The 114,152-nt window shown below is 60.3% G+C and overlaps 6 protein-coding genes, 6 long non-coding RNA genes and 1 pseudogene across 19 annotated transcripts; 8 read left to right on the top strand and 5 right to left on the bottom strand.

The window, feature by feature from the left end:
• The first annotated feature begins 2,836 nt into the window (after positions 1-2,836).
• On the top strand, positions 2,837-6,411 carry LOC136304666 (Fc receptor-like protein 4). Its single transcript, XM_066208150.1, has 7 exons — positions 2,837-3,308; positions 3,572-3,835; positions 3,959-4,237; positions 5,027-5,329; positions 5,411-5,869; positions 5,956-6,035; positions 6,117-6,411. Exons 1-5 carry the CDS (start codon positions 2,837-2,839, stop codon positions 5,503-5,505), a joined length of 1,413 nt encoding a protein of 470 aa, XP_066064247.1. The 3' UTR covers positions 5,506-5,869; positions 5,956-6,035; positions 6,117-6,411.
• Positions 6,412-24,692: 18,281 nt separating this feature from the next.
• On the top strand, positions 24,693-27,872 carry LOC136304679 (uncharacterized). Of its 2 annotated transcripts, none has more exons than XR_010724741.1 (4): positions 24,693-24,715; positions 24,905-25,956; positions 26,115-27,094; positions 27,539-27,872. It is a non-coding gene; the product is annotated as an uncharacterized lncRNA (long non-coding RNA). The 2 variants fall into 2 exon arrangements; XR_010724742.1 differs by lacking the exon at positions 27,539-27,872 and having other exon boundaries at positions 26,115-26,847; positions 26,969-27,153.
• A 4,752-nt stretch (positions 27,873-32,624) lies between these two features.
• Positions 32,625-48,631, top strand: LOC136304665 (Fc receptor-like protein 5). The gene is made up of 21 exons (XM_066208149.1): positions 32,625-32,630; positions 32,889-32,978; positions 35,163-35,244; positions 35,733-35,753; positions 35,842-36,072; positions 36,372-36,626; positions 36,723-37,001; positions 37,497-37,766; positions 37,896-38,198; positions 38,279-38,365; positions 38,902-38,923; positions 38,998-39,059; positions 45,142-45,162; positions 45,251-45,481; positions 45,779-46,033; positions 46,130-46,408; positions 46,902-47,171; positions 47,306-47,608; positions 47,688-47,774; positions 48,437-48,499; positions 48,555-48,631. The coding sequence occupies exons 1-21, from the start codon at positions 32,625-32,627 to the stop codon at positions 48,629-48,631; spliced, it is 3,294 nt and encodes a 1,097-aa protein (XP_066064246.1).
• A 2,940-nt stretch (positions 48,632-51,571) lies between these two features.
• LOC136304683 (Fc receptor-like protein 4) lies at positions 51,572-55,971 on the bottom strand. The gene is made up of 9 exons (XM_066208160.1): positions 55,923-55,971; positions 55,066-55,407; positions 54,513-54,767; positions 54,134-54,412; positions 52,506-52,808; positions 52,341-52,427; positions 51,937-51,958; positions 51,769-51,848; positions 51,572-51,681 (listed from the first exon to the last, which is right to left on the bottom strand). Exons 1-9 carry the CDS (start codon positions 55,969-55,971, stop codon positions 51,572-51,574), a joined length of 1,527 nt encoding a protein of 508 aa, XP_066064257.1.
• A 3,642-nt stretch (positions 55,972-59,613) lies between these two features.
• On the top strand, positions 59,614-69,245 carry LOC136304664 (Fc receptor-like protein 5; annotated as a pseudogene).
• A 2,942-nt stretch (positions 69,246-72,187) lies between these two features.
• LOC136304678 (uncharacterized) lies at positions 72,188-76,005 on the top strand. 3 transcript variants are annotated; one of them, XR_010724739.1, is made up of 5 exons: positions 72,188-72,360; positions 72,613-72,881; positions 73,071-74,122; positions 74,281-75,256; positions 75,700-76,005. It is a non-coding gene; the product is annotated as an uncharacterized lncRNA (long non-coding RNA). The 3 variants fall into 3 exon arrangements; XR_010724740.1 differs by lacking the exon at positions 75,700-76,005 and having other exon boundaries at positions 74,281-75,006; positions 75,128-75,435; XR_010724738.1 differs by lacking the exon at positions 75,700-76,005 and having other exon boundaries at positions 72,191-72,360; positions 74,281-75,435.
• An 85-nt stretch (positions 76,006-76,090) lies between these two features.
• LOC136304676 (low affinity immunoglobulin gamma Fc region receptor III-like) lies at positions 76,091-100,324 on the bottom strand. The gene is made up of 4 exons (XM_066208158.1): positions 100,245-100,324; positions 98,828-99,106; positions 76,625-76,646; positions 76,091-76,537 (listed from the first exon to the last, which is right to left on the bottom strand). Exons 1-4 carry the CDS (start codon positions 100,291-100,293, stop codon positions 76,411-76,413), a joined length of 477 nt encoding a protein of 158 aa, XP_066064255.1. The 5' UTR covers positions 100,294-100,324; the 3' UTR covers positions 76,091-76,410.
• On the bottom strand, positions 79,099-79,872 carry LOC136304662 (uncharacterized). Its single transcript, XR_010724730.1, has 3 exons — positions 79,812-79,872; positions 79,247-79,267; positions 79,099-79,158 (listed from the first exon to the last, which is right to left on the bottom strand). It is a non-coding gene; the product is annotated as an uncharacterized lncRNA (long non-coding RNA).
• LOC136304684 (Fc receptor-like protein 2) lies at positions 80,788-88,465 on the top strand. Its single transcript, XM_066208161.1, has 13 exons — positions 80,788-80,793; positions 81,054-81,143; positions 83,432-83,513; positions 84,002-84,022; positions 84,111-84,341; positions 84,641-84,895; positions 84,992-85,270; positions 85,765-86,034; positions 86,167-86,469; positions 86,553-86,636; positions 87,024-87,045; positions 87,136-87,215; positions 87,304-88,465. Exons 1-13 carry the CDS (start codon positions 80,788-80,790, stop codon positions 87,411-87,413), a joined length of 1,833 nt encoding a protein of 610 aa, XP_066064258.1. The 3' UTR covers positions 87,414-88,465.
• Positions 92,667-96,403, top strand: LOC136304677 (uncharacterized). Of its 4 annotated transcripts, XR_010724737.1 has the most exons (6): positions 92,667-92,735; positions 92,988-93,084; positions 93,160-93,256; positions 93,446-94,495; positions 94,654-95,633; positions 95,894-96,403. It is a non-coding gene; the product is annotated as an uncharacterized lncRNA (long non-coding RNA). The 4 variants fall into 4 exon arrangements; XR_010724736.1 differs by having other exon boundaries at positions 92,988-93,256; positions 96,078-96,403; XR_010724734.1 differs by having other exon boundaries at positions 92,988-93,256.
• A 6,519-nt stretch (positions 100,325-106,843) lies between the features above and the next one.
• Positions 106,844-108,758, top strand: LOC136304673 (uncharacterized). Of its 2 annotated transcripts, XR_010724733.1 has the most exons (4): positions 106,844-106,924; positions 107,657-107,678; positions 107,754-107,816; positions 108,349-108,758. It is a non-coding gene; the product is annotated as an uncharacterized lncRNA (long non-coding RNA). The 2 variants fall into 2 exon arrangements; XR_010724732.1 differs by lacking the exon at positions 106,844-106,924 and having other exon boundaries at positions 107,570-107,678.
• Positions 108,759-110,193: 1,435 nt separating this feature from the next.
• Positions 110,194-111,955, bottom strand: LOC136304672 (uncharacterized). Its single transcript, XR_010724731.1, has 3 exons — positions 111,933-111,955; positions 111,765-111,844; positions 110,194-111,677 (listed from the first exon to the last, which is right to left on the bottom strand). It is a non-coding gene; the product is annotated as an uncharacterized lncRNA (long non-coding RNA).
• A 373-nt stretch (positions 111,956-112,328) lies between these two features.
• Positions 112,329-113,958, bottom strand: LOC136304663 (Fc receptor-like protein 2; the record flags this gene model as incomplete). Its single annotated transcript, XM_066208148.1, has 4 exons — positions 112,329-112,423; positions 112,504-112,749; positions 112,896-113,165; positions 113,692-113,958. Coding segments are annotated over 4 exons (878 nt in total), but the record flags the coding sequence as incomplete, so codon positions are not given.
• Positions 113,959-114,152: the final 194 nt, after the last annotated feature.

The raw sequence follows: 114,152 nt of genomic DNA, 5'->3' as shown, positions 1-114,152 counted from the left end.
AAGATTTTCACTTTCTCTTTCCTGCAGCAGAAGGAAGAGGCCGTTTATGCTGAGCTGAGGCCGTGGGTTCCGTCCTGGGGGGCACATCCAGAGGGGTCCTGCCCTGAGGGAAAAGGGCTCCTCTGCTGTGGTGACACCTGGGTCGTGTCCCAGGGTCTTGTCCCAGAGGGTTCCTCGTTCTGGAGGTGCCACATCCTTGGGGATTCCTGTCCCAAAGGTGGCACATCCTGGGGGGGCCCTGAGCATTCCCGCTGTCCCCAGTGGGGCCCTGTGACCTCTGGGGTGTTTAAACATAAGGCGGCATCTGTTACGACCTTACCCAGATGATGGTAAATGCCCGGCTAAATTTGGTTCAATTCCCTGATGCCCAATTGGCTGAGACAAAATTATACAACCATGCAATAAAGGCAAAAATACTTTCCCAAATCACATTTTTTCCCAATAAAAAATAAACTCAGCAAAAATCAAACTAACAATGTAGAAAATGGTCTGATCGATAGAATCCTTTTAATCATTGCCCTCCCAACTAGTCACTGACAATAAAAACACAAACAAATCCCATAGAAATGAGACTTTCTGGTTCCCTTCAGGAGCCCATTGGTGCATCCCATAGCAGCGTTTCCTTGTGAATAACACAGAGTGTGGAATCTCCCTGAGTCTCCAGCAGGTCCATGGGTTTGTTCCCGGCCTGCTGGCAGCAACCCAGCCCACAGGGAAGGCTTTGGTGGGGCCACATTTAGGAACTCTGCCCATTTTCCTCCTTCCCACCCTCAAACTTCATTTATTTCCCATGGCTTCAGCTCCCAACAGGGGAGAAACTCTGTCCATCCTTGGAACGGAGCACAGGAATCCGTGGAAATGCCCGTGTGCCCCACAGGGTCTGCTTCCCTGGGAAATGCACTCCACCCTGCCCTGAATTCCCCTGCCTGGGCACTCCCTGCTCCTGCTGGGACACCCCTGTTCCCCAGATCCACGGCTGGAGCCCCTGCTCAGTATTTCCACACTTTTCCCTCTCTTCTGGTGTCCACATCCAGAACACAAACATTCTTTCTGGGAGGTTCCAAAAGGCTGCAGGTTTTGTTCAGGAAGGAGGGTCCCGGTCAGGTTGTTGAGCAGATGGGTGTGGGATTTGCAGAACTTCTGGGGCTCTCTCAGCCCCTTGCTGAGAGGGACAAAATGATCAATTGCTGCATTTCCGGACTGCTTTCCTCACAGCTGCCCCTGCAGGGCGGTTTGCAGCCAGCCCTGCTCTGAAAACCATCCAAGGCCCTCGCAGAGCCACTGCTTGGGCTCCCATTGGCTTTTGTGCTTCTTGCAGGGCCCAGCAAACCACAGCCAGGCCTTTTCCTGCCACAGAATTGTCACCTTTGCAGCAGCTCGAAAGCTGCCAGAATCAAAGTCAAGGGGGCGGGGGGAGCCTCAGGTCGTGGCTGCCACCTGGGGCTGGCCAGAGCAGGGCTGGCCAACGCCCATCCCTGTGCACTGGGGCTGGGCCATGGCTGGGCCCCGCACTTGGATGGCCACTGGCCTCAAGGAGGAGGAGTTGGGGAGCTCCTTCCTGCCTGGGGCTCCATTCCCAAGCTGCTCTTGCTGGCTCACATCCTGCAGGGGATGAGTGAGAATGGAGGAGTCTGGAACCCTCCCGGAGCTGCCATCCCCCAGGACAGGACCCCCTTGGCCAGCATGTGTCCCCCCCAGGACAGGATCCCCCCAGGACAGTACCCCCCTTGCTGTTCCCTCCAGGACAGAACCTGTCCCCCCGTGTGTCAGCCACTGCCCATCCCTGGGACCCCCATTCCCCTGGGAACCCAACCATGGGACCCCCATTCCCTTGGTCTCTGCTCCCTGGAACCCCCATCCCAGGACTCCCATTGCCCAGGACCACCATTGCCTTGATCCCATCACATGGGCTGCTTCTTCTTCCATAACCACTCTTCCCAAGGGTCCCCTATTTTTTTCCCCTTCACCCCCAACTCTGGGACCTACATCCCATTATCCGAAATTCATGGGGACCATGATCACCCCGGAGCCCCATCCCTGAATATCCCCAGGCATGAAGACCCCAATTCCCCTGGATCCCCATTCTCTTGGACACCCACCCTTGGTTCCGCACAGCCGCTGAGACCCCCACTCCTGGGAACACCATCCCCCACTGAGCCCCCAGACTATCCCATAATGTCCCCACCCTGTCCCCTGCTGTGTCTCCACCCATCCCCCACCAAGGGCCACCTACACGTGGGGACGAGGTGTGACCTTTCTTCCTTCCTCCTCATCCGAAGAGCCGCCACCCAGGGGACTGGTGGCCACAGCAGCGAGTGACAGCCAGTGCACATGGCCGGGGACACGGGGATGGCCGGGAAGGTGGCGCTGCTCCTGTGGGGTGAGTGCCCCGGGCACGGGCCTGACACCCCGGGGATGGGCCCTGGTGAGGCAGAGACCGGTGGGGAGGGGGCACAGAGGGGCTGCGGGGTCCCCTGAGGTCCCCAAGGCCAGTAGAGTCAGTGTATGGGCATGGACCCCAGTGTGAGCAGAGGAGTGGGGTGGTTGTGGGGATAGGAAAAGGGGAACTGGGATGTGGGGGCAGGAGCAGGGAGATAGAGATGTGGGGACAAGGATGTGGCCAAAGGAACCTTGGGGTGGTGCAGCAGTGGGAACAGGGACAGAGGAACAGGGCTGCCGGTACAGAGAGAAGGGCCATGTACCATGCAGATGGGCTGTGAGGACAGGAGCTGTGAGGATGGTGGTGGTGACCTTTGAAAACATGGGGTGGCTGTGGTGTCCCCATTCCCGGAGTGTCCACAGTGTCCCCGTGTCTTGCCTCAGCCGAGTTGCCAGGATGTCTCTGTCCTCGAAATTTCCATGCCAAACCTCTTCCCCATTGGGACATTCAGTCTCCACATCCCATCCCCCAGGAGCTTCTCTTGCTGGCCTGCCACCTCAACCCAGCCCTGTCCCTTCTCCCTTCCAGCCCAGACCCTCGGCCTCGCTGGTGAGTCCTCGGGCGACGCCACGTCCCCACCTCGCTGTCCTCAGCCCTGCGCTGACCCTGGCAGGCTGGTGTCCTCTGTCACCTGCAGGTGCCCAGACCACCCAGCTCCTGGTGGAGCCCCCCTGGAGGCCGGCGGTGCTGTGGGACTGGGTGACACTGACCTGCTGGGGCTTGGGGCCCACCGGTGCCACCACCTGGTACAAGGACGGGCGGCGCTGGGGGCAGAAGGGATCTGACCGCATCCTTGTCACCAGGAGTGGCAAATACACATGTGACAGACCCGGCAGTGGGCTCAGCCCCCCCGTGTCAGTATTAAATGGTTAGTGGGGCTGTGGGGTTGGTGCCCCATGAGGGCTCAGCGTGGGCTCCTGTCCACGTGTGGCTTCATGTCCCAGTCCCCAGCACATGTGGACATGCCAGTGCATCCCACTGTACCCCTGTGCACACCAATTTGTTCCAGTGCACACCAGTTCATTCCAGGGTGATGGGTTTCCCCCTGGTATTCCTAGGGGCCTCTGGTGTAATGGGGACCCCCCGGACCCCTCTTGAGTCCCTCAGTGTGAGAACCCCCCTGCCCCACAGATCGGCTGGTGCTGCAGGTGCCAACACAGACACTGCTGGAGGGGGACACGGTGACACTGCGCTGCCGGGTCACGCAGGACATGTCGGTCACTGGGGTGCGATTTTACCACAAGGAGACGGATCTGGGGCGGCCCGTCAGTGGCACCGAGCTGTCCCTGTCCCCCCTGCAGCTGCACCACAGCGGTCGCTACCTCTGCGGGGGCTTGGTGGGCTCGGGAATGTCACAGTGGCACAACTCAGCACCAGTGACAATGACAGTGCATGGTGAGCATCCGCACAGCTGCCACCTTGATATCCCAACACCCCAACACCTTATGCCTTGACAATCCCAAAGCCACATCCCAGTGGACTCAGAGTCACAGTCCTCACCTCCTGTCTCCTTCCCAGAGCTCTTCACTGTGCCGGTGCTGGAGGGTCCCCCCGAGCCCATCGAGGGGTCCCGCCTCCGTCTCAGCTGCCTCAGCACCCCCAGACCCCTGCGGCCCCGAACCCGCCTCCTGCACCTCTTCTACCGGGATGGGCAGTTGGTGGGGGGCCCGCAGGTGTCCCCACAGCTCCTGGTGCCCGCCGTGGGGGTCTCCGACTCGGGGAATTACACCTGCCAGGTGCGCTCTGAGGAGAGGAAGGTGTGGAAGAGCAGCGCCCGGCTCTGCATCACAGTGCACAGTAAGTGCGGGGATGGGCACAGGGAGCCCCCAGAGCCTCCCTGGGTCCCCCAGCCCTGCCTGGAGACCTCTATTACTGTCCGGACACCCCACACCGGTGGTGGGTCCCCCATGCTTTCCTGGATCCTTTGCCGGGTTCCCCAGCCCTGCGTGGGTACCCCCATCTATCCTGTAAACTTTTTCCATGTTCCCCAATCACTGCTCTGGTCCCCCTCCATGTCCCCCCTATCCCCTCCCTGCATCCCCACACCCTCCCTGGAGTCTACCATCATCCTTCTCCAGGTGTCCCCTCCCTGAACCCCTCATCATTTCTTGGCATTCATTCCTAAGCCCCTAGCTCTGCATCCCCTTTTCCTCACTGGGAATCCTCTGCTCCTCCCAGAACATCCCCAAGTCCCTCACTGTCCCCTGGTGTCCCCCTCTCCACTCAGGAGTCCCACTCTCAGGGGTGTCCGCGTGGGCACAGCCCCCCGGGGGACAGGTGGCACTGGGGGACCGCCTGGTGCTGAGCTGCACAGTGGCCGAGGGGACAGGTCCCCGGACCTTCTCCTGGCACCGGGGGGGCTCAGGGACACCACTGGGCAGTGGCCCCCACCTGGAGCTGCGCCGCGTTGGGGACAATGACAGTGACCACTACCAGTGCCGGGTCAGCGATGGGGACAGCACGGCCGAGAGTGTCCCCCTGAATGTCACCGTCCTGGGTGAGTGGGACCCTCGGACTGGGGGTGATCCCACCCACGGCACCCCCAGCCCACCTTGCCAGGTGCCAGCCCTGTCTGTGTCTCTGCAGTGCCCGTGGCCAATGCCACCATCACCCCCGGTCCCCTGTCACACCAGGTGCACGCAGGTGACCCCGTGACCCTGCGCTGCTCGGTGCAGGTGGGCTCAGCCCCTGTCAACTTCACCTGGCTGCACAATGGCCAGGAGGTGGCCCAGGGTCCCATCCTGGAGCTTGGGGACATCGATGTGGGACATTCGGGCACCTACCAGTGCATGGCCACCAACCAGCTGGGACAGGACGGGCACCGCGTGTTCTGGGCACTCAGCCCTGAGCTGGCCCTGGAGGTGACCCCTGGCTCACCCTGGGTCACAGGTGGGCTGACACAGGGTCACACGGGGGATGCAGGACTTCTGGATTTCTCGGTGACCCCACTGTGTCCCCCTCTGTCCCCAGCAGTGGCTGCAGGGGTCGGCGGGTCCCTCCTGTTCCTGCTCCTGCTCCTGGCTGTCATCGTGGGCTGGCACCGGCGGCACCGCCTGTGTGGGTGACAATGAGGGGGAATGGGGGTCCCAGGGATTAGGATCAAGCTCCTCCAGAACACACGGGCCATATGGTGTCACCAACAGCTCCTGACTTGGGTGAAGCTGAGCCCCCAGAGACCTTGACTGGGGGCCCTGGGAGATTTGGGGAGCTCCTGGAGGGTCATGCAGGGATGTTGCGGGTTCTGTCAGGGTTTTAGGGCAGTTTGGGGGCTCATGGGGTTCAAGGGTAGTTCGAGGTTTTTTAGGAGCTTCAGAGATGCTCGAGGCTCCCAGGGGCAGTCAGGGGACCCGATGTTATTCAGAGCCCGTGAGGACCCCACCAGTCACCCTCCCCTCTTCCCTCTGCAGCCCTCAGGAAGCAGCAGGAAAGGTGAGTGAGGTCTCAAGATCTGACGCCTCATTTTACCCTCACCTGAGACTCCCCCCAGCCCCACAGACACTCCCTTATCCCCACAGGGCCCTCCAGGATCCTCCGGCCCCCCCAGAGGTGGAGGATCTGCTGTATACCCACATCGTGCGTATCGAGCAGGCAGGGGGTGAGTACAGGAGGGGCCAGGGACACGTCACCCACGGGTGTCACCCCCCACCCAGGTCCTCATATCTGGTATCTCTCGCAGGGCCGCCCCGGGCCACATCCCCCCAGGTGACCTACATGGAGATGCCGGGACCCCACAGGTGACAGCGGGACCCCAGTGACATCTATGGGAATTTGCTGTGACACTGGGGGACACTGGGAGCACCGGAGGTCCCTGTCCAAGGACACCCCCTCTGTGTGTCCCTCCCAGCTCTTGTGGGTGCCCACCGTACCCAGGGGGTGGCCACGAGTGGCGGGTCCCATGTTGGCCCCACAGCTCCCCGTTCCAGTGCTCCCAGTGCTCCCAGTACCCACAGGGGCTCCCCATTCTCCCCCCCATTGCCAGGGGCCAGAAGACTTTTGTCCTTCTCATTGGTTCTAAAATGCAGATTTTTGATTAAACTGGGAGAAATGGTTTTTGTTTGTTCAGCACTGCCAGGTCAGCTCGGACGGAGGAAGGTCCCAGTCAGGCTGTTGAAGAGATTGGTGTGGGGTTTACAGAGATATGGGAACAGGAATAACAGTTCTTTACTAGAATATCTATAACAAGACAAACAAACAACAACACCGCCACCAACAACAAACAAAAGCACAAACCCAGTCCCAGCCCTCTCGGGGCTGCAGGCACTTCCCCTGCGGTGCAGTTCCGGGCACAGCCGGCAGGGGCGCTGGTGGCTCCCGGCCGGGCAGGGCGGGTGCGATGATTCCCCCGCGGCTGCAGGGGGCGCTGTGGCAACAGCTCGGCTGTCTCTCTCTCTGTGGTTTATGAAGACTCAGCGGGCGGGAGAGAGAGAGAAGCATCCTTCCCTCACTGACGGGGCTGGGGGGCAGCTGGGAACGGTGCCGCTCCGGATGGCAAAATGGACTGCGGCAGGAACCCTCGGAGTGGCGGCTGGAACGGTGGGAGGAGGCACACCCAGGGTGGCAAAGGAGGTGTAGCAAAAACTCTGAAGCTGTAGCAGGAGCCGTGGGGCTTGGGTGGGGCACGGGGTGTTGGGTTCAAGTGTAGGAAAAGCCAAAGCAGCCACAGAAAACAGCGGAGCTGGGCAGCCACAGCCCTGCTCCCACAAACAGCTGCTGCACGCAGCCATGAGACACACCCTGTGGGAAGGGTGAGGGGCTCTGGGTACTGGGTTCTCCCCTGAGGCACCTGAGAATATGGTGAGGGTCCTTTCCCTGAGGGAGTTTAAAAGATGCCAGTTCAAGGGCTGCCCTTCTCAGCAAAGCCTCACTCATGGTAGGAGAAGCAGTGAAGGGTGGAACTCTGCGGTGGCGGCCAATTGTCCCCAGAGCAACAGCAGCACTGTCCCACCTCCGGTGCCAGGAGCGAGAGAGAGAGGAGCCAAGATCAGCCCCTCACCCTCCAGCCAAAATCTCATGGTATGTCTGCCCTTGCCAACGGAAGTTGTTCTTGCACCCTGAGGAGCCCCACAGCAGAAGGGTCCTGGGAGAACCCCAGGCAGAGATTGAGCTGTGGAATTCCCTCTGTCTCCACAACAGCTCTGCCAATGCCCAACGATGTCTTTTGGGCTCCCTGAAATCCCCTCTCCTGGGAGAATCAGTGCCAAGGATTCCTGGGGCAGAGTCTGACATCATAGAAGGGAAATGTGTGACATCACAGAGTGGGCTGTGACATCACAGGGCAGCTGTGTATGACATCACAGAGCACATGATGACATCCTATGGTAGTTGTTTGACATTCACAGAGATGACTGTGACATCTCAGAGTGGTGGTGTCACATCATAGAGGAGGTTGTTACATCACAGAGCAGGCTCACAGCAGGTCTTTGAGGTCACTGGATTGGTCACTGCTGCACTCCCCTCTCAAAGCTGCCCTGCAGAGAAGCCCCCCTGTGCTCCTCATGCAGAGTCTGGTTCCCTGTCCTCCTAGGTTCCCTCCTGCCCCCCAGCAGCACAGCCTGCCCCGGAGGACGTTCCACAAGATCAGTCCCCAGAGCCTGACACGGGGATGACGGCTGGAGCCACGGATGGGGTGGGACCGGAGAACAGGGACCCCCCAGCAGCATTCCCGTCTCACCCCGTTGGGGGGCCTGGGCCAGGGCTCCTTCCCCAGAGCTACAAAGGCCCCAGACAGGACCAGGATGAGGAGGACAGACCCCGCCAGCCCCCAGTGGTGTTCGAGGTCATGGACAGCCACCACCAAAAGGGCCTTCAGGGGAGGGGCTTTCACAGCACTCTCCTCCCCAAGCTGTCCTGTAACCCTGTCCACTGACTCTCAGGCATCCATATCCCACCTCTCCCACATCTCCATGCCCCACAGCCCCCACACACCCATATCCCTTGGATCCCATGCATTGACACCTCACACCTCCCAATGCATCCACCTCTCTCAGCTTCCACATATTCCTGGTGATTCCTGTGGCCAGCACCAGCACAGCCCACTGTGTGGAGCCACACTGAGGGTCCTCAGCCCTCTTTCCCCCCACCCAGAAGCAGGAGAAAATCACCCACGGGAATGTCTCTGCTGAGAAGGGTCTGCTGGCAGTGCTGAGATCGGCCACTGCCTGCCTGAGCTTGCAGAATGAACAACCCCTTCCTTCCTGCCTGCCTGCCTTCCTGCCTTCCTTCCTGCCTTCCTGCCTTCCTGCCTTCCTGCCTTCCTGCCTTCCTGCCTTCCTGCCTTCCTTCCTGCCTGCCTGCCTGCCTTCCTGCCTTCCTTCCCGCCTTCCTTCCTGCTTTCTCCCTTCCTTTCCCTTCCCTTCCTCCCTCTCACCCGGGACCCAGGGGTGCACTGGGAAGTGGGGATGGCAGAGATGGAATGGCGGCAGCAGAGAGGGTTCCTGGGTTGAGACAAGGACCAGGAGAGATCACTCATCAAATCCTGTAATAGGTAAAACAGCATCAGAATTGGAGAGAAAAAGTCCTTTCAAGGATCTAAAGACAGGTTTATTAAGAAAACTACAAGAGAGAAAAAAAATAACAAGAATTGGAAAAATACCTTCAAAACACTTCCTCTCTTCCCCACAAACTCCTTTCTTTCTCTCTGACAACATGCAGAGAAAACAAAACTTAGACTTCATGTCAGTCACTACCTCTAAAATAGTCTTTCATCAGTTCTCTCAGAGACAAAAGTCTCTTCTGGTTGGCCATGGAAACTTCCCCACAAGAAAGAACAGTTCTCTTGTGGCTTTTTCATTCTCACAAAACCAGCCACCTCTGAACCTGCATTTGTGAAGTCCCTCCCATATCACACAGCCTTCCCACAGCTGCGTAATGGGCCATGTAAACTCATGGGGTACCATTTTAAAGATGAACGGTTCAAAAGCAAAGGTTTTCTTCACCTCTAGGAACAGAGATCTTTTCTCTTTTTGGGGGCAGATCTTCATCTTCATCACTCTCTCTGTTCAAGCGTCTCATAAGATCACAACTACTTCAGTATTTACTTCATTGACCACAAATGCCTTTGCTCAGATCTAAAATCTGAATACTCTGATCTCGCCATCCATGCCTTCCAGGACTTAGAGGGATATTCTAGGATATCACAGTCCATTCCCATGGCCTACAAAAGAATTTCAGCCAAAATCAAGGCATCTTTTCCTTCTCTTTCCATCTAAGATTCAACTTCTCCTTCACCGACTTTGATGTCTTCATATTGTCTCTCTATTTAGCTTCACACTGTCCTTTTGTCTCACTTAAGAGAGGATTAGTGCTTTGCAAGTTCCATCAGAGCAAAGGAGGAGTTTCCATTCTCCCAGTCTGCAGAGGCCGTGATGGTTCTCCCGGGCAGTGGCCAAAGGTGGCAAATTCAGGCCGTGCCGGGGCTGGGCCAGGATCTCCGGGGTTCTGGCTGCATTCAATTTCCAGCTGCGGGGCCGCTCCGCACGGCTGCAGAGCTGCCCCTGCTCTTGGCCGCAAGATCTCTCCAGCTGCTGGGGCCTCTCCCTCCGCAAGGGGTCTTGGTGCCGGTGTCTGGAGCTGTTCATAGTAAAGAATTCTTCCAAAGCCGCGCTGGGGGCTTCCCCCGTTCCTCTGCCCGGCTGCGCTGGGGGCCCGGCCCGGCCCTGCGAGGCCTCCCGGGGCCGCCATGGGGGCGGCTTTAGCGGCAGGATGTCAGCAGCCGCTGGAGGCCCGATCCGGCCGGGACGGGGCGTTCTCTCCTCCCCTGCCCTGCCCGGGAGCCGCCGGGCCCGGCCCTGCCAAGGCTCCAGCAGCGGCCGGGCCCGGCCAGGCCGCACCAGGCCCGGGGCCACGCGGCGGAGCGGGGCCGACCCCGCCGGCACCTGGGGACCTCTGCCCAGGCGGGAAGGGAAGAGAACTTTCCCGGGATTCTTCTGATTTCAACCTGTGTGGCCACAGAGGCGTACCTAGCTCATTAATTGGTTCAATAGGTTGTCGATATTCAAAGCTAATTGCTGATTTGTTTTGCCAAAGCTATTCTTCAATCAATGCAAAACCAGCACAGGCATGTACTATAAGAGAATGAGTCATGGGTGAAACCAAGCAAAAGAACTCCCAGAACATGTAAACTCGAAAGTATTTTTGAAATATGCATAATCTTCTTGAATATGTATTCAATCAATACAATGAAAAGGTACACAAGAAGAATTGTTATAGAGAACTGTGCACCTTGGGCAGTTGCCCAGCACCCAGCACGCTGTTTGCAGTCCCTTTTCTACCTTATTAATATTTAAAGATAGTAAGGAGTGAGCCTTGTTTCTCACACAGTTTAATCAAAATGCTGAAGTTCAGGTACAGTAGAGGGAAAAGGGTCATGGGCCGGCCCAGCACTGGGTGAGGGAAGGACGAGCCCAGTGGGGTGCAGTGAAGAGGAAGAAGGGACCGCTGAGGGGAATCGATGTCCCCCAGCGCTGCCAGTGTCCCCAGTGTCACAGCCCACTCTCAAAGGTGTCATGGGGATCCTACTGTCCTCATGGGGTCCTGGCAGGTCTGCGTTGGTCACTTGTGGATCCCGAGGTGTGGCAGGACCAGGGGACACCAGTGGGGGCCCAGAGAGTGACACCAGTTGTGGGGACCTGAGTGGGGGGTGACACCTGGGGATGATGTTTCCGTGTCCCCCCTGTACTCACCCCCTGTCTGCTCAGTGCCCATGACGTGGGGGTCCAGCACTGCCCCCTCCCCTGGGGGGGTCCTGTGGGGATAAGAGGGGTCTGAGGGGTGTCTGGGGAGGGGCAAAGGAGAGTCCCAGCCAGAGCCCCCCACTCACCTGTCCTGGGGCTTCCTGGCAGCTGCAAGATTAAGGAGAGAGGGTGACCTTGGGGACCCCAGGACCACTGAACCTTCCTGGGAACACGGCAGCTCCAAACACCCACAGGACCCCTAATTTCCACTGAAGCCCTGATTCCCAACAGACACCTGATTCCCCCCCAGTCACTCCAAGCACCCCTGGAACCCCCCAAAACTTCTGCAGTGCCCCCACCACCCCTCAGTGTCTGTGACCCACTGTGCCCCAGAACCCCAAGCCAGGCAGAGAGAGGCACCCCCCAAACTCTCCCAGGCCACCAGAAAGATCCCTCAACATCCCTGCATGGCCCTTGAAGACGTCCCCAAACCATCCAGGTGTTCACAGTGGCACCCCAATGCTCCTCAAAGCCCACCCAGGGATGGCCCTGGAACACAACCAATTCTCAAATTCTCCAAATTCCCCCCAAATCCCCCAGGACCCCCAGCTGAAGTCACTGTGGGCTCAGGGGCCCTGGGTGCTGCCCCAGCTCTGCGCCCACTCTGGGGGCTTCCCCTCACTCCAGGACCCCCATCCCCCCCATTGTCACCCACCCCAGCGGTGCCAGCAGTGACAGCCCCCGATGACAGCCAGGAGCAGGAGCAGGAACAGGAGGGTCCTGCCGACATTCACAGCCACTGCTGGGGACAGAGGGGGACATATTGTAGTCACCCTGAACCCTGGGGATCCTGAACACCTCGGTGACCCCTTGTGACCCCACCTGTGACCCAGGGTGAGCCAGGGGTCACCTCCAGGGCCAGCTCAGGGCTGAGTGCCCGGAACACGCGGTGTCCGTCCTGTCCCAGCTGGTTGGTGGCCGCGCACTGGTAGGTGCCCGAATGTTCCACACTGACGTCCCCAAGCTCCAGGATGGGACCCCGGGCCACCTCCTGCCCGTTGTGCAGCCAGGTGAAGTTGACAGGGGCTGAGCCCACCTGCACCGAGCAGCGCAGGGTCACAGGGTCACCTGCGTGCACCTGGTGTGAAAGGGGACCGGGGGTGATGGTGACATTGGCCACGGGCACTGTGGGGACACAGACAGGGTGAGGCTGGGGGGAGGGGCTGGCAGCCAGCAAGAGGGACAGGGACACGGGGATGAGAGTTTCCTGCAGCATGCTCTGGGTGAGGCCACCCCCAGCCTGAGGGTCCCACTCACCCAGGACGGTGACATTCAGGGGGACACTCTCCTCTACGCTGTCCCCATCGCTGACCCGGCAGTGATACTGGCCACTGTCATTGTCCCCAACGCGGCGCAGCTCCAGGTTGGGGCCGGTGCCCAGCAGTGTCCCTGAGCCCCCACGGTGCCAGGTGAAGGACAGGGGACCTGTCCCCGCGGCCACCACACAGCTCAGCACCAGGCAGTCCCCCAGTGCCACCTGTCCCCCAGGGGGCTGTGCTGACACGGACACCCCCGAGAGCAGGACCTCTGTAGGAGAGGGGACAGCAAGGGTCAGTGAGGGACACCAGGGGACAGTGAGGAACACGGGGTAGGAGGGGGGGGTGGAGAGGGGCAGGGGAATCCCAGTGAATAAGAGGGGGGGGCAGAGCCTGGAAAGGAACCCTAAAGAACATGGGGGGGTTCAGGGAGGGGACACCTGGAGAAGGGGGGGGGGAACACAGGGAGGGTGTGGGGACCCAGGGAGGGGATGGTGTGACCTGGGGACCGTGGGGGCAGAGCAGGGAGGGGTGGGGTTGACTCAGAGATGGGCGAAGCGACCCAGTGAGGGATGTGTAGATGAGGAGGGAGACTCAAGCAGTGATGGGGGGACATAGGAAAAGTTTACAGGAAAGATGGGGGTGCCCACGTAAGGCTGGGGGATCCTGTGAGAGAGCCGGGAATGGATTCAAGACACGTAGCAGCGATGGGGGATCTCAGTAGTAATGGGGGTCTGCAGGCAGTGCTGGGGGTCCCCAACCAGGGGACCCAGGGAGGCTGTGGGGGTGAGGCTCACCGTGCACTGTCACTGTCACCGGCGCTGACTCCTGCCACCCCCGTGATACCCCGGAGTTCACCCAGACCCGGCAGCGGTAGCGGCCGCTGTGGTGCAGGTGCAGAGGGGACAGGGACAGCTCGGTCCTGGGGAGGGTCTTAATCAGCTCCTTGTTCCCACGGTAGAATCGCACCTCAGTGACCAACAGGTCCCACCGGCATCGGCAGCGCAGTTTCACCGTGTCCCCCTCCAGCAGTGGCCGTGCCGGCACCTGCAGCACCAAGGGGCCTATGGGACAGAGGGGTCCCATCACACTGGGGTGGTCTCGTTTTTGTGGGGACCCCATTGGGTCACAGCCAGAGCACCAGGGGTCCCCAATTCCACAAACAGGGTCCCCCCGCACTGGGATGCTCTGGGATGTCCCCGTGTGCAGGGGACAGGCTCAGGCCACACCAAGAAGTGACCCATGGAGCGGAGCCCACCCAGAGCCCTTGGGATGCCACAGGTGGTGGGTTGAGGACACCCAAATCCCCCTCACCGTCTGAGACAGTCACGGGGGGGCTGAGCCCACTGCCAGGTCTGTCACACTCGTAGCTGCCACTCTCGGTGGCAGTGAAGCGGTCGGGCCCCTCCAGCCACCAGCGCTGCCCGTCCTTGTACCAGGTGGTGGCACCGGCAGTCCCCGAGCCCTGGCAGGTCAGTGTCACCCGGTCCCACGGCACCGCCGGCCTCCAGGGGGGCTCCACCAGGAGCTGGGTGGTCTGGGCACCTGCGGGTGACAGAGGACACCAGCCTGCCAGGGCCACCATGGGGCTGGGGACAGCGGGGTGGGGACATGGCATCCCCTGGGGACTCACCAGCGAGGCCGAGGGTCTGGGCTGGAAGGGAGAAGGGACAGGGCTGGGTGGGGACAGCAGCACCTGGGGGACATGGTGTGGTGTCTGTCCCCAGACTGTCTGCAGTGGGAACACTGGTGTAGCACAGAGGTCTTGAGGACAGGGACACCTCGGTCACCCTGGGCTGAGGCAGGACATGGGGACACTGTGGACACCCCATTCTCCTCCAGGTCACCACCACCATCCTCACAGCCCTGGTCCCATCAGCAACATCCCCATGGCCCGTCATCCCATTCTAATGGAACTCATCCCCACAGCCCATCTGCATTGTACATGGCTCTTGTCCCTGGCCCTGCATCCCTGTGCCCCTGTCCCTGTCCCCACAACTGCTACAGCCCCAAGGTTCCTTTGCCACATCCTTGTCCCCACATCTCTATCCCCCTTTTCCTGTCCCCACATCCCATTTCCCCTCTTCTTGTCCCCCTTTTCCTGTCCCCACAACCACCCCACTCCTCTGCTCACACTGGGGTCCATGCCCATGCACTGGCTCTGCTGGCCTTGGGGACCTCAGGGGACCCCGCAGCCCCCCTGTGCCCCCTCCCCACTGGTCTCTGCCTCGCCAGGGCCCATCCCCGGGGTGTCAGGCCCGTGCCCGGGGCACTCACCCCACAGGAGCAGCGCCACCTTCCCGGCCATCCCCGTGTCCCCGGCCATGTGCACTGGCTGTCACTCACTGCCAGGGGTGGCTGTTGGCTGAGTGGCAGTTCTTTGGCAAAATGGGAAGGAAGTGAGGTCAGGTCTCATCCTCATGCGTAGGTGGCACTTGCTGGGGTCAGGTTGGCCACAAGCTGGTGACAGGCTGTGGGCAGGGTGGGGACAGGGTGGGGACAAGGCTGGGTGGCACAAGATGGGACAGGGGGTTCCAGGAGTGGGGGGCTTAATGGTTTTGGGGAGCCAAGGATGGGTGTCCAGGGGAATGGAGCTACTGAGGAGTGGGAGTCACCAGGGATGGGGGTGTCATGGGACTTGGGGTCCCCAGGGCTGGGGGACTCAGGGATGAGAGTCCCAGGGGAACATGGGCTCCAGGGACTTCGAGTCATGGGATGGGTGTACTAGGAATGGAGTGCAGGGGGAATGGGTCAGGCTCGTGGGAATGGGGATCTTCTGTGAGAATTCATGTCCTGGGGGAAGGGGGGTTGTAGGGCATGTCATTTGTGGAGAGGGTTCCTCTGAATGAGGGTCCTGGGCCATGGAGATCTTAGGGAATGTAAGTACTCGGGTGGGGGTTCCAGGGAGAGGGGACATAGGAAATGGAGGTCCTATGTTTGAGTTCCCATGGGAATGGGGGTCCAGGGATGGACAGTGGCCCGATGAGCCCATGGGTCACAGCTCCTTCAAGGGGTGTACCTCACCTTTTGGGTAGACCCAGGGACCTGCACTGACCCCCTCATATGTGTCTGGTTTGGGGGAGGCACGACAAGGCAATGCTGAGGGGCTAATCCCCAGTGATATTTTCCTCTCCACATTATCCATTTTCTTCCTCATTCCCCTCAATTTCACAACGCCCCAGTTCATGCCTTGATAACCCTGGGGGGGACCTGAGCAGGGAACGGGTTGGGAGAACCCCACCATGGGGGAAGCAGGGGTGAGGGGTCTGCAGGGAGGGGTGGGAGGCTGTGGGGGATGGGGGTGTCGGGCTGTGTCCCTCAACACTTTCACTTTCTCTCTCCTGCAGCAGAAGGAAGAGGCCGTTTGTGCTGAGTGTCACACGGGGGGTGGGTTCTGCCTCACAGGGGACACATGCTGGCCAAGGGGTCCTGTCCTGGGGGATGGCAGCTCCGGGAGGGGTCCAGACTTCTCCATTCTCACTCATCCCCTGCAGGATGTGAGCCAGCAAGAGCAGCTTGGGAATGGAGCCCCAGGCAGGAAGGAGCTCCCCAACTCCTCCTCCTTGAAGCCAGTGGCCATCCAAGTGTGGGGCCCAGCCATGGCCCAGCCCCAGTGCACAGGGATGGGCGTTGGCCAGCCCTGCTCTGGCCAGCCCCAGGTGGCAGCCACGACCTGAGGCTCCCCCCGCCCCCTTGGCTTTGATTCTGGCAGCTTTAGAGCGGCTGCAAAGGTGACAATTCTGTGGCAGGAAAAGGCCTGGCTGTGGTTTGCTGGGCCCTGCAAGAAGCACAAAAGCCAATGGGAGCCCAAGCAGTGGCTCTGCGAGGGCCTTGGATGGTTTTCAGAGCAGGGCTGGCTGCAAACCCCCCTGCAGGGGCAGCTGTGAGGGAAGCAGTCCGGAAATGCAGCAATTGATCATTTTGTCCCTCTCAGCAAGGGGCTGAGAGAGCCCCAGAAGTTCTGCAGATCCCACACCCATCTGCTCAACAACCTGACCGGGACCCTCCTTCCTGAACAAAACCTGCAGCCCTTTGGAACCTCCCAGAAAGAATGTTTGTGTTCTGGATGTGGACACCAGAAGAGGGAAAAGTGTGGAAATACTGAGCAGGGGCTCCAGCTGTGGATCTGGTGAACAGGGGTGTCCCAGCAGGAGCAGGGAGTGCCCAGGCAGGGGAATTCAGGGCAGGGTGGAGTGCATTTCCCAGGGAAGCAGACCCTGAGGGACACACGGGCATTTCCACGGATTCCTGTGCTCTGTTCCAAGGATGGACAGAGTTTCTCCCCTGTTGGGAGCAGAAGCCATGGGAAGTAAATCAAGTTTCAGGGTGGGAAGGAGGAAAATGGGCAGAGTTCCTAAATGTGGCCCAACCAAAGCCTTCCCTGTGGGCTGGGTTGCTACCCGCAGGCCGGGAATAATCCCATGGACCTGCTGGACACTCAGGGAGATTCCACACTCCGTGTTATCCACAAGCAAACGCTGCTCTGGGATGCACCAATGGGCTCCTAAAGGGAACCAGAAAGTCTCGTTTCTCTGTGATTTGTTTATGTTTTTATTGTGACTTGTTGGGAGGACAACAATTAAAAGTATTCTGTCAGCCAGATCGTTTTCTACATTTTCAGCGTGATTTTGCTGATTTTTTTTTCACTGGGATAAAAATGCTGTGGGGAAACATTTTTGCCTTTATTTCCTGCATGTCTAATTTTGTCTCAACCAACTGGGCGTCTGGTAATTAGAGCAAATTCACCTCCATCTCTGAATTCCCTCTAGACATGGAGACCCCCATTCCCTCGGACCCCCATTCTCAAGAACACCCATTTTTGGCTCTCCACAACCCCTAAGACCCCCACTCCTGGGAACACCATCCCCCACTTAGCCGCCAGACCATCCCATAATGTCCCCAGCCTGTCCCCTGCTGTGTCTCCACCTTTCCCCCACCCTGCCCCCACCAACACGTGGGGATGAGGTGCGACCTTTCTCTTCATCCGAAGAGCCGCCACACAGGGGACCGGTGGCCACAGCAGCGAGTGACAGCCAGTGCACATGGCCGGGGACACGGGGATGGCCGGGAAGGTGGCGCTGCTCCTGTGGGGTGAGTGCCCCGGGCACGGGCCTGACACCCCGGGGATGGGCCCTGGTGGGGCAGAGACCGGTGGGGAGGGGGCACAGGGGGGCTGCGGGGTCCCCTGAGGTCCTCAAGGCAGGGACAGGGGAACAGGGATGCAGGGACAGGGACAAGGGTCACATACCATGGGGATGGGGCATGAAGACAGGTGCCATTAGAATGGGATCATGGGCACAGGGCAATGACGATGTGGCTGTTGGGACAGGAGCTGTGAGGATGGTGGTGGTGTCCTGGATGAGCATGGGGTGTCCACAGTGTCCCCATGTCCTGCCTCAGCCCAGGGTGACTGAGGTGTGTCTTACCTCAACACCTCTGTGCTACACCAGTGTTCCTTTGGGGAGTCTGCAGTGAGACACCGCACCGGATTCCCCAGGTGCTGCTGTCCCTGCAGGGCCCCCTCCATCCAGCCCTTGTCCCTTCTCCCTTCCAGCCCAGACCCTCGGCCTCGCTGGTGAGTCCTCGGCAGATGCCATGTCTCCACCCCACTGTCCCCAGACCCGTGGTGGCCCTGGCAGGCTGGTGTCCCCTGTCACCCACAGGTGCCCAGACCACTGAGATCCTGGTGGAGCCTCCCTGGACACCAGCAGTGCTGTGGGACCAGGTGACACTGACCTGCCAGGGCTCAGGGACTGCCGGTGCCACCACCTGGTACAAGGATGGGCAGCGTTGGGGACATCAGAGATCCGGACACTTCACTGCCACCGAGAGTGGCAGCTACGAGTGTGACAGACCCGGCAGTGGGCGCAGCCCTCCCTTTAGAGTCTTAAATGGTGAGGGGGGTTTCAGGGTCTCCAGCCTGGCACCTGCACAGTCCCCGAGGGCTCTGGGTGGGCTCTGCTCTATGGGTCACCTCCTGGTGTGACCAGAGTCCGTCCCCTGCACACGGGGACATCCCAGAGCATCCCAGTCTGAGGGTACTCTTCCCTTGCAATGGGTGGCCCCTGATGCCCCCCAGTGTCATCAGGACTCTTCAGATGCCCCTGGTGTGACAGGACCCCTCTGTCCGCCAGACTGGCTGGTGCTGCAGGTGCTGGCCCGGCCGCTGCTGGAGGGGGACACGGTGACACTGCGCTGCCGGAGCTACCAGGAAAAATCGCTCACCAATGTGCACTTCTTCCGTGAAGGGAAGGATCTGGGAGGGCCCCATGACAGGACCGAAATGTCCCTGTCCCCCCTGCAGCTGCACCACAGCGGCCGCTACCGCTGCAGTGGCTGGGTGGGGGCTATAATTCCACAGTGGAGGGAGTCGCAGCTGGTGACAGTGACAGTGCGCAGTGAGTGCAGGAATGGGGACAGGCAACCCTGACATCCTCCGAGGGCTTCCCCCCTCTACCTGCATCCTTCATCCTTCCCTTCACTCCTCCCTGCGTCACCCAAAATTTCCCAAGTGCCTCCTTGTCACCCCATGACTGTCCGGTTCCCTCTCCACATCCCTCATCCCTCTCTCTGTCCCCCCAACCCTCCCTGGGATCCCACACCCCTTCCAAGTTCCCCGCTCAACCCTCTGGTTGCACTTCCGTCCCTGGGTCCACCCACCCCTCTCCAAACCCCACATAATTCCCTGAGTCTCCTCAGTCTCTTGTGTAGTCCCCCATCCCTGCCTGGCTCTCTCCACCTTTCCATGGGGTCATTCCATGGTCACCAGATCCCAACGCACCTCTCAGGGTCCACTTCTCCCTGGGGTCCTCTGTGCTCCCCTCCAATCCCCCCTCCTTCCCGTCTTGTGTCCTCCACCCATCATGGCAAGATCATCTTACCTGTGTCTCCCCGCAGAGGTCCCCGTCTCGGGGGTGTTTGTGTCAGTGTGGCCCCCCGGGGGACAGGTGGCACTGGGGGACCGCCTGGTGCTGAGCTGTGCCATGGCCATGGGGACAGGTGCCCGGTCCTTCACCTGGCACCTGGGGGGCTCTGGGACACCGCTGGGCACCGGCCCCCACCTGGAGCTGCGCCATGTTGCGGACAATGACAGCGGCCAATACCAGTGCCGGGTCAGTGATGGGGACAGCATGGCCGAGAGTGTCCCCCTGAATGTCACCGTCCTTGGTGAGTGTGACCCTCGGGCTGGGGGTGGCCTCACCCACAGCATGCTCCAGGAAACTCATCCCCATGTCCCTGTTCCTCTTGCTGGCTGCCAGCCCCTCCCCCCACCCTCACCCTGTCTGTGTCCCCGCAGTGCCCGTGGCCAATGCCACCATCACCCCCGGTCCCCTGTCACACCAGGTGCACGCAGGTGACCCCGTGACCCTGCGCTGCTCGGTGCAGGTGGGCTCAGCCCCTGTCAACTTCACCTGGCTGCACAATGGCCAGGAGGTGGCCCGGGGTCCCGTCCTGGAGCTTGGGGACATCAATGTGGGACATTCGGGCACCTACCAGTGCGTGGCCACCAACCAGCTGGGACAGGACGGACACCGTGTATTCCGGGCACTCAGCCACAAGCTGGCCCTGGAGGTGACCCCTGGCACACCCTGGGTCACAGGTGGGCTCACACAGCATCACCCTGGTGGTCTGACACCCCCGGGTTGTCGGTGACCTCAGTTTTCCCCCACTCTCTCTCTGGCAGTGACAGAAAGGGAACAGGAAACAGGAGGGGTCACCTGAGGTCACAATGGTTGCAGGACCCCTGGGGTGATGGGTGACCCCTCTGTGTTCCCCTTTGTCCCCAGCAGTGGCTGCAGGAGTCAGTGGTTCCCTGTTGTTCCTGGTCCTGCTCCTGGGTGTCATCATGGCCTGGCACTGGTGGCACCGCATTGGTGGGTGACCATGGGGGGAACGGGGTTCCCCGAGAGGGGTGGGAAGCACCCAGACTGAAGGGGTGATAGGGTGGTACCCACAGCTCCTGACTTGGGTTGTGCTGAGCCCCCAGTGTCGTTGGCTGAGTGTCCTGGGCGATTTGGGCAGGTGTGGGAGGGTCACACAGCGATGTTGGGTTTTCTTTTGGGGTCCTGGGGGATTTTTGAGGGTCTCCCTCCCTGCTGCGCTTGGGGTTCTGGGTGCTCAGGGCACCGGTTCAGGGGTTCTGGGGGGCTCTAGAGATGCTCAGAGGTCCTGGGGGAATTGAGGGTCTGGTGGTGGTTCAGGATTCCCACGGGTGGTCAGGGCCCTGGGGATCCCACAGTCACCCCTTCCCTCTCCTTTGCAGCCACCAGGAAGAAGCAGGAAAGGTGAGTGGGGGGCTCCATTCACAACCTCTCTTCTACTCTCACACCCTGAACCCTCCATGTGCTCCCAAAACCCCTCCATCCCCACAGGGCACATCCACAGCCCCTGGCCCCCCCAGAGGAGGAGGAGGTTCTGTACACCCATGTTGTGAAAACCGTGCGGGCAGGGGGTGAGTACGGGGACAGGGAAATACAGGGACACGTCACCCGCTGGGGTCACCCCCAGCCGGGTCCCCCCAGCCAGTGTCTCTCACAGGGCTCCCCAGTGCTGCCCCGCCCAAGGACACCACGGTGACCTATGCAGAGCTGCCAGGACCCCATGGACGACCACAGGATACCAGCAACATCTATGAGAGTGTGCCGTGACACTGAGGAAACTGGGGGGCACTGGGGGACACCGGGGATCCCCTCACCCTGGGCTTCTGTGGTTGCCATCCAGCCTGAGGTGGTGGTCAGGAGAAGGGGCTGGTGCACAGAGCACCCAGTGCTCCCCATTCCATCTCCCAGTACCACCACGGCTTCCCCATTCCCCCTCCCATTGTTCCCAGTACACCCAGGGGCTCCCCCTTTCCCTTCCCAGTACTCCCATAGTCCCAGTGGCGGCACATTCCCCCTCCCAGTGCAAGGAGGGCACACGGTCGGTTTCGATACACTTCAGCCCAAAATGCAGCTTTTTGGTTAAACTGGCACAAGTGGTGTTTGTTCAGCCCTGTTGGGCTTTAGGAATGGAATTCTCCAGTTCTGGCTTCCACTAAACAACCAGGGGCCTGGGGAGCCCCGAGGGTGGAGGGCCCGAAACGGCCGAGGGGAGACCCCGGCAGGGCGGGGGAGCAGAGACCCTGGGCTGGGCTCTGCGGAAAGGAGGGACCGGCACGGTGGTCCCAGAGCACGGGGAAGGGGCCCGGCTGCCATGGCGCTGCGAGTGCCGGGACTGTCACGGCGCGCATGAACCGACTGTGAGAGCGTGTCCCAAGCCACTGTCGCCATGTGTCGGGACAGCCCGTGGCCAGGGTGATGCCCCCACAGCTTTGGGCACTCGGAATGGGTGGGGCAGGGGCGGGGCAGAGCCCTGTCCATTCCCCGTGCCCTGTGCAGGTGAGGAGGGCAGGGATGGAGCAGCTTTGGGGACACCTGGAATCGATAGAAGGTCATTCCACAGAGCCACACCATGACTGTGGGTAGAGCCCCGGCTCAACATTTCCACACTTTTCCCTCTGGTCTGGTGTCCACATCCAGAACCCAAATATTCTTTCCATGAGGTTCCAAAGGGCTGCAGGTTTTGTTCAGGAAGGAGGGTCCCGGTCAGGTTGTTGAGCAGATGGGTGTGGGATCTGCAGAACTTCTGGGGCTCTCTCAGCCCCTTGCTGAGAGGGACAAAATGATCAATTGCTGCATTTCCGGACTGCTTCCCTCACAGCTGCCCCTGCAGGGGGGTTTGCAGCCAGCCCTGCTCTGAAAACCATCCAAGGCCCTCGCAGAGCCACTGCTTGGGCTCCCATTGGCTTTTGTGCTTCTTGCAGGGCCCAGCAAACCACAGCCAGGCCTTTTCCTGCCACAGAATTGTCACCTTTGCAGCCGCTCTAAAGCTGCCAGAATCAAAGCCAAGGGGGCGGGGGGAGCCTCAGGTCGTGGCTGCCACCTGGGGCTGGCCAGAGCAGGGCTGGCCAATGCCCATCCCTGTGCACTGGGGCTGGGCCATGGCTGGGCCCCGCACGTGGATGGCCACTGGCTTCAAGGAGGAGGAGTTGGGGAGCTCCTTCCTGCCTGGGGCTCCATTCCCGAGCTGCTCTTGCCGGCTCACATCCTGCAGGGGACGAGTGAGAATGGAGGAGTCTGGAACCCTCCCGGAGCTGCCATCCCCCAGGACAGGACCCCCTGGCTGTGCCCCCCAGGAGAGAACCCGCCCCCCCATTTCACAGTCACTGCCCATCCCTGGGTCCCCCGTTCCCCTGGGAACTAAACCGTGGCGTCCTCATTCCTTATGTTCCCCCTCCCGTGCAGCCCCATCTCAGGATTGCCATTTCACCAGGATCTCCGTGGCCCCAGAGCCCCATTCCCAAGGAACCCTCTCCACAAATTCCATCCCCTACAATGTCCCTTCCCCCAGGACCTGGATTCTCTCAGGACCCCTCATTCCCACAGGACCCTCCATTCCCCCTGCACTCCATCCCTGGCACACCCATCCCATCACCCCAAATCCCTGGAGCCCACGCTCTCCTGGGACTCCCTGCACTGAGTCCCCCGAGCCCTGGGGTCCCCCATTCCCATGGCACCCCTCTCCTGAGTGACTCCCCCTCCTCAGGACTCCCATTGCCCTGGATGCCCGTCCCTGGTTCCCCAAACCCCCTGAGCCCCCCACTCCTGAGAACCCCCTGTCCCACCTTGTGCCACCCAGCTTTGTCCCCAGCCTGCCCACAGCCTGTGGTCACTCTGCCACCAGCAAAGGCCACAGCCATGTTGGGGACGCGGCCTGATGTCACTTCCTTCCCCATTCTTCGGAAGAGCCACCACCCAGGGGACCGGTGGCCACAGCAGCGAGTGACAGCCAGCCTGGATGGCCGGGGACACGGGGATGGCCGGGAAGGTGGCGCTGCTCCTGTGGGGTGAGTGCCCCGGGCACGGGCCTGACACCCCGGGGATGGGCCCTGGTGAGGCAGAGACCAGTGTGGAAGGGGCACAGGGGGCTGTGGGGTCCCCTGAGGTCCCCAAGGCCAGCAGAGCCAGTGCATGGGATGACCAGGGTCATGGGCTGGCAATGGGGACAGGAGAAGGGGGACAGGACAGGAGGGACTGGAATGTGGGGAGAGGAATTATGGGGCTGGTGCAGCTGTGAGGACAGGGACTGGGAAACAGGGATGCAGGGACAGGGACAAGGGGACAAGCACCATGCAGATGGACCATGGGGACAGAGGCTGTGGGACTGGGGGGGTGACCTGTGCCAGAACGGGCTCCCCATGTCTGGGGTGTCCTTAGTGTCCCCATGTCCTGCCTGAGATGGGGTGGCTGCAGTTCCCCGATCTCCGAGACATCTATGCCACACCAGTGTCCCCATGGGGACAGTTCAGGGACAGCCCCCACACCCTGTGCCCCCATACCTGTCTCCATGGGGCCACCCCACCCAGCCCTGTCCCTTCTCCCTTCCAGCCCAGAGCCTCGGCCTCGCTGGTGAGTCCTCAGGGGATGCCATGTCCCCACCCTGCTGTCCCCAGCCCCGTGGTGGCTCTGGCAGGCTGGTGTCCCCTGTCACCCGCAGGTGCCCAGACCACCCAGCTCCTGGTGGAGCCCCCCTGGAGGCCGGCGGTGCTGTGGGACCGGGTGACACTGACCTGTCAGGGCTCGGGGACTGCCAGTGCCACCACCTGGTACAAGGATGGGCGGAGCTGGTGGCCGAACGGACCTGAAAATGTCAGTGTCACCTATTCTGGCACCTACCGCTGTTACAGACCTGGCAGTGGGCTCAGCCCCCCCGTGACAGTCTCAAATGGTGAGGGGGCTTTGGGTGTCCTCAGCGTGGCACCTGTGGGACCCCGAGGGCTCTGAGTGCGCCCTGCTCCATGGGTCACCTCCTGGTGTGACCAGAGCTCGTCCCCTGCACACAGGGACATCCCAGAGCATCCCAGTGCAGGGGGACCCTGTTTGTGGAATTGGGGACCCCTGGTGCTCTGGCTGTGACCCAATGGTGGGTCCCCATGAAAATGGGACCCCTGTGGTGTGACAGGACCCTCGTGTCCCCCAGACTGGCTGGTGCTACCGGTGCCGGTGCAGATGCAGCTGTAGCGGGGGACACAGTGACACTGCGCTGCCGATGGCGGCAGGGCCTGTCAGTCACCGAGGTGCGATTCTACCGTGGGGACGAGGAGGTGAGGATGTCCCTCAATGGCACCGAGCTCTCCCTGTCCCCTCTGCAGCTGAGCCACAGTGGCCACTACCGCTGCCGGGGCTGGGTGTCCTCTGACGTATCATCAGCGTTGCAGGAGTCGGCGCCACTGACAGTGACAGTGCACGGTGAGCCTCACCCCCACAGCCTCCCCGGGTCCCCTGGTTGGGGACACTCAGCCCCGTCTGGGGACCCCCAGCCCTGCCTGCAGTCCCCCATTACTGCCCAGACCCCCCATCCCTGCCGCGGGTCCCTCATCCATCCCCGGGTCTCTCACAGGGCTGTCAGATCAGTGGTGGCCACACTTGTATCAGCAGGTTCCGAGCACTCAGAACCAGCGCTGGCGGAGGCAGCCATGCGCCGCGCACCGCGCTTTTCCAGGGCCAGACGCCTCTGGCGGCAGGGGCGGCCCGGCGGTGCAGAGGAGCCGTGGGGGCCGCCGTGGGTAGCGGCGAGCGGGGAGCGGGTTGCGGCGAACGGGGACCCGGCACAGGAACTCCCGGCAGTCACCAACCCAGCGGAACTGACCCAGTGGGATGGGATTCACCAGACCACAGGAGAGTTGTTTATTTGCTTTTGTTTTCCAGGGAGAAAGAATGGTCTGTTTTTCTCTTTTTTTCCTCTCGTTTCCTTTCTTTCCTTTTTTCCCCTTTCCTTCTCCTTCTGGCTGATTGGGAAGGTGGGCCTTGTCAGGTGAGCCTGTAGTTGGCTGGTTGGGAAGGCGGGCCTTGTTCAGAGGGCCTGTGATTGGCTGGTTGGGAAGGCAGGTTTTGTTGGGAAGTGCTGTGGTTGGCTAGTTGGGAAGGTGAGTCTTCTGGAGATGATTGTGATTGGCTGGTTGGGAAGGTCTGTTGTTGGCTGGTTGGGAAGGTGGGTCTTGTGGAGAAGATTGTGATTGGCTGATTGGGAAGGCCTGTGGTTGGCTGGTTGGGAAGGTGTGTTTTTTCAGGAGACCTGTGACTGGCTGTCAGAAGAGGACTGGGAGCAAATAGAGAATCCCCAAGGAGAAAAGAAGGAATTGAAGAGATATCAACACACATACCCCCCAAACAGTCCCCTGGGCAGTAGGCAAACCCAGTGGAGATGAAACCTGAACACCAGGAGTTAAAATAAGGTGTTGGGGCTTGGTTTCTTTTTCTTTCATTTTCTTTCCTTGTTACCTGTGAGACTTTTTCTCCCACTGAGTTGCTAAGAAGCACTGATGGCTGCGTGCTTGAGATGGCAGGGATGGGAAAACTCTCGGCAGGGATGGGAAACTCTCATTCACTTGATCTGCGCCTTTGGATGGTGACGGTGGAGCGGCTGCTTGGGGAAAGGAATTCACTGCTGCTGCAGATGCCCGGCTCAGTCCTGTTTCTTCTGGTGTGGGGTGAGCCTCTGCTCCTGGGCCCAGCCATGGAACTGGGATCTTGTTATTGCCTGCCTCACTAAAAGTAGGGCCTGTCGCTGTGCTGGGAGCAGGGTCACTGTTGTCCCTCCTCCTGCTGTTTCTTCAGCACTGCTCTGAGTCTTTTCACTACTCTGTAGCCCACAACCCCTGCCTGCTGAGACATCCTGCATCTTCAGCCACAGCTTGGGAGTTCCTGATCCATCCCTTCCATTCCTTCAGCCTCAGCTCTGGAGTTTCTGATCTATCCCTTCCATCCCTTCCTATCTGGGACAGAGCCACCATGACTGTGCGCTCCCTGAGCCCGCCTTACAGCGCCCCCTGCAGCCGCGGAGGGATCACCGCACCTGCCCCGCCCACCGGGAGCCACTAGCGCCCCTGCTGGCTGTGCCCGGAACTGCACCAAAGGGGAAAGTGCCGCGCTCAGGGAAGCTGTTACGGGCTTCCTGGTTCTGTTTATTATTAATGCTGTGGTTGTTGCTGGTTGTTTGCCTTGTTATACATACTAGTAAAGATCTGTTATCCCTATCCCCATATCTTTGCCTGAGAGCTCCTTAATTTTTCATAATTATAATAACTAGGAGGGAGGAGGTTTGCATTCCCCATTCCAAGGGACGCCCTGCTCTCCCCAGAAGACACCTGTCTTTCAAACTAAGACATACTGGCAGCCAAAAATTGACGAATTCTGTTCCTAAAGCCTGACAGAGCTGAGCAAAGAAAAACATTTGTGTCCGTTTAACCAAAAAAGCTGCATTTTTGTTCCAGGAGCAGGAAACCAGGTCCTGTGCTGTGGCCCTGGTTGGTGCCTGAGATGTTTTGGTTTCCTGAAATTCCTTTCCCAGGGAATTTTCTGTAAACAAGAGACATCTTTTGGTATGGGCAAATTGTTTGCGTTTCTTTCCCTAGGAGGGACTTCTTCTTGACGTCCCTCTACTCTGACCAATGTGATTGAGGAGGTTTGTCTTTGTTTCATGAATCCAATTGGTCTGCATAGAATAGCATAAGAAGGGAGACACATCCCAAGAATAAAGGAGTAATTTTCGGCCTTCTCAAGTCAGAGTCTTTGTGTTCTGGTGCACAACAGCGTCACTGTGCTCCTTTGGAAATGGGATGGGCAATGGTAAGCCACGTAGTGTACTGGGAACATTGGGAAGCGGATTGCAGGGCCACGGGGAGCGTGGGGGTTGAGAGGACTCTATCTGATTTTCATTTCTGTCTCAACACACGCTATACATGAGCAAATAAAAGCAGTTAACCGTGACACAAAAGCAGCGATTTTGCTCAGGGTCTCTTGGGGGGATCAGGGGCTTGCTTGGAGGTTCAGCTTGGTCCTCCTCTCTGCCTCGACTTTTCCTCCCGGTGGTCCTTCTCTGTCTGCAGCTGTTCTTCCCTGCTTTGCTGCTTCTACGAGGCAGCTCATTCCTGCGACGACCTGGTGCTCTACCGCTTCCCCAACCTGGTGCTCCTCTGCTTCCCCAACACGGTGCTCCACAGCTTCCCCAGCGGAGCAGAGGCTGCCTGCACACACCTGCCATCTCTGCCATTTTGCCCGTGTTCCCCGCAGCAACGAGCCTGCTGCACCCCAGAACCTGCCCGTAGCAGCCAGCCCAAAGCCACCCGTGCCACGGCACTAGCCCACAGCCAGCACACAGCCATGACTCAGCGTTGCCAGAGACATGCAGGTTCCGCCACTTGGAAATCCCACCCAGCCACTGACAAAAGCCACGAGGGCTCACCACACACACACTCCATCTGCCGAGCTGATGCCAAAAGTGCGCCCGGGGTTCTTGTGGTAATGCTGTCCCTGTCTTCTGTTTCTCTCTCTGTCTCTTTCCCTCTCTATTCTCTCTTCTATCCCCCTCCCATAAGAACACTTAGCCTCCTTTATCAATAAACAGTTCTCAGATATAATATTGCCGCATTTGTGCTTCATTTTAATCTGAGAAATTGATCAGAAAGAATCCGCCCCGACTGCCCCTTTTACAGTGAGATGGGACAGGGAGAGTGGGAGGGGGAATGTGGAACCCCTGGGTGTGCTGCCAGCACTGTGGGGAGAGAATGGGGAAGCCACTGAGGGTACTTGGAGCATTTGGATGGGGGTTGGGGAGGGGATGGGGGAGCCCCTGGGGGCACTGGGAGAGGAAATGAGGAGCACAGGGTGCCCTTTGTAGCCTCCCCCTGACCCATGACCACCTCCCTTGGAAGGATGGGCAACCACAGGAGCCATGGAGGGAGCACCTCCAGTGTCACCCAGTGCCTCCCGCTTCCCAGAGTGTCACAACGGTTGTTAGAGAGTGTCATAGATGTCACTGGGCTCCCATGGTTGCCCGTGTGGCCCCTGCAGCTGCATGTAGGTCGCCTGAGGATCCTCCCTGGGGGATGCCAGGGGCTCCGGGGGGGCCCTGTGGGAAGAAGGGAGTGTGTGGAAGGGGATGAAAGGTTCTGGTGGTTTGGGTAAAAGATGCATCATGCCTGGAGCCTGCACTCACCTTTCCTGGTGCTTACTGGTATCTGCAAAGGAAAACTGAAGTGGTAACTTTGGAGTCCCAATAGGCCCCCATCCACCCACAGGAATCCTGAACGACCCCCAGGCCTTCAATTCTCCCCCAGGTCCCCCCAGTATCCCTGATGGCCCCCAGAACCCCTGAATCACCACAGTGCTCTGGACCACCTGAGATCCCAGAACCCAGAGCCTGGCAGGGAGGGGAACTTTCCAAATTCCCGCAGGATCACTGAGAGAACCCCCAACATGCCTGCAAGGCCCTCCAACACCACCCCAAATCCTTGAGGACGCTGAGCAAAAGACCTGAGCACTCAGCGCTGCCCAAGTCATTGACTGTTGGTGCCACCAATCACCCTCACATTCCAGGTGACCTCCCACCACCCCAGGGCCCCTGTTGCCCCCATTGTCACCCACCCACGTTGTTCCACCGATGCCAGCCCACAGCTGCAACAATGAGCACGACCAAGGACAGGACGGAACAAGCAACCACTGTGGCCAATGCTGGGGACAGAGGGGGACGCACTGGGGACACTCTGAACCCCGGGGGTCCTGAACACCCCGGTGACCCCGTGTGACGCCACCTCTGCTCCAGTGTCCACGTGGTGACACCTTCAGGGCCAGCTCAGGGCTGAGTGCTCGGAACACGCGGTGCCCGTCCTGTCCCAGCTGGTTGGTGGCCACGCACTGGTAGGTGCCCGAATGTCCCACACTGATGTTCCCAAGATCCAGGACAGGACCCCGGGCCAGCTCCTGGCCATTGTGCAGCCAGGTGAAGTTGACAGGGGCTGAGCCCACCTGCACCGAGCAGCGCAGGGTCACGGGGTCACCTGTGTGCACCTGGTGTGACAGGGGACCGAGGGTGATGGTGGCATTGGCCACGGGCACTGCAGGGACACAGACAGGGTGAGGGTGGGGGGAGGGGCTGGCAGCCAGCAAGAGGGACAGGGACACGGGGATGAGAGTTTCCTGGAGCATGCTGTGGGTGAGGCCACCCCCAGCCTGAGGGTCCCGCTTAGCCAGGACGGTGACATTCAGGGGGACACTCTCAGCCACACTGTCCCCATCGCTGACCCGGCACTGGTATTGGCCGCTGTCATTGTCCCCAACATGGCGCAGCTCCAGGTGGGGGCCAGTGCCCAGCGGTGTCTCAGAGCCCCCCCGGTGCCAGGTGAAGGACCGGGGACCTGTCCCCATGTCCACCGCACAGCTCAGCACCAGGCGGTCCCCCAGTGCCACCTGTCCCCCGGGGGGCCGCACTGACACGAACACCCCCGAGACGGGGACCCCTGCGGGGAGACACAGGTAAGATGATCTTGCCATGATGGGTGGAGGACACAAGATGGGAAGGAGGGGGGATTGGAGGGGAGCACAGAGGACCCCAGGGAGAAGTGGACCCTGGGAGGTGCATTGGGATCTGGTGACCATGGAGTGACCCCATGGAAAGGTGGAGAGAGCCAGGCAGGGATGGGGGACTACACAAGAGACTGAGGAGACTCAGGGAATGATGTGGGGTTTGGAGAGGGGTGGGTGGACCCAGGGACGGAAGTGCAACCAGAGGGTTGAGCGGGGACCTTGGAAGGGGTGTGAGATGCCAGGGAGGGGTGGGGGGACAGAGAGAGGGATGAGGGATGTGAAGAGGGAACCGGGCAGTCATGGGGGAACAAGGAGGTACTTGGGAAATTTTGGGTGATGCAGGGAGGAATAAAGGCAGGGATGAAGGATGCAGGCAGTGATGGGGAAACCCTCGGAGGATGTCAGGGTTGCCTGTCCCCATTCCTGTACTCACTGCGCACTGTCACTGTCACCAGCTGCGACTCCCTCCACTCTGGCACTACAGCCCCCACCCTGCCCCTGCAGCGGTAGCGGCCGCTATGGTGCAGCTGCAGGGGGGACAGGGACAGCTCGGTCCTGTCATGGGGCCCTCCCAGATCCTTCCCTTCATGGAAGAAGTGCACGTTGGTGAGCGATTTGTCCTGGTAGCTCCGGCAGCGCAGTGTAACCGTGTCCCCCTCCAGCAGCGGCCACGCCGGCACCTGCAGCACCAGCCAGTCTGGGGGACAGAGGGGTCCTGTCACACCAGGGGCATCTGAAGAGTCCTGATGACACTGGGGGGCATCAGGGGCCACCCACTGCAAGGGAAGAGTCCCCTCAGACTGGGATGCTCTGGGATGTCCCCATGTGCAGGGGACGGGCTCTGGTCACACCAGGAGGTGACCCATAGAGCAGAGCCCACCCAGAGCCCTCGGGGACTGTGCAGGTGCCAGGCTGGAGACCCTGAAACCCCCCTCACCATTTAAGACTGTCACGGGGGGCTGCGCCCACTGCCACGTCTGTAACAGCGGTAGGTGCCACTCTTTGTGACATTGAAGTGGCCGCGTCCCTCCTGCCGCCAGCTCCACTCATCCATGTACCAAGTGGTGGCACCGGTGGTCCCCGACCCCTGACAGGTCAGTGTCACCTGGTCCCACAGCACTGCCGGAATCCAGGGAGGCTCCACCAGGAGCTGGGTGGTCTGGGCACCTGCGGGTGACAGGGGACACCAGCCTGCCAGGGCCACCATGGGGCTGGGGACAGCAGGGTGGGGACATGGCATCCCCTGAGGACTCACCAGCGAGGCCGAGGGTCTGGGCTGGAAGGGAGAAGGGACAGGGCTGGGTGGGGGTGGCACCATGGGGAGACAGGTGACGGGTCACAGGGTGTGAAGCTGTCCCTGAACTGTCCCCATGGGGACACTGGTGTGGCACAGATGTCTCGGAGATCGGGGAACTGCAGCCACCCCATCTCAGGCAGGACATGGGGACACTAAGGACACCCCAGACATGGGGAGCCCGTTCTGGCACAGGTCACTCCCCCAGTCCCATGGCCTCTGTCCCCATGGTCCATCTGCATGGTGCTTGTCCCCTTGTCCCTGTCCCTGCATCCCTGTTTCCCTGTCCCTGTCCTCACAGCCGCACCAGCCCCATAATTCCTCTCCCCACATTCTGGCCCCTCCAGTCCTGTCCCCCTTCTCCTGCCCCACCGGCATCCCACAACGCTGATTACCTAATTGCACTGGCTTTGCTGGCACTGGGGACCTCAGGGGACCCCACAGCCCCCCTGTGCCCCCTCCCCACCGGTCTCTGCCTCACCAGGGCCCATCCCCGGGGTGTCAGGCCCGTGTCCGGGTCACTCACCACACAGGAGCAGCGCCACCTTCCCGGCCATCCCCGTGTCCCTGGCCATCCAGGCTGGCGGTCGCACACTGACAGTGGCGGCCGTCCCCTGGGTGGTGGCTCTTCGGCCAGGATGGAAGGAAGGGTGGTCAGGTCTCATCCTCATGCGTAGGTGGCACCTGGTGGGGGCAGGGTGGCCACAAACTGGGGACAGGATGTGGGCAGGCTGGGGACAAGGCTGGGTGGCACATGGTGGGACATTGGGTTCTCAGGAGTGGGGGGCTCAGGGGTTTGGGGAGCCAGGGATGGGTGTCCAGGGGAATGGGGGTCCCAGGGATGGGGGGACTCAGGGCTGGGAGTCCCAGAAGAATGTTGGCTCCAGGGATTTGGGGTCATAGGATGGGGGTCCTAGGGATGAGGGTGCCGGGGGAATGGGGGATTATGTGGGAATGTGAGGGTCCTGGGAGAAACAAATCCATGGGTGAAGAGGGATTGTAGGGGACGGAATTTGGGGGAGACTGTTCCTTGGGAATGGGGGTCCTGGGCCATGGAGATATTGGAGAATGGCAGTCCTGGGATGGGGGTCCCAGGGAGGTGGAACATAAAGAATGGGGGTCTGTTGGTTGGGTTCCCAGGGGAATGGGGGCCCAGGGATGCGCACTGGCTGGTTGGGTCCATGGGTTGCAGCTCCTTTCCTGGCTACCTCAGATCTTGGGGTGACCCAGAGCCATGCAGAGCCCACACAAGGTGCTGGTGACCTGGGGATCACCACAGGCAGATTCCGAGGGGCTCTGGGTCACTGTCTCCCCAGACCCCCAGGAGCATTTTCATCTCTTCTTTTCCATTTCCTTCTTTTCTCCCACAGTTTCACACCTCTCAGTTGCATGGCTTGATGATTCAGGGGAGCACCTGAGCAAGGAACAGCTTGAGGCGACTCTGGGGAAGAGGAAAAGTGGGTTCTGGTCCAGCAGGAGGAGATATGGGGGCTGTGGCGGATGGGGGTATCCAGCTTTGCCCCCCCCCAACACTTTCTCTCTCCTGCAGCAGAAGGAAGATGCCGTTTGTGCAGAGGGAAGAGTTCTATTCTGGGGTCATCCAGGAGGGTTGTGTCCTGTTCAGGGGTTCCTTGTTCTGGGAGTGAAACATCCTGGGGAGATCCTGTCCTGGGGGAGACGCATGCTGGCCAAGGGGGTCCTGTCCTGGGGGATGGCAGCTCCAGGCGGGGTCCAGACTCCTCCATTCTCACTCATCCCCTGCAGGATGTGAGCCGGCAAGAGCAGCTCGGGAATGGAGCCCCAGGCAGGAAGGAGCTCCCCAACTCCTCCTCCTTGAAGCCAGTGACCATCCAAGTGCGGGGCCCAGCCATGGCCCAGCCCCAGTGCACAGGGATGGGCGTTGGCCAGCCCTGCTCTGGCCAGCCCCAGGTGGCAGCCACGACCTGAGGCTCCCCCCGCCCCCTTGGCTTTGATTCTGGCAGCTTTCGAGCTGCTGCAAAGGTGACAATTCTGTGGCAGGAAAAGGCCTGGCTGTGGTTTGCTGGGCCCTGCAAGAAGCACAAAAGCCAATGGGAGCCCAAGCAGTGGCTCTGCGAGGGCCTTGGATGGTTTTCAGAGCAGGGCTGGCTGCAAACCCCCCTGCAGGGGCAGCTGTGAGGGAAGCAGTCCGGAAATGCAGCAATTGATCATTTTGTCCCTCTCAGCAAGGGGCTGAGAGAGCCCCAGAAGTTCTGCAGATCCCACACCCATCTGCTCAACAACCTGACCGGGACCCTCCTTCCTGAACAAAACCTGCAGACCTTTGGAACCTCCCAGAAAGAATGTTTGTGTTCTGGATGTGGACACCAGAAGAGAAGGAAAAGTGTGGAAATACTGAGCAGGGGCTCCAGCCGTGGATCTGGGGAACAGGGGTGTCCCAGCAGGAGCAGGAAGCCATGGGAAGTAAATCAAGTTTCAGGGTGGGAAGGAGGAAAATGGGCAGAGTTCCTAAATGTGGCCCCACCAAAGCCTTCCCTGTGGGCTGGGTTGCTGCCCAGCAGGCCGGGAACAATCCCATGGACCTGCTGGACACTCAGGGAGATTCCACACTCTGTGTTATGCACAAGGAAACGCTGCTGTGGGATGAACCAATGGGCTCCTAAAGGGAACCAGAAAGTCTCATTTTTGTGGGATTTGTTTGTGTTTTTATTGTCAGTGACTAGTTGGGAGGGCAATGATTAAAAGGATTCTATCAACCAGACCATTTTCTACATTGTTAGCTTGATTTTTGCTGAGTTTATTTTTTATTGGGAAAAAATGTGATTTGGGAAAATATTTTTGCCTTTATTTCATGGTTGTATAATTTTGTCTCAGCCAATTGGGCATCAGGGAATTCGACCAAATTTCGCCGGGCATTTACCATCATCAGGGCAAGGTTATATCTGGTGGCCCCTTAGGTTTGGGCAGCCCAGGTGTCACAGGGACCCACTGGGGACAGCAGGAATGCTCAGGGCCCCCCAGGAAAGAGGTCCCCAGGATGTGCCACCTCTGGGACAGGAATCCCCAAGGATGTGGCACCCCCAGAACGAGGAACCCTCTGGGACAAGACCCTGGGACACGACCCAGGTGTCACCACAGCAGAGGAGCCCTTTTCCCTCAGGGCAGGACCCCTCTGGATGTGCCCCCCAGGACAGAACCCACGGCCTCAGCTCAGCATAAACGGCCTCTTCCTTCTGCTGCAGGAAAGAGAAAGTGAAAATCTTTCATCCCCCACAGCCCCCAAACACTGCCTGCACCCCCCAGCCCCCTTGGCCCCTTCCTGGGATTCCCCTACCGTTACCTGCTCAGGTGTTCCCTGGGATGGCTGAGCCAGGAAATGGGGGGATGGGAAAAGCCCAGGGGTGTGTGGGGCACAGACCCAGAGCCTCCACCCTGGGGTGCCCCCCTGGCCATGAGCACACTGTGGGGGCTGTGCTGGGCTCTGAGTCACCCCAAAATCTGAGGCACCCAGGGCAGGAGCTGAGACCCCCGTGCCCACCCAGCCACTGCCCATCCCTGGGAACCCCATTCCCCTGGGAACCCAACCATGGGACCCCCATTCCCTTGGTCTCTGCTCCCTGGGACCCCCATCCCAGGACTCCCATTGCCCAGGACCACCATTGCCTTGATCCCATCCCATGGGCTGCTTGTTCCCATAGAACCCAAATTTCCAAGGGTCCCCTTTTCTCCCCTGGACCCCCAACCCTGGGACCCATATTCCATGACCAAAAACCCCTGGGGAAAAATTTTCCTGCAGGACCCCCATCCGTGAATCCCCTGAGACATGGAGACCCCAATTCCCCTGGACCCCCATTCTCCTGGACACCCACCCTTGGTTCCCCACATCCCCTGAGCCCCCACTCCTGGGAACACCATCCCCCACTGAGCCCCCAGACCATCCCATAATGTCCCCACCCTGTCCCCTGCTGTGTCTCCACCCATCCCCCACCCTGCCCCCACCAAGGGCCACCTACACGTGGGGACGAGGTGTGACCTTTCTTCCTTCCTCTTCATCCGAAGAGCCGCCACCCAGGGGACCGGTGGCCACAGCAGCGAGTGACAGCCAGTGCACATGGCCGGGGACACGGGGATGGCCGGGAAGGTGGCGCTGCTCCTGTGGGGTGAGTGCCCCGGGCACGGGCCTGACACCCCGGGGATGGGCCCTGGTGAGGCAGAGACCGGTGGGGAGGGGGCACAGGGGGGCTGCGGGGTCCCCTGTGGTCCCCAAGGCAGGGACCAAGGAACAGGGATGCAGGGACAGGGACAAGGGTCATGCCCGTACCATGCAGATGGGCCAGCGGGACTGGTGCCGGGGGAAAGGGATCACAGACGTGGGGCCATGGGGGTGTGGCTGTAGGGACAGGTGCTGTGAGGATGACGGTGGTGACCTGTGCAAGCATGGGGGGTCCACAGTGTCCCCATGTCCTGCCTCAGCCCAGGGTGACTGAGGTGTCCCTGTCAGCAAAACCTCTGTGCTACACCGGTGTTACCCTTGGGGAGAGTTTGGGGACACATCACACCATGTCCCCCCAAATGGTGCTGTCCCTGCAGAGCCACCACCGCCCTGATCCCTTCCCTTCTCCCTTCCAGCCCACACCCTCGGCCTCGCTGGTGAGTCCTCAGGGGATGCCATGTCCCCGCCCTGCTGTCCCCAGCCCCGTGGTGGCCCTGGCAGGCTGGTGTCCCCTGTCACCCGCAGGTGCCCAGACCACCCAGCTCCTGGTGGAGCCCCCCTGGAGGCCGGCGGTGCTGTGGGACCAGGTGAGACTGACCTGCCAGGGCTTGGGGACCACCAGTGCCACCACCTGGTACAAGGACGGGCAGCGCTGGGTGCAGAACAGTTGGAACCGCTTCACTGTCAGCAAGAGCGGCACTTACAAGTGTCAGAGACACGGCAGTGGGCTCAGCCCCCCCGTCACAGTCTTAAATGGTGAGAGGGGATCTTAAATGCTCACAGTGGCCTCTGGATAGGTCTGGGTGGGCTCCACTCTGTGGGTGTCCTCACACTCCTCGGGTGCAAGAGCCCGTGCGCACTGCACTGAGGGTCATCCCAGTGCATCCCAGTGTGATGGGACCCCCTTGGTGACACCTGTGCCACGGAGCGTCTCCTGGTGTTCCTGGGATCCTCCCGTGCAATGGAGACTCCGCCCAGATGTCTGCGGTGCCATGGGCACCCTCCTCTGACCTGTCTCCAGCCTCTCAGTGTGATGGGACTCTCCTGTCCCACAGACCAGCTGGTGCTGCAGGTGCCAACACAGACACTGCTGGAGGGCGACGAGGTCAAACTGTGCTGCCGGGTCAGGCAGGACACATCGGTCAGCAGGGTGCGATTTTACCAGGACGGGAAGGATCTGGGGGAGTACTTCAGGGGGACTGAGCTGTCCCTGTCCCCTCTGCAGCAGAACCACAGTGGCCGCTACCACTGTGCGGGCTCAGTGCGCTTCTGGCCATTATCGTCATCTCCAGTGACAGTGACAGTGCACGGTGAGCACCCCCACGCCTGGAACCCCAATATCCTGACACCCCCACAGCCACATCCCAGGGGACTCAGAGTCAGTCCTCCCCTCATCTCCTTCCCAGAGCTCTTCACGGTGCCGGTGCTGGAGGGTCCCCCCGAGCCCATCGACGGGTCCCTCCTCAATCTCAGCTGCCTCAGCAGCCCCAGCCCCCTGCGGCCCCCAGCCCCCCTCCTGCACCTCTTCTACCGGGATGGGCAGTTGGTGCGGGGTCCGCAGGTGTCCCCGCAGCTCCTGGTGCCCGCCGTGGGGGTCTCTGACTCGGGGAATTACAGCTGCCAGGTGCGCTCCGAGGGGGGGGCCGTGCGGAAGAGCAGCGCCCGGCTCCGCGTCACGGTGCGCAGTGAGTGTGGGGATGGGCACGGGGAGCCCCCACAGCCTCTTCATGTCCCCTGCCATGCCTCGGGACCCCCATTCCTGCTTGGACCCCCCATGCCTGTCGGAGGTGATTCATCCTTTACCACATCCCTCGCCAAGTGCCCCAGCCCTTCCTGGGTACCCCCATCTTTCCTCTGAAGTTTTTCCATGTCCTCGCGTCACTGCTCAGGTTCCCCTCCATGTCCCTCCATCCCTCACTGGGTCTCTTCACCCATTCCTGGTCCAACCCCACCCATCTCTGATCTCCCCTCCTGGTCCCCAGGTCCCACCATACCCTCCCTGTGGTGCCCCCTCAGCCTGCTCCAGCTGTCCCCTCCCTGAACTCCCCACCATTCCTTGGGGTTTTATTTCATGCCCCCCATCAGCTCTGGGCCCCCTCTTCCTCACTGGGGTCCTCCTGCCCCTCGAAAATGCCCCCCCCATGTCCCTCACTGTCCCCTGCTTTCCCCACCTCCTGCAGGGGTCCCTGACTCAGGGGTGTCCCTATCAGCGCAGCCCCCCGGGGGACAGGTGGCACTGGGGGACCGCCTGGTGCTGAGCTGTGCGGCGGCCATGGGGACAGGTCCCCTGTCCTTCACCTGGCACCGGGGGGACTCAGGGACACTGCTGGGCACCGGCCCCAACCTGGAGCTGCAGCATGTTGGGGACAATGACAGTGGCCACTACCAGTGCCGGGTCAGCAACGGGGACAGCATGGCTGAGAGTGTCCCCCTGAATGTCACCGTCCTGGGTGAGTGGGACCCTCAGGCTGGGGTGACCCCACCCACAGCATGCTCCAGGAAACTCATCCCCATGTCCCTGTCCCTCTTGCTGGCTGCCAGCCCCTCCCCCCAGCCTCACCCTGTCTGTGTCCCCACAGTGCCCGTGGCCAACGCCACCATCACCCCCGGTCCCCTGTCACACCAGGTGCACGCAGGTGACCCCGTGACCCTGCGCTGCTCGGTGCAGGTGGGCTCAGCCCCTGTCAACTTCACCTGGCTGCACAATGGCCAGGAGGTGGCCGAAGGTCCCGTCCTGGAGCTTGGGGACGTCAGTGTGGGACATTCGGGCACCTACCAGTGCGTGGCCACCAACCAGCTGGGACAGGACGGGCACCGCGTGTTCCGGGCACTCAGCCCTGAGCTGGCCCTGGAGGTGACCCCTGGCTCACCCTGGGTCACAGGTGGGGTCACAAGGGGTCACCGGGGTGTTCAGGACCCCCAGGGTTCACACTGACCCAAATGTGTCCCCCTCTGTCCCCAGCAGTGGCTGTGAATGTCGGCAGGACCCTCCTGTTCCTGCTCCTGCTCCTGGCTGTCATCGGGGGCTGTCACTGCTGGCACTGCCGGGGTGGGTGACAGTGGGGGGATGGGGGTCCTGGAGTGAGAGGAAGCCCCCAGCGTGGGGGCAGAGATGGAGGAAACTGAGCCCACAGTGACCTCGTCTGGGGGTCCTTGGGGATCTGGGGGGAATTTGTAGGGTCTTGGTTGGGCTCCAGGGCCATCCCTGGGTGGGCTTTGAGGAGCATTGGGGTGGCTCTCTGAGCTCCTGGAGGGTTTGGGGAGCTCTTGGGGAGCCGTGCAGGGATGTTGGGGGATCATTCTGGGGTCCTGGGGTATTTGGGGAGTACCTCTCTCTGCCGGGCTTTGGGTTCTGGGGCACAGAGGGTCGGGGACACTGGGGGGCTTGGGGACACTGCAGTGGTGTAGATGTTCTGGGGGGTTCAGGGGTTCTTGGAGTGTCCCATGGCAGAATCAGGGGTCTGGTGTGAATTGGGGCTCCAGTGGGGATTTGGGGGTCCCGTGTGTGGCTGGAGCTGCCGAGGTGCCAGGAAGGTTCAGGCGTCCCGGGGTCTCCATGGTCACCCCCTCTCCTTTTCGTTGCAGCCACCATGAAGCCCCAGGACAGGTGTGGGGGGCTCTGGCTGGGACTCCCCTTTCCCCCTCCCCAGACACCTGTCAGACCTCCCCTTATCCCCACAGGATTCCCCCAGAGGAGGGGGCAGTGCTGCACCCCCACATCGTGGGCACTGAGCAGGCAGGGGGTGAGTACAGGGGGGGACAGGGACATGTCACCCACGGGTGTCACCCCCCACCCAGGTCCCCACAACCGGTATCACTCTCAGCGCCCCCACGGGTGTCCCCTGGCCCTGCCCCACCTTGGGATCCACAAGTGACCAACATGGCGCTGCTGAGACCCTACGATGCACAGCAGGATAACCATGAAACCTTTGTGAGTCTGCTGTGCCACTGGGGACACTGGCAGCGCTCAGAGGCATCGATTCCCCTCAGTGGTCCCTTCTTCCTCTTCATGGCACCCCACAGGGCTCGTCCTTCCCTCACCATCCTTCCCCAGTGCTGAGTGGGTACATCACCCTATTCCTTCTTACTGTACTCAAAATTTGGCTGTCTGATTAAACTGTGTGAGAAACAAGGCTCAATCCTTCATATTTTTAAATAGTCCTAAGGGATAAATAGGGAATAAAAGGGACAGCAAACAGTGTGCTGGGTCCTTGGACACTGCCAGAGGCACACGGTTATTTATAACAATTCTTCTCCTCCCTTCCCACCTGGGCAGAGGTCCCCAGGTGCCGGCGGGGTCGGCCCCGCTCCGCCGCGTGGCCCCGGGCCTGGTGCGGCCTGGCCGGGCCCGGCCGCTGCTGGAGCCTTGGCAGGGCCGGGCCCGGCGGCGCCCGGGCAGGACAGGGGAGGAGAGAACGCCCCGTCCCGGCCGGATCGGGCCTCCAGCGGCTGCTGACATCCTGCCGCTAAAGCCGCCCCCATGGCGGCCCCGGGAGGCCTCGCAGGGCCGGGCCGGGCCCCCAGCGCTGCCGGGCAGAGGAATGGGGGAAGCCCCCAGCGCGGCTGTGGAAGAATTCTTTACTATGAACAGCTCCAGACACCGGCACCAAGACCCCTTGCGGAGGGAGAGGCCCCAGCAGCTGGAGAGATCTTGCGGCCAAGAGCAGGGGCAGCTCTGCAGCCGTGCGGAGCGGCCCCGCAGCTGGAAATTGAATGCAGCCAGAACCCCGGAGATCCTGGCCCAGCCCCGGCACGGCCTGAATTTGCCACCTTCGGCCACTGCCCGGGAGAACCATCACGGCCTCTGCAGACTGGGAGAATGGAAACTCCTCCTTTGCACGGATGGAACTTGCAGAGCACTCATCCTCTCTTAAGTGAGACAAAAGGACAGAGTGAAGCCACGTAGAGAGACAATATGAAGACATCAAAGTCGGTGATGGAGGAGTTGAATCTTAGATGGCAAGAGAAGGAGAAGATGCCTTGGTTTTAGGCTGAAATTCTTTTGTAGGCCATGGGAATGGACTGTGATATACTAGAATATCCCTCTAAGATGTTCTAGGAGATGGGAGTATACAAATTGTAGATCTGAGCAAAGGTTGTTGTGGTGAGCTAAGTAAATATTGAAGTAGTTGTGATCTTATGAGATGCTTGAACAGAGAGAGAGATGAGATGAAGATCTGCCCTCAGAAAGAGGAAAGATCTCTGTTCCTAGAGATGTAGAAAACCTTTGCTTTTGAACCGTTCATCTTTAAAATGGTACCCCATGAGTTTACATGGCCCATTACGCAGCTGTGGGAAGGCTGCGTGATATGGGAGGGACTTCACAAATGCAGAATCAGAGGTGGCTGGTTTTGTGAGAATGAAAAAGCCACAAGAGAACTGTTCTTTCTTGTGGGGAAGTTTCCATGGCTGACCAGAAGAGACTTCTCTCTCTGAGAGAACTGAAGAAAGACTATTTTAGAGGTTGTAACTGAGCTAAAGTCTAGGTTTTGTCTTCTCTGCATGTTGTCAGAGAGAAAGAAAGGAGTTTGTGGGGAAGAGAGGAAGTGTTTTGAAGGTTTTTTTCTGATTCTTACTATTTTCTTTCTTGTCGTTTTGTTACTAAACCTATCTTTATACCCTTTTAAGTTTTGAGCCTGCTTTGCTTTTCTCCTAATCTTACCTCACAGCAGAACAAAAAGTGAATCATTCTCGTGGGCACTCAAACCACTACACTAATTGGTGCTGTGACTCGGATACAGGAATTGGCAAACCTGAAACCACTACAATGCCATAGTGCAGAGGAAATTGATATATTTTATTTCCTCACAAGGCCCCTGTTCTGTGGTTTGACAAATCTTGGTGACCTAGGAGTCAGTGGTAGATTCCTCTTTGCATTCTTTCTTCCAATGTTCCTTTACTTGGTTCTTTTCAATGATATCTTACCACAGAGATAAGATACTCTACCAGTACGTGAAATCAACATTAGCTATTTGTCATGGGTTTTGTAAAGACCATATTATTCTTTTCCATCTGGGTGGAGCAGAATTGCTTATCTTTGCCCAAATGGGTCAGTGTCACTTATCAGATGGTGGAGTGCTACTTATCTCTCTTCATTGTTTCACTACTTCCATGTGAATGTCTTCTCCTAATGGACCATTGAGAGCTCATCAATGACATTACACGTTACACTGCACTATTGTAAGCTGCTGCACAGAGGGAGGAGGAGCCAAACCATCTTAACCTAGATACAAAGGAGCCACAGTCCCACTAGGTATCCAGTTTTTCCACCGGATCCCTGGTGGAAGACCGGACGCATCTCACCATTACTGGACCCTTTTTCTTTAATGGGACCATCTCTACTCCAACAGAACCGCATCAGCCACTCCAGGAGGGCTTACTCTGAACTGCTTCCAACACCCTGACCGACAGGGTGTCAGGATGTATTTCTGACTCCGTCAGGGTTTTCTAGGATTTCTTGTTTGTTTATATGTTTGCTTATTCTTCTGTACTACAACATCTGTATTTTTATATCCCTAGTAAAGAACGGCTATACCTATTCCCAAAATCTTTGCCTGACAGCCTTTTAGTTGCAAATTTATGATAATTTGGAAACGGGGGAGAGGGGCGTACATTTTAAGGGAGACTCCAACCCTCCCTGGAAGATACCTGTCTATCTAAACCAAGACAGGGGGGCTGTGGGGGATGAAAGATTTTCACTTTCTCTTTCCTGCAGCAGAAGGAAGAGGCCGTTTATGCTGAGCTGAGGCCGTAGGTTCTGTCCTGGGGGGCACATCCAGAGGGGTCCTGCCCTGAGGGAAAAGGGCTCCTCTGCTGTGGTGACACCTGGGTCGTGTCCCAGGGTCTTGTCCCAGGGGATTCCACGTTCTGGGGGTGCCACATCCTCGGGGATTCCTGTCCCAGAGGTGGCACATTCTGCGGGGCCCTGAGCATTCTCGCTGTCCCCAGTGGGACCCTGTGACCTCTGGGGTGCCCAAACTTAAGGGGGCATTTGATACAACCTTGCCCTGATGATGGTAAATGCCAAATTTGGTTGAATCCCCTGATGCCCATTTGACTGAGACAAAATGATACAACCATGAAATAAAGGCAAAAATATTTTCCCAAAACACTTTTTTTCCCAATAAAAAATAACTTCAGCAAAAATCAAACTGACAATGTATAAAATGGTCTGGTCGATAGAATCCTTTAAATCATTGCTCTTCCAACAAGTCGCTCACAATAAAAACGTATCCCACAGAAATGAGACTTTCTGGTTCCCTTTAGGAGCCCATTGGTGCATCCCACAGCAGCGTTTCCTTGTGCATAACACGGAGTGTGGAATCTCCCTGAGTTTCCAGCAGGTCCATGGGATTGTTAACGGCCTGCTGGGCAGCAACCCAGCCCACAGGGAAGGCTTTGGTTGGGCCACATTTAGGAACTCTGCCCATTTTCCTCCTTCCCACCCTCAAACTTGATTTACTTCCCATGGCTTCTGCTCCCAACAGGGGAGAAACTCTGTCCATCCTTGGAACAGCGCACAGGAATCCATGGAACTGCCCGTGTGTCCCTCAGGGTCTGCTTCCCTGGGAAATGCACTCCACCCTGCCCTGAATTCCCCTGCCTGGGCACTCCCTGCTCCTGCTGGGACACCCCTGTTCCCCAGATCCACGGCTGGAGCCCCTGCTCAGTATTTCCACACTTTTCCCTCTCTTCTGGTGTCCGCATCCAGAACACAAACATTCTTTCTGGGAGGTTCCAAAGGGCTGCAGGTTTTGTTCAGGAAGGAGGGTCCCGGTCGTGTTGTTGAGCAGATGGGTGTGGGATTTGCAGAACTTCTGGGGCTCTCTCAGCCCCTTGCTGAGAGGGACAAAATGATCAATTGCTGCATTTCCGGACTGCTTCCCTCAGAGCTGCCCCTGCAGGGGGGTTTGCAGCCAGCCCTGCTCTGAAAACCATCCAAGGCCCTCGCAGAGCCACTGCTTGGGCTCCCATTGGCTTTTGTGCTTCTTGCAGGGCCCAGCAAACCACAGCCAGGCCTTTTCCTGCCACAGAATTCTCACCTTTGCAGCAGCTCGAAAGCTGCCAGAATCAAAGCCAAGGGGGCGGGGGGAGCCTCAGGTCGTGGCTGCCACCTGGGGCTGGCCAGAGCAGGGCTGGCCAATGCCCATCCCTGTGCACTGGGGCTGGGCCATGGCTGGGCCCCGCACTTGGATGGCCACTGGCTTCAAGGAGGAGGAGTTGGGGAGCTCCTTCCTGCCTGGGGCTCCATTCCCAAGCTGTGGTGACACCTGGGTCTTGTCCCAGGCCCTTGTTCCGAGGGGTTCCTTGTTCTGGGGGTGCCACGTCCTTTGGGATTTCTGTCCCAGAGGTGGCACATCCTGTGCACCTCGGTCCTGGGGGGCCCATCAGCATTAACTCTGTCCCCAGTGGGACCTTGTGACTTCTGGGGTGCCCAAATTTACGGGGCACCTGTTACAACTATGCCCTGGGAATGGTAAATGCCAGGCTAAATTTGATTCAATTCCCTGATGCCAAATTGATTGAGATGAAATTATACATCCAAGAAATAAGGAAACTGAGCCAGGAAATAGGGGGATGGAAAAAGCCCAGGGGTGTGTGGGGCACAGACCCAGAGCCTCCACCCTGGGGTGCCCCCCTGGCCATGAGCACACTGTGGGGGCTGTGCTGGGCTCTGAGTCACCCCGAAATCTGAGGCACCCAGGGCAGGACCGGAGACCCCCGTGCCCACTCAGCCATTGCTCATCCCTGGGACCCCCATTCCCCTGGGAACCCAACCATGGGACCCCCATTCCCTTGGTCTCTGCTCCCTGGGACCCCCATCCCAGGACTCCCATTGCACAGGACCACCATTGCCTTGATCCCATCCCATGGGCTGCTTCTTCTTCCATAACCACTCTTTCCGAGGGTCCCCTGTTTTTCCCCTCTGCACCCCCAACTCTGGAACCTACACCCCATTACCGGAAATCTCTGGGGACCATGTTTTGGATGACCCCCATCCCTGAATCCCTCCTGGAATGGAGACCCCAATTCCCCTGGACCCCCATTATCTTGGACACCCGGCCTTAATTTCCCACATCCCCTGAGACCCCCACTCCTGGGAACACCATCCCCCACTGAGCCCCCAGACTATCCCATAATGTCCCCACCCTGTCCCCTGCTGTGTCTCCACCCATCCCCCACCCTGCCCCCACCAAGGGCCACCTACACGTGGGGACGAGGTGTGACCTTTCTTCCTTCCTCTTCATCCGAAGAGCCGCCACCCAGGGGACCAGTGGCCACAGCAGCGAGTGACAGCCAGTGCACATGGCCGGGGACACAGGGATGGCCGGGAAGGTGGCGCTGCTCCTGTGGGGTGAGTGCCCAGGCACGGGCCTGACACCCCGGGGATGGGCCCTGGTGAGGCAGAGACCGGTGGGGAGGGGGCACAGGGGGGCTGGGGTGTCCCCTGAGCTCCTCAAGGCCGGGACAAAGGAACCAGGATGCAGGGACAGGGACAAGAGTCATGCACATACCATGCAGACGGGCCAGCGGGACTGGTGCCATGGGAAAGGGATCACAGAGGTGGGGCCATGGGGGTGTGGCTGTAGGGACAGGTGCTGTGAGGATTACGGTGGTGACCTGTGCAAGCATGGGGGGTCCACAGTGTCCCCATGTCCTGCCTCAGCCCAGGGTGACTGAGGTGTCTCTGTCAGCAAAACCTCTGTGCTACACCAGTGTTACCCTTGGGGAGAGTTTGGGGACAGACATCACACCATGTCCCCCCAAATGGTGCTGTCCCTCCAGTGCCACCACCACCCAGCCCCTGTCCCTTCTCCCTTCCAGCCCAGACCTTCGGCCTCGCTGGTGAGTCCTGGGCAGATGCCATGTCCCCACCCCGCTGTCCCCAGCCCCGTGGTGGCCCTGGTAGGCTGGGGTCCCCTGTCACCTGCAGGTGCCCAGACCACCCAGCTCCGGGTGGAGCCCCCCTGGACACCGGCGGTGCTGTGGGACCGGGTGACACTGACCTGCCAGGGCTCAGGGACTACTGGTGCCATCACCTGGTACAAGGACGGGCAGCGCTGGGGGCAGGAGGTCCGGGAGAAGTTCGTTGTCACTGAGAGTGGCACCTACACATGTGACAGACCCGGCAGTGGGCTCAGCCCCCCCATGATGGTCTTAAATGGTGAGGGGGGATCTTAAATGATATGGGTTCTTCCCTGAGAGGTCTGGGGGGCTCACTTACAAGGATTGCCTCACACCTGTCGTGTGGCAAGAGCCTGTCCCCTGCACTCAGGGACATCCCATTGTATCCCAGGGTGATGGGACCCCCATGGTTACACGTGTGCCGTGGGGTTGCTCCTGGTGCCCCTGAGATCCTCCCATGCCATGGAGACTCCTCCCAGATGTCCCCGGTGCCATGGGTGCCCACCTTGGACCTGTCTGGTGCATCTCAGTTCAATGGGACTCTCCTGTCCCACAGACCAGCTGGTGCTGCAGGTGCCAACACAGACACTGCTGGAGGGGGACACGGTGACACTGCGCTGCCGGGTCAGGCCAGACACATCGGTCAGCAGGGTGCAGTTTTACAAGGACAAGAAGGATCTGGGGATGCTCCTCAGGGGGACCGAGATGTCCCTGTCCCCTCTCCAGCAGAACCACAGTGGCCGCTACCACTGTGAGGGTTTGGTGAGCTTGTGGCCATTATTGTCATCTCCAGTGACAGTGGCAGTACACGGTGAGCGCACCCATGGCTGGAATTCCAGTATCCTGAAACCTCCAAAGCCACATCCCAGGGGACTCAGAATCAGTCCTTCCCTCATCTCCTTCCCAGAGCTCTTCACGGTGCCGGTGCTGGAGGGTCCCCCCGAGCTCATCGAGGGGTCCCCCCTCAATCTCAGCTGCCTCAGCAGCCCCAGCCTCCTGCGGCCCCCAGCCCCCCTCCTGCACCTCTTCTACCGGGACGGGCAGTTGGTGGGGGGCCCACAGGGGTCCCCGCAGCTCCTGGTGCCCGCCGTGGGGGTCTCTGACTCGGGGAATTACAGCTGCCAGGTGCGCTCCGAGGGGGGGGCCGTGCAGAAGAGCAGCGCCCGGCTCTGCGTCACGGTGCGCAGTGAGTGCGGGGATGGGCACGGGGAGCCCCCACAGCCTCCTCGTGTCCCCTGCCATGCCTCGGGACCCCCATTCCTGCTTGGACCCCCCATGCCTGTCGGAGTACATGCATCCTTTCCCAACTCCCTCGCCAAGTGTGCCAGCCCTTCCTGGGTACCCCCATCTTTCCTCTGAAGTTTTTCCACATCCTCGCATCACTGCTCAGGTCCCCCTCCATGTCCCTCCATCCCTCTCTGGGTCCCTTCACCCATTCCTCGTTCATCCCCACTCCCCTCTGATCTCCCCTCATGGTCCCCAGGTCCCACCATACCCTCCCTGTGGTGCCCCCTCAGCCCGCTCCAGCTGTCCCCTCCCTGAACTCCCCACCATTTCTTGGGTTTTTTTTCCAAGCCCCCCATCAGCTCTGGGCCCTCTCTTCCTCACTGGGGTCCCCCTGCCCCTCGAAAAATCCACCCATGTCCCTCACTGTCCCCTGGTTTCACTCCCTCCCGCAGGGGTCCCGCTCTCGGGAGTGTTCGTGTCAGCGCAGCCCCCCGGGGGACAGGTGGCACTGGGTGACCGCCTGGTGCTGAGCTGTGCGGTGGCTGCAGGGACAGGTCCCCTGTCCTTCACCTGGCACCGGGGGGACTTGGGGACACCGCTGGGCACCGGCCCCTGCCTGGAGCTGCAGCATGTTGAGGACAATGACAGCGGCCAATACCAGTGCCGGGTCAGTGATGGAGACAGTGTGGCTGAGAGTGTACCCCTGAATGTCACCGTCCTGGGTGAGTGGGACCCTCAGGCTGGGGGTGGCCTCACCCACAGCACCCTCCAGAAAACTCTCATCCCTGTGTCCCTGTCCCTCTTGCTGGCTGCCAGCCATTCCCCCATCCTCAGACCCATCTCTGTGTCCCCACAGTGCCCGTGGCCAATGCCACCATCACCCCCGGTCCCCTGTCACACCAGGTGCATGCAGGTGACCCCGTGACCCTGCGCTGCTCGGTGCAGGTGGGCTCAGCCCCTGTCACCTTCACCTGGCTGCACAATGGCCAGGAGGTGGCCCAGGGTTCCGTCCTGGAGCTTGGGAATGTCACTGTGGGACATTCGGGCACCTACCAGTGCGTGGCCACCAACCAGCTGGGACAGGACGGGCACCGCGTGTTCCGGGCACTCAGCCCTGAGCTGGCCCTGGAGGTGACCTCTGGCTCACCCTGGGTCACAGGTGGGCTCACAAGGGGTCACTGGGGTGTTCAGAATCCTTGGTGTTGGGGTGACCCCAATGTGTCCCCCTCTGTCCCCAGCAGTGGCTGTGAATGTCGGCAGGACCCTCCTGTTCCTGCTCCTGCTCCTGGCTGTCATCGGGGGCTGTCACTGCTGGCACCGCCGGGGTGGGTGACAATGGGGGCGATGGGGGTCCTGGAGTGAGGGGAAGCCCCCAGAGTGGGGGCAGAGACAGGGCAGCACCCAGGGCCCCTGAGCTGGGGGAAACTGAGCCCACAGTGACCTCGGCTGGGGGTCCTGGGGGGTTTGGGGGGAAATTTGGATGGTCTTGGTTGGGCTCCAAGGGCGTCCCTGAGTGGGCTTTGAGGGACATTGGAATGGCTCTCTGAGCTCCTGGAGGGTTTGGGGAGCTCTTGGAGAGCTGTGCAGGGATGTTGGGGGATCATTCTGGGGTCCTGGGGAAGTGTGGGGGGTACCTCTCTCTGCCGGGCTTTGGGTTCTGGGGCACAGAGGGTCGGGGACACTGGGGGGCTTGGGGACACTGCAGTGGTGTAGATGTTCTGGGGGGTTCAGGGGTTCTTGGAGTGTCCCATGGCAGAATCAGGGGTCTGGTGTGAATTGGGGCTCCAGTGGGGATTTGGGTGTCCTGTGGGTGGTTGGATTTGCCAAGGTCCCAGGAAGGTTCAGGCGTCCTGGGGTCCCCATGGTCACCCCCTCTCCTTTCCCTCGCAGCCTCCAGGAAGCCCCAGGACAGGTGAGTGGGAGGGTCATTCCAGGACTCCCCTTTCCCCCTCCCCAGACACCCCTCAGATCCCCCTTATCCCCACAGGACCCCACCCAGAGGAAGGGATGGTGCTGGACCCCCACATCATGGGCACTGAGCTGGCAGGGGGTGAGTACAGTGGGGGACAGGGAAATGTCACCCACGGGTGTCACCCCCCACCCAGGTCCCCACAACCAGTGTCACTCTGAGGGCCCCTCCAGGTGTCCCCTGGCCCTGCCCCACCTTGGGATCCACAAGTGACCAACATGGCGCTGCTGAGCCCCTACGATGCACAGTAGGATAACCATGACACCTTTGTGAGTCTGCTGTGCCACTGGGGACACTGGCAGCGCTCAGGGGCATCGATTCCCCTCAGTGGTCCCTTCTTCCTCTTCACTGCACCCCACAGGGCTCGTCCTTCCCTCACCGTCCTTCCCCAGTGCTGAGTGGGTACATCACCCTATTCCTTCTTACTGTACTCAAAATTTGGCTGTCTGATTAAACTGTGTGAGAAACAAGGCTCAATCCTTCATATTTTTAAATAGTCCTAAGGGATAAATAGGGAATAAAAGGGACAGCAAACAGTGTGCTGGGTCCTTGGACACTACCAGAGGCACACGGTTATCTATAACAATTCTTCTCTTCCCTTCCCACCTGGGCAGAGGTCCCCAGGTGCCGGCGGGGTCGGCCCCGCTCCGCCGCGTGGCCCCGGGCCTGGTGCGGCCTGGCCGGGCCCAGCCGCTGCTGGAGCCTTGGCAGGGCCGGGCCCGGCGGCGCCCGGGCAGGGCAGGGGAGGAGAGAACGCCCCGTCCCGGCCGGATCGGGCCTCCAGCGGCTGCTGACATCCTGCCGCTAAAGCCGCCCCCATGGCGGCCCCGGGAGGCCTCGCAGGGCCGGGCCGGGCCCCCAGCGCTGCCGGGCAGAGGAACGGGGGAAGCCCCCAGCGCGGCTTTGGAAGAATTCTTTACTATGAACAGCTCCAGACACCGGCACCAAGACCCCTTGCGGAGGGAGAGGCCCCAGCAGCTGGAGAGATCTTGCAGCCAAGAGCAGGGGCAGCTCTGCAGCCGTGCGGAGTGGCCCCGCAGCTGGAAATTGAATGCAGCCAGAACCCCGGAGATCCTGGCCCAGCCCCGGCACGGCCTGAATTTACCACCTTCGGCCACTGCCCGGGAGAACCATCACGGCCTCTGCAGATTGGGAGAATGGAAACTCTTCCTCTGCACGGATGGAACTTGCAAAGCACTAATCCTCTCTTAAGTGAGACAAAAGGACGGAGTGAAGCCACGTAGAGAGACAATATGAAGACATCGAAGTCAGTGAAGAAGGAGTTGAATCTTAGATGGCAAGAGAAGGAGAAGATGCCTTGGTTTTAGGCTGAAACTCTTTTGTAGGCCATGGGAATGGACTGTGATATACTAGAATATCCCTCTAAGATGTTCTAGGAGATGAGAGTATACAAATTGTAGATCTGAGCAAAGGTTTTTGTGGTGAGCTAAGTAAATATTGAAGTAGTTGTGATCTTATGAGAAGCCTGAACAGAGAGAGAGATGAGATGAAGATCTGCCCTCAGAAAGAGGAAAGATCTCTGTTCCTAGAGATGAAGAAAACCTTTGCTTTTGAACTGTTCATCTTTAAAATGGTACCCCATGAATTTACATGGCCCATTACGCAGCTGTGGGAAGGCTGTGTGATATGGGAGGGACTTCACAAATGCAGGTTCAGAGGTGGCTGGTTTTGTGAAAATGAAAAAGCCACAAGAGAACTGTTCTTTCTTGTGGGGAAGTTTCCATGGCTGACCAGAAGAGACTTCTCTCTCGGAGAGAACTGATGAAAGACTATTTTACAGGTAGTAACTGAGCTAAAGTCTAGGTTTTGTCTTCTCTGCATGTTGTCAGAGAGAAAGAAAGGAGTTTGTGGGGAACAGAGGAAGTGTTTTGAAGGTTTTATTCTGATTCTTATTATTTTTGTTTTCTCTCCTGTAGTTTTGTTAATAAACCTGTCTTTATACCCTTTTAAGCTTTGGGCCTGCTCTGCTTTTCTCACAATCTTATCGGACAGCAGTAGAAAAAGTAAATCATTCTTGTGGGCACTCAAACCACTACACTAATTGGTGCCGTGACTCGGATACAGGAATTGGCAAACCTGAAACCACTACAATGCCATACTGCAGATGAAATCGATATATTTTATTTCCTCACAAGGCCCCTGTTCTGTGGTTTGACAAATCTTGGTGACCTACGAGTCAGTGGTAGATTCCTCTTTGCGTTCTTTCTTTCAATGTTCGTTTACTTGGTTCTTTTCAATGTTATCTTACCACAGAGATAAGATACTCCAGCAGTAGATGAAATCAATGTTAGCTACTTCACAAAATAATCTGCGTTATTCTCACCATTGTCAGTTCATTACACAAATCAAGGCATTAGCTACTTCTGCAACAGTTAATGTTATACTGCACTGCAAATAGGTTCCATTTTGATGGTTTGCGAGAGCCTAAACAAAAATATATTTATCACACGAAAATTTAGCATCTCCACAGGGATTAGGATCAAAAGGCTGACAAATTTTACTACATCAAAAGCAGCTGAAATGTGATTACAAACTGTATTACATAGAACTAATTAACAAAAGCCCATACAATAGCAAAAGCCAATGACGACAAAGTTATTAATAACGGGGGAAGGTGTATGGAAGGGTTTTGTGACTTCTCCTTTTTCTGCCCTGATTTTGTCTCCAATAAATTCAATTCATATCTCTAATTCTGATGCTGTTTTGCCCCTGAGAGGATTTGATGAGAGATCTCTCCTGGTCTTAGGAGGGAGGGAGGGAGGGAGGGAGGAAGGCAGGAAGGCAGGCAGGAAGGCAGGAAGGCAGGAAGGCAGGAAGGCAGGAAGGAAGGAAGGAAGGAAGGAAGGAAGGAAGGAAGGAAGGAAGGAGGGGGTTGTTCCTTCTGCAGACTCAGGCAGCCAGTGGCTGATCTCAGCACTGCCAGCAGCACCTTCTCAGCAGAGACATTCCCATGGGTGATTTTCTCCTTCTTCTGGGTAGGGGGGGAAGAGGGCTGAGGACCCTCAGTGTGGCTCCACACACTGGGCTGGGCTGGTGCCAGCACACTGGAGTAGTGTGGCTGCCCATGGGTGGGGTTCCCCGCTGCCCCCCAGTTCCCCCAGAGCCCCCCAGTGCCCACTGGAGCCCCGAGTGTCACAGCACATTCCCGTAGGTGTCACTGAGTTCCCGCTGTCGCCCATGGGGTCCCCGCAGCTCCGCGTAGGTCACCTGGGGATCCTGGAGTGAGGTGGCACGGGGGGACGCTGCGAGAGACACTGGCTGTGGGATCTGGGTGGGGGTGACACTCTTGGGTGACGTGTCCCTGTGTGTGTGTCCCACCCTGTACTCACCCCCCGTCTGCCTGGTGCTCACGACGTGGGTGTACAGCACCTCCCCCTCCTCTGGGGGGGCCGGGGGATCCGGGGGGGCCCTGCGGGGATAAAGGGGATGTGTGGGGGGGAATGGGAGGTCTTGGGGTTGGGGTAAAAGGGGACAGTGTGGTTTGAGCCCACACTCACCTTTCCTGCTGCTTCCTGGATGCTAGAAAGGAAAGAGGGGAAAGGTAACTCTGGGGTCCCCAAGGCCCCCTCAGAAATCCTGGCACCCTACTGGACCCTCAATTTCTCCCAGGACCCCTGATCGTCCCTGATACCCCCCAGAACCCCTGAACCACCCAAGTGCTCTGGACCTTGTGAGTGCCCAGGAGCCCAATTCTGGCAAGGAGGGGGACCCTCCAAATTTTTCCAAGGTCACTGAAAGAAGCCCCAACATCCCTACAATACCCTCCAACAGCACCCCAAATCCTTGAGGACCCTGAGCAAAGATCCTGAGCACTCAGCAGCTGTGGGTGTCACCCATCACCCCAACATTCCAGGTGGCCTCCCACCTCCCCAGGGCTCCCATTGCCCCCATTGTCACCCACCCATGTTGTTCCACTGGTGCCAGGTCGCAGCTGCACCCACGAGCAGGACCAGGAACAGGAGGGACACGCCAACCCCTGTGGCCACTGCTGGGGACAGAAGGGACACGTCAGGGTCACCTGTCACTCCAGGAGCCCTGAAACCCCAGTGACCCCATGTTACCCCACCTCTGCTCCAGTGTCCACGTGGTGTCACCTCCAGGGCCAGCTCAGGGCTGAGTGCCCGGAACACGCGGTGCCTGTCCTGTCCCAGCTGGTTGGTGGCCACGCACTGGTAGGTGCCCGAATGTCCCACACTGACATTCCCAAGATCCAGGATGGGACCCTGGGCCACCACCTGCCCATCACGCAGCCAGGTGAAGTTGACAGGAGCTGAGCCCACCTGCACTGAGCAGCGCAGGGTCACGGGGTCACCTGCGTGCACCTGGTGTGACAGGGGACCGGGGGTGATGGTGGCATTGGCCACAGGCACTGTGGGGACAGAGACAGGGCTGAAGCCAGGAGGAGGGGCTGCACCCGGCCTGGGGGATTGAGGGAGTCTGTGTGGTGGCACCTGGAGACAGAGGGTCTCCTTCAGCCAGGACAGTGACCCCATGGGGTGGAGCCATCATGTGCTGTGGGATGAGGGCATGTGATGGATGAGGGGGGAGGGATGAGGATGGGATGAGGCTGAGGTGAGGATGGGATGAGGGCTGCTGTGTCCAAGTGTGGTAATGGCTGTCACCTCGTGGGGGGCACGGAATGGCGTGGGTGGGATGTGATGGGTCGGATGAGGCAAATCAATGGGGGCATCACCCCAATGCCAAGGGTCTCACTCCCCTGGAGAGTCACGCTCAGTAGGGTGAATGTGACCTGATGGGGAGTGGGACATGTGACAGGCGGCATTAAGGATCCATGGCCTGGATGTCCTGGGTGGGGACACCTGGAGCCAGACGGTCCCAGTTCCCCTGGGCTGTGACAGCCAGGGGTGGGGGCTGTGACCTGGGGTGGATTGGGGATGGTGTGGGGGATTGGGGTGGAATGGGAATGTGTGGAATTGGGGATGCTGTGGGTGGGATCACCCTCAGCCCAAGGACAGTGAGGTTCAATGTGGGGCTCTTGGCCACACTGTCCCCATCACTGGCCCAGCACTGGTGTGACTGTTCTCCTAGTCCCCAAAGTGCCACAGCTCCAGGTGGGGGCTGGCACCCAGCAGTGCCTCTGAGCCCCTCCGGTGCCAGGTGAAGGACAGAGGACCTGTCCCTGTGGCCACTGCACAGCTCAGCACCAGGCAGTCACCCAGTGCCACCTGTCCCCCAGGGGGCTGCACTCCCCCCGAGAGTGGGACACCTGCGGGTGGACACACGAGGGATTGGGGACATGGGATGAGGAGTGGGGAACACCAGGGAGCAGTGAAGGACTTAGGGAGGGGGAGGATCAGAGAGGGATGGGGGGATACCTGTGAGGAAGAAGGGGGCCCAGAGATGGGAGAGAGGCTTGGAAAAGGCTGGAAGGGACCCCAGGGCAGGGTGAGAGATTCAGCCAGGAGACACATAGAGAGGGTTGAAGGGAGCCACAGGGAAGGTTTTGGGGACCCAGACAGGGATGGTGGGACCTGTGGACAATGGAAGGACCTTGGAGAGGGAGAGGTGCAGCTGGGGAGGGGTGAGGGGACCTGGTGAGGGATGCAGGCAGCAGGGAAGGTGATGGGAGGACGCAGGGAGCCCAGGGAAGGCAGGGCAACACACAGAGGGTTGAGCAAGGATGGGAGACCTGGGATGGCTGTGGGGGCTCCCCGTGCCCATCCCCGCACTCACTGCGCACCGTGACGCGGAGCCGGCCGCTGCTCTTCCGCACAGTCCCCTCCTCGGAGCGCACCTGGCAGCTGTAATTCCCTGACTGGGAGACCCCCACGGCGGGCACCAGGAGCTGCGGGGACACCTGTGGGCCCCCCACCAACTGCCCGTCCCGGTAGAAGAGGTGCAGGAGGGGGGCTGGGTGCCGCAGGGGGCTGGGGGTGCTGAGGCAGCTGAGATTGAGGGGGGACCCCTCGATGGGCTCTGGGGGACCCTCCAGCACCGGCACCGTGAAGAGTTCTGGGAAGGAGAGGAGAGGTGAGGGCTGTGACTCTGAGTCCCCTGGGAAGTGACTTTGGGGGTGTCAGGATATTGGAGTTCCAGCAGTGGGGGTGCTCACCGTGCACTGTCACTGTCACTGGTGTTGACAGTGACAGCCCGAAGCTCACGAAGGCCACACAGTGGTAGCGGCCACTGTGGTTCAGCTGCAGGGGGGACAGGGACAGCTCGGTCCCAGTGAGGAACCCTCCAGGATCCTTCCCGTCCTGGTAAAACCGCACCCTGCTGAACGACATGTCCTGCCAGACCCGGCAGCGCAGTTTCACCGTGTCTCCCTCCAGCAGTGTCTGTGCTGGCACCTGCAGCACCAGCCGGTCTGTGGGACAGGAGAGTCCCTTCAAACTGAGTGGCACGGGACCTCTCCAAGTTGGGTGCCCATGGCACCGCGGACATCTGGGTGGAGTCTCCATTGCGCAGGAGGATCCCAGGAACACCAGGAGACGCTCCGTGGCACAGGTGTCACCACGGGGGCCCCATCACACTGGGATGCACTGGGATGACCCTGAGTGCAGGGGACAGGCTCTTGCCACACGAGCGGTGTAAGGCGAAACTTGGAGTGCAGCCCACGCAGACCCAACAAGAGGCCACCCTGATCATTTATGATCCCCCCTCACCATTCATGACTCTCAAGGCAGGGCTGGACCCACTGCCAGGTCTGTCACATGTGTAGGTGCCACTCTCGGTGACAGTGAAGCGGTCGCTTCTGTTCTGCCCCCAACGCTGCCCGTCCTTGTACCAGGTGGTGGCACCGGTGGTCCCCGAGCCCTGGCAGGTCAGTGTTACCTGGTCCCACAGCACCGCCGGCCTCCAGGGGGGCTCCACCAGGAGCTGGGTGGTCTGGGCACCTGCAGGTGACAGGGGACACCAGCCTGCCAGGGCCATTGCATGGGGCTGGGGACAGCGGGGTGGGGACATGGCATCTGCCGAGGACTCACCAGCGAGGCCGAGGGTGTGGGCTAGAAGGGAGAAGGGACAGGGCTGGGTGGGGACAGCAGCACCTGGGGGACATGGTGTGGTGTCTGTCCCCAGACTGCCTGCAGTGGGAACACTGGTGTAGCACAGAGGTCTTGAGGACAGGGACACCTCGGTCACCCTGGGCTGAGACAGGACATGGGGACACTGTGGACACCCCATTCTCCTACAGGTCACCACCACCATCCTCACAGCCCTGGTCCCATCAGCAACATCTCCATGGCCCAGTGCCCGTCATCCCATTGCAATGGCGCCTGTCTTCATGCCCCATCAGCATGGTACACGGCCCTTGTCCCTGTTCCTGCATCCCTGTCCCCCTGTTCATGTCCCCACAGCCACACCACTCCTCTGCTCACACTGCGGTCCATGCCCATACACTGGCTCTGTGGGCCATGGGGACCTCAGGGGACACCCCAGCACCCCTGTGCCCCCTCCCCACCGGTCTCTGCCCCACCAGGGCCCATCCCCGGGGTGTCAGGCCCGTGCCCGGGGCACTCACCCCACAGGAGCAGCGCCACCTTCCCGGCCATCCCCGTGTCCCCGGCCATGTGGACTGGCTGTCACTCGCTGCTGTGGCGGCTCTTCGGATGAGGAGGAAGGAAGAAAGGTCACACCTCCCCCCCCATGTGTAGGTGGCCCTTGGTAGGGGCAGGGTGGGGGATGGGTGGAGACACAGCAGGGGACAGGCTGGGGACATTATGGGATAGTCTGGGGGCTCAGTGGGGGATGGTGTTCCCAGGAGTGGGGGCCTCAGGGGATGTGGGGAACCAGGGGTGGGTGTCCAGGAGAATGGGGGTCCAGTGGAATTGGGGTCTCCATGTCTCCGGTGATTCAGGGATGGGGGTTCTGCAGGAAAAGTTTTCCCCAGGGGTTTTTGGTCATGGAATATGGGTCCCAGAGTTGGGGGTCCAGGGGAGAAAAGGGGACCCTTGGGGAGAGTGGTTATGAGGGAAGAAGCAGCCCATGGGATGGGATCAAGGAAATGGTGGTCCTGGGCAATGGAAGTCCTGGGATGGGGGTCCCAGGGAGCAGAGACCAAGGGAATGGGGGTCCCATGGTTGGGTTCCCAGGGGAATGGGGGTCCCAGGGATGGGCAGTGGCTGGGTGGGCACGGGGGTCTCAGCTCCTGCCCTGGGTGCCTCAGATTTTGGGGTGACTCAGAGCCCAGCACAGCCCCCACAGTGTGCTCATGGCCAGGGGGGCACCCCAGGGTGGAGGCTCTGGGTCTGTGCCCCACACACCCCTGGGCTTTTCCCATCCCCCCATTTCCTGGCTCAGCCATCCCAGGGAACACCTGAGCAGGGAACGGTGGGGGGATCCCAGGAAGGGGCCAAGGGGGCTGGGGGGTGCAGGCAGTGTTTGGGGGCTGTGGGGGATGAAAGACTTTCACTTTCTCTTTTCTGCAGCAGAAGGAAGAGGCCATTTATGCTGAGCTGAGGCCGTGGGTTCTGTCCTGGGGGACACATCCAGAGGGGTCCTGCCCTGAGGGAAAAGGGCTCCCCTGCTGTGGTGACACCTGGGTCGTCTCGCAGGGTCTTGTCCCAGGGAGTTCCTCGTTCTGGGGGTGCCACGTCCTTGCGGATTCCTGTCCCAGAGGTGGCACATCCTGGAGGGCCCTGAGCATTCCCGCTGTCCCCAGTGGGTCCCAGTGATCTCTGCGCTGCCCAAACTTAAGGGGCCACCAGATAGAATCTTGCCCTGATGATGGTAAATGCCCAGCTAAATTTGGTCGAATTCCCTGATGCCCAATTACCTGAGACAAAATTATACAACCATGAAATAAAGGCAAAAACATTTTCCCAAAACACTTTTTTTCCCAATAAAAAATAAGCTCTGCAAAATCAAACTAACAATATAGAAAATGGTCTGGTTGATAGAATCCTTTTAATCATTGCCCTCCCAACTAGTCACTGACAATAAAAACACAAATAAATCCCACAAAAATGAGACTTTCTGGTTCCCTTTAAGAGCCCATTGGTGCATCCCACAGCAGCATTTGCTTGTGGATAACACAGAGTGTGGAATCTCCCTGAGTGTCCAGCAGGTCCATGGGATTGTTCCCGGCCTGCTGGGCAGCAACCCAGCCCACAGGGAAGGCTTTGGTTGGGCCACATTTAGGAACTCTGCCCATTTTCCTCCTTCCCACCCTCAAACTTGATTTACTTCCCATGGCTTCAGCTCCCAACAGGGGAGAAACTCTGTCCATCCTTGGAACAGAGCACAGGAATCTGTGGAAATGCCCGTGTGTCCCTCAGGGTCTACTTCCCTGGGAAATGCACTCCACCCTGCCCTGAATTCCCCTGCCTGGGCACTTCCTGCTCCTGCTGGGACACCCCTGTTCCCCAGATCCACGGCTGGAGCCCCTGCTCAGTATTTCCACACTTTTCCCTCTCTTCTGGTGTCCACATCCAGAACACAAACATTCTTTCTGGGAGGTTCCAAAGGGCTGCAGGTTTTGTTCAGGAAGGAGGGTCCCGGTCAGGATGTTGAGCAGATGGGTGTGGGATCTGCAGAACTTCTGGGGCTCTCTCAGCCCCTTGCTGAGAGGGACAAAATGATCAATTGCTGCATTTCCGGACTGCTTCCCTCACAGCTGCCCCTGCAGGGGGGTTTGCAGCCAGCCCTGCTCTGAAAACCATCCAAGGCCCTCGCAGAGCCACTGCTTGGGCTCCCATTGGCTTTTGTGCTTCTTGCAGGGCCCAGCAAACCACAGCCAGGCCTTTTCCTGCCACAGAATTGTCACCTTTGCAGCAGCTCTCAAGCTGCCAGAATCAAAGCCAAGGGGGCGGGGGGAGCCTCAGGTCGTGGCTGCCACCTGGGGCTGGCCAGAGCAGGGCTGGCCAATGCCCATCCCTGTGCACTGGGGCTGGGCCATGGCTGGGCCCCGCACTTGGATGGCCACTGGCTTCAAGGAGGAGGAGTTGGGGAGCTCCTTCCTGCCTGGGGCTCCATTCCCGAGCTGCTCTTGCCGGCTCACATCCTGCAGGGGACGAGTGAGAATGGAGGAGTCTGGAACCCTCCTGGAGCTGCCATCCCCCAGGACGGGACCCTCTTGGCCAGCATGTGTCCCCCCCAGAACAGGATCCCCGCAGGATGTTTCACTCCCAGAACAAGGAACCCCTGAACAGGACACAACCCTCCTGGATGACCCCAGAATAGAACTCTTCCCTCTGCACAAACGGCATCTTCCTTCTGCTGCAGGAGAGAGAAAGTGTTGGGGGGGGGGGCAAAGCTGGATACCCCCATCCGCCACAGCCCCCATATCTCCTCCTGCTGGACCAGAACCCACTTTTCCTCTTCCCCAGAGTCACTTCAACCTGTTCCCTGCTCAGGTGCTCCCCAGACTCATCAAGCCATGCAACTGAGAGGTGTGAAACTGTGGGAGAAAAGAAGGAAATGGAAAAGAAGAGATGAAAAAGCTCCTGGGGGGCTGGGGAGACAGCGACCCAGAGCCACTCGGAATCTGCCTGTGGTGATCCCCAGGTCACCAGCACCTTGAGTGGGCTCTGCGTGGCTCTGGGTCACCCCAAGATCTGAGGTAGCCAGGAAAGGAGCTGCAATCCATGGACCCAACCAGCCAGTGCGCATCCCTGGGCCCCCCATTCCCCTGGGAACCCAACCAACAGACCCCCATTCTTTATGTTCCACCTCCCTGGGACCCCCATCCCAGGACTGCCATTCTCCAATATCTCCATGGCCCAGGACCCCCATTCCCAAGGAACAGTCTCCCCCAAATTCCATCCCCTACAATCCCTCTTCACCCATGGATTTGTTTCTCCCAGGACCCTCACATTCCCACATAATCCCCCATTCTCCCGGCACCCTCATCCCTAGGACCCCCATCCTATGACCCCAAATCCCTGGAGCCAACATTCTTCTGGGACTCCCAGCCCTGAGTCCCCCCATCCCTGGGACCCCCATTCCCCTGGACACCCATCCCTGGCTCCCCAAACCCCTGAGCCCCCCACTCCTGAGAACCCAATGTCCCACCATGTGCCACCCAGCCTTGTCCCCAGCCTGCCCACATCCTGTCCCCAGTTTGTGGCCACCCTGCCCCCACCAGGTGCTACCTACGCATGAGGATGAGACCTGACCTCCCTTCCTTCCACCCTGGCCGAAGAGCCACCACCCAGGGGACAGCCGCCACTGCCAGTGTGCGACCGCCAGCCTGGATGGCCAGGGACACGGGGATGGCTGGGAAGGTGGCGCTGCTCCTGTGGGGTGAGTGCCCCGGACATGAGCCTGACACCCCGGGGATGGGCCCTGGTGAGGCAGAGACCAGTGGGGAGGGGGCACATGGGGGCTGTGGGGTCCCCTGAGGTCCCCAAGGCCAGCAGAGCCAGTGCAATATGGTGACCAGGGCTGTAGGTTGGCTGTGGGTTCAGGAGATGGGGCAGGGACTGGAAAGACAGGAATGTGGGGAGAGGAATTATGGGGCTGTGGCAGCAGTGGGGACAGGCATGGGGCACAAGGATGATGGGACAGGGACAAGGGGACAAGCACCATGTGGATGGGCCGTGGGGACAGAGGCCTTGGGGCTGGTGGGGCTTATCTGTGACAGCATGGGTTGGCTGAGGTGTCCCTGTCCCCGAGAGGTCCATGCTACACAAGGACAGTTTGTGGCTAGGCCCCACACTCCATGTCCCCATGACACCTGTCTCCACGGGGCCACCCCACCCAGCCCTGTCCCTTCTCCCTTCCAGCCCAGACCCTCGGCCTCGCTGGTGAGTCCTCAGGGGATGCCATGTCCCCATCTCGCTGTCCCCAGCCCCGTGGTGGCCCTGGCAGGCTGGTGTCCCCTGTCACCCGCAGGTGCCCAGACCACCCAGCTCCTGGTGGATCCGCCCTGGAGTCCAGCAGTGCTGTGGGACCGGGTGACACTGACCTGCCAGGGCTCGGGCACACCCGGTGACACCACCTGGTACAAGGACGGGCAGCGATGGGGGCAGGAGGGACGCGACAACTTCTTTGTCACTGAGCGAGGAATCTACACGTGTGACAGACCTGGCACCGGGCTCAGCCCCCCCGTGAGAGTCTTAAATGGTGAGGGGGGTACGTGTCCCCAGCCTCGCACCTGCGGGGATGCCCAGGGCTGAGGATGGGCTGGACTCCATGGGTCACCTCCTGGTGTGACCAGAGCCCATCCCCTGCACACGGGGACATCCCAGAGCATCCCAGTGCAGGGGGACCCTGTTTATGGAACTGGGGACCTCTGGTGCTCTGGCTGTGACCCAATGGGGGGCTCCATCAGGATCTCCCGGGCCTCCGCTATGTGACGGAACCAACATGTCCCCCAGACTGGCTGGTGCTGCAGGTGCCGGCGTGGCCAATGCTGGAGGGGGACACGGTGACACTGCGCTGCCGATTCCGGTGGGACATGTTGGTCACTGGGGTGCGATTCTACCATGTGAATGAGGAGGTCAGAAAGTCCCTCCGTGGGACTGAGCTGTCCCTGTCCCCTCTGCACCTGCACCACAGCGGCCGCTACCGCTGTGGGGGCCAGATGGACTCCGTGGTATCACGGGGGTGGCAGGAGTCGGCGCCGGTGACAGTGACAGTGCACGGTGAGCACGCCCCAGGCCCCAGCCCGACACCCCCAGAGCCCCTCCCTGTGGACTCGGGGTCACAAATCCTCCTCCCCTCTCCTTCCCAGAGCTCTCTCCGGTGCTGGAGGGTCCCCGCAAGCTCACCGAGGGGACGCCCCTCCATCTCAGCTGCCTCAGCAGCCCCAGCCCCCTGCGGCCCCCAGCCCCCCTCCTGCACCTCTTCTACCGGGACGGGCAGTTGGTGGGGGGCCCGCAGGTGTCCTCGCAGCTCCTGGTGCCCGCCGTGAGGGTCTCTGACTCGGGGAATTACAGCTGCCAGGTGCGCTCCAAGGGGGGGACCGTGCAGAAGAGCAGCGGCCAGCTCCGCGTCACGGTGCGCAGTGAGTGCGGGGATGGGCACGGGGAGCCCCCACAGCCTCCCTGGGTCCCCCAGTGCTACGTGGGTACTCCCATCTTCCTCTTAAACTTCTTCAACGTCTCCCCATCACTGCTCAGGTCCCCCTCCATGTCCTCCCATCCCTCACTGGGTCCCTTCAGTGCTACATGGCTCTCCACACCCCTCTCTGATCTCCCAGCTTGGTCCCCAGGTCCCACCATGCCTTTCCTGTGTCCCCATTCCCTCCCAGGTGTCCCCCCCATCCCTCTTTAAGTGTTGTCTCCCTAAACTCCTCATTCTTTATTGGGGTTCCTCTCCAAGCCCCCTATAGCTCTGTGCCCTTTCTTCCTCACTGGGTCCTCCTGCCCTTCTCTGTTCCGCCTGCCCCCGCGGGTCCCTGAGTGTCTTCTGGTGTCCCCTCTCCCACAGGGGTACAACTCTCGGGTGTGTCCGTGTCAGCGCAGCCTCCCGGGGGACAGGTGGCACTGGGGGACCGCCTGGTGCTGAGCTGTGCAGTGGCCATGGGGACAGGTCCCCTGTCCTTCACCTGGCACCGGGGGGGCTCGGGGACACCGCTGGGCAGTGGCCCCCACCTGGAGCTGCGCCATGTTGGGGACAATGACAGTGGCCAATACCAGTGCCAAGTCAGTGATGGGGACAGCATGGCCAAGAGTGTCCCCCTGAATGTCACCGTCCTGGGTAAGTGGGACCCTCGGGCTGGGGCCGACCCAATCCACAGCACTCCCATCCCACCTCCCGAGGTGCCAGCCCTGTCTGTGCCCCCACAGTGCCCGTGGCCAATGCCACCATCACCCCCGGTCCCCTGTCACACCAGGTGCACGCAGGTGACCCCGTGACCCTGCGCTGCTCAGTGCAGGTGGGCTCAGCCCCTGTCACCTTCACCTGGCTGCACAATGGCCAGGAGGTGGCCCGGGGTCCCGTCCTGGAGCTTCGGAACGTCAGTGTGGGACATTCGGGCACCTACCAGTGCGTGGCCACCAACCAGCTGGGACAGGACGAGCACCGCGTGTTCCGGGCACTCAGCCCTGAGCTGGCCCTGGAGGTGACCCCTGGCACACCCTGGGTCACAGGTGGGCTCACAAGGGGTCACTGGGGTGTTCAGGATCCCCTGAGTTCAAGGTGACCCCAATGTGTCCCCCTCTGTCCGCAGCAGTGGCTGTGAATGTCGGCAGGACCCTCCTGTTCCTGTTCCTGCTCCTGGCTGTCATCGGGGGCTGTCACTGCTGGCACCATTGGGGTGGGTGACAATGGGGGCGATGGGCGTCCTGGAGTGAGGGGAAGCCCCCAGAGTGGGGCAGAGCTGGGGCAGCACCCAGGGCCCCTGAGCTGGGGGAAACTGAGCCCACAGTGACCTCGGCTGGGTTGCTGAGGGTTGTGGGGTAAATTTGGAGGGTCTTGTTCGGGCTCCAGGGCCATTTTTGGGTGGGCTTTGAGGGACATTGGAATGGCATTGGGAGCTTCTGGTGGGTTTGGAGAACTCTTGGAGAGCCGTGCAGGGACGTTGGGTGATCTTTCTGGGGTCCCGTGGGAGTTTGGGGGGTGACCCTCCCTGCTGATCTTGGGATTCTGGGGCTCAGAAGGTGCGGGACGCTGGGGGAATTGGGGGCACTGAGGTGGTGTAGAAGTTCTGGGGGGTTCCAGGGGTGCTTGTAGTGGCCTAGGGGACTCAGGGGGCTAGTGGGAATCAGGGCTCCAGTGGGGATTTGGCTGTCCTATGCGTGGTTGGGGCTGCCGAGGTCCCAGGAAGGTTCCGGGGTCCCAAGCTCCCCACGGTCACCCCCTCCTTTTTTCCTTGCAGCCGCCAGGAAGCCCCAGGACAGGTGAGTGGAGGGCTCCAGCCAGGACTCCCCTTTCCCCCTCCCCAGACACCCCTCAGATCCCCCTTATCCCCACAGGACCCCACCCAGTGGAGGTGGCAGTGCTGGACCCCCACATCGTGAGCACCGAGAGGGCAGGGGGTGAGTACAGGGGGACACAAGGAAACGTCACCCACGGGTGTCACCCTCCACCCAGGTCCTCACACAACCAGTGTCACTCTCAGGGCACCCACAGGTATCCCTGCGCCCTGCCCCACCTCTGGATCCACCAGTGACCAATGTGGAGCTGCTGGGAACCCACGCAGGACAGCAGGACCCCAGTGACATCTATGAGAACGTGCTGTGACACTGGGGGCACTGGGGGCATTGCCGGTCCCTGCACAAGGGCACCCCCAGTGTGTCGCCCCCTTCCACACCCGGCTCCCATGGGTGCCCACCGTGCCTGGGTGGGGGCCACGAGTGGGGGGTCCCATGTGGAGCTGCCCAGAGCTCCCCGTCCCAGTGCTCCCAGTGCTCCCAGTACCCCCAGGGACTCCCCACTCCCTCCCCCAGTGCCGGGCGGGCACAGGACCCTTGTCCCTCCCATTGCACCCAAAACGCAGCATTTTGATTAAACCGGGAGAAATGGTTTTTGTTTGTTCAGCTGTGCCCGGTAAGCTCGGATGGAGGAGGGTCCCGGTCAGGTTGTTGAGCAGATCCGTGTGGGATTTGCAGGATTTTTGGGGCTCTCTCAGTCCCTTGGGGACAGGGACAAAATGATCAATTGGGGCATTTCCGGACTGGTTCCCTCGCAGCTGCCCCGCTCAGGGGAAGGAGCTGCCGCCCCCTGTTTGTCCCCTCTCGGTGACACCGGCCAAGGGCTCGGGGTCCTGCGGCGGTGCCGCCCCGTGGCCACGGGCACCGATCCCGCAGCTGCCGAACCCCTCGGGCCGAGCTGGAGCCCCGGGACAGAGCTGAGGGCAGCCGGAGGTGTCCCCAGATCCAACCCCAAAGCCCGCCCCAGCCCCAGCCCTGCCCGGTGCCCCCCGGAGCCCCCCGGTGCCCAAAGCCCCGCACCCGGCGCTCCCCGAGCGGCGTCTGAGCCCCGGAGCTGCCGCGGAGCCTCCGCCGGGCGCGGCCCCGGGGCGGGCGGGGGGCGCCGGGACGGAGGTGCCGGGAGGGCCGAGGGGACCCGGGAGCCCGGGGAGGAGCCCCCGGCACGGCGGAAGCCGAGTCCCGGCCTCGGGTCACTGTCGCACGTCGCGGCTGCCATCGCGCTGCCAGGGCCGGGAAGCCCCCGCTGGAGCAGTTCCCGAGAGGGGAAGGTGTTTCACTTCTCCTTTTTCAACTCTGAACTGAGGAAAGATAAATTCAATTCATTTCCCCAAGTCGAGTCCGTTTCGGCCGTGACGGAGCTCGCGGACTGAGCCCTCCCTGCCCTTCTCCCAGGACAGGACGCCACCGGCTGGGATGTGCCACCCCCAGGATGTGTCACCCACAGAACAGGGACATCCCTGAACAGGGACAGGACCCCCTGGATGTGTCCCACGAGGACAGAACCCGCCCCTCCCTCCCTGACTCAGCACAAACGGCCTCTTCCTTCTGCTGCGGGAGAGAGAAAGTGAAAGTGTGGGGGGACACAGCCGGACACTCCCAGCCCCCAAACCCCCCACCTCCCCTCCAGCCCACACACCTCCTTTTCCCCTCCCCGGGTTCCCCTGCACCTGGTACCGGCTCAGGAGCTCCCCAGGGTTTATCAAGGCATGAACTGGGGGGCTGTGAAATTGAGGGATAAAAGGAAGAATATGGAAATGAGGAGAGGAAAAATGCTCCTTGGGGGCAGGGGAACACAGACCCAGAGCCCCTCAGAATCCACCTGTGGTGACCCCTAGCAAACCACGAGCACACCAGGGGGGCAGCTCTGGGCCGTGGGTCACCCCAAAATTTGAGGCAGCCAGGGAAGGAGCTGCAACCCACAGGCCCAGCCAGCCACTGCCCATCCCTGAGACGCCCATTTCCCTGCCAACCCAACCATGGGAGCCCCCATTCCTTCTGCCCCCCCTCCCTGGGTCCCCCATCCCGGGAGTGCCATTCCTCAGGACCTCCATTCCCAAGGATCCCCATCCTGGGAATTCCAGCCCCTGGGACCTCCACTGGGGACCTCAGAGGACCCCACAGCCTGGGGACCTTGATTCCCCCAGGAGACCTATACTTGGCTTCCTACAGCTCCCAGCCTTCAAATTTTGGCAACACCGTGGCCCTACCGGGTCCCCACCGTGTCCCCACCACGTCGCACCATCACCCACATGTCCCTCAGTGTCCCCAGCCTGCCCACAGCCTGTTCCCCCACCCTGCCCCCACCAAGGGCCACCTACACGTGGGGAAGAGATGTGAACTCGTTTCCTTCCCCTTTGTCCAAAGAGCCACCACCCAGGGGACCGGTGGCCACAGCAGCGAGTGACAGCCAGTGCACATGGCCGGGGACACGGGGATGGCCGGGAAGGTGGCGCTGCTCCTGTGGGGTGAGTGCCCCGGGCACAGGCCTGACACCCCGGGGATGGGCCCTGGTGGGGCAGAGACCGGTGGGGAGGGGGCACAGGGGGGCTGCGGGGTCCCCTGAGGTCCCCAAGGCATGGACAGGGGAACAGGGATGCAGGGACAGGGACAAGGGTCACATGCCATGCGGATGGGGCATGAAGACAGGTGCCATTAGAATGGGATCATGGGCACAGGGCAATGAAGATGTGGCTGTCGGGACAGGAGCTGTGAGGATGGTGGTGGTGTCCTGGATGAGCATGGGGTGTCCACAGTGTCCCCATGTCCTGCCTCAGCCCAGGGTGACTGAGGTGTGTCTTACCTCAACACCTCTGTGCTACACCAGTGTTCCTTTGGGGACAGTCTGCAGTGAGACACCGCACCGGATTCCCCAGGTGCTGCTGTCCCTGCAGGGCCCCCTCCATCCAGCCCTTGTCCCTTCTCCCTTCCAGCCCAGACCCTCGGCCTCGCTGGTGAGTCCTCGGCAGATGCCATGTCTCCACCCCACTGTCCCCAGACCCATGGTGGCCCTGGCAGGCTGGTGTCCCCTGTCACCCACAGGTGCCCAGACCACTGAGATCCTGGTGGAGCCTCCCTGGACACCAGCAGTGCTGTGGGACCAGGTGACACTGACGTGCCAGGGCTCAGGGACTGCCGGTGCCACCACCTGGTACAAGGATGGGCAGCGCTGGGGACAGCAGAGATCCGGACACTTCACTGTCACCGAGAGTGGCAGCTACGAGTGTGACAGACCCGGCAGTGGGCGCAGCCCCCCCGTGACAGTCTTAAATGGTGAGGGGGGTTTCAGGGTCTCCAGCCTGGCACCTGCACAGTCCCCGAGGGCTCTGGGTGGGCTCTGCTCTATGGGTCACCTCCTGGTGTGACCAGAGCCCGTCCCCTGCACACGGGGACATCCCAGAGCATCCCAGTCTGAGGGGACTCTTCCCTTGCAATGGGTGGCCCCTGATCCCCCCCAGTGTCATCAGGACTCTTCAGATGCCCCCGGTGTGACAGGACCCCTCTGTCCCCCAGACTGGCTGGTGCTGCAGGTGCCGGCGCAGCCGCTGCTGGAGGGGGACACGGTTACACTGCGCTGCCGATTCCGGTGGGACATGTTGGTCACTGGGGTGCGATTCTACCATGTGAATGAGGAGGTCAGAAAGTCCCTCCGTGGGACTGAGCTGTCCCTGTCCCCTCTGCACCTGCACCACAGCGGCCGCTACCGCTGTGGGGGCTGGGTGGGGGCTGTAATGCCAGAGTGGATGCAGTCACAGCTGGTGACAGTGACAGTGCGCAGTGAGTGCAGGAATGGGGACAGGCAACCCTGACATCCTCCGAGGGTTTCCCCCCTCTACCTGCATCCTTCATCCTTCCCTTCACTCCTCCCTGCGTCACCCAAAATTTCCCAAGTGCCTCCTTGTTACCCCATGACTGCCTGGTTCCCTCTCCAGATCCCTCATCCCTCTCTCTGTCCCCCCACCCCTCCCTGGCATCCCACACCCCTTCCAAGGTCCCTGCTCAACCCTCTGGTTGCACTTCCGTCCCTGGGTCCACCCACCCCTCTCCAAACCCCACATCATTCCCTGAGTCTCCTCAGTCTCTTGTGTAGTCCCCCATCCCTGCCTGACTCTCTCCACCTTTCCAAGGGGTCACTCCATGGTCACCAGATCCCAACGCACCTCCCAGGGTCCACTTCTCCCTGGGGTCCTCTGTGCTCCCCTCCAATCCCCCCTCCTTCCCGTCTTGTGTCCTCCAGCCATCATGGCAAGATCATCTTACCTGTGTCTCCCCGCAGGGATCCCCGTCTTGGGGGTGTTTGTGTCAGTGTGGCCCCCCAGGGGACAGGTGGCACTGGGGGACCGCCTGGTGCTGAGCTGTGCGGTGGCCATGGGGACAGGTCCCCGGTCCTTCACCTGGCACCGGGGGGGCTCAGGGACACCGCTGGGCACTGGCCCCCACCTGGAGCTGCGCCATGTTGGGGACAATGACAGCGGCCAATACCAGTGCCGGGTCAGTGATGGGGACAGCACGGCCGAGAGTGTCCCCCTGAATGTCACCGTCCTTGGTGAGTGTGACCCTCAGGCTGGGGGTGGCCTCACCCACAGCATGCTCCAGGAAACTCTCATCCCCATGTCCCTGTCCCTCTTGCTGGCTGCCAGCCCCTCCCCCCACCCTCACCCTGTCTGTGTCCCCACAGTGCCCGTGGCCAATGCCACCATCACCCCCGGTCCCCTGTCACACCAGGTGCACGCAGGTGACCCCGTGACCCTGCGCTGCTCGGTGCAGGTGGGCTCAGCCCCTGTCAACTTCACCTGGCTGCACAATGGCCAGGAGGTGGCCCAGGGTCCCGTCCTGGAGCTTGGGGACATCAATGTGGGACAGTCGGGCACCTACCAGTGCGTGGCCACCAATCAGCTGGGACAGGACGGGCACCGTGTGTTTCGGGCACTCAGCCCCGAGCTGGCCTTGGAGGTGACCCCTGGCACACCCTGGGTCACAGGTGGGCTCACAGGGGGTCACCCTGGTGTTCTGACACCCCCGGGTTGTCGGTGACCTCAGTTTTCTCCCACTCTCTCTCTGGCAGTGACAGAAAGGGAACAGGAAACAGGATGGGTCACCTGAGGTCACAATGGTTACAGGACCCCTGGGGTGATGGGTGACCCCTCTGTGTTCCCCTTTGTCCCCAGCAGTGGCTGCAGGGGTCAGTGGTTCCCTGTTGTTCCTGGTCCTGCTCCTGGGTGTCATCATGGCCTGGCACTGGTGGCACCGCATTGGTGGGTGACCATGGGGGGGACGGGGTTCCCCGAGAGGGGTGGGAAGCCCCCAGACTGAAGGGGTGATAGGGTGGTACCCACAGCTCCTGACTTGGGTTGATCTGAGCCCCCAGTGTCCTTGGCTGAGTGTCCTGGGCGATTTGGGCAGGTGTGGGAGGGTCACACAGCGATGTTGGGTTTTCTTTTGGGGTCCTGGGGGATTTTTGAGGGTCTCCCTCCCTGCTGCGCTTGGGGTACTGGGTACTCAGGGCACTGGTTCAGGGGTTCTGAGGGGCTCTAGAGATGCTCAGAGGTCCTGTGGGAATTGAGGGTCTGGAGGTGGTTCAGGATTCCCACGGGTGGTCAGGGCCCTGGGGATCCCACAGTCACCCCTTCCCTCTCCTTTGCAGCCACCAGGAAGAAGCAGGAAAGGTGAGTGGGAGGCTCCATTCACAACCCCTCTTCTACTCTCACACCCTGAACCCTCCATGTGCTCCCAAAACCCCTCCATCCCCACAGGGCACATCCACAGCCCCTGGCCCCCCCAGAGGAGGAGGAGGTTCTGTACACCCATGTTGTGAAAACCGAGCGGGCAGGGGGTGAGTACGGGGACAGGGAAATACAGGGACACGTCACCCGCTGGTGTCACCCCCAGCCGGGTCCCCCCAGCCAGTGTCTCTCACAGGGCTCCCCAGTGCTGCCCCGCCCAAGGACACCACGGTGACCTATGCAGAGCTGCCAGGACCCCATGGACGACCACAGGATACCAGCAACATCTACGAGAGTGTGCCGTGACACTGAGGAAACTGGGGGGCACTGGGGACACCGGGGATCCCCTCACCCTGGGCTTCTGTGGTTGCCATCCAGCCTGAGGTGGTGGTCAGGAGAAGGGGCTGGTGCACAGAGCACCCAGTGCTCCCCATTCCATCTCCCAGTACCACCACGGCTTCCCCATTCCCCCTCCCATTGTTCCCAGTACACCCAGGGGCTCCCCCTTTCCCTTCCCAGTACTCCCATAGTCCCAGTGGCGGCACATTCCCTCTCCCAGTGCAAGGAGGGCACACGGTCGGTTTCGATACACTTCAGCCCAAAATGCAGCTTTTTGGTTAAACTGGCACAAGTGGTGTTTGTTCAGCCCTGTTGGGCTTTAGGAATGGAATTCTCCAGTTCTGGCTTCCACTAAACAACCAGGGGCCTGGGGAGCCCCGAGGGTGGAGGGCCCGAAACGGCCGAGGGGAGACCCCGGCAGGGCGGGGGAGCAGAGACCCTGGGCTGGGCTCTGCGGAAAGGAGGGACCGGCACGGTGGTCCCAGAGCACGGGGAAGGGGCCCAGCTGCCATGGCGCTGCGAGTGCCGGGACTGTCACGGCGCGCATGAACCGACTGTGAGAGCGTGTCCCAAGCCACTGTCGCCATGTGTCGGGACAGCCCGTGGCCAGAGTGACGCCCCCAAAGCTTTGGGCACTCGGAATGGGCGGAGCAGGGGCGGGGCAGAGCCCTGTCCATTCCCCGTGCCCTGTGCAGGTGAGGAGGGCAGGGATGGAGCAGCTTTGGGGACACCTGGAATCGATACAAGGTCATTCCCCAGAGCCACACCATGACTGTGGGCAGAGCCCCGGCTCAACATTTCCACACTTTTCCCTCCGGTCTGGTGGCTGCAGCCAGAACCCAAATATTCTTTCCATGAGGTTCCAAAGGGCTGCAGGTTTTGTTCAGGAAGGAGGGTCCAGGTCAGGTTGTTGAGCAGATGGGTGTGGGATCTGCAGAACTTCTGGGGCTCTCTCAGCCCCTTGCTGAGAGGGACAAAATGATCAATTGCTGCATTTCCGGACTGCTTCCCTCACAGCTGCCCCTGCAGGGGGGTTTGCAGCCAGCCCTGCTCTGAAAACCATCCAAGGCCCTCGCAGAGCCACTGCTTGGGCTCCCATTGGCTTTTGTGCTTCTTGCAGGGCCCAGCAAACCACAGCCAGGCCTTTTCCTGCCACAGAATTGTCACCTTTGCAGCAGCTCGAAAGGTGCCAGAATCAAAGCCAAGGGGGCGGGGGGAGCCTCAGGTCGTGGCTGCCACCTGGGGCTGGCCAGAGCAGGGCTGGCCAATGCCCATCCCTGTGCACTGGGGCTGGGCCATGGCTGGGCCCCACACTTGGATGGCCACTGGCTTCAAGGAGGAGGAGTTGGGGAGCTCCTTCCTGCCTGGGGCTCCATTCCCGAGCTGCTCTTGCCGGCTCACATCCTGCAGGGGATGAGTGAGAATGGAGGAGTCTGGAACCCTCCTGGAGCTGCCATCCCCCAAGACAGGACCCTATGGCTGTGCCCCCCAGGAGAGAACCCGCCCCCCTGTGAGACAGTCACTGCCCATCGCTGGGTCCCCCGTTCCCCTGGGAACGAAACCATGGGGTCCTCATTCCTTATGTTCCCCCTCCCGTGCAGCCCCATCTCAGGATTGCCATTCCCCAGGATCTCCGTGGCCCCGGAGCCCCATTCCCAAGGAATCCTCTCTACAAATTCCATCCCCTACAATGCCCCTCCCCCCAGGACCTGGATTCTCTCAGGACCCCTCATTCCCACAGGACCCTCCATTCCCCCTGCACTCCATCCCTGGCACACCCATCCCATCACCCCAAATCCCTGGAGCCCACGCTCTCCTGGGACTCCCTGCACTGAGTCCCCCGAGCCCTGGGGTCCCCCATTCCCATGGCACCCCTCTCCTGAGTGACTCCCCCTCCTCAGGAGTCCCATTGCCCTGGATGCCCATCCCTGATTCCCCAAACCCCCTGAGCACCCCACTCCTGAGAACCCCCTGTCCCACCTTGTGCCACCCAGCTTTGTCCCCACCCTGCCCACAGCCTGTGGTCACCCTGACACCAGCAAAGGCCACAGCCATGTTGGGGACGCGGCCTGATGTCACTTCCTTCCCCATTCTTCGGAAGAGCCGCCACCCAGGGGACCGGTGGCCACAGCAGCGAGTGACAGCCAGCCTGGATGGCCAGGGACACGGAGATGGCCGGGAAGGTGGCGCTGCTCCTGTGGGGTGAGTGCCCCGGGCACGGGCCTGACACCCCGGGGATGGGCCCTGGTGAGGCAGAGACCGGTGGGGAAGGGGCACAGGGGGCTGTGGGGTCCCCTGAGGTCCCCAAGGCCAGCAGAGCCAGTGCATGGGGTGACCAGGGTCATGGGCTGGCAATGGGGACAGTAAAAGGGGGACAGAACTGGAGGGGCCAGAATGTGGGGAGAGGAATTATGGGGCTGGTGCAGCTGTGAGGACAGGGACAGGGAAACAGGGATGCAGTGACAGGGACAAGGGGACAAGCACCATGCAGATGGACCATGGGGACAGAGGCTGTGGGACTGGGGGGTGACCTGTGCCAGCACGAGGTCCCCATGTCTGGGGTGTCCTTAGTGTCCCCATGTCCTGCCTGAGATGGGGTGGCTGCAGTTCCCCAATCTCCGAGACATCTATGCCACACCAGTGTCCCCATGGGGACAGTTCAGGGACAGCCCCCACACCCTGTGCCCCCATACCTGTCTCCATGGGGCCACCCCACCCAGCCCTGTCCCTTCTCCCTTCCAGCCCAGACCCTCGGCCTCGCTGGTGAGTCCTCGGCAGATGCCATGTCCCCACCCTGCTGTCCCCAGCCCCGTGGTGGCCCTGGCAGGCTGGTGTCCCCTGTCACCCGCAGGTGCCCAGACCACCCAGCTCCTGGTGGATCCCCCCTGGAGGCCGGAGGTGCCGTGGGACCGGGTGACACTGACCTGCCAGGGCTCGGGGACCGCCGGTGCCACCACCTGGTACATGGATTGGCAGAGCTGGTGGCCGAACGGACCTGAAAATGTCAGTGTCACCTATTCTGGCACCTACCGCTGTTACAGACCTGGCAGTGGGCTCAGCCCCCCTGTGATAATCTCAAATGGTAAGGGGGCTTTGGGTGTCCACAGCGTGGCACCTGTGGGACCCCGAGGGCTCTGGGTGGGCCCCGCTCCATGGGTCACCTCCTGGTCTGACCAGAGCTCGTCCCCTGCACACGGGGACATCCCAGAGCATTCCAGTGCAGGGGGACCCTGTTTGTGGAATTGGGGACCCCTGGTGCTCTGGCTGTTACCCAATGGTGGGTCCCCATGAAAATGGGACCCCTGTGGTGTGACAGGACCCTCGTGTCCCCCAGACTGGCTGGTGCTACCGGTGCCGGTGCAGATGCAGCTGTAGCGGGGGACACGGTGACACTGCACTGCCGATGGCGGCAGGACCTGTCGGTCACCGGGGTGCGATTCTACCGTGGGGACGAGGAGGTGAGGATGTCCCTCAATGGCACCGAGCTGTCCCTGTCCCCTCTGCAGCTGAGCCACAGTGGCCACTACCGCTGCCGGGGCTGGGTGTCCTCTGACGTATCATCAGAGTTGCAGGAGTCGGCGCCACTGACAGTGACAGTGCACGGTGAGCCTCACCCCCACAGCCTCCCCGGGTCCCCTGGTTGGGGACACTCTGCCCCGTCTGGGGACCCCCAGCCCTGCCTGCAGTCCCCCATTACTGCCCAGACCCCCCATCCCTGCCGCGGGTCCCTCATCCATCCCCGGGTCTCTCACAGGGCTGTCAGATCAGTGGTGGCCACACTTGTATCAGCAGGTTCCGAGCACTCAGAACCAGCGCTGGCGGAGGCAGCCATGCGCCGCGCACCGCGCTTGTCCGAGGCCAGACGCCTCTGGCGGCAGGGGCGGCCCGGCGGTGCAGAGGAGCCGTGGGGGCCGCCGTGGGTAGCGGCGAGCGGGGAGCGGGTTGCGGCGAACGGGGACCCGGCACAGGAACTCCCGGCAGTCACCAACCCAGCGGAACTGACCCAGTGGGATGGGATTCACCAGACCACAGGAGAGTTGTTTATTTGCTTTTGTTTTCCAGGGAGAAAGTATGGTCTGTTCTTCTCTTTTTTTCCTCTCCTTTCCTTTCTTTCCTTTTTTCCCCTTTCCTTCTCCTTCTGACTGATTGGGAAGGTGGGCCTTGTCAGGTGAGCCTGTAGTTGGCTGGTTGGGAAGGCGGGCCTTGTTCAGAGGGCCTGTGATTGGCTGGTTGGGAAGGCAGGTTTTGTTGGGAAGTGCTGTGGTTGGCTAGTTGGGAAGGTGAGTCTTCTGGAGATGATTGTGATTGGCTAGTTGGGAAGGTCTGTGGTTGGCTGGTTGGGAAGGTGGGTCTTGTGGAGAAGATTGTGATTGGCTGGTTGGGAAGGCCTGTGGTTGGCTGGTTGGGAAGGTGTGTTTTTTCAGGAGACCTGTGACTGGCTGTCAGAAGAGGACTGGGAGCAAATAGAGAATCCCCAAGGAGAAAAGAAGGAATTGAAGAGATACCAACACACATACCCCCCAAACAGCCCCCTAGGCAGTAGGCAAACCCAGTGGAGATGTAACCTGAACACCAGGAGTGAAAATAAGGTGTTGGGGCTTGGTTTATTTTTCTTTCATTTTCTTTCCTTGTTACCTGTGAGACTTTTTCTCCCACTGAGTTGCTAAGAAGCACTGATGGCTGCGTGCTTGAGATGGCAGGGATGGGAAAACTCTCGGCAGGGATGGGAAACTCTCATTCACTCGATCTGCGCCTTTGGATGGTGACAATGGAGCGGCTGCTTGGGGAAAGGAATTCACTGCTGCTGCAGATGCCCGGCTCAGTCCTGTTTCTTCTGGTGTGGGGTGAGCCTCTGCTCCTGGGAGCAGCCATGGGACTGGGATCTTGTTATTGCCTGCCTCACTAAAAGTAGGGCCTGTCGCTGTGCTGGGAGCAGGGTCACTGTTGTCCCTCCTCCTGCTGTTTCTTCAGCACTGCTCTGAGTCTTTTCACTACTCTGTAGCCCACAACCCCTGCCTGCTGAGACATCCTGCATCTTCAGCCACAGCTTGGGAGTTCCTGATCCATCCCTTCCATTCCTTCAGCCTCAGCTCTGGAGTTTCTGATCTATCCCTTCCATCCCTTCCCATCTGGGACAGAGCCACCATGACTGTGCGCTCCCTGAGCCCACCCCAAGCGCCCCCTGCAGCCGCAGAGGGATCACCTGCACCGCCCACCGGAAGCCACCAGCGCCCCTGCTGGCTGTGCCTGGAACTGCACCAAAAGGGAAAGTGCCGCGCTCAGGGAAGCTGTTACGGGCTTCCTGGTTCTGTTTATTATTAATGCTGTGGTTGTTGCTGGTTGTTTGCCTTGTTATACATACCAGTAAAGATCTGTTATCCCTATCCCCATATCTTTGCCTGAGAGCTCCTTAATTTTTCATAATTATAATAACTAGGAGGGAGGAGGTTTGCATTCCCCATTCCAAGGGACGCCCTGCTCTCCCCAGAAGACACCTGTCTTTCAAACTAAGACATACTGGCAGCCAAAAATTGACGAATTCTGTTCCTAAAGCCTGACAGAGCTGAGCAAAGAAAAACATTTGTGTCCGTTTAACCAAAAAGCTGCATTTTTGTTCCAGGAGCAGGAAACCAGGTCCTGTGCTGTGGCCCTGGTTGGTGCCTGAGGTGTTTTGGTTTCTTGAAATTCCTTTCCCAGGGAATTTTCTGTAAACAAGAGACATGTTTTGGTAAGGGCAAATTGTTTGCGTTTCTTTCCCTAGGAGGGACTTCTTCTTGACGTCCCTCTACTCTGACCAATGTGATTGAGGAGGTTTGTCTTTGTTTCATGAATCCAATTGGTCTGCATAGAATAGCATAAGAAGGGAGACACATCCCAAGAATAAAGGAGTAATTTTCGGCCTTCTCAAGTCAGAGTCTTTGTGTTGTTCTGGTGCACAACAGCGTCACTGTGCTCCTTTGGAAATGGGATGGGCAATGGTAAGCCACGTAGTGTACTGGGAACATTGGGAAGCGGATTGCAGGGCCACGGGGAGCGTGGGGGTTGAGAGGACTCAATCTGATTTTCATTTCTGTCTCAACACACGCTATACATGAGCAAATAAAGCAGTTAACCGTGACACAAAAGCAGCGATTTTGCTTTGGGTCTCTTGGGGGGATCAGGGGCTTGCTTGGAGGTTCAGCTTGGTCCTCCTCTCTGCCTCGCCTTTTCCTCCCGGTGGTCCTTCTCTGTCTGCAGCTGTTCTTCCCTGCTTTGCTGCTTCTATGAGGCAGCTCATTCCTGCGACGACCTGGTGCTCTACCGCTTCCCCAACCTGGTGCTCCTCTGCTTCCCCAACACAGTGCTCCACAGCTTCCCCAGCGGAGCAGAGGCTGCCTGCACACACCTGCCATCTCTGCCATTTTGCCCATGTTCCCCGCAGCAACGAGCCTGCTGCACCCCAGAACCTGCCCGTAGCAGCCAGCCCAAAGCCACCCGTGCCACAGCACTAGCCCACAGCCAGCACACAGCCATGACTCACCGTTGCCAGAGACACGCAGGTGCCGCCACTTGGAAATCCCACCCAGCCACTGACAAAAGCCACGAGGGCTCACCACACACACACTCCATCTGCCGAGCTGATGCCAAAAGTGCGCCCGGGGTTATTGTGGTAATGCTGTCCCTGTTTTCTGTTTCTCTCTCTGTCTCTTTCCCTCTCTATTCTCTCTTCTATCCCCCTCCCATAAGAACACTTAGCCTCATTTATCAATAAACAGTTCTCAGATATAATATTGCCGCATTTGTGCTTCATTTTAATCTGAGAAATCGATCAGAAAGAATCCGCCCCGACTGCCCCTTTTACAGTGAGATGGGACAGGGAGAGTGGGAGGGGGAATGTGGAACCCCTGGGTGTGCTGCCAGCACTGTGGGGAGAGAATGGGGAAGCCACTGAGGGTACTTGGAGCATTTGGATGGGGGTTGGGGAGGGGATGGGGGAGCCCCTGGGGGCACTGGGAGAGGAAATGAGGAGCACAGGGTGCCCTGTGTAGCCTCCCCCTGACCCATGACCACCTCCCTTGGAAGGATGGGCAACCACAGGAGCCATGGAGGGAGCACCTCCAGTGTCACCCAGTGCCTCCCGCTTCCCAGAGTGTCACAACGGTTGTTGTAGAGTGTCATAGATGTCACTGGGCTCCCATGGTTGCCCGTGTGGCCCCTGCAGCTGCATGTAGGTCGCCTGAGGATCCTCCCTGGGGGATGCCAGGGGCTCCGGGGGGGCCCTGTGGGAAGAAGGGAGTGTGTGGAAGGGGATGAAAGGTTCTGGTGGTTTGGGTAAAAGATGCATCATGGCTGGAGCCTGCACTCACCTTTCCTGGTGCTTCCTGGCATCTGCAAAGGAAAACTGAAGTGGTAACTTTGGAGTCCCAATAGGCCCCCATCCACCCACAGGAATCCCGAACGACCCCCAGGCCTTCAATTCTCCCCCAGCTCCCCCCAGTATCCCTGATGGCCCCCAGAACCCCTGAATCACCACAGTGCTCTGGACCACCTGAGATCCCAGAACCCAGAGCCTGGCAGGGAGGGGAACTTTCCAAATTCCCGCAGGATCACGGAGAGAAACCCCAACATGCCTGCAAGGCCCTCCAACACCACCCCAAATCCTTGAGGACGCTGAGCAAAAGGCCTGAGCACTCAGCGCTGCCCAAGTCATTGACTGTTGGTGCCACCAATCACCCTCACATTCCAGGTGACCTCCCACCTCCCCAGGGCCCCTGTTGCCCCCATTGTCACCCACCCATGTTGTTCCACCGATGCCAGCCCACAGCTGCAACAATGAGCACGACCAAGGACAGGACGGAACAAGCAACCACTGTGGCCAATGCTGGGGACAGAGGGGGACGCATTGGGGACACTCTGAACCCCGGGGGTCCTGAACACCCCGGTGACCCCGTGTGACGCCACCTCTGCTCCAGTGTCCACGTGGTGTCACCTCCAGGGCCAGCTCAGGGCTGAGTGCTCGGAACACACGGTGCCCGTCCTGTCCCAGCTGGTTGGTGGCCACGCACTGGTAGGTGCCCGAATGTCCCACACTGACGTCCCCAAGATCCAGGACAGGACCCCGGGCCACCTCCTGGCCATTGTGCAGCCAGGTGAAGTTGACAGGGGCTGAGCCCACCTGCACCGAGCAGCGCAGGGTCACGGGGTCACCTGTGTGCACCTGGTGTGACAGGGGACCGAGGGTGATGGTGGCATTGGCCACGGGCACTGTGGGGACAGAGACAGGGTGAGGGTGGGGGGAGGGGCTGGCAGCCAGCAAGAGGGACAGGGACACGGGGATGAGAGTTTCCTGGAGCATGCTGTGGGTGAGGCCACCCCCAGCCTGAGGGTCCCGCTTAGCCAGGACGGTGACATTCAGGGGGACACTCTCGGCCGTGCTGTCCCCATCACTGACCCGGCACTGGTATTGGCCGCTGTCATTGTCCCCAACATGGCGCAGCTCCAGGTGGGGGCCAGTGCCCAGCGGTGTCCCAGAGCCCCCCCGGTGCCAGGTGAAGGACCAGGGACCTGTCCCTGCAGCCACTGCACAGCTCAGCACCAGGCGGTCCCCCAGTGCCACCTGTCCCCCGGGGGGCCGCACTGACACGGACACCCCCAAGACGGGGACCCCTGCGGGGAGACACAGGTAAGATGATCTTGCCATGATGGGTGGAGGACACAAGATGGGAAGGAGGGGGGATTGGAGGGGAGCACAGAGGACCCCAGTGAGAAGTGGACCCTGGGAGGTGCATTGGGATCTGGTGACCATGGAGTGACCCCATGGAAAGGTGGAGAGAGCCAGGCAGGGATGGGGGACTACACAAGAGACTGAGGAGACTCAGGGAATGATGTGGGGTTTGGAGAGGGGTGGGTGGACCCAGAGACGGAAGTGTACCAGAGGGTTGAGCGGGGACCTTGGAAGGGGTGTGGGATGCCAGGGAGGGGTGGGGGGACAGAGAGAGGGATGAGGGATGTGGAGAGGGAACCAGGCAGTCATGGGGGAACAAGGAGGTACTTGGGAAATTTTGGGTGATGCAGGGAGGAATAAAGGCAGGGATGAAGGATGCAGGCAGTGATGGGGAAACCCTCGGAGGATGTCAGGGTTGCCTGTCCCCATTCCTGTACTCACTGCGCACTGTCACTGTCACCAGCTGCGACTCCCTCCACTCTGGCACTACAGCCCCCACCCTGCCCCTGCAGCGGTAGCGGCCGCTATGGTGCAGCTGCAGGGGGAACAGGGACAGCTCGGTCCTGTCATGGGGCCCTCCCAGATCCTTCCCTTCACGGAAGAAGTGCACGTTGGTAAGCGATTTGTCCTGGTAGCACCGGCAGCGCAGTGTAACCGTGTCCCCCTCCAGCAGCGGCCGCGCCGGCACCTGCAGCACCAGCCAGTCTGGGGGACAGAGGGGTCCTGTCACACCGGGGGCATCTGAAGAGTCCTGATGACACTTGGGGGCATCAGGGGCCACCCACTGCAAGGGAAGAGTCCCCTCAGACTGGGATGCTCTGGGATGTCCCCATGTGCAGGGGACGGGCTCTGGTCACACCAGGAGGTGACCCATAGAGCAGAGCCCACCCAGAGCCCTCGGGGACTGTGCAGGTGCCAGGCTGGAGACCCTGAAACCCCCCTCACCATTTAAGACTGTCACGGGGGGGCTGCGCCCACTGCCACGTCTGTAACAGCGGTAGGTGCCACTCTTTGTGACACTGAAGTGGCCGAGTCCCTCCTGCCGCCAGCTCCACTCATCCATGTACCAAGTGGTGGCACCGGTGGTCCCCGACCCCTGACAGGTCAGTGTCACCTGGTCCCACAGCACTGCCGGAATCCAGGGAGGCTCCACCAGGAGCTGGGTGGTCTGGGCACCTGCGGGTGACAGGGGACACCAGCCTGCCAGGGCCACCATGGGGCTGGGGACAGCAGGGTGGGGACATGGCATCCCCTGAGGATTCACCAGCGAGGCCGAGGGTCTGGGCTGGAAGGGAGAAGGGACAGGGCTGGGTGGGGGTGGCACCATGGGGAGACAGGTGACGGGTCACAGGGTGTGAAGTTGTCCCTGAACTGTCCCCATGGGGACACTGGTGTGGCACAGATGTCTCGGAGATCGGGGAACTGCAGCCACCCCATCTCAGGCAGGACATGGGGACACTAAGGACACCCCAGACATGGGGAGCCCGTGCTGGCACAGGTCACTCCCCCAGTCCCATGGCCTCTGTCCCCATGGCCCATCTGCATGGTGCTTGTCCCCTTGTCCCTGTCCCTGCATCCCTGTTTCCCCGTCCCTGTCCTCACAGCCGCACCAGCCCCATAATTCCTCTCCCCACATTCTGGCCCCTCCAGTCCTGTCCCCCTTCTCCTGCCCCACCGGCATCCCACAACGCTGATTACCTAATTGCACTGGCTTTGCTGGCACTGGGGACCTCAGGGGACCCCACAGCCCCCCTGTGCCCCCTCCCCACCGGTCTCTTCCTCACCAGGGCCCATCCCCGGGGTGTCAGGCTCATGTCCGGGGCACTCACCCCACAGGAGCAGCGCCACCTTCCCGGCCATCTCCGTGTCCCTGGCCATCCAGGCTGGCGGTCACACACTGGCAGTGGCGGCTGTCCCCTGGGTGGTGGCTCTTCGGCCAGGGTGGAAGGAAGGGTGGTCAGGTCTCATCCTCATGCGTAGGTGGCACCTGGTGGGGGCAGGGTGGCCACAAACTGGGGACAGGATGTGGGCAGGCTGGGGACAAGGCTGGGTGGCACATGGTGGGACATGGGGTTCTCAGGAGTGGGGGGCTCAGGGGTTTGGGGAGCCAGGGATGGGTGTCCAGGGGAATGGGGGGTCCCAGGGATGGGGGGACTCAGGGCTGGGAGTCCCAGAAGAATGTTGGCTCCAGGGATTTGGGGTCATAGGATGGGGGTCCCAGGGATGAGGGTGCCGGGGGAATGGGGGATTATGTGGGAATGTGAGGGTCCTGGGAGAAACAAATCCATGGGTGAAGAGGGATTGTAGGGGATGGAATTTGGGGGAGACTGTTCCTTGGGAATGGGGGATCCTGGGCCATGGAGATATTGGAGAATGGCAGTCCTGGGATGGGGGTCCCAGGGAGGTGGAACATAAAGAATGGGGGTCTGTTGGTTGGGTTCCCAGGGGAATGGGGGGCCCAGGGATGCGCACTGGCTGGTTGGGTCCATGGATTGCAGCTCCTTTCCTGGCTACCTCAGATCTTGGGGTGACCCAGAGCCACGCAGAGCCCACACAAGGTGCTGGTGACCTGGGGATCACCACAGGCAGATTCCGAGTGGCTCTGGGTCGCTGTCCCCACAGCCCTCCAGGAGCTTTTCATCTCTTCTTTTCCATTTCCTTCTTTTCTCCCACAGTTTCACACCTCTCAGTTGCATGGCTTGATGATTCAGGGGAGCACCTGAGCAAGGAACAGGTTGAAGTGACTCTGGGGAAGAGGAAAAGTGGGTTCTGGTCCAGCAGGAGGAGATATGGGGGCTGTGGCGGATGGGGGTATCCAGCTTTGCCCCCCCCCCCAACACTTTCTCTCTCCTGCAACAGAAGGAAGATGCCGTTTGTGCAGAGGGAAGAGTTCTATTCTGGGGTCATCCAGGAGGGTTGTGTCCTGTTCAGGGGTTCCCTGCTCTGGGACTGCAACATCCTGGGGAGATCCTGTCCTGGGGGGGACACATGCTGGCCAAGGGGATCCTGTCCTGGGGAATGGCAGCTCCAGGCGGGGTCCAGACTCCTCCATTCTCACTCATCCCCTGCAGGATGTGAGCCGGCAAGAGCAGCTCGGGAATGGAGCCCCAGGCAGGAAGGAGCTCCCCAACTCCTCCTCCTTGAAGCCAGTGGCCATCCAAGTGCGGGGCCCAGCCATGGCCCAGCCCCAGTGCACAGGGATGGGCATTGGCCAGCCCTGCTCTGGCCAGCCCCAGGTGGCAGCCACGACCTGAGGCTCCCCCCGCCCCCTTGGCTTTGATTCTGGCAGCTTGAGAGCTGCTGCAAAGGTGACAATTCTGTGGCAGGAAAAGGCCTGGCTGTGGTTTGCTGGGCCCTGCAAGAAGCACAAAAGCCAATGGGAGCCCAAGCAGTGGCTCTGCGAGGGCCTTGGATGGTTTTCAGAGCAGGGCTGGATGCAAACCCCCCTGCAGGGGCAGCTGTGAGGGAAGCAGTCCGGAAATGCAGCAATTGATCATTTTGTCCCTCTCAGCAAGGGGCTGAGAGAGCCCCAGAAGTTCTGCAGATCCCACACCCATCTGCTCAACAACCTGACCGGGACCCTCCTTCCTGAACAAAACCTGAAGCCCTTTGGAATCTCCCAGAAAGAATGTTTGTGTTCTGGATGTGGACACCAGAAGAGGGAAAAGTGTGGAAATACTGAGCAGGGGCTCCAGCCGTGGATCTGGGGAACAGGGGTCTCCCAGCAGGAGCAGGGAGTGCCCAGGCAGGGGAATTCAGGGCAGGGTGGAGTGCATTTCCCTGAGGGACACACGGGCATTTCCACGGATTCCTGTGCTCTGTTCCAAGGATGGACAGAGTTTCTCCCCTGTTGGGAGCAGAAGCCATGGGAGGTAAATCAAGTTTCAGGGTGGGAAGGAGGAAAATGGGCAGAGTTCCTAAATGTGGCCCAGCCAAAGCCTTCCCTGTGGGCTGGGTTCCTGCCCAGCAGGCCGGGAACAATCCCATGGACCTGCTGGACATTCAGGGAGATTCCACACTCCATGTTATCCACAAGCAAACGCTGCTGTGGGATGCACCAATGGGCTCCTGAAGGGAACCAGAAAGTTTCATTTCTGTGGGATTTGTGTGTGTTTTTATTGTGAGCGACTTGTTGGAAGAGCAGTGATTAAAAGGATTCTATCGACCAGACCATTTTCTATATTGTTAGTTTGATTTTTGGTGAAGTTATTTTTTTATTGGGAAAAAAAAGTGTTTTCGGAAAAGATTGTTGCCTTTATTTCATGGCTGTATAATTTTGTCTCAGCCAATTGGGCATGAGGGAATTCGACCAAATTTAGCCGGGCATTTAACATCATCAGGGCAAGGTTCTATCTGGTGGCCCCTTAAGTGTGGGCAGCCCAGGTGTCACAGGGCCCCACTGGGGTCAGAGAGAGTGCTCAGGGCCCTCCAGGATGTCCCACCTCTGGGACAGGAATCCCCAAGGATGTGGCACCCCCAGAACGAGGAACCCTCTGGGACAAGACCCTGGGACACGACCCAGGTGTCACCACAGCAGAGGAGCCCTTTTCCCTCAGGGCAGGACCCCTCTGGATGTGCCCCCCAGGACAGAACCCACGGCCTCAGCTCAGCATAAACGGCCTCTTCCTTCTGCTGCAGGAAAGAGAAAGTGAAAATCTTTCATCCCCCACAGCCCCTGAACACTGCCTGCACCCCCCAGCCCCCTTGGCCCCTTCCTGGGATCCCCCCACCGTTCCCTGCTCAGGTGTTCCCTGGGATGGCTGAGCCAGGAAATCGGGGGATGGGAAAAGCCCAGGGGTGTGTGGGGCACAGACCCAGAGCCTCCACCCTGGGGTGCCCCCCTGGCCATGAGCACACTGTGGGGGCTGTGCTGGGCTCTGAGTCACCCCAAAATCTGAGGCACCCAGGGCAGGAGCTGTGACCCCCGTGCCCACCCAGCCACTGCCCATCCCTGGGACCCCCATTCCCCTGGGAACCCAACCATGGCACCCCCATTCCCTTGGTCTCTGCTCCCTGGGACCCCCATCCCAGGACTCCCATTGCCCAGGACCACCATTGCCTTGATCTCATCCCATGGGCTGCTTCTCCTTCCCCTCAGAACCCAAATTTCCAAGGGCCCCCTTTTCTCCCCTGGACCCCCAACCCTGGGACCCATATTCCATGACCCAAAACCCCTGGGGAAACATTTTCCTGCAGGACCCCCATCCGTGAATCCCCCGAGACATGGAGTCCCCAATTCCCCTGGACCCCCATTCTCCTGGACACCCACCCCTGGTTCCCCACATCCCCTGAGGCCCCCACTCCTGGGAACACCATCCCCCACTGAGCCCCCAGACCATCCCATAATGTCCCCAGCCTGTCCCCTGCTGTGTCTCCACCCATCCCCCACCAAGGGCCACCTACACGTGGGGACGAGGTGTGACCTTTCTTCCTTCCTCCTCATCCGAAGAGCCGCCACACAGGGGACCGGTGGCCACAGCAGCGAGTGACAGCCAGTGCACATGGCCGGGGACACGGGGATGGCCGGGAAGGTGGCGCTGCTCCTGTGGGGTGAGTGCCCCGGGCACGGGCCTGACACCACGGGGATGGGCCCTGGTGAGGCAGAGACCGGTGGGGAGGGGGCACAGGGGGGCTGCGGGGTCCCCTGAGGTCCCCAAGGCAGGGACCAAGGAACAGGGATGCAGGGACAGGGACAAGGGTCACGCACGTACCATGCAGATGGGCCAGCGGGACTGGTGCCATGGGAAAGGGATCACAGACGTGGGGCCATGGGGGTGTGGCTGTCGGGACAGGTGCTGTGAGGATGACGGTGGTGACCTGTGCAAGCATGGGGGGTCCACAGTGACCCCATGTCCTGCCTCAGCCCAGGGTGACTGAGGTGTCCCTGTCAGCAAAACCTCTGTGCTACACCAGTGTTACCCTTGGGGAGAGTTTGGGGACACATCACACCATTTCCCCCCAAATGGTGCTGTCCCTCCAGAGCCACCTCCACCCTGATCCCTTCCCTTCTCCCTTCCAGCCCACACCCTCGGCCTCGCTGGTGAGTCCTCGGGGGATGCCATGTCCCCACCCCGCTGTCCCCAGCCCCATGGTGGCCCTGGCAGGCTGGTGTCCCCTGTCACCTGCAGGTGCCCAGACCACCCAGCTCCTGGTGGAGCCCCCCTGGAGGCCAGCGGTGCTGTGGGACCAGGTGAGACTGACCTGCCGGGGCCTGGGGACCACCAGTGCCACCACCTGGTACAAGGACGGGCAGCGCTGGGTGCAGAACAGTTGGAACCGCTTCACTGTCAGCAAGAGCGGCACTTACAAGTGTCAGAGACACGGCAGTGGGCTCAGCCCCCCCGTCACAGTCCTAAATGGTGAGAGGGGATCTTAAATGCTCACAGTGGCCTCTGGATAGGTCTGGGTGGGCTCCACTCCGTGGGTGTCCTCACACTCCTCGGGTGCAAGAGCCCGTGGGCACTGCACTGAGGGTCATCCCAGTGCATCCCAGTGTGATGGGACCCCCTTGGTGACACCTGTGCCACGGAGCGTCTCCTGGTGTTCCTGGGATCCTCCCGTGCAATGGAGACTCCGCCCAGATGTCTGGGGTGCCATGGGCACCCTCCTCTGACCTGTCTCCAGCCTCTCAGTGTGATGGGACCCTCCTGTCCCACAGACCAGCTGGTGCTGCAGGTGCCAGCACGGACACTGCTGGAGGGCGACGAGGTCAAACTGCGCTGCCGGGTCAGGCAGGACACATCGGTCAGCAGGGTGCGATTTTACCAGGACGGGAAGGATCTGGGGGAGTACTTCAGGGGGGCCGAGCTGTCCCTGTCCCCTCTGCAGCCAAACCACAGTGGCCGCTACCACTGTGCGGGCTCAGTGCGCTTCTGGCCATTATCGTCATCTCCAGTGACAGTGACAGTGCACGGTGAGCACTCCCACGGCTGGAACCCCAATATCCTGACACCCCCACAGCCACATCCCAGGGGACTCAGAGTCAGTCCTCCCCTCATCTCCTTCCCAGAGCTCTTCACGGTGCCGGTGCTGGAGGGTCCCCCCGAGCTCATCGAGGGGTCCCCCCTCAATCTCAGCTGCCTCAGCACTCCCAACACCCTGCGGCCCCCAGCCCCCCTCCTGCACCTCTTCTACCGGGACGGGCAGTTGGTCGGGGGCCCGCAGGTGTCCCCGCAGCTCCTGGTGCCCGCCGTGGGGGTCTCTGACTCGGGGAATTACAGCTGCCAGGTGCGCTCCGAGGGGGAGGCCGTGCAGAAGAGCAGCGCCCGGCTCTGCATCACGGTGCGCAGTGAGTGCGGGGATGGGCACGGGGAGCCCCCACAGCCTCTTTGCGTCCCCTGCCTTGCCTCGGGACCCCCATTCCTGCTTGGACCCCCATGCCTGTCAGAGGGCATGCATCCTTTCCCAACTCCCTCGCCAAGTGCCCCAGCCCTTCCTGGGTACCCCCATCTTTCCTCTGAAGTTTTTCCATGTCCTCGCGTCACTGCTCAGGTCCCCCTCCATGTCCCTCCATCCCTCACTGGGTCTCTTCACCCATTCCTGGTTCAACCCCACCCATCTCTGATCTCCCCTCCTGGTCCCCAGGTCCCACCATACCCTCCCTGTGGTGCCCCCTCAGCCTGCTCCAGCTGTCCTCTCCCTGAACCCCCCATCATTCCTTGGGGTTTTATTTCATGCCCCCCATCAGCTCTGGGCCCCCTCTTCCTCACTGGGGTCCTCCTGCCCCTCGAAAATGCCCCTCCCATGTCCCTCACTGTCCCCTGGTTTCACTCCCTCCTGCAGGGGTCCCTGTCTCAGGGGTGTCCCTGTGGGCGCAGCCCCCCGGGGGACAGGTGGCACTGGGGGACCGCCTGGTGCTGAGCTGTGCAGTGGCTGCAGGGACAGGTCCCCTGTCCTTCACCTGGCACCGGGGGGACTTGGGGACACCGCTGGGCACTGGCCCCCGCCTGGAGCTGCAGCATGTTGGGGACAATGACAGTGGCCACTACCAATGCCGGGTCAGCAACGGGGACAGCGTGGCTGAGAGTGTTCCCCTGAATGTCACCGTCGTGGGTGAGTGGGACCCTCAGGCTGGGGTGACCCCACCCACAGCATGCTGCAGGAAACTCTCATCCCCGTATCCCTGTCTTTCTTGCTGGCTGCCAGCCCCTCCCCACAGCCTCAGCCCTGTCTGTGTCCCTGCAGTGCCCGTGGCCAATGCCACCATCACCCCCGGTCCCCTGTCACACCAGGTGCAAACAGGTGACCCCGTGACCCTGTGCTGCTCGGTGCAGGTGGGCTCAGCCCCTGTCACCTTCACCTGGCTGCACAACGGGCAGGAGGTGGCCCAGGGTCCCGTCCTGGAGCTTGGGGACGTCAGTGTGGGACATTCAGGCACCTACCAGTGCGTGGCCACCAACCAGCTGGGACAGGACGGGCACCGCGTGTTCCGGGCACTCAGCCCTGAGCTGGCCCTGGAGGTGACACCGCAGGGACACAGGGGCACAGGTGAGGTCACATGGGGTCACCAGGGAGTGCAGGACCCCTGCTGTGATGGGGGATCCTGATGTGTCCGTCTCTGTTTCTTGCAGTGGCCGCAGGGGTCGGTGGGTCCCTTTTCTTCCTGGTCCTGCTCGTGGCTGTCATTGTGGCCTGGCACTGGTGGCACCGCCGGGGTGGGTGACAATGAGTGGATGGGGGTCCCAGGGAACTGTAGGAAGCCCCACAGATTTGGGGAATGATAAGGCGGCTCCCTTAGCCCCAGAATTTTAACCTTGGCTTCGGATTCTCTAAGGTTTTGGGAGGTGCTGGAGGGTCCTGCAGGGATGTTGGGGATTCTTTCAGGGGTCCTGGGGTCATTCTGGGGAGTGTCTCTCCCTGCCGGGCTTTGGGTTCTTGAGGATGACTTGGCTGGGGGCAGTGAGGATGTTCATGAATTCTGGGGGCTTCAGGGATGCTTGGGGGTCCTGTAGAGAACTGAGGGTCCTGTGGAGGTTCAGGAACATCGAGAGGGGTCAGGGCCCTGGGGACCCACAGTCACCTCTCCCCTCTTTCCTCTGCAGCCATCAGGAAGCACCAGGAAAGGTGAGTGGGGGGGTCTAGGGCTGTGGCCCCTCTTTTACCCCCACCCCACTACTCTCCATCCCCTCCAACACATCCCCTTTATCCCCACAGGGCCTCCCCGGAGCCCCCGGCCCCCCCAGAGGAGGGGGAGGTTCTGTACACTCACATCGTGAGCACCAAACAGGCACAGCGTGAGTACAGTGGTGTGGGAGGGACAGTGACACGTCACCCACCGGTGTCACCCCCCACCTTGGTCCCCCCAACTGGTGTCTCTTGCAGGGCCCCCCCGTGTCACTGTCCCCCAGGAACGCCAGGTGACCTACGCAGAGCTGCCAAGACCCCACCGACAACCACGGGAGCCCAGTGACATTTGTGAGATTGTGCCGTGACACTGGGGGGGTGGGAGGCACTGGGGGTCCCCACCCAAGGGCACCCACACGTGTGTGCTGCCACTAAAGACTGCCCCTCCCCCTGCCAGTGGAGGCACAAAAGGCAAATGTCCCAACGGACTGAGACAAGAACAATTTCCTGCAAACAGCAATGGGAGAACAAAACCAACAGCAACAGGGTTCAGAATTCAAAGGGTCACAAAAGGAACGATTTCCAGAGAAAAACCCCAAAAAGGAACAAACTCCGGACACTTCCCCCAGCACGTTTCCTCCACCAGAGGAACCTGGCAGGGCTCAGGACCTTCATTGCCCTGACGGCCAAAGCGGCCTTCAGGAGGCTCTGGTTTCTCTTCTCCCCTGTCTCAAACCTTTGCGGTGTTCCCCACACGATGATTTTACAAAGGCCCTGTGGGTGTTTCTGAGTCTCCCCCTTTTCCAGGACACTTGGGACTAGGCCCTGGCACAGGGTGGGGTGTCAGAGACAGGAAAAGTGTGATGTGGAACACCAGTGTGTGGCAAGGGTGAGTCAGGCCTTGCTTATGGTGAGACAGGGCCCTGTCTGTCAATCTGTCTGTCGGCCATGGCACACTGGGGACAGTGTGACGCTCTGCCAAACTCAGCTCCTGAGTGGCCGGGTGACCAGAAGTCCCACCTGGGGGAGGGCCCTTGGTGCCCAAAGGCTTCAAAGGCAGAGCATGAGGTGGCTCGGTGTCTGACTGTGTCTTCTCTTAGAGTGTCTATCCCATCCATGCTGGAACCCAGGAGTTGGCAACTGTCTTGGAATAAAAGACAAATGTCTCCCAAGGAAAGCGAAACCTTCCTGCAATGGAAGGAAGACCCATGCCTAAAATCTTTTTATAATTTCAAAAATTAGTGGGTTTCCAGAAAAAAAAGCAGTATAACATATATAAAAAAGTGTTTAACAGCTCTTAACCAGAATATTTCTAGAAGACACCAGAACAAACAACACCAAACCAGAACTTTCCCACCCGTTCAGTGCTGGATTTCCATTTTCGGTGCAGTTATGACGACGTCCACCAGGGGGCGCTGCAGAGACCACTCCCGGCCACCAGGGGGCGCTGCAGAGACCACTCCCGCCCACCAGGGGGCGCTGCAAGGAGCACTCCCGCCCACCAGGGGGCGCCCCGGGGCCAGCTCGAACCCCCCAGGGGCGATGGCGGCCTCGGCCAGGGGGGAGGAGGGGAAATCGCTCCTTTTGCAAACTCACGGCCACCAATCGGTCCCGGCACCACCACCGGCAGCGGCAGAAGCGGCCAAGGCAGCAGGTTGGATCGTAGTGCCGAGTGGCAGCGTTGCAGCGTCCTGGGGCCAGGCACACGCCCTGAACATCACACCCGACCGCTCTCTCCAATTTCGAACAGAGGGACGGCAGCACTGACTGCCCAGCCAGGTCTCGGGGTCACAGCAGCACCTCTCGTGGCTTTACGGCACAATTCCTGAAACCCCTCAGCCTTTCACTCCCATTTCCTCCTTCAGCCCTGGCACAGCAGCTCTGGGAATGTTGAACTCTCTTGGGATGGGGAGGGAAGCAGATGCTAGGTACTGCCACTGCCGGGGCTCCTCATGGGGCTCCAGCCCACGTTTGGAGTTCCTGCTCTTCCTGGGCCACTGCTGGTCCCCACACAGCAGCCGCAGGGAGAGGAGGAGGAGGAGGGGGAGAGCAGAGCCACAGCCCCGAGGGCTCTGCGGCTGCAGCTGGAGCACAGGGACATCCCGTGTAGGGAGCAGTCACTTGGGAGGGCAAAACTGGAGCTGGTTGGGCCAATGCCCCTCTTCTGCTCTGGGTGCTGCAGGCCCTTAACGAGATGTTGGAATTAGGGCTGGGGTTCCTAAAGTTCTGCCGTGCTCCTAAACCAACCTGTACATAAACACATGGCTCCTCTGCCTCTCGTAGGGATTTTGAGCACTGGACACATTTTGGGGGCAGGTGCTCCCAGCTCTGCCCACAAGGATCTTTCTTGGCCGCCGGGAAGGTTTTCTGGTGGTTTTTGCTGGTGTTGGGGACGATTCAGTGCCTGTGCCATGAGGCCGGTGCTTCACGCTGGCCGGCCAGGAAGGCAGAGCTGGGGCAGTGGTTGAGGCGGGAGCGGCTGGAGCAGGTGGCCACGGGAACAGCCCCTGGCCATGCAGGTGGAGCAGGAGCGCCGGGAATTTCACAGGGTGCTCAGGTGAGGCCCACGGGGCCGGGTCACGGTGGGGCACTGCTTACCATTCCTGCTGCCCCGAGGTTTTGGGACAGAGCAGTGACACCCATCAGCCTCCAAAACCCTCTCGGCGCTCGGGCACAGCCTCCCAGGAGGTCCCGGACCAGGCTCTGGGGATAATTTGGGCGCTCCTGGGCTCGTTCCCAACAAAGGGCAGTGCTCCGGGAGAGCGTTCGGCACATCCCGGGGGATCAGCCCGGGGCTGCTGGAGCCCGAGTGCTGCGGGCAAGGACGGCAGGAAGAAGCCGGGCCCCGCTCAGGCGGCGCTGCCCGAGGAACGTCTCATCCTGCAGGAGCTCGGGAGCCTCTGCCGGTGCCGGCCCTGCGGCCGTCGGGGGGCAGCGGCTGGGAGGGGCCGGGATAGAGGGACCGGGACCCCAGTGGGGAGCCCCGAGGGTGGAGGGCCCGAAACGGCCGAGAGGAGACCCCGGCAGGGCGGGGGAGCAGAGACCCTGGGCTGGGCTCTGCGGAAAGGAGGGACCGGCACGGTGGTCCCAGAGCACGGGGAAGGGGCCCGGCTGCCATGGCACTGCGAGTGCCGGGACTGTCACGGCGCGCATGAACCGACTTTGAGAGCGTGTCCCAAGCCACTGTCGCCATGTGTCGGGACTGCCCTTGGCCAGGGTGACGCCCCCACAGCTTTGGGCACTCGGAATGGGCGGGGCAGGGGCGGGGCAGAGCCCTGTCCATTCCCCGTGCCCTGTGCAGGTGAGGAGGGCAGGGATGGAGCAGCTTTGGGGACACCTGGAATCGATACAAGGTCATTCCCCAGAGCCACACCATGACTGTGGGCAGAGCCCCGGCTCAACATTTCCACACTTTTCCCTCTGGTCTGGTGGCTGCAGCCAGAACCCAAATATTCTTTCCATGAGGTTCCAAAGGGCTGCAGGTTTTGTTCAGGAAGGAGGGTCCTGGTCAGGTTGTTGAGCAGATGAGTGTGGGATTTGCAGAACTTCTGGGGCTCTCTCAGCCTCTTGCTGAGAGGGACAAAATGATCAATTGCTGCATTTCCGGACTGCTTCCCTCACAGCTGCCCCTGCAGGGGGGTTTGCAGCCAGCCCTGCTCTGAAAACCATCCAAGGCCCTCGCAGAGCCACTGCTTGGGCTCCCATTGGCTTTTGTGCTTCTTGCAGGGCCCAGCAAACCACAGCCAGGCCTTTTCCTGCCACAGAATTGTCACCTTTGCAGCCGCTCTCAAGCTGCCAGAATCAAAGCCAAGGGGGCGGGGGGAGCCTCAGGTCGTGGCTGCCACCTGGGGCTGGCCAGAGCAGGGCTGGCCAACGCCCATCCCTGTGCGCTGGGGCTGGGCCATGGCTGGGCCCCACACTTGGATGGCCACTGGCTTCAAGGCGGAGGAGTTGGGGAGCTCCTTCCTGCCTGGGGCTCCTTTCCCAAGCTGCTCTTCCTGGCTCACATCCTGCAGGGGATGAGCGAGAATGGAGAAGTCTGAAACCCTCCCGGAGCTGCCATTCCCCAGGACAGGACCCCCTGGCTGTGCCCCCCAGGAGAGAACCCGCCCCCCTGTGAGACAGTCACTGCCCATCGCTGGGTCCCCCGTTCCCCTGGGAACTAAACCATGGGGGCCCCATTCCTTATGTTCCCTGTCCCGTGGAGCCCCATCTCAGGATTGCCATTCCCCAGGATCTCCGTGGCCCCGGAGCCCCATTCCCAAGGAATCCTCTCCACAAATTCAATCCCCTACAGTGCCCCTTCCCCCAGGACCTGGATTCTCTCAGGACCCCTCATTCCCACAGGACCCTCCATTCCCCCTGCACTCCATCCCTGGCACACCCATCCCATCACCCCAAATCCCTGGAGCCCACGCTCTCCTGGGACTCCCTGCACTGAGTCCCCCGAGCCCTGGGGTCCCCCATTCCCATGGCACCCCTCTCCTGAGTGACTCCCCCACCTCAGGACTCCCATTGCCCTGGATGCCCATCCCTGGTTCCCCAAACTCCCTGAGCCCCCCACTCCTGAGAACCCCCTGTCCCACCTTGTGCCACCCAGCCTTGTCCCCAGCCTGCCCACAGCCTGTGGTCACTCTGCCACCAGCAAAGGCCACAGCCATGTTGGGGACGCGGCCTGATGTCACTTCCTTCCCCATTCTTTGGAAGAGCCACCACCCAGGGGACCGGTGGCCACAGCAGCGAGTGACAGCCAGCCTGGATGGCCAGGGACACGGAGATGGCCGGGAAGGTGGCGCTGCTCCTGTGGGGTGAGTGCCTCGGGCACGGGCCTGACACCCCAGGGATGGGCCCTGGTGAGGCAGAGACTGGTGGGGAGGGGGCACAGGAAGGCTGTGGGGTCCCCTGAGGTCCCCAAGGCCAGCAGAGCCAGTGCATGGGGTGACCAGGGTCATGGGCTGGCAATGGGGACAGGAGAAGGGGGACAGGACTGGAGGGGCCAGAATGTGGGGAGAGGAATTATGGGGCTTGTGCAGCTGTAAGGACAGGGACAGGGAAACAGGGATGCAGTGACACGGACAAGGGGACAAGCGCCATGCAGATGGGCCATGGGGACAGAGGCTGTGGGACTAGGGGGGTGACCTGTGCCAGCACGAGGTCCCCATGTCTGGGGTGTCCTTAGTGTCCCCATGTCCTGCCTGAGATGGGGTGGCTGCAGTTCCCCGATCTCCGAGACATCTATGCCACACCAGTGTCCCCATGGGGACAGTTCAGGGACAGCCCCCATACCCTGTGCCCCCATACCTGTCTCCATGGGGCCACCCCACCAAGTCCTGTCCCTTCTCCCTTCCAGCCCAGACCCTCGGCCTCGCTGGTGAGTCCTCGGCAGATGCCATGTCCCCACCCCGCTGTCCCCAGCCCCGTGGTGGCCCTGGCAGGCTGGTGTCCCCTGTCACCCGCAGGTGCCCAGACCACCCAGCTCCTGGTGGATCCCCCCTGGAGGCCGGCGGTGCTGTGGGACCGGGTGACACTGACCTGCCAGGGCTCGGGGACCACCAGTGCCACCACCTGGTACAAGGATGGGCGGCGCTGGTGGCCGAACGGACCTGAAAATGTCAGTGTCACCTATTCTGGCACCTACCGCTGTTACAGACGTGGCAGTGGGCTCAGCCCCCCTGTGACAGTCTCAAATGGTGAGGGGGCTTTGGGTGTCCCCAGCGTGGCACCTGTGGGACCCCGAGGGCTCTGGGTGGGCCCTGCTCCATGGGTCACCTCCGGGTGTGACCAGAGCTCGTCCCCTGCACACGGGGACATTCCAGAGCATTCCAGTGCAGGGGGACCCTGTTTGTGGAATTGGGGACCCCTGGTGCTCTGGCTGTGACCCAATGGTGGGTCCCCATGAAAATGGGACCCCCCCAGTGTGACAGGACCCTCGTGTCCCCCAGACTGGCTGGTGCTACCGGTGCCGGTGCAGATGCAGCTGTAGCGGGGGACACAGTGACACTGCGCTGCCGATGGCGGCAGGGCCTGTCAGTCACCGAGGTGCGATTCCACCGTGGGGACGAGGAGGTGAGGATGTCCCTCAATGGCACCGAGCTGTCCCTGTCCCCTCTGCAGCTGAGCCACAGTGGCCGCTACCGCTGCCGGGGCTGGGTGTCCTCTGACGTATCATCAGAGTTGCAGGAGTCGGTGCCAGTGACAGTGACAGTGCACGGTGAGCCTCACCCCCACAGCCTCCCCGGGTCCCCTGGTTGGGGACACTCTGCCCCGTCTGGGGACCCCCAGCCCTGCCTGCAGTCCCCCATTACTGCCCAGACCCCCCATCCCTGCCGCGGGTCCCTCATCCATCCCCGGGTCTCTCACAGGGCTGTCAGATCAGTGGTGGCCACACTTGTATCAGTAGGTTCCGAGCACTCAGAACCAGCGCTGGCGGAGGCAGCCATGCGCCGCGCACCGCGCTTGTCCGGGGCCAGGTGCCTCTGGCGGCAGGGGCGGCCCGGCGGTGCAGAGGAGCCGTGGGGGCCGCCGTGGGTAGCGGCGAGCGGGGAGCGGGTTGCGGCGAACGGGGACCCGGCACAGGAACTCCCGGCAGTCACCAACCCAGCGGAACTGACCCAGTGGGATGGGATTCACCAGACCACAGGAGAGTTGTTTATTTGCTTTTGTTTTCCAGGGAGAAAGTATGGTCTGTTTTTCTCTTTTTTTCCTCTCCTTTCCTTTCTTTCCTTTTTTCCCCTTTCCTTCTCCTTCTGACTGATTGGGAAGGTGGGCCTTGTCAGGTGAGCCTGTAGTTGGCTGGTTGGGAAGGCGGGCCTTGTTCAGAGGGCCTGTGATTGGCTGGTTGGGAAGGCAGGTTTTGTTGGGAAGTGCTGTGGTTGGCTAGTTGGGAAGGTGAGTCTTCTGGAGATGATTGTGATTGGCTGGTTGGGAAGGTCTGTGGTTGGCTGGTTGGGAAGGTGGGTCTTGTGGAGAAGATTGTGATTGGCTGATTGGGAAGGCCTGTGGTTGGCTGGTTGGGAAGGTGTGTTTTTTCAGGAGACCTGTGACTGGCTGTCAGAAGAGGACTGGGAGCAAATAGAGAATCCCCAAGGAGAAAAGAAGGAATTAAAGAGATATCAACACACATACCCCCCAAACAGTCCCCTGGGCAGTAGGCAAACCCAGTGGAGATGTAACCTGAACACCAGGAGTGAAAATAAGGTGTTGGGGCTTGGTTTCTTTTTCTTTCATTTTCTTTCCTTGTTACCTGTGAGACTTTCTCCCATTGAGTTGCTAAGAAGCACTGATGGCTGCGTGCTTGAGATGGCAGGGATGGGAAAACTCTCGGCAGGGATGGGAAACTCTCATTCACTCGATCTGCGCCTTTGGATGGTGACGGTGGAGCGGCTGCTTGGGGAAAGGAATTCACTGCTGCTGCAGATGCCCGGCTCAGTCCTGTTTCTTCTGGTGTGGGGTGAGCCTCTGCTCCTGGGCCCAGCCATGGAACTGGGATCTTGTTATTGCCTGCCTCACTAAAAGTAGGGCCTGTCGCTGTGCTGGGAGCAGGGTCACTGTTGTCCCTCCTCCTGCTGTTTCTTCAGCACTGCTCTGAGTCTTTTCACTACTCTGTAGCCCACAACCCCTGCCTGCTGAGACATCCTGCATCTTCAGCCACAGCTTGGGAGTTCCTGATCCATCCCTTCCATTCCTTCAGCCTCAGCTCTGGAGTTTCTGATCTATCCCTTCCATCCCTTCCTATCTGGGACAGAGCCACCATGACTGTGCGCTCCCTGAGCCCGCCTTACAGCGCCCCCTGCAGCCGCGGAGGGATCACCGCACCTGCCCCGCCCACCGGGAGCCACTAGCGCCCCTGCTGGCTGTGCCCGGAACTGCACCAAAGGGGAAAGTGCCGCGCTCAGGGAAGCTGTTACGGGCTTCCTGGTTCTGTTTATTATTAATGCTGTGGTTGTTGCTGGTTGTTTGCCTTGTTATACATACTAGTAAAGATCTGTTATCCCTATCCCCATATCTTTGCCTGAGAGCTCCTTAATTTTTCATAATTATAATAACTAGGAGGGAGGAGGTTTGCATTCCCCATTCCAAGGGACGCCCTGCTCTCCCCAGAAGACACCTGTCTTTCAAACTAAGACATACTGGCAGCCAAAAATTGACGAATTCTGTTCCTAAAGCCTGACAGAGCTGAGCAAAGAAAAACATTTGTGTCCGTTTAACCAAAAAAGCTGCATTTTTGTTCCAGGAGCAGGAAACCAGGTCCTGTGCTGTGGCCCTGGTTGGTGCCTGAGGTGTTTTGGTTTCCTGAAATTCCTTTCCCAGGGAATTTTCTGTAAACAAGAGACATCTTTTGGTATGGGCAAATTGTTTGCGTTTCTTTCCCTAGGAGGGACTTCTTCTTGACGTCCCTCTACTCTGACCAATGTGATTGAGGAGGTTTGTCTTTGTTTCATGAATCCAATTGGTCTGCATAGAATAGCATAAGAAGGGAGACACATCCCAAGAATAAAGGAGTAATTTTCGGCCTTCTCAAGTCAGAGTCTTTGTGTTCTGGTGCACAACAGCGTCACTGTGCTCCTTTGGAAATGGGATGGGCAATGGTAAGCCACGTAGTGTACTGGGAACATTGGGAAGCGGATTGCAGGGCCACGGGGAGCGTGGGGGTTGAGAGGACTCAATCTGATTTTCATTTCTGTCTCAACACACGCTATACATGAGCAAATAAAAGCAGTTAACCGTGACACAAAAGCAGCGATTTTGCTTTGGGTCTCTTGGGGGGATCAGGGGCTTGCTTGGAGGTTCAGCTTGGTCCTCCTCTCTGCCTCAACTTTTCCTCCCGGTGGTCCTTCTCTGTCTGCAGCCGTTCTTCCCTGCTTTGCTGCTTCTGCGAGGCAGCTCATTCCTGCGACGACCTGGTGCTCTACCGCTTCCCCAACCTGGTGCTCCTCTGCTTCCCCAACACGGTGCTCCACAGCTTCCCCAGCGGAGCAGAGGCTGCCTGCACACACCTGCCATCTCTGCCATTTTTCCCGTGTTCCCCGCAGCAACGAGCCTGCTGCACCCCAGAACCTGCCCGTAGCAGCCAGCCCAAAGCCACCAGTGCCACAGCACTAGCCCACAGCCAGCACACAGCCATGACTCAGCGTTGCCAGAGACACGCAGGTGCCGCCACTTGGAAATCCCACCCAGCCACTGACAAAAGCCACGAGGGCTCACCACACACACACTCCATCTGCCGAGCTGATGCCAAAAGTGCGCCCGGGGTTCTTGTGGTAATGCTGTCCCTGTCTTCTGTTTCTCTCTCTGTCTCTTTCCCTCTCTATTCTCTCTTCTATCTCCCTCCCATAAGAACACTTAGCCTCCTTTATCAATAAACAGTTCTCAGATATAATATTGCCGCATTTGTGCTTCATTTTAATCCGAGAAATCGATCAGAAAGAATCCGCCCCGACTGCCCCTTTTACAGTGAGATGGGACAGGGAGAGTGGGAGGGGGAATGTGGAACCCCTGGGTGTGCTGCCAGCACTGTGGGGAGAGAATGGGGAAGCCACTGAGGGTACTTGGAGCATTTGGATGGGGATTGGGGAGGGGATGGGGGAGCCCCTGGGGGCACTGGGAGAGGAAATGAGGAGCACAGGGTGCCCTTTGTAGCCTCCCCCTGACCCATGACCACCTCCCTTGGAAGGATGGGCAACCACAGGAGCCATGGAGGGAGCACCTCCAGTGCCACCCAGTGCCTCCCGCTTCCCAGAGTGTCACAACGGTTGTTGTAGAGTGTCATAGATGTCACTGGGCTCCCATGGTTGCCCGTGTGGCCCCTGCAGCTGCATGTAGGTCACCTGAGGATCCTCCCTGGGGGATGCCAGGGGCTCCGGGGGGGCCCTGTGGGAAGAAGGGAGTGTGTGGAAGGGGATGAAAGGTTCTGGTGGTTTGGGTAAAAGATGCATCATGGCTGGAGCCTGCACTCACCTTTCCTGGTGCTTACTGGTATCTGCAAAGGAAAACTGAATTGGTAACTTTGGAGTCCCAATAGGCCCCCATCCACCCACAGGAATCCTGAACAACCCCCAGGCCTTCAATTCTCCCCCAGGTCCCCCCAGTATCCCTGATGGCCCCCAGAACCCCTGAATCACCACAGTGCTCTGGACCACTTGCGATCCCAGAACCCAGAGCCTGGCAGGGAGGGGAACTTTCCAAATTCCCCCAGGATCACGGAGAGAACCCCCAACATGCCTGCAAGACCCTCCAACACCACCCCAAATCCTGGAGGATGCTGAGCAAAAGGCCTGAGCACTCAGCGCTGCCCAAGTCATTGACTGTTGGTGCCACCAATCACCCTCACATTCCAGGTGACCTCCCACCTCCCCAGGGCCCCCATTGCCCCCATTGTCACCCACCCACGTTGTTCCACCGATGCCAGCCCACAGCTGCAACAATGAGCACGACCAAGGACAGGACGGAACAAGCAACCCCTGTGGCCAATGCTGGGGACAGAGGGGGACGCATTGGGGACACTCTGAACCCTGGAGGTCCTGAACACCCCGGTGACCCCGTGTGACGCCACCTCTGCTCCAGTGTCCACGTGGTGTCACCTCCAGGGCCAGCTCGGGGCTGAGTGCCCCGAACACGCGGTGCCCGTCCTGTCCCAGCTGGTTGGTGGCCACGCACTGGTAGGTGCCTGAATGTCCCACATCGACGTCCCCAAGCTCCAGGACGGGACCCCGGGCCACCTCCTGGCCATTGTGCAGCCAGGTGAAGGTGACAGGGGCTGAGTCCACCTGCACCAAGCAGCGCAGGGTCACGGGGTCACCTGCGTGCACCTGGTGTGACAGGGGACCGGGGGTGATGGTGGCATTGGCCACGGGCACTGTAGGGACAGAGACAAGGCTGATGCTGGGGGGAGGGGCTGGCAGCCAGCAAGAGGGACAGAAACAGGGGAATGATCGTGTCCTGGAGGATGCTGTAGGTGGTGTCACTCCCAGTCAGAGGGTTCTGCTCACCCACGACGGTGATGTTCACACGGACACTCTCGGCCACACTGTCCCCATCGCAGACCCGGCAGTGATAGTGGCCACTGTCATTGTCCCCAATGTGTCACAGCTCCAGGGGAGGGCTGGTGCCCAACAGTGTCCCCGAGCCCCCCCGGTGCCAAATGAAGGACAGGGGACCTGTCCCCGCGGCCACCGCACAGCTCAGCACCAAGTGGTCCCCCAGTGCCACCTGTCCCCCGGGGGGCTGCACTGACATGGACACCCCTGAGACAGGGACCCCTGTGGGAGGGGGCAACAGCAAGTGACAGTGAGGGACACGGGGGGAATGAAGAGAGGCAGGGGGACCCCAGTGAGAAAGAGGGGGTTCAGAGCTGGGGGGGGCTTGAAAAGGACCCCAAGGAAGGATGGGGGGTTTGGGGAGGGGACACCTGGAGAGGGATGGGGGGACCCCAGGGAGGGTGTGGGGACCCAGAGAGGGGATGGTGGGACTTGGGGACCGTGGGGGCAGAGCAGGGAGGAGTGGGGTTGACTCAGAGACGGGCAAAGCAACCCAGTGAGGGATGGGGGGATGAGGAGGGGGACTCAAGCAGTGATGGGGGACATAGGAAAAGTTTACAGGAAAGATGGGGGTGCCCACGTAGGGCTGGGGGATCCTGTGAGAGACCCGGGAATGGATGAGGGACCCGAGGCAGGGATGGGAGATCTGGGCAGTAATGGGGGTCTGCAGGCAGGGCTGGGGGTCCACAAACGGGGCAGAGTGTCCCCAACCACGGGACACGGGGGGCTGTGGGGGTGAAGCTCACCGTGCACTGTCACTGTCACCGTCACCGGCGCCGACTCCCGCCACTCCCATGACTGTGATACGCAGGAGTGCATCTGGCCCCCGCAGCAGTAGCGGCCACTGTGGCTCCGCTGCTGACGGGACAGGGACAGCTCGGTGCCATTGAGGGACATCCTCACCTCCTCGTTCCCACGGTAGAATCGCACCCCGGTGACCGACAGGTCCTGCCGCCATCGGCAGCGCAGTGTCACCATGTCCCCCTCCAGCAGCAGCCGCGCTGGCACCTGCAGCACCAGCCAATCTGGGGGACACGGGGGTCCTGTCACACCGGGGGGGTCCCGTTTGTGCGGGGAGCCCCCATTGGGTCACAGCCAGAGCACCAGGGGTCTCCAATACCACAAACAGTGTCCCCCCGCAGACTGGGATGCTCTGGGATGTCCCCGTGTGCAGGGGACGGGCTCTGGTCACTCCAGGAGGTGACCCATGGAGCGGAGCCCACCCAGAGCCCTCGGGGTCTCACAGGTTCCCGGCTGGAGACCCTGAAACCCCCTTCACCATTTAAGACTGTCACGGGGGGGCTGAGCCCACTGCCACGTCTGTAACAGCGGTAGGTGCCACTCTTTGTGACATTGAAGTGGCCGAGTCCCTCCTGCCGCCAGCTCCACTCATCCATGTACCAGGTGATGTCACCGGCTGTCCCCGACCCCTGACAGGTCAGTGTCACCCGGTCCCACAGCACTGCCAGAATCCAGGGAGGCTCCACCAGGAGCTGGGTGGTCTGGGCACCTGCAGGTGACAGGGGACACCAGCCTGCCAGGGCCACCATGGGGCTGGGGACAGCAGGGTGGGGACATGGCATCCCCTGAGGACTCACCAGCGAGTTCGAGGGTCTGGGCTGGAAGGGAGAAGGGACAGGGCTGGGTGGGGGTGGCACCATGGGGAGACAGGTGACGGGCCACAGGGTGTGAAGCTGTCCCTGAACTGTCACCGGGGGGACACTGGTGTGGCATAGATGTCTCGGAGATCGGGGAACTGCAGCCACCCCATCTCAGGCAGGACATGGGGACACTAAGGACACCCCAGATATGGGGAGCCCGTTCTGGCACAGGTCACTCCCCCAGTCCCATGGCCTCTGTCCCCATGGCCCATCTGCATGGTACTTGTCCCCTTGTCCCTGTCCCTGCATCCCTGTTTCCCTGTCCCTGTCCTCACAGTCGCACCAGCCCCATAATTCCTCTCCCCACATTCTGGCCCCTCCAGTCCTGTCCCCCTTCTCCTGCCCCACCAGCATCCCACAACGCTGATTACCTAATTGCACTGGCTTTGCTGGCACTGGGGACCTCAGGGGACCCCACAGCCCCCCTGTGCCCCCTCCCCACCGGTCTCTGCCTCACCAGGGCCCATCCCCGGGGTGTCAGGCCCGTGCCCGGGGCACTCACCCCACAGGAGCAGCGCCACCTTCCCGGCCATCCCCGTGTCCCTGGCCATCCAGGCTGGCGGTCGCACACTGGCAGTGGCGGCTGTCCCCTGGGTGGTGGCTCTTCGGCCAGGGTGGAAGGAAGGGAGGTCAGGTCTCATCCTCATGCGTAGGTGGCACCTGGTGGGGGCAGGGTGGCCACAAACTGGGGACAGGATGTGGGCAGGCTGGGGACAAGGCTGGGTGGCACATGGTGGGACATGGGGTTCTCAGGAGTGGGGGGCTCAGGGGTTTGCGGAGCCAGGGATGGGTGTCCAGGGGAATGGGGGGTCCCAGGGATGGGGGGACTCAGGGCTGGGAGTCCCAGAAGAATGTTGGCTCCAGGGATTTGGGGTCATAGGATGGGGGTCCTAGGGATGAGGGTGCCGGGGGAATGGGGGATTATGTGGGAATGTGAGGGTCCTGGGAGAAACAAATCCATGGGTGAAGAGGGATTGTAGGGGACGGAATTTGGGGGAGACTGTTCCTTGGGAATGGGGGTCCTGGGCCATGGAGATATTGGAGAATGGCAGTCCTGGGATGGGGGTCCCAGGGAGGTGGAACATAAAGAATGGGGGTCTGTTGGTTGGGTTCCCAGAGGAATGGGGGGCCCAGGGATGCGCACTGGCTGGTTGGGTCCATGGGTTGCAGCTCCTTTCCTGGCTACCTCAGATATTGGGGTGACCCAGAGCCACGCAGAGCCCACTCAAGGTGCTGGTGACCTGGGGATCACCACAGGCAGATTCCGAGGGGCTCTGGGTCGCTGTCTCCCCAGACCCCCAGGAGCTTTTTCATCTCTTCTTTTCCATTTCCTTCTTTTCTCCCACAGTTTCACACCTCTCAGTTGCATGGCTTGATGAGTCTGGGGAGCACCTGAGCAAGGAACAGGTTGAGGCGACTCTGGGGAAGAGGAAAAGTGGGTTCTGGTCCAGCAGGAGGAGATATGGGGGCTGTGGCGGATGGGGGTATCCAGCTTTGCCCCCCCCCCCCAACACTTTCTCTCTCCTGCAGCAGAAGGAAGATGCCGTTTGTGCAGAGGGAAGAGTTCTATTCTGGGGTCATCCAGGAGGGTTGTGTCCTGTTCAGGGGTTCCCTGCTCTGGGACTGCAACATCCTGGGGAGATCCTGTCCTGGGGGGGACACATGATGGCCAAGGGGATCCTGTCCTGGGGGATGGCAGCTCCAGGCGGGGTCCAGACTTCTCCATTCTCACTCATCCCCTACAGGATGTGAGCCAGCAAGAGCAGCTCGGGAATGGAGCCCCAGGCAGGAAGGAGCTCCCCAACTCCTCCTCCTTGAAGCCAGTGGCCATCCAAGTGCGGGGCCCAGCCATGGCCCAGCCCCAGTGCACAGGGATGGGCATTGGCCAGCCCTGCTCTGGCCAGCCCCAGGTGGCAGCCACGACCTGAGGCTCCCCCCGCCCCCTTGGCTTTGATTCTGGCAGCTTGAGAGCTGCTGCAAAGGTGACAATTCTGTGGCAGGAAAAGGCCTGGCTGTGGTTTGCTGGGCCCTGCAAGAAGCACAAAAGCCAATGGGAGCCCAAGCAGTGGCTCTGCGAGGGCCTTGGATGGTTTTCAGAGCAGGGCTGGCTGCAAACCCCCCTGCAGGGGCAGCTGTGAGGGAAGCAGTCCGGAAATGCAGCAATTGATCATTTTGTCCCTCTCAGCAAGGGGCTGAGAGAGCCCCAGAAGTTCTGCAGATCCCACACCCATCTGCTCAACATCCTGACCGGGACCCTCCTTTCTGAACAAAACCTGCAGCCCTTTGGAACCTCCCAGAAAGAATGTTTGTGTTCTGGATGCGGACACCAGAAGAGAAGGAAAAGTGTGGAAATACTGAGCAGGGGCTCCAGCCGTGGATCTGGGGAACAGGGGTGTCCCAGCAGGAGCAGGGAGTGCCCAGGCAGGGGAATTCAGGGCAGGGTGGAGTGCATTTCCCAGGGAAGCAGACCCTGTGGGGCATACGGGCATTTCCACGGATTCCTGTGCTCTGTTCCAAGGATGGACAGAGTTTCTCCCCTGTTGGGGGCAGAAGCCATGGGAAGTAAATCAAGTTTCAGGGTGGGAAGGAGTAAAATGGGCAGAGTTCCTAAATGTGGCCCAGCCAAAGCCTTCCCTGTGGGCTGGGTTGCTGCCCAGCAGGCCGCGAACAATCCCATGGACCTGCTGGACACTCAGGGAGGTTCCACACTCTGTGTTATCCACAAGTGAACGCTGCTGTGGGATGCACCAATGGGCTCCTGAAGGGAACCAGAAAGTCTCATTTTTGTGGGATTTGTTTGTGTTTTTACTGTGAGCGACTTGTTGGGTGCCCAATGATTAAAAGGATTCTATCGACCAGACCATTTTTTACATTGTTAGTTTGATTTTTGGTGAAGTTATTTTTTTATTGGGAAAAAAATTGTTTTCGGAAAAGATTGTTGCCTTTATTTCATGGCTGTATAATTTTGTCTCAGCCAATTGGGCATCAGGGAATTAAACCAAATTTAGCCGGGCATTTACCATCATCAGGGCAAGGTTCTATCTGGTGGCCCCTTAGGTTTGGGCAGCCCAGGTGTCACAGGGACCCACTGGGGACAGCGGGAATGCTCAGGACCCTCCAGGATGTGCCACCTCTGGGACAGGAATCCCCAAGGATGTGGCACCCCCAGAACGAGGAATCCCCTGGGACAAGACCCTGGGACACGACCCAGGTGTCACCACAGCAGAGGAGCCCTTTTCCCTCAGGGCAGGACCCCTCTGGATGTGTCCCCCAGGACAGAACCCACGGCCTCAGCTCAGCATAAACGGCCTCTTCCTTCTGCTGCAGGAAAGAGAAAGTGAAAATCTTTCATCGCCCACAGCCCCCAAACACTGCCTGCACCCCCCAGCCCCCTTGGCCCCTTCCTGGGATCCCCCCACCGTTCCCTGCTCAGGTGTTCCCTGGGATGGCTGAGCCAGGAAATGGGGGGATGGGAAAAGCCCAGGGGTGTGTGGGGCACAGACCCAGAGCCTCCACCCTGGGGTGCCCCCCTGGCCATGAGCACACTGGGAGGGCTCTGCTGGGCTCTGAGTCACCCCAAAATCTGAGGCACCCAGGGCAGGAGCTGAGACCCCCGTGCCCACCCAGCCACTGCCCATCCCTGGGACCCCCATTCCCCTGGGAACCCAACCATGGCACCCCCATTCCCTTGGTCTCTGCTCCCTGGGACCCCCATCGCAGGACTCCCATTGCACAGGACCACCATTGCCTTGATCCCATCCCATGGAATGCTTCTCCTTCCTCTCAGAACCCCAGTTCCCAGGGGCCCCCTTTTCACCCCTGGACCCCCAACCCTGGGACCCATATTCCATGACCCAAAACCCCTGGGGAAAAATTTTCCTGCAGGACCCCCATCCGTGAATCCCCCGAGACATGGAGACCCCAATTCCCCTGGACCCCCATTCTCCTGGACACCCGGCCTTGGTTCCCCACATCCCCTGAGGCCCCCACTCCTGGGAACACCATCCCCCACTGAGCCCCCAGACTATCCCATAATGTCCCCAGCCTGTCCCCTGCTGTGTCTCCACCCATCCCCCACCCTGCCCCCACCAAGGGCCACCTACACGTGGGGACGAGGTGTGACCTTTCTTCCTTCCTCCTCATCCGAAGAGCGGCCACCCAGGGGACCGGTGGCCACAGCAGCGAGTGACAGCCAGTGCACATGGCCGGGGACACGGGGATGGCCGGGAAGGTGGCGCTGCTCCTGTGGGGTGAGTGCCCCGGGCACGGGCCTGACACCCCGGGGATGGGCCCTGGTGAGGCAGAGACCGGTGGGGAGGAGGCACAGGGGGGCTGCGGGCTCCCCTGCGGTCCCCAAGGCAGGGACAGGGGAACAGGGATGCAGGGACAGGGACAAGGGTCATGCCCGTACCATGCAGATGGGCCAGCGGGACTGGTGCCGGGGGAAAGGGGTCACAGACGTGGGGCCATGGGGGTGTGGCTGTCGGGACAGGTGCTGTGAGGATTACGGTCGTGACCTGTGCAAGCATGGGGGGTCCACAGTGACCCCATGTCCTGCCTCAGCACAGGGTGACTGAGGTGTCCCTGTCAGCAAAACCTCTGTGCTACACCGGTGCTACCCTTGGGGAGAGTTTGGGGACACATCACACCATGTCCCCCCAAATGGTGCTGTCCCTGCAGAGCCACCACCGCCCTGATCTGTCCCTTCTCCCTTCCAGCCCACACCCTCGGCCTCGCTGGTGAGTCCTCAGGGGATGCCATGTCCCCGCCCTGCTGTCCCCAGCCCCGTGGTGGCCCTGGCAGGCTGGTGTCCCCTGTCACCCGCAGGTGCCCAGACCACCCAGCTCCTGGTGGAGCCCCCCTGGAGGCCGGCGGTGCTGTGGGACCAGGTGACACTGACCTGCCAGGGCTTGGGGACCGCCGGTGACACCACCTGGTACAAGGACGGGCAGCGCTGGGGGCAGAACAGTTGGAACCGCTTCACTGTCAGCAAGAGCGGCACTTACAAGTGTCAGAGACACGGCAGTGGGCTCGGCCCCCCCGTCACAGTCCTAAATGGTGAGAGGGGATCTTAAATGCTCACAGTGGCCTCTGGATAGGTCTGGGTGGGCTCCACTCCGTGGGCGTCCTCACACCCCTCGGGTGCAAGAGCCCGTGGGCACTGCACTGAGGGTCATCCCAGTGCATCCCAGTGTGATGGGACCCCCTTGGTGACACCTGTGCCACGGAGCGTCTCCTGGTGTTCCTGGGATCCTCCAGTGCAATGGAGACTCCGCCCAGATGTCTGCGGTGCCATGGGCACCCTCCTCTGACCTGTCTCCAGCCTCTCAGTGTGATGGGACTCTCCTGTCCCACAGACCAGCTGGTGCTGCAGGTGCCAACACAGACACTGCTGGAGGGCGACGAGGTCAAACTGCGCTGCCGGGTCAGGCAGGACACATCGGTCAGCAGGGTGCGGTTTTACCAGGACGGGAAGGATCTGGGGGAGTACTTCAGGGGGGCCGAGCTGTCCCTGTCTCCTCTGCAGCCAAACCACAGTGGCCGCTACCACTGTGCGGGCTCAGTGCGCTTCTGGCCATTATCGTCATCTCCAGTGACAGTGACAGTGCACGGTGAGCACTCCCACGGCTGGAACCCCAATATCCTGACACCCCCACAGCCACATCCCAGGGGACTCAGAGTCAGTCCTCCCCTCATCTCCTTCCCAGAGCTCTTCACGGTGCCGGTGCTGGAGGGTCCCCCCGAGCTCATTGAGGGGTCCCCCCTCAATCTCAGCTGCCTCAGCAGCCCCAGCCCCCTGCGGCCACGAACCCGCCTCCTGCACCTCTTCTACCAGGACGGGCAGTTGGTGGGGGGCACGCAGGTGTCCCCGCAGCTCCTGGTGCCCGGGGTCTCCCACTCGGGGAATTACAGCTGCCAGGTGCGCTCCGAGGGGGGGGCCGTGCAGAAGAGCAGCGCCCGGCTCCGCGTCACGGTGCACAGTGAGTGTGGGGATGGGCACGGGGAGCCCCCACAGCCTCTTCGCGTCCCCTGCCTTGCCTTGGGACCCCCATTCCTGCTTGGACCCCCCATGCCTGTCGGAGGTCATTCATCCTTTCCCACGTCCCTCGCAAAATGCCCCAGCCCTTCCTGGGTACCCCCATCTTTCCTCTGAAGTTTTTCCACATCCTCGCATCACTGCTCAGGTCCCCCTCCATGTCCCTCCATCCCTCACTGGGTCCCTTCACCCATTCCTGGTTCATCCCCACTCCCCTCTGATCTCCCCTCATGGTCCCCAGGTCCCACCGTACCCTCCCTGTGGTGCCCCCTCAGCCCGCTCCAGCTGTCCCCTCCCTGAACACCCCATCATTCCTTGGGGTTTTATTTCATGCCCCCCATCAGCTCTGGGCCCCTTCTTTCTCACTGGGGTCCTCCTGCCCCTCGAAAATGCCCCTCCCATGTCCCTCACTGTCCCCTGCTTTCCCCCACCTCCTGCAGGTGTCCCTGTCTCAGGGGTGTCCCTATCAGCACAGCCCCCCGGGGGACAGGTGGCACAGGGTGACCGCCTGGTGCTGAGCTGTGCAGTGGCTGCAGGGGCAGGTCCCCTGTCCTTCACCTGGCACCGGGGGGGCTCAGGGGAACCGCTGGGCACTGGCCCCCGCCTGGAGCTGCAGCGTGTTGGGGACAATGACAGTGGCCACTACCAGTGCCGGGTCAGCAACGGGGACAGCGTGGCTGAGAGTGTCCCCCTGAATGTCACTGTCCTGGGTGACTGAGACCCTCAGGTTGGGTGACCCCACCCACAGCATGCTCCAGAAAACTCTCATCCCCGTGTCCCTGTCCCTCTTGCTGGCTGCCAGCCCTCCCCCTCTCCTCAGACCCATCTCTGTGTCCCCACAGTGCCCGTGGCCAATGCCACCATCACCCCCGGTCCCCTGTCACACCAGGTGCATGCAGGTGACCCCGTGACCCTGCGCTGCTCAGTGCAGGTGGGCTCAGCCCCTGTCACCTTCACCTGGCTGCACAATGGCCAGGAGGTGTCCAGGGGTCCTGTCCTGGAGCTTGGGAACGTCAGTGTGGGACATTCGGGCACCTACCAGTGCGTGGCCACCAACCAGCTGGGACAGGACGGGCACCGCATGTTCCGGGCACTCAGCCCTGAGCTGGCCCTGGAGGTGACCCCTGGCACATCCTGGGTCACAGGTGGGCTCACACGGGGTCACTGGGGTGTTCAGAACCTTTGGAGTTGGGGTGACCCCAATGTGTCCCCCTCTGTCCCCAGCAGTGGCTGTGAATGTCGGCAGGACCCTTCTGTTCCTGCTCCTGCTCCTGGCTGTCATCGGGGGCTGTCACTGCTGGCAGCACTGGGATGGGTGACAATGGGGGGAATGGGGGTCCTGGAGTGAGGGGAAGCCCCCAGAGTGGGGGCAGAGACAGGGCAGCACCCAGGACCCCTGAGCTGGGGGAAACTGAGCCCACAGTGACCTCGGCTGGGGGTCCTGGGGGGTTTGGGGGGAAATTTGGATGGTCTTGGTTGGGCTCCAAGGGCGTCCCTGAGTGGGGTTTGAGGGACATTGGGATGGCACTGGAAGCTCCTGGAGGGTTTGGGGAGCTCTTGGAGAGCTGTGCAGGGATGTTGGGGGATCATTCTGGGGTCCTGGGGAAGTGTGGGGGGTACCTCTCTCGTCTGGGCATTGGGTTCTGGGGCACAGAGGATCGGGGACACTGGGGGGCTTGGGGGACACTGAAGTGGTGCAGAAGGTCTGGGGAGTTCAGGGGTTCTTGGAGTGTTCCATGGCAGAATCAGGGGTCTGGTGGGAATTGGGGCTCCAGTGGGGATTTGGGGGTCCTGTGGGTGGTTGGATTTGCCAAGGTCCCAGGAAGGTTCAGGCGTCCTGGGGTCTCCATGGTCACCCCCTCTCCTTTCCCTCGCAGCCTCCAGGAAGCTCCAGGACAGGTGAGTGGGAGGGTCATTACAGGACTCCACATTCCCCCACCCCAGACACCCGTCAGACCCCCATCATCCCCACAGGACCCCACCCAGAGGAAGGGATGGTGCTGGACCCCCACATCATGGGCACTGAGCTGGCAGGGGGTGAGTACAGGGGGAACAGGGACACGTCACCCACGGGCGTCACCCCCCACCCAGGTCCCCACAACCAGTGTCGCTCTGAGGGCCTCCCCAGGTGTCCCCTGGCCCTGCCCCACCTTGGGATCCACAAGTGACCAACATGGAGCTGCCAGGACCCTATGATGGACAGTAGGGTTCCCATGACACCTTTGTGAGTCTGCTGTGCCACTGGGGACACTGGCAGCGCTCAGGGGCATCGATTCCCCTCCGTGGTCCCTTCTTCCTCTTCACTGCACCCCACAGGGCTCGTCCATCTCTTATAAATGATCAAGAGCCAATTCAAAATCCAAAGATTTATTTAGCTATTTCAAAAATCAATTTCGAAATGCCTCGATAAATCAGGACAACATCGATTGGATGTTGGGTGGACAACCAGGCAGCAGCAAGGGTGCTTTCCGGTATTGCCCACAAATTCGGACTCTCAGGGCAGCAATGTTAGACATTTTTTATGCCCTGAGGCAGTGCACGACTATTTCAATATTCTTCTCTCCCCGAGGGATGTTTTGAAGGGATTTCCTGAAGAACTGAAAAGAAGTCCAGAAAGAGTCACTGAATCTTCTTTTGGGGCACTTGATGAGGACATCTGCTAGATTTCCATCAAGATCGGTATCAGATTCTTAAGTAGCTGTGAAAATGCGGCCCACCTTTGATTAATGAGCCGTCTCCACATTATCTCCACTGTTTATGTTGCAAATTTTGTGGTTTCACAGCTTGGACAATGGACTCTGGAAGTTTGGAGACATTGCTACCGAGAATCTAGGTTTTAGTTACAATAGATAATTTTACCAGGTACAATTTTATTACGCGAATTTAGACACTGCATCTGTTACACTTCCCTCATCCAGTGCTGGGCGGGCAGTTGACCCTGTTCCCTCTATTGTACCCAAACTTCAGCATTTTGATTAAACTGTGTGAGAAGCAAGACTGACTCCTTCATATTTTTAAATATTCATAAGGGATAAATAAGGTATAAAAGGGACAGCAAACAGCGTGCTGGGTCCTTGGACACTGCTGGAGGCACACGGTTATCTATAACAATTCTTCTCTTCCCTTCCCGCCTGGGCAGAGGTCCCCAGGTGCCGGCGGGGTCGGCCCCGCTCCGCCGCGTGGCCCCGGGCCTGGTGCGGCCTGGCCGGGCCCGGCCACTGCTGGAGCCTTGGCAGGGCCGGGCCCGGCGGCTCCCGGGCAGGGCAGGGGAGGAGAGAACGCCCCGTCCCGGCCGGATCGGGCCTCCAGCGGCTGCTGACATCCTGCCGCTAAAGCCGCCCCCATGGCGGCCCCGGGAGGCCTCGCAGGGCCGGGCCGGGCCCCCAGCGCTGCCGGGCAGAGGAACGGGGGAAGCCCCCAGCGCGGCTTTGGAAGAATTCTTTACTATGAACAGCTCCAGACACCGGCACCAAGACCCCTTGCGGAGGGAGAGGCCCCAGCAGCTGGAGAGATCTTGCGCCAAGAGCAGGGGCAGCTCTGCAGCCGTGCGGAGCGGCCCCGCAGCTGGAAATTGAATGCAGCCAGAACCCCGGAGATCCTGGCCCAGCCCCGGCACGGCCTGAATTTACCACCTTCGGCCACTGCCCGGGAGAACCATCACGGCCTCTGCAGATTGGGAGAATGGAAACTCTTCCTCTGCATGGATGGAACTTGCAAAGCACTAATCCTCTCTTAAGTGAGACGAAAGGACAGAGTGAAGCCACGTAGAGAGACAATATGAAGACATCAAAGTCAGTGAAGGAGGAGTTGAATCTTAGATGGCAAGAGAAGGAGAAGATGCCTTGGTTTTCGGCTGAAAATCTTTTGTAGGCCATGGGAATGGACTGTGATATACTAGAATATCCCTCTAAGATGTTCTAGGAGATGAGAGTATACAAATTGTAGATCTGAGCAAAGGTTTTTGTGATGAGCTAAGTAAATATTGAAGTAGTTGTGATCTTTTGAGACGCCTGAACAGAGAGAGAGATGAGATGAAGATCTGCCCTCAGAAAGAGGAAAGATCTCTGTTCCTAGAGATGTAGAAAACCTTTGCTTTTGAACCGTTCATCTTTAAAATGGTACCCCATGAGTTTACATGGCCCATTACGCAGCTGTGGGAAGGCTGTGTGATATGGGAGGGACTTCACAAATGGAGATTCAGAGGCGGCTGGTTTTGTGAGAATGAAAAAGCCACAAGAGAACTGTTCTTTCTTGTGGGGAAGTTTCCATGGCCAACCAGAAGAGACTTCTCTCTCTGAGAGAACTGAAGAAAGACTATTTTAGAGGTTGTAACTGAGCTAAAGTCTAGGTTTTGTCTTCTCTGCATGTTGTCAGAGAGAAAGAAAGGAGTTTGTGGGGAAGAGAGGAAGTGTTTTGAAGGTTTTATTCTGATTCTTATTATTTTTGTTTTCTCTCCTGTAGTTTTGTTACTAAACCTGTCTTTATACTCTTTTAAGCTTTAGGCCTGCTCTGCTTTTCTCACAATCTTATCGGACAGCAGTAGAAAAAGTAAATCATTCTTGTGGGCACTCAAACCACTACACTAATTGGTGCCGTGACTCGGATACAGGAATTGGCAAACCTGAAACCACTACAATGCCATACTGCAGATGAAATCGATATATTTTATTTCCTCACAAGGCACCTGTTCTGTGGTTTGACAAATCTTGGTGACCTACGAGTCAGTGGTAGATTCCTCTTTGCATTCTTTCTTTCAATGTTCATTTACTTGGTTCTTTTCAATGTTATCTTACCACAGAGATAAGATACTCCAGCAGTAGATGAAATCAATGTTAGCTACTTCACAAAATAATCTGCATTATTCTCACCATTGTCAGTTAGTTACACAGATCAAGGCATTAGCTACTTCTGCAACAGTTAATGTTATACTGCACTGCAAATAGGTTCCATTTTGATGGTTTGCGAGAGCCTAAACAAAAACATATTTATCACATGAAAATTTAGAATCTCCACAGCGATTAGGGTCAAAAGGCTGACAAATTTTACTACATCAAAAGCTGTTTAAATACGATTACAAACTGTATTACATAGAACTAATTAACAAAAGCCAATACAATACTAAAAGCCAATGACAACAAAGTTATTTATAACAGGGGAAGGTGTATGGAAGGGTTTTGTGACTTCTCCTTTTTCTGCCCTGATTTTGTCTCCAATAAATTCAATTCATATCTCTAATTCTGACGCTGTTTTGCCCCTGAGAGGATTTCATGAGTGATCTCTCCTGGTCTTAGGAGGGAGGGAGGGAGGGAGGGAGGGAGGGAGGGAGGGAGGGAGGGAGGGAGGAAGGAAGGAAGGAAGGAAGGAAGGAAGGCAGGAAGGCAGGCAGGAAGGAAGGCAGGAAGGCAGGCAGGAAGGCAGGCAGGAAGGCAGGAATGCAGGCAGGGAGGAAGGCAGGCAGGAAGGCTGGAAGGAAGGAAGGAAGGAAGGAAGGAAGGAAGGAAGGAAGGAAGACAGGAAGGAAGGAGGGGGTTGTTCCTTCTGCAGACTCAGGCAGCCAGTGGCTGATCTCAGCACTGCCAGCAGCACCTTCTCAGCAGAGACATTCCCATGGGTGATTTTCTCCTTCTTCTGGGTAGGGGGGGAAGAGGGCTGAGGACCCTCAGTGTGGCTCCACACACTGGGCTGGGCTGGTGCCAGCACACTGGAGTAGTGTGGCTGCCCATGGGTGGGGTCCCCCACTGCCCCCCAGTTCCCCCAGAGCCCCCAGTGCCCACTGGAGCCCCGAGTGTCACAGCACATTCCCGTAGGTGTCACTGAGTTCCCGCTGTCGCCCATGGGGTCCCCGCAGCTCCGCGTAGGTCACCTGGGGATCCTGGAGCGCGGTGGCACAGGGGGACGCTGCGAGAGACACTGGCTGTGGGATCTGAGTGGGGGTGACACTCATGGGTGACGTGTCCCTGTGTGTGTGTCCCACCCTGTACTCACCCCCCGTCTGCCTGGTGCTCACGACGTGGGTGTACAGCACCTCCCCCTCCTCTGGGGGGGCCGGGGGATCCGGAGGGGCCCTGCGGGGATAAAGGGGATGTGTGGGGGGGAATGGGAGGTCTTGGGGTTGGGGTAAAAGGGGACAGTGTGGTTTGAGCCCACACTCACCTTTCCTGCTGCTTCCTGGACTCTAGAAAGGAAAGAGGGGAAAGGTAACTCTGGGGTCCCCAAGGCCCCCTCAGAAATCCTGGCACCCTACTGGACCCTCAATTTCTCCCAGGACCCCTGATCGTCCCTGATACCCCCCAGAACCCCTGAACCACCCAAGTGCTCTGGACTTTGTGAGTGCCCAGAAGCCCAATTCTGGCAAGGAGGGGGACCCTCCAAATTTTTCCAAGGTCACTGAAAGAAGCCCCAACATCCCTACAATACCCTCAAACAGCACCCCCAATCCTTGAGGACCCTGAGCAAAGGTCCTGAGCACTCAGGAGCTGTGGGTGTCACCCATCACCCCAACATTCCAGGTGGCCTCTCACCTCCCCAGGGCCCCCATTGCCCCCATTGTCACCCACCCATGTTGTTCCACCGGTGCCAGCCCACAGCTACACCCACGAGCAGGACCAGGAACAGGAGGGACACGCCAACCCCTGTGGCCACTACTGGGGACAGAAGGTACACACATTAGGGTCACCTATCACTCCAGGGTTCCAGCAAACCCAATGACCCTGTGTGACCCCACCTCTGCTCCAGTGTCCACGTGGTGTCACCTCCAGGGCCAGCTCAGGGCTGAGTGCCCGGAACACGCGGTGCCCGTCCTGTCCCAGCTGGTTGGTGGCCACGCACTGGTAGGTGCCCGAATGTCCCACACTGACGTCCCCAAGCTCCAGGACGGGACCCCTGGCCACCTCCTGGCCATTGTGCAGCCAGGTGAAGTTGACAGGGGCTGAGCCCACCTGCACTGAGCAGCGCAGGGTCACGGGGTCACCTGCGTGCACCTGGTGTGACAGGGGACCGGGGGTGATGGTGACATTGGCCACGGGCACTGTGGGGACACAGACAGGGCTGGCATCTGGTGAGGTGGGATGGGGGTGCTGAGGTTGGGATCACCCCCAGCCCGAGGGTCCTGCTCACCCAGGACGGTGACATTCAGGGGGACACTCTCCTCTACGCTGTCCCCATCGCTGACCCGGCAGTGATACTGGCCACTGTCATTGTCCCCAACGCGGCGCAGCTCCAGGTTGGGGCCGGTGCCCAGCAGTGTCCCTGAGCCCCCACGGTGCCAGGTGAAGGACAGGGGACCTGTCCCCGCGGCCACCGCACAGCTCAGCACCAGGCAGTCCCCCAGTGCCACCTGTCCCCCGGGGGGCTGTGCTGACACGGACACCCCCGAGAGCAGGACCTCTGTGGGAGAGGGGACAGCAAGGGTCAGTGAGGGACACCAGGGGACAGTGAGGAACACGGGGCAGGAGGGGGGGGTGGAGAGGGGCAGGGGAATCCCAGTGAATAAGAGGGGGGGGCAGAGCCTGGAAAGGAACCCTAAAGAACATGGGGGGGTTCAGGGAGGGGACACCTGGAGAAGGGGGGGGGGAACACAGGGAGGGTGTGGGGACCCAGGGAGGGGATGGTGTGACCTGGGGACGGTGGGGGCAGAGCAGGGAGGGGTGGGGTTGACTCAGAGATGGGCGAAGTGACCCAGTGAGGGATGTGTAGATGAGGAGGGAGACTCAAGCAGTGATGGGGGGACATAGGAAAAGTTTACAGGAAAGATGGGGGTGCCCACGTAGGGCTGGGGGATCCTGTGAGAGAGGCGGGAATGGATTCAAGACACGTAGCAGAGATGGGGGATCTGGGCAGTAATGGGGGTCTGCAGGCAGTGCTGGGGGTCCCCAACCAGGGGACCCAGGGAGGCTGTGGGGGTGAGGCTCACCATGCACTGTCACTGTCACCGGCGCTGACTCCTGCCACCCCCGTGATACCCCGGAGTTCACCCAGACCCGGCAGCGGTAGCGGCCGCTGTGGTGCAGGTGCAGAGGGGACAGGGACAGCTCGGTCCTGGGGAGGGTCTTAATCAGCTCCTTGTTCCCACGGAAGAATCGCACCTCAGTGACCAACAGGTCCCACCGACATCGACAGCGCAGTGTCACTGTGTCCCCCTCCAGCAGTGGCCGTGCCGGCACCTGCAGCACCAAGGGGCCTATGGGACAGAGGGGTCCCATCACACTGGGGTGGTCTCGTTTTTGTGGGGACCCCATTGGGTCACAGCCAGAGCACCAGAGGTCCCCAATTCCACAAACAGGGTCCCCCCGCACTGGGATGCTCTGGGATGTCCCCGTGTGCAGGGGACAGGCTCAGGCCACACCAAGAAGTGACCCATGGAGCGGAGCCCAC

This window comes from Chamaea fasciata, unplaced genomic scaffold (assembly GCF_029207755.1).
Source record: "Chamaea fasciata isolate MVZ Bird 193981 ecotype frontalis unplaced genomic scaffold, bChaFas1.0.hap1 SCAF_143, whole genome shotgun sequence".
NCBI classification, from domain to species: Eukaryota; Metazoa; Chordata; class Aves; order Passeriformes; family Sylviidae; genus Chamaea; species Chamaea fasciata.
This window is presented reverse-complemented; position numbering and strand designations above follow the sequence as displayed.

What these genes read in the sequence shown, in the direction of transcription:
- LOC136304676 (XM_066208158.1), bottom strand. Translation starts at nt 100,293, where the DNA reads ATGGCCAGGGACACGGGGATGGCCGGGAAGGTGGCGCTGCTCCTGTGG. An exon ending in GGTGGCGCTGCTCCTGTGGG is followed by an intron (nt 99,107 to 100,244) that starts GTGAGTGCCCCG and finishes CGTGTCCCCCAG; the next exon opens with ATTGGCTGGTGCTGCAGGTG. An exon ending in GCCAGGAAGCACCAGGAAAG is followed by an intron (nt 76,538 to 76,624) that starts GTGAGTGCAGGC and finishes TTCTTCCCACAG; the next exon opens with GGCCCCCCCGGAGCCCCTGG.
- LOC136304666 (XM_066208150.1), top strand. Translation starts at nt 2,837, where the DNA reads ATGTCTCTGTCCTCGAAATTTCCATGCCAAACCTCTTCCCCATTGGGA. An exon ending in CCCCGTGTCAGTATTAAATG is followed by an intron (nt 3,309 to 3,571) that starts GTTAGTGGGGCT and finishes CCTGCCCCACAG; the next exon opens with ATCGGCTGGTGCTGCAGGTG. An exon ending in TGGCTCACCCTGGGTCACAG is followed by an intron (nt 5,330 to 5,410) that starts GTGGGCTGACAC and finishes CTCTGTCCCCAG; the next exon opens with CAGTGGCTGCAGGGGTCGGC.
- LOC136304665 (XM_066208149.1), top strand. An exon ending in GCTCCGCGTCACGGTGCGCA is followed by an intron (nt 37,002 to 37,496) that starts GTGAGTGTGGGG and finishes CACCTCCTGCAG; the next exon opens with GGGTCCCTGACTCAGGGGTG. An exon ending in GCTCTGCGTCACGGTGCGCA is followed by an intron (nt 46,409 to 46,901) that starts GTGAGTGCGGGG and finishes TCCCTCCCGCAG; the next exon opens with GGGTCCCGCTCTCGGGAGTG.
- LOC136304684 (XM_066208161.1), top strand. An exon ending in GCAGGGACACAGGGGCACAG is followed by an intron (nt 86,470 to 86,552) that starts GTGAGGTCACAT and finishes TGTTTCTTGCAG; the next exon opens with TGGCCGCAGGGGTCGGTGGG. An exon ending in GAGCACCAAACAGGCACAGC is followed by an intron (nt 87,216 to 87,303) that starts GTGAGTACAGTG and finishes TGTCTCTTGCAG; the next exon opens with GGCCCCCCCGTGTCACTGTC.
- LOC136304683 (XM_066208160.1), bottom strand. Translation starts at nt 55,971, where the DNA reads ATGGCCGGGGACACGGGGATGGCCGGGAAGGTGGCGCTGCTCCTGTGG. An exon ending in TGCCTTGAGAGTCATGAATG is followed by an intron (nt 54,768 to 55,065) that starts GTGAGGGGGGAT and finishes CCTGTCCCACAG; the next exon opens with ACCGGCTGGTGCTGCAGGTG. An exon ending in GAGCACCAGGCAGACGGGGG is followed by an intron (nt 51,682 to 51,768) that starts GTGAGTACAGGG and finishes TGTCTCTCGCAG; the next exon opens with CGTCCCCCCGTGCCACCTCA.